The 144179-nt window shown below is 41.0% G+C and overlaps 2 protein-coding genes and 1 long non-coding RNA gene across 6 annotated transcripts in view; 1 reads left to right on the top strand and 2 right to left on the bottom strand.

Annotated features, from left to right (window-relative positions):
• Positions 1-365: 365 nt before the first annotated feature.
• On the bottom strand, positions 366-90871 carry Spata6 (spermatogenesis associated 6). 4 transcript variants are annotated; one of them, XM_057784294.1, is made up of 13 exons: positions 90653-90871; positions 68982-69119; positions 67808-67856; positions 54631-54672; positions 53291-53415; positions 47053-47133; positions 42338-42631; positions 37921-38008; positions 36699-36739; positions 27704-27888; positions 23254-23353; positions 7901-7992; positions 366-1464 (listed from the first exon to the last, which is right to left on the bottom strand). In XM_057784294.1, exons 1-13 carry the CDS (start codon positions 90701-90703, stop codon positions 1284-1286), a joined length of 1467 nt encoding a protein of 488 aa, XP_057640277.1. In that variant the 5' UTR covers positions 90704-90871; the 3' UTR covers positions 366-1283. The 4 variants fall into 4 exon arrangements, with proteins under 4 accessions (XP_057640277.1, XP_057640278.1, XP_057640279.1 ...); XM_057784295.1 differs by lacking the exons at positions 67808-67856; positions 68982-69119; XM_057784296.1 differs by lacking the exons at positions 54631-54672; positions 67808-67856; positions 68982-69119.
• On the top strand, positions 89642-113217 carry LOC130883653 (uncharacterized). Its single transcript, XR_009057985.1, has 4 exons — positions 89642-89709; positions 96717-96789; positions 103645-103719; positions 113134-113217. It is a non-coding gene; the product is annotated as an uncharacterized LOC130883653 (long non-coding RNA).
• A 19023-nt stretch (positions 113218-132240) lies between these two features.
• The window catches only part of Agbl4 (AGBL carboxypeptidase 4), a 1086156-nt gene continuing 1074217 nt past the window's right edge, over positions 132241-144179 (bottom strand). Inside the window, exons 12-13 of the mRNA XM_057784997.1 lie at positions 139826-139922; positions 132241-133625 (exon numbers count right to left, since the gene is read on the bottom strand). Of these exons, the coding sequence (XP_057640980.1) occupies positions 133505-133625; positions 139826-139922 (218 nt within the window). The 3' untranslated portion in view covers positions 132241-133504. The remainder of the gene's footprint in view (positions 133626-139825; positions 139923-144179) is intronic.

Below are 144179 nucleotides of genomic sequence, written 5' to 3' on the forward strand. Positions count from 1 at the left end.
TCAAGAGACTCAGCTGGAAAATAGCAGAGATGAGATGGAATCACAGACCCGTGCTCTTAGCCATGATGCTCATTTTGATATAGCACAGGTTGGCAACCTGAGATGCTTTGACATGTTTAAAAGTTCAGTTATGACATAACATAAAGGCATGTCATCTAATGTCATAATTTAGTGTCAAATTTAAGTGGAGTATGAGTTAAAGTTTTTTCTTTTAAAATAAGAAATGTGGAATTAGTAAGTGGGGGAGCCAACGAAAACCATTCCCCTGTAGTCAACCCCTCAAGTTTCCAGCAGCTTCACCTCTCAGTGCCACATTACCCACCCCCCCTCACGCTGGTAGATGGCAATTTCTTTACACTTTCAAAGCATCACTGGCCGCATGAGTATGTGGGGTGGGAGGAGACACACATTTTATCAGTTCACCGCTAGGTTTATGAGTGTCTACTGAAAGACACTTGCTGAGTTATTTCAATCCCACCATGGTCCCTCTAACGCGTGAATGCTAGTTGCCTGGGTAATGTGATGCCTATGACAATACCAAAGGTAAAATCACAATATAGTTCTTTTATTTTGTTTATTTGGAGGTTCTACACGCTTACCAACACAGGATGCTTTATTTATTCTGCAAATAATTCAACACTAAAATATTAGCTACATTTGGAATCATCCATGGTCTCTTCTAGTAAACTAATCTAGCTGTTAGACATTTGGATAACTCAGCTGGTCCTCCAGTGAATGCGTGTGTAAGTTTTACAAAGAAAGCTAGTTTTTAGGACCTAAGAAATACAATAGCCTCTTCTAAAGGGGAAAAAAGTAGATAATATTGATTAAAACAGGTTCAAATTTGTGAAATTCATTTTTGCAGAGAACATCTTTTTGTTCATTACTGATAACAGGGAGCTGATATTAATTAAATCTTACCCAGATAAGATAACCAGCCAAGTAGGTGAAAAGAAAGTTAAAAGGCAATAAAAGTGGAAGAACATTCTAGAGAGAATCTACTCTTCAGTTTGTCAGCAATGACAGGAGCACAAGTGACAGACAGCCTTGTCACAGACTGGAGCTGTAACTTTGCTCCAGGGTTTTGACACTGGAAACAGCACATTCTTCTCTAATAAAGGCGAGACTGTGATAATTTACCATTTGAAGGAATACGCTGGGGTCAAGTCTACGTGCTACTCAGCGGACATCTGTTTTAAAGAAAGGCATACAAATCCAGATCACATTAAACGCTTTCATTGAGAGGTTGGCACGGAAACTCATACAGTTTATGGCGGATGGTCTCAGAAGCTTTCCTGTGTGTGAGAAGCAGAACTACAGGCCTTTTTGTATAAGTTTCTGTACATCTTGTCCATGCTGTTCTCAAAGGCGGGTCGCTGAGATTTCCCCTTAAAAGAGGCTGCTCTGTTGGGCCAGTATTCACCATCATCCAAATGGAAAGAACCATGTGGCCGCTGATAGCAGCTATGAGAAAAGATTGTTTTTGAAAAAAAGGTTAAAACATCGGTGGAATTAAGTTCCAGGTACTATGGTGAGTTCAAATATTTACTGAGTACTTTATGGATGTGTGATACTCTTAAGACTGTGAGAACTAAAATAGCAAGGCTTTTGCCTTTGAGTACTGACTCTCTACCGGGGAAAGCTAACCTGTTCATGGCAAACTATGAGGAAGAAAAAATACCTATGTTAGAGTTTAAAAGGAACTTGGAGATGAGAGAGGGCTACAGCAAGGTAAAAATAGCACAAAACCCGGACATGGCGGAACATACTGTTAATCCTAGAACCTGGGAGGCAGAGGCAGGCAGATCTCTGTGTGTCTGAGGTTAGTCTGGGTTAGCAATGTCTAACATAAGAGATCTTGTCGCAAAAACAAAACAAAAACAGCACAGAGACTGTGCTATGGTCAGTGTATGAACAAGAGCCTCTAAAGTCAGAATCCTTTGTAAGCTCTTGGGTAAGTAACTTTTAGTTTAATCTTCCTTAATTATATTTTCATATAATTGTTTGTGTAATTCAAGAGAATATAAATAAAGTACATGGTACAGTATTTACCGGGGACAAAGAAGTGATTGCGATACACTGAGTTAAGTACTTTTTCTATGCTTATCAGCAAGCTCACAGCACTTAGAAGTAGGTAGATGTAGAAATTAACAGGTAGTGAAACCAGGCCTAGTGGTTCATGACTGTAATCCCAGTGACTTGGAGATAGAAAATTGGGTCAAGAAACCCACCCCCCTTATAAAAATATGTATTTATATATAAGTATTATATTATTTGTATAATATATATATATATATATATGAGTTTAAAGAGAAGTGGATTGCATGAATTATTAAATGAAAATTTCAGTACCAAGCATCTCCCTGTAAGTTATTGGTTACAAAGGCCCCAGAGGCACCCAGAACAACCTAGGCCTTTGCTCTTGGATGCCCACATAACAAGATAGTAAGACTTGGGATATCAGCAAATCTACGTCAGCTGACTAGAGAAACCTGTTCTTTGATGGTTCATTTATTGCAGGAGATGGAGATGAATACCGACCTCTGTAACTGGTCAACACCCAGAAAATAAGAGACTGTGGCATGCTTAGCTCTAAATAGGACATCTATCTCACACTTCTTCCTCAGGTTCAGGTATCACTGAAGAAGCAGCAGCAGATTATAAGATCCAGAGGTAGTAGGCGAACATCTACAGTGAAACAGAATTTGCCACACACGACAAGGCCATCACATGCAGGAACTCACAGCAGCTATAACTGCCTGCAAGAGTCTTGTACCAGATCAGGACAGCCAAAATTCCAGCATGGATGAGGGTCCTCATGGAGTCCCACCCATAGCTGAAGAGCTACTGGCAGTTTGTGAGTGCTGGAGAGGGGAAGTAGGTTGTCTTCAGGGTATGCCCCAGAGGCTAAAAATGCTGCAGTAGACGCCCCACACCCCAACACACAAATTAATCACTTGGTGGATTTATAAAACAGGGTATATGATGTTGGGAAGGAAAGTGGTGATGGGGATAGGGAATGGGAGGGAAGGGAGGGAAATGAGAGTGGATTTGTTCAAAATGCATTATATGTATGTATGAATTTCCAAAAATTTACAACAGAGGAACAGTAAAAAGTCTGAATTGTAAAATACAGATCTGGGCACAATGAGTCCTAATATAAAGTCTATAGAGAGGTACAAATACAAACATTAGAATCCTAAACAACAGTATTGTTTACTTCCAGGCATTCTGGAATCTCTAATAAATTGTGAAGAGCTGGATTATTTTTTTTAATTGCTGTGAATTACTAAGTTTCAAATGTAGGTATAGCACTAAAAATTCATAAAATAAAAATTGGCTTTCTAAACCAATTTCACTTCTCATTTTAACAATATTTTCAGCACTTGTTCACAAATCATTTAATAAATTCCTGTTACATGTTACAAAATATTTTATCAGCTAGCTTTAAAGCAGGAATAATGTTATAGTTTTAAATGTAGCAATATTTCCAAAAACTTATGACTGTTTACTTGAATAGAAAGCTCTTTATTGAACTGTGACATTGCTATGCAGAAAAAAGACAAAATTAGAACAGAGGTAATCTAAGAGACCCAATCAGCTTCAAATTCTATTAATGTATAAAGTATAAATTTATATACATGTTTTATTAAAGTCTATAATATACACATAAAGGAGGAATATTTTAGGTAAGTTAGAATGGATTAGGAAACAAAAAGAAATTAGTGGTGTTTAATTTAGAAAAAGGATGCAAACCATTTGAGGCCTGGAAAGTAATGTGTGTGTGTGTGTGTGTGTGTGTGTGTGTGTGTATGTGTTGGCAGTTCAAATGAAGGTCAGGCAAGTAGCTAATGACTGGGTTCTCATGAACAGCCTTCAGATAAAATAAACATAATTATATATACACATACACATAAAATACATTTATATAAAATGGAGCTCTGAAGATTAAGCAAACAATAGTAATTTTAAGGAGCATGTGGTTTGAATGAGAAGTGTCCACCATACAACAATGAATACTTGGTCTCCAGCTGGTGTACTGTTTGGGGAGATTTGGATGGTACAGGCTGACTGGAGGAAGTGTGCCACCCAGGGTGAGCTTTGAGAGCGCTGTCTGGCTACATCCAGTCTGCCCTCTCTACACGTCATGCTTGAGGATGTCAGTACTCATTTCCTGCTCCGGCTGCCATGCCTGCCTATTGCCGCCATGCTTCCCAACCATGATGACCCGGACCACTGGAACCATGAGCCCAAATAAATTCTTTCTTCTAAAAGTTACCCTGATTGTGTTGTTTATCACAGGAACAGAAAAGTAATATATTATATAAGTAATAAAACATAATGTAACAAACCAGAATTGAGAAATATTTTATGTTAGTATGCTTAGCACTTTGAAGTTGTAATATTAGAGTTTGTATGATTATATGTATTTTAGATAGTAAGATAGAAGTTTCTTGTCATAAAACTCAATAATGGTTTCTATCAAGCAAAATCCTCCACAAATAAAACAGGCAGAAAAGTTCTGAGCATGTGGTACATGCTTCAGAGGCTGACTGACTGGCTAGGTGGATGGATGGATGGTTGGATGGATGGTAGGAAGGAAAAAGGTTCCGTCTTGGGCTTTAGAACAAATAACAGAGAGGACTTATATTATGATCTGGTAACACTGCTTTAAAGATACTATGCAAAGGTATGCTGCAGGAGATTTGTTTGTGTTGTTGCTACAAGACTGCCAAGGGAGTCTGGCCTTGGTTCAGAGGGCAGGGTCCACATTCAGCTGGCTGGAGGGGCCAGTAGAGTTTTCTCGTGGACTCACGAGATAGATGGACACACAAGAAGAAGGAGGAGGGGCCAAAGGAGATGTGCTGCTGCCCTTTCGACAAAAATGTGTGGAAAGTAGAGAATGTTGGTCATTTTTCTGTTGCTCTGTGGATCTATCAGATTTTACCCTAATATATGACTCCTGGCCATTACTAAAATAATAAGAGAGGCCACTTTAAAGGTGAGTCTTACACACCACTGCATGTACCAATAAGATTTGGAAACGCTTGTCTCAGTTTAATAGGAGTTTTCAGTGTAATTCAGGCTACTGGGGCACTCACCAAGTTCCCAGTAGAATACAACTCAAGGTGGGACCTTGAGACTCTGGCTCCCTGTGCTGAAGAGGATAATGCTACTAATACGAACCACATTTCAGGCGGCACTAAAAGGCATCGTTCTCTTAAACACAATCAACACACGGAGGAAAAGATGCTGTGTTGCCATCCTTTCAAGCATTAGCTAGAAATCTGTGCATGTGAGCGTACTGAAGATTAGTTACTTATGAGTCACTTACTCTTCCCCTCTGAGAAAAGGATTCACAAAAACGTTTTTCCAAAAAGAAAATCTTTCATGACTTGCCGTGAGAAGGTACCTGCCTCTCAATCCCACTTAACAGGAAGCACATGAATTGGAAACACCCTGATCATTTGACGGGAAGCTTCCAGGGCAAAATGTTCAAAACTATCCTTTAACTAATTCTAAAGGCCTGCCCATCCCATCCTGCTGGCCCAAAGATGTGCATAAATGCTGAGTACTGTAAAGGGACACCAAAAATGAGCACAGAGCTTTTTCAGTAGCTGCTCAACTCTCTTATTTAAAGCTTCCAAGGATTAGCACAACAGTGGATTAACACAAAGTGTTAATCATTAACACTGATGAACAAGAAAAAGAATCACAGTGGTGAACCCCAAGTCAAGAGCAGTGTTTGGCAAAGTGTTGTCTTCACACTCCCTGTATTAGAACCATCCAGGCATTTATTAATGCACATTTTGGGTTTCATCTCCATTTAGAAACCACAACCTTTGGAGTTATCAGGTGAAAATCTGTAGAAACAGTAATCAGGTGGGAATTTCGAAGAAACAACACAGGCAATGATTATTTGTTTAAAAAGGTCAGACCCTTTCTAGTGTCAAACTGATCTCTTATATTGATTTATCCCCCTAAACTGATAGAGTTTCTATTGCTGTGATAATGACCATAACTGAAACACACTGCAGAGGAAAGGGTTTATTTCATTTTACACTTCCAGTAACAGTCCATCAGTGATGGAAGTCAAGGCAGAAACTCAACAGGGAAGGAACCTGGGGTCAGGAGCTGAATGAAGCAGAGGAGTGCTGCTTACTGGCTTGCTCAGACTTTTTTTTTCATACACACCAGGACCATCAGCCCAGGAGAAGCACCTCTCACAAAGAGTATGCTGGGTGCTCCCCCATCAATCACTAATTAAGAAAACATTCCACAGGCCTGCCTACAGGCTAATCTTACAGAGGCATCTTCTCAATTGAGGTTCCCTCCTCTTGAGTGACTCTAGTGTGTAACAAGTTTGCAAAACACTAGTTGGTACAGCAATCTAGGGAAGAGACTTTTTAAGAAAGAATAACAAAGAAAAGAACTTTGCATAAATTGTGTGCTCTCTGAACCTTTTTCTTTTTTCACTGTTTCTCTTTCAAATTCATCTATAATAGTCAACCCACTTTTATAAGAGGCCCAAGCTGCCTCCTGATTGGGAGGCAGAGACTCACACTCACGCTAGGCCCTCCCATGGCCATAGAGGTTCCAGCCAAGGTGACCATTTTCGTGCAAACTCTGCTAGAAAAAAATAAATTCCACTTCATGGAGCATCTATATAAGTCTCTAAGAAATTTCTTGGTGAAAAACTAATACAGTACTCCATGGTATAGCAGAACGGCAGTAGCTACCCATGATTCACAGTCTTTAATTCTACATCTCATGGTCATTAGAATAGAATTTTCAAATGAAATCTGCTAGCATAAGCTTTCAAAAATATTTTTATTAATGTCCCTGAAATTTTCGAAGAACAGATTTTTTCTTACATTATTTGAAAAGATTTACTTATCTAATTATGGAAAGTACTTTTAGTTTAGAATAAATGTGTCATAAAATATATGGATTTGCTGGGCAGTCAAATAAATTCTAAACAGGAGAAAACACATCATTGTGAGCTGGCTGTTTATGTGGGGGGCGCACACACATGCGCACACATGTGCATGTGTACATAGAGGAGGAAGTCAATGTTTGCTGTCTTTCTCAGTTATTCTACACCTTATTTTTTGAGACAGGGTCTCACACAATCTGGAGTTCGCCAATTCAGTCACACTCCCCGGTCAACAAGCCCCAGGGACCCTCTGTCTCTGCTTCCACAGTGCTGGATAAACAAACACAACTGCACCAATGTTTCTGTTTTCCACCCCAAGCATGGGTGCTGGGACCTGGAAGCTCAGGTCTCACACTTGCTCTACAAGCACTAAGTATCCCCCTATCTTTTATGTGTGTGTGTACGTGTGTGTGTGTGTGTGTCTGTCTGTCTGTCTGTCTGTGTGCTTTTTTTTGAGACGGGATTTCTCTGTGTTACAGTCCTAGCTGTCCTGGGTCCTGGAACTAGCTCTTGTAGACCAGGTTGGCCTTGAACTCACAAAGATCCACCAGGCTCTGCCTCTGCCTCCTGAGAGCTGGGGTTAAAGGCATGTGCCACCACTGCCTGGTTTGTGTTTGTTTTTTGTTTTTGTTTTATTATCAAAAAGCTTCAGTAACAAAAAAAAAATGTAACAGGGCTGGAGAGATGACTCAGTGGGTAAGAGTGCTACTCTTCCCTCAGAGGACTCAAGTTTAATCAGTTCTCAGCATCAACAATGGCTCACAGCCTCTAACTCCAGCTCCAGGGAGATCCCTTGTCTCCAAGCTCCACCGGCATCTGCACTCACATCCACATATCCACATACAGATACACATACCTATAGTTAGAAGAATGAAATTAAGATTAAAATCTAGAAAAAAGATAAATGTGTCATTTTTACGCTGTCTATGAGAAAGATCTCCACATACAGAAGCAAATCCATACCTATATTCAGGGTCACTGTCATAGGCAGAGTCTCTATATAAAAGGCCTCTTTTCAGTTCCAGTTCTTCTTCTTTCTCTGGGTCTCTCTCATCCTGAAAAATGAAAAGATTTCCAGTAACTAATTTTCTCATTGCTTCCAATACGGTAGTTAGGATTCTGTGGGAAAGGTTCCTTTCCATCCTCACTGTAAGAGACTGAATCAAGAGTCGAGTGCTTAGATTCTGAGGACAGAAACAAACTGTCGAGGATGCATTAGCTCTCAATAACATTTTAGAAACTATTTCTCCTATTTGGGAATTATATCATTTCCCTTTCCCCCCTCCCAGGTCCTCCCACATACTCCACCTTCCTCTCTTTCAAATTCATGTCCTTTTTTCATTAATTATTGCTACATGCAAATATGTAGAGGCATAAATATTCCTAAATATAACCTGCTCAATCTGCATAATATTATTGCATGTATATTTTCAAAAGAGCACATTATTTTTATTATAATTTGGTTAGTACTGGTTAGCAAAGACTAGACATTCAGTAAATATTTTATGAAAAAGGAATAAATTGTAGTGGATGTATCAAGATATTTAAACTAATAAAGGCATATATATATATTTTATATGAACTTCAAAAAGATTATTTTTGCCTTCTGAGAAATAAGCACTAATGCCTTCAAAAATTACACAGATGTAAGCATGCACTCATGACTTACAAAGAAAATGATTTACTGATAATGATAAGCCAAAAAAAATCCACAATAAAACCAGAAATGTGAGTCAATTGATATAAACATACATAGCCAAAGTTCCCATTCTTAACTTCTACTAGATACCCACAGGGGAATTGGAAATGGGGTCATCTGAGTTAGTTTTTCAAACTGCCTTGTCTTAGTAAGTTGACATGTGTTTTCTGTAATGTGATATTAAGTATTGTCCATCACTGCTCACTCCTTAATCAGCACAAACACAGGTGAAAAGAGCAGGTAACAGAAACACACAGGGAATAGTATTAATAGAATATGGGCCCATCTACTTCAGGTAAAAAAACATACCAACACAGACTGTGAAGAAAATATACTTTTTTTTAATTTGCTGATGATGTGATACTGCAAAGGACACATTCATTGTCAAAATGTCTGTGAATAATAAACAAGTTAAAGCATTTTGGAAGATGTACATACAATTTTAGCTGGCAAGACTGTTAGACCTTACCATTATGAATAATTCCATGTATTTCTATTGACACTTTCTCTTCTCTTTAAGATTTTTGTTGGTTATTAAAATAGTTTTCTTTTAGTTAATACCAAAATGATAAGCATTTAATCATTTATTTTCAAATTTTCCATTGGGTTTTTTTCTTGATGGGCATTCAAACAAATGAGAAAGACTAAGAAGTGAAGAAATAAGTGGGAGGGTTGTCTTAGGGAGTGTAAGAACACATTACTGGCAGCACTAACATAGAACACTGTCCATCTGGATCAAGGATGGCACAATGGGAAATTATGACCCAAGAAACCAAACAGACCTCATTACCACACAGTTCTCATCTGGAAAAATCATGCATGTATATACACACAGCCAGATGGATCTAAAGAAAGAGTGCTCAGAAAGATCATTTACAGATAGAGCGCCTATGACTGAGATGGGGAAGGGAGATGAGCATAGAAGAGTTACTTAGAATTTACCTGTGTATAGCCCTTTGCCAGACCTCTAATCCCCAAAATATGACCAATATGAGCCAATGAAGTTATGATAATATGTGGTAGCAATAGAAAGTAAACACAGCAACACAAACTCCCTCGTAAAAACAAACAGAAATTACTTTGAGGCTGGATGGGATAATTTATTGTAAACTAGAAAGCTGAAAAAATAAATACTTTTTACGGTATTAAGAGCAAACCTAATAAAGACTACAGATGTTCAGCTATCAGAGGGGCAATCCTTTCGAAAATGGCCTCTGAGTATGCCTCTATTATTCGTTAAGGATTGGAAGACTGCTGCACGGACTAGAGGCTGCGAACCACAGCTAATGATTGAAGGAAGGTCAGGGCTAGGCACAGAGAAACCACAGAGGCTTTTCATGACTGTGCAAGAGTACAAGATAAAATTTAAATTCTGTAACATCTCATAAATCCAACCATTTTCCAAACCATGGCATGTATTGACTCACAAACTTTCCTGGGACATCAGGCATTAATCTTAGCCGAAACATCTGGAATCCAGAGGGCAGTTTCCCACAGTCTAAAAGTGTTTAGAGATGGGGATCATCTACCAGGTCAAGGGCACCACAAACGCCAGAAACACATCCCTGATAGTACTGCTGACACTCAGTGTTCCCACTGAAGCTGTTTACAGACTGCAGACACTGGTTAGCTAAGATGAAAATCCAGCCCTGGCTAAGGAAACAGACACTAATTTCTACGGATGGGAAAAATAAGCAGAATGTTTTATGCATCCCACAAGCATCAAGAATTAAAACGGAAGCCTAGAAAGTCCTCACGCATACAATGTGAATGTATTTGCTAACTTCTGAAGCTGGGCAGGCTGGTGACAAATGGGCTAACCCAACATGTCTGAAGAGCAAAGAGACCCTGCTCTACAATCATGGTACCTAAAAAGAAACAATCACTAGAGAGATTGATAGAAAGCAGATGGGCACTGGAGTCCTGAAAAGGATGGTGAGCAGCCAGAATGGCCTCAGTCAGAGTAGCTGCAGAACAGAGAAGATGGAAAGTACTAACGTAGCCATGCAAAAGGGGTCACAATAAACAGAGACGGGGGACTCAAATATAGTCACGTGTCACTTAGCATTATCTTGGGAAATGCATCGATATAGTGTATATACTTAAAATCACCAGAAGAAATACTCTCTGTGGCCCATCATCACATCTGCAGGGAGACCCTGGCTGAAACAATGCCATGTAAATAGTGTCCTGATGTGGAAATGCACAGAACGAAGCCTTCTGTTCTCTGAAGTCAAGTATCCTCTGGGTATGTATTTCTTTCAAATGGTCAAAGGTCAGTTCACCACGTCTAGCAAACAGGAAAGAAATGCCTCCCTCCATTTATTGGTAAAGGCCCGAAGGCTGTACTTGAAGTCTCTAGAGCCAGGACACCATCACCACAAAAAAAAAAAAAAAAAAAAAAAAAAAAAAAAAAAGTCAAAAAGACAAAGATACAAATACAAGCACACTCAAAATACTGGATTTTAGGGATTAAGCACTTTATATTATTGTGATTGATATGATATGATCAAGAAAATTAATGAAAAGTTGGACAACTGGACATATATTTAAAGAATTTCAGAAATGAGCCCATGAAGATGAATAAAAGATTTTAGAACTAACACTATAGTCACTGAAATAAGTAACTTGATAGGCAGGGCTAATAGTAGCACATTAGAATTAGAAATAAACAAAATTAATTAAGTTTCAAAATAAATAGTCATAATAAAAACGAGCAGAACGATAAGTACAGACAAAGAATTCAGGGCTGCTGCAGTCAGATTGATGACTATCTTAAATGGCATCATAGAACCTACATCCATCAACTGATGGAAGCAGATACAGAGATCCACAGTGGAGCATGGGGCTGAGTTCACAAAGTCCAGTCAAAGAGAGGGAGGAGTGAGAATACGAGAAAAGAGGTCAAGACCATGATGAGGACACCCACTAAAACAGCTCACCTGAGCTAATGGGAGCCCACTACCCCTGGCCTGACAGTGAGGGAACCAGTAGAGACAAACGAGGACCCAGGTTTAGTTCTCCACGCACACACAGTGGTTCAGAAATATCGGAAACTCCAGTTCCTGGCATCGGCACACAATGGTACAGACATAAATGCAGACAAGCACTCATATATAAAACCTAAAATATTAATATTGAAACTTAAAAAAATTTCAAGATACTTGTGAAGCAGACTCAAAAGATCTAAAAGTATAGTTCAACATTCAAACAGTAAAAATGAAGGACTACTCCTAAGGCATACTTTAAGAGACAGTAGACTAGAACTTCTAATATGTCCTGAATGAGCATGCTGAGCTGGCTTAACACCTATCCTCACGTCTTTTAAAAAATGGATAAGAAAATCTTAGGAATTCAGAATCAAAAAGCACTGTAAATTAAGTATCCCTAATACAAATTCAAAATGCTTCAATATTCAAATTATTTGAGTGTCAAAAAAGACATTAAAAATGGAAAATTCCAGAGTGACCTCATAAAATGGATCAAATCAAAATAGGGGTCAAGATTTTAAAAGTACTTAAATTCTTTTATATAATAATCTTTAGGTGTTTGGTATATTAAGTGTATTTGGAACACAAATGAAGTTCATGTCAAGTGTATCTCATCCCCAAGATACCTCCCTTCCCATCTCTTCTCCTCTCCCCTGTCTTCTCATTTTTCTCTCTCTTTCTACATATTAAATACATGTGCATGTACTTTTATACATATGAATATACATGTAATACTGTATCCAACACATGAATACCCAAATTTCTTGTCCCCCTCAAGTCCTTAGTTACATTTCAAATTAGTGTGTGTGCACCAAAGGACACACACAACATTGTGTATGTGTACATTAGCCTCAAGTTAGAGATACAGTAGACTGATGTGGTATCTTTTGTAAAATGTCAATTCTCACTTCTATTATTGTGGCCATAGATAATATACAATCAAGATTCCAAGAATTTGTTTGTGGAACATAATTTGCTGAATCTCTCTACACAGAAAAAGTTAAAGGAGGCATGTTATACACACACACACACACACACACACACACTGATCCACTAAAGAAACCAGACATGAAATCATAATACTATGTAATTTTGAATGTTTAAAACCTCATCAAACTAATCTACATGTTATCATATATTAGAATGCTGTGGCATCTGTGGAAAGAAGGCCCATAAGGCATTACCCGGGATAATTGTGGGTACCAATAATGTTGCAACTGACCTGGATGCTGTTTTATACATGCACACTTTGCTTATATTCATTCTATTGCACAAAGGATTAAACTACTTAATAATGAGATAAAAATGCAAAACTACCCAAATAGCAGTACCAAAAATCCTCAGAAAACATGTACAATGAAATGAAGTGACAGACAGCTCATTAGTGTGGACCTAATTAACAAAGGAGGCTGGTGTACAATCTATGGAAGAACGTGCAGGGGCAAACCACAGGGCGTCCCCCTGGTAATGCCACCAGTCTCAGAAGCTCAGTGCATCCGCTTAAGGACAGTCACTAAGCAGATGCTTTCAACTTCCCTTGTGGTGAACACAAATAGTTTACAGGAAATTCCATAGGAGCTAGAACCACCTGGAGTCTATTAACTCTCCAAACTACCAGTCAAAATTGCTTTTCTCCATAAACCACACAGTAAAATAACACCTGGGAACAGAATCCAAATTAAACAGAGAAATACAAGGAAAGAAAAAAAAAGTCTATGCAAATGGGAAGAGAAAGAGCCAGGAGATTCCAGAAACCATTCTGTGCATATTTGAAGAAAAAAATAATTTTAAAAAAGATATTCTCAAAGTATACGTTTTACAAATTACACTGAATTGTATTTTGCTTCTAAAGACTCAGAAAAGTATTGGTAAAAATGTAGGTGGTAGAGTGCTTACCAAGCATGCGTGAGGTCCACAAAGCTTAGGAAAAATGATTTCACAAAGCAAGATCATGAGTTAAATAAAGAGAAAAAGGACACAAAACAAAAAGCTAGACAGCATCCTTTCAATCCTGGGTCTGCAGTGCAACTGAGGCCGCACCATCCCTACTGGCCTTCTGGCCTTTGGAAGAGACACTGACCCTGTCAGTGTGTCAAGCTGCTCTCCGAGACCTTTCATGCCTTCCTTCAAAACCAGTAGCAGGTGGGAGACTCAAGTTCAGCTGTCGGCTTGACATGCAGCCTTGGTCCCCTCTGGACCACAGGTTCTGTGCACTGACTCTGAGGAAAGGTTCCTAGATGATTTGACATCAGCGATGCTAGGCTCTTTCTAAAATCACAGCTAGTTATAATCTTTTAGGCCCAGCTCACTAGCATCAATTGTCCCACCATTAAAACAAAGATTTTACTTCCTCAATTTCTTATTCAAAATATCACACAATCAGCCCAATATATTTCCTCTGAAAGATCACAAGCCAGGCCTCCATTTCTCTCAGCATAATCTTCTAAGTTACCACATCAGTTCATTAAGTTTGGACCACTCAATTGTTTTCAGAATCCAGCTCTTCAAAATCCTCTCCCTCCCTCCCACAAAATAGACCAAAGCAAAAGCATCACGTGATCACGTCCATTACAGCAAAATCCCCTTCTCCGCTATCAGTTTGTGTCCCATGTTGCTTCTCTTTTGCCGGGTTAAAACACTGACCAAAAACAACTTGGAGAGGAAAGAGTTTGTTTGCTGTACAGGTTGCAGTCTGTCCTTGATGGAAGCCAAGACAGAAATTTGCAGCCCGCAGTAGGCTGGGTGCTCCCACATCAATTAGCACCCCCAAAATGCCCTTACAGACATGTTCAGGCCAATCTGATGAGAAATGCCTCAGCTGAGATTCCTCCTTCTCAGAGAAGCCTTGATTTTGTGTTAAGTCGGCAAAAGCTAAGCAGCATATGTACAAACTAGACCCAATATACAGTAACAGAAGTTCCTGGAGAAGTCAAAGACCAGACAACAGAACTAATACTAAAGAAATAAAACATATTCACAACAATTTAAGATATACTTAAAAACCATCAAATCATTCACAGTAAGCAAAGCCACAACGTATTTGAGTATGATTAATAAACTTTAAAGAAACACACATGTGCACACACACACACTGAATTTTTTTTAAAAAAATACAAGGGGTAAACTCTTCTCAGCAAATTTAATAGGATTCTCTGTGGAGATAATCATGTTTTAAAAGTAACCAAAGCATTTTACACCTAGACAAATCAGTGGCATAAAGGCTGAAGATAAAAGTATTAGAACTCACACCGACCCAGTGAATCTGTCTGTAGGCATCTGTTAAAGCACGTTAGGCAACTAAAATGACTGGAAAAGACACCAAAATAAAACTAAGTTGTGAAACCTAATATTTACACTTGGCACTCAAAATGAGGATAACAAAGGAGAGTGTTTAGCATTTTCTGGAACATACCTGAAGAACACACAGAACACCAAAACCATGAAAAAAATGGAGAACGAGAAAATGTGGAATACACTTATAAGAAAATGAACTATTCTCAACAATTTCTTCTTTGGTAATAGCTTGATTTTTTTTTCCTGAGAGTATTTTACTAACAAAATCAGTAAGGACTTGGGTGTTATACCATTACTCCAACCATTGTTTGTGCCCTTGAGAAATGAGTAAGGAAATACTCCAGATGAGCTTAAAAGACTTGGAGAACAGCCTAAAGAGGTTCCCACCCTGGCCAAAAACAACATGAGGGGGTCTTAATGGGAAGTAGCTCACACAAAAGGACCCTCCAGGAGTAAGTTGTAAGTCCACCACTGAGGGCACTATGGTCAGTCCTTGTGGTGGGAGAGCATTAAAAGAAACAACACGATGGGGTCCTAACGGGAAGGAGAGACCTGGCAGTTAAAGAATACTTGCTGTTCATCCAGAGAACTCGGGTTTTATTCCCAGGACCTATTCAGCAGCTCAAAACTGTCTCTAATTCCAGTTTCAGTGAACCCAGTACCCAATTCTGGCATCCAAGGGCACCAGGCATGTGCACAGACTAACATGCAGGTAAAACACCCATAAACATGAACATAAAAAATGGAAGATAGCTTATTAAGAGGAATAATTTAAAGTTAAACAAATGACAGTAGTCCCAAAGAAGGGCCTTTACACTGTTGGCTTGGACAGCTAGTGACCATCATCTTAAAGGAACAAGCCCATGACCTAAGACTGTAATAACTAGAGAATAAAAGAAAGGGTTTTTTTTCCTGTTCAAATCTGGTCAGTGCCACTGAAAATAGAAAATTCGTATAGCTTTGTAATCCACTTAATATGTCTTGGCAATGTAATGAGGGAGGGAAGAAGACTGGGAAGGAGAGAGTGGGGAGGAGGGAAGGAAGAGAGGAGGGAGGACAGAGGAGAGAGAAAGAGGATATTATGCTAAAAAGAAAAGCACCAACTTGACCTTCTACAAACATAAAGTGTCCTGAAAATGACATAAAATAAATGGACTTCCACAGAAGGTGGGCAAACGCGCACGGGTTACTTCACCTCCAGGGAGGCCACACTACAGGGCATACTCAAGTGAACGATGATCACATAAGTACTGACCACAGAGAAGGTGGGGGTGACTGCGGAGCTGCAGCAGGAAAGTCAGGCTACACCTAGAGAGGTACTCCTGCTGCAAAGATACTGATAAAGGATGGTGCTTCAAATGTGCCGGCTGTGAAAATGGGTTAGCACAGCATGCGATAGCAAGGGAAGTGAGGGCAATAGGATGGCTCACTGAGAAATGGACCTGCTGTCAAGCCTGAAGGCCTGGGTTGATCCTGGGAACTAACATGGTGGAAGGAGAACCAGAGCTTGCTACCTGTCTTCTGATCTCCATGCATACCCCCCCAACAATGACCTCACACTCACATGCACTCGCACTCTCGTGCACACACATGCACTCACACTCATGTGCACTCACACGCACTCACACTCACACTCACATGCACTCGCATGCACACATACATAAAACTTTTTAAAAATGTACAAAAAGGACGACTCACCGGGCAGTAGTGGTGCACGCCTTTAATCCTAGCACTTGGGAGGCAGAGTCAGGCAGATCTCCGAGTTTGGGGCCAGCCTGGTCTACAAAGTGAGTTCCAGGACAACCAAGATTGTTACACCGAGATAACCTTTCTCAAAACAAAAACCACCTCTATGCCTCTACTTTTAAAGAGAGCTTGGTACTCAAACATATTCTTAAGTAACTCAGGGGTAAAGAAAAACTTACAATAGAAAGCTTAAAAGTATGATGAACCAAATGTAGAAACAGCATCAAAGCTTAAACAATTGCCAGGTGGTGGTGGCACCTGCCTTTAAATCCAGCACTCAGGAGGCAGAGGTGGGTGGATTTCTGTGAACTCAAGGCCAGCCTGGTCTAAAGAGCTAATTCCATGACAGGGTCCAAAGCTTTGGAAAAATCCTGTCTCGAAAAACCAAAAGAATAAAAAATAAAAAACAAAACAACAACAACAAAAACTTAAACAATCAAGCTAATGGAGCACTTTCAGGGAAATCTGGGAGACTTTAAAAACAACCAGGGAAAGGTATTTTCCCCATATCGGGCAGGCTTGGGAGACATTCTCTTAGTGACATATGCCATCCTTCCAAAATAATGAATGAAATGTTCTCTGGGCTAAAAGAGCTTTAAAACACCAAATTCTGCATCTTTATAAAGCTTGATAAAACAGTGTTTCAATTTGCACCGTGTATGAGTTCAGCTATAAAATCTGCACCTTCCCCTTGGCATCTGCAGTACTCCAGCTGTCTGTGCCTGCTCTGTTTCGGCAGCTCTGTGTTCTGTGGGAATTTTTTCTTTCCTCTCTTCAGGAATCTTTCCTCCCTTCTTTGCACTTAGTTCAAGGCCTTTTGTGGCTTTAGCTCCTCCTTGAAGGCTCAGGGTTAGCAGACAGCATTGTGGATCTTCTGGAGATTTACACTTTACCTTGGAGATCTCTCTCTCTCTCTCCCTCTTCTCTCTCTTCATCCATTGCCCCTTCCCAATGATTTTAAGACTTATCATATGTGCATGTTTTACTTGCCTGCACGTATATTTGGTATGTGTGTGTCTGGTACCCTTGGAGGTCAAAAGAAGGCATTGGATCCACCCTGGAACAGGAGTTACGAATGGATGTTAACCATGATGTGGGTGCTGAGAACTGAACCCAGGTCATCTTCAAGAGCAACAAGTTCTCTTGGCCATTGAGCCAACTCTCCAGCTATACATTTATCTCTTTTAGCCTCTACTTCAGGCTTCCTTTGGGTATAGAGGGGAGGGGACATAGGTGTCAAATGAGAGAATGCAGAGGCAACGGCAGGGTTTGGCCCATCTGGGGAACATCACTGCTTCACACTGCTGGGTTCCAGAGGGCCTGAGTTTATGCAGCACTGGAAGTTGCAGACCAGTTAGGAGGTGTATGATTTTAAAGAACAAGGTTTACTAAATTCTTAATGCACATGGCTTTCCTTCTAAACATGTTACATATACTAAATATACAAAAACCTATAGCATCTATGAAGGAATTATAGAAATATCTTTGACAAAAGTCTCTTTTCAAAGTTGGCATAAAATATCACTTGGTTCAGTGCCTGGCATGAAGTGGTGATACAATAAATTCCAACTCAATAGGTATTTGAATTTCAGACTATCAGATCCAAACTGCAATCTTTCCTGGCAAATCACACATCTTTTCCAATTGATTCCTCCATCACACTGCTTTGGTAGGTCTCATTCAAAACTCTAATTCTTACCTTAAACCAACATCCCACTCACTGTTACCAACCTAATTTCCTTACCAAAAACGGGGGAGAAAATGCTGATACAACAAGCAATCGGCAGCCATGTCTGCTGTGATCACACTGACTTCCTGAGCATGTACACATCGATGACTCCTGATGGAATATATTTTCATGTGCTTAAGTGTAACCACATCTCTGGGCTCATGTGTATATGGCTGTACTTAGAACTCATCACCAACTAATGGAGTAGTCAAAATTAAGGATGTCTCCTGAATTCAAATCCTGGTTAAAAGCATCTACAGTGGCTGTGTAACCTTATCCATGTCACTAATCTTCCTGAGTGTCAGCTTCCTTTCTTTGAAATACTACATATTGCCTAATAATGATTTACAAGATTCCTGAAAGGAAAAATAGACTAACGTAGGCACAGCGCCTAGCCTCTAATAAATATTACTTTCTGTTTGCCAATTTCAGTTTTTCTCTGAGAGTAAAATAATCCATGATTATGCTTCTTATTCAAACACTTAACTGCATGCTGTAGCACACTGTTTTTTTACTGTTCCATATTCATTCGGTGGTTTATTAAAATACTCTATGCTCCTTACAGGAAGAAAATGTGATTTCACGAGAAAAGCCTCTGAGCTTTGTACAGTGCTGTGCAGAGCACACAGCCGCTCGGGGAGAGGACGCTTTATGAATGAACGTGGGCAGGAAACGTTGCCTAATTATAAGTTTGTGCTCCATTTGCTATTGGACTCTATTGAAGTTAGCGCCTAGCATAAGCCAACATGAGCAACATTATTTTACATCGCAGTAAGTCAAGCCAGAGGCAAATAAAAAATTAATTTTAAAAAGTAAAGTGATTGTCTCCTACTTCCCAATAGGAGGATGAAGTAGACTGACTACATTAACTCTTCTGCTACTTAAAAGCATCAGACAGCTGCTCAAACAACGTGAATTGCGGTGAGGAGCTCACCCCGAAGAGATGAACTAATCATGGTCCACAGCCGGCTTTCTGCTGGGAGCATCTGTGGCTTTTGAGCACAGAACAAAAGCCAAGACTCTCTGCTTTGCTCAACAGTTCCACCTCTGGAGGACAGAACCCCTGTGCTAGACAGACAAAATTAAAGACCTAGGAAGCAAACTGCAGTGAGACTCCATGGGTGCAACAAGGAGCTTACTGTCCCCTCCATGATGAGCACTGGAAATTGCAGAATGAGGGAGGCACTAAAGCAGAAATCCTGCCAAAGGAGAAGAAAGTGAGCGAGTTCCATGCTGAGCAAGCAGAAGAATTTCCTTCTTGTGAGAGGAAAGGAAACCTGGAATCACACCAACTCTTGCTAAAATTGAGAGGACTGAAATGAAACTCTCAATAACGTTTTACTGCTTAAAATTTGGAACACAATTTTAAAATCACTGAAAAGTTGCAAAAAGGATATAGAAACATACACAGAAGTGCCCTCTTTCAATAAGGGTCTCTTCGCGTGCACATCTGAGATAACCAGCAAAGCTACGACTCTCTCATCAGCACAGCACCGACACACTGTATTTAAATCTCTAGTTTTCTCGACAATGCCCTTCTGCTCTTACAGGGTTCAGTACAGAATACCCATAGCATTTAGTCAGCATGTCTCCTTATCTATGACCAATTACTTGCCAATTGTAAGAATATTGCTCGGGTAGTTTATATTTGGGTTGTGAGACTAGCCTGTTGAGCCACTCTCTAACCCAGCGCGTGCATGTTTTAAAAGCAGTCTTTCAGTACAGATGTTTTTTCTTAAGTTAGACTGAGGTCACAACATCACCGAGAACCCTTCACGCCACAAGACACTAAAGAGAACATGATGATCACTTGTGATGTGAGCTTGGACTAGTCCCTGCTCCTCCACTCCACACCTCATGGGTCTGGGGATCAAATCCAGGCCCTGTTGAAATTTTTTTCACCCAGACTAAGGCTTTCCATTCTTCTAGCAGTGCCGTTCATGAGGCAAACATCTATAAACTTTATGAGATCAAATTTAATTTGCTTTTATCTGGTATGGATTGTGTCATGTCAAAAAAATTCCTTGCCAAATTTGAACTGTCCATATTTTCTCCATGCTTTCCTTTGAAGGTGCTGTAATAATAAGGTCCTTTTATCTGTTGTGAAACATGGACCAAGGGAGCTTTCTTTTTTGTTGCTGTTGGGTTGCTTTGGTTTTATTTTCACACAGAACCATTTGTTCCAAAGACAAAAATACAAGGCATTGGGTGGGGAGACTGCCTGCCTTAATAGCCAGAGGACACAAGTTCAACCCCACTACCAGTGTAAGCAACACCAGGAGTGGTGGCACACCTGTAATCTCAACACTGGGGAGCAGGGACAAGAACTTCCGGGGGCTCCACTGAATTGGTTTTGCACCTTTTTCACATACCAGCGATAGCATTTGTGTGGGTCAATTTGTGGGACCTCTGTTCTACTCATTTGATGTCTGTGGCTTTAGTGAATGCTACACTGTCCTCAACACAGCAAACTGCCGAGGCCAGATGGCAAGGCTTACACATTTGTTCTTTTCAGAAAAATTTTTCATTGGTCATGGAGAGTTGTTGGGGAATCAATATTCTTTGAAGATGTAGCCACAAGAAGGTTTCCCATGCTCCAATGCAGAGCACACACAAAAGTAGACTTAGTGAGTTATTTTTTTAAGGCATAGACAAGAGATTGGAAGGAGTTATGCTGGAGACATGTGATAGTGGTAAGAGAGGGAAATAAGAGGCAGATATGACCATATTTCATTGTATACATGTGCAAGATTGTTAAAAATAATTTAAATGCACGTATGCATGTGCCTATGTGTGTACATGTGCGCTCATGTACACATGTGCCACAACACATGTCTGGAATAGGTTGTCACCTTCAACTATATGAGTTCTTAGGGAGCAAAGTCGGGTCATCAGTTTGGCAGCAAGCACCTTTATATTCTGAGTCATATTATTGATTCTTCTTCTGATTTTATAAGTTCTCTTTTCTATGTGTCTTTTAGAATATGCTTGTCAATATTTGGTTTTTAAAAGTATGCTGGGGCTTTAAGACACCAAAAATTAGCTGGAGAGATGGCTCAACACTTAAAACACTTGCTCCTCTCAGAGAGAGCCGAGTTCAGTTCCCAGCACCCAAACAGTGGCTTACAACCCTCTGGAACTCCAGTTCCAGGGTATTCAGTGCCCCTTCCTGCTCTCTGTGGGCACCAGACACATACATGATATAAATGCATACATTCAGGCAAAATGCTCTTACATAAAATAGAAATAAAACATTTTAAAAGTTAACAACAAATGGCCTGGGAACGCAGCTCCCTGGCAGAGCATCTGCCTGGTGTGTGCACAGGACTCAGCACCAAAAAGAAGAGAAGTCATTACATCATGGGTTCTAAAGCTCATTAGCTTTCAAATACTTAATCTTCCGCTCTGTCAGAGCCGCACATTTCTCTGCTCTACTCTTCTTCATCTACGTTTGCCCCTTCGCACCACACCCAGACCACATATATTTTGGTAGGATTAAACTTTCAATCTGATACTGCTGGAAATACTATAGATTCCAATTTAAAGCCTGTTTCTCGCTGCTTCTAGATGATGAGGAGCAGGATAGATATGAACCTAAAACAGATAATTGCTACCTTACAGACAGCAATGAATTCTTGTGTTTTAGCAATGTAGAAATGTACATTTTTAGATAGTACTACATTCTAGGGTATAGCAAATTATTAGGGAATGTAGAAATAACATGTTATAATAAACATACAAAAAGCTCAACATTTCCCATCGCAATACTATTAGAGAAGTCAGCAAACAAATAATTTGTCCTGTGTGCATGTTAGAGCAATAGGCCAAAACACAATAGTTTTTAAAAATTGAATAATTGAAGTGGTAAAAAGGAAAAAGAAATATAAATTTTAATCTAAGCAAAAGCTACAACAATACTAATTAAAATGCAATATTTTTACTTTTGTGAAAGAAAACTAATGACTTGATAAATACAAACTACGACAAGTGATTGCTTCAGATTAGTGAATAAAATCCAAAAACCTAACACAAAAATATTATACTGTTATGACTCCAAGTTACCACAAATATAAACACATTTGTATACTTTATCTCAGAAAATATTGTATAATCTTCTTCCCTAAAATGAAGCTAAACCCTGACCTGCTCTTCTCTCTTCTGTATATTTATTGACGTGTAGGTCAGCTTAAGAACTGATTTGTAGAGAACCAAATACACCTTCCCCAGATGGGAATTTTCTCACTGGGTCACAAAAAAAGACTTCCAACAATATGAGAACTTTGAAATCATTATTATGAAGTAATTCTTCTGTGATGTTTTATAAGATAATGACTAAAAATTCTTATAGTTCAGAAGATCAATGTTAAATATCTAGTATAATAGTAAAACATGAAACAAAAAAAAACTCTTAAGTCCCCAAGATGACTTGGCAAGTAAAGGCACTCACTCCCAGCCCTGATGACCTCACTCTGCCCTGAACAAAATCAGAACACACATGGTTCAAGGAGATAATTGATGGATGTGATTCCACCAAAGTGGTTCTCTGCCTTACATGTATCACTGTACATGTATGCATGTGATCATGCACACACATACATACACACTCACTAAAGAAATAAACAGATAAATAAATGTAATAAAATACATAAAGATAATAATCAAAAGGCATTCTGCATGACTCTGGCTAAGCAGGAAGTTAGTTATGTGACTTCTAGTAAACCCAGCAATACCTTCAGAGAATGTATTTTCCTTCCGCATAACTAAGAATCACAACCTGTAAGCACCTTGACTGGTTTGGGGAGCCTATTTAATAAAATAAGAACTATATTATTAAAAAGAAAAAACACTAGGAACTAACGCAGATATGCCTTGCGTGAGCCTGATGGGATTTCAGGACGTCCTTGACCCGGTCGTGGATCTCATCGCAGTTTGAAGGTGAACACCAGTCAGAGTGGAACCTGTGCGCATAAAGAAGAGTAGCTCTTAAAGAGAGGAAAGAAACAAAACTTTCCCCAAACTTCATAACCTCCAAATAATATAGTTTCTCCCCCTGGCCAGCAATGAGGAGAAATAGCTCATTCACGCACTCATTCTCAGCTGCCCTATCAATTTTCTGCAAGGTCTAAAAATAGTCTTAATAATTAACTTTGACATGTATTTGGGAGACAGTACCTACATATCTGACCACTCTAATGATTTTGACACATCACTCTTTAGCACTTATCTCTACATAAAGATGTAGATGCTCGCATCAGAAGAATAATTCCATGTACATTGCCATTAAAATTAACACTTATTTTCTAATAAATGATATCCCCTAAAACTATGTGGAAGAAACAGGAAGTTACAACCCACAAATTTTATGAAATAAGCAATGTGTGTGTGTGTGTGAAATGAAAAAAAATACCTAGAATCTACTCATATTTCCATTTCCACTCAGAATGGGAATTATTCTGAAATATTCCATTTCCGAATAGGAACAAAATGGTCCCATCTCAACAAAGGTATATCACCTCTCTATCCGCTATGAGAATCAAACTTTTAAAGGAATGAAGTATTTAAATATAGATGAGAAAATTATAAATTTAATTAAAGTCTGCACATTGGGATTTAAAATGTCAGAGAAGAAATAAAACATCTTTTCATTCTGCTCTTCTTTAATTCAAAAGTGACATTCATATAATTAAGCTATTCTATCTTATTTTATTCAGGTCATCCTGAAAAGTTCCTGATTCCCTTAATTATAATGCATGTATTTAAAGTGTTATTGATAATTCCCCTATAAAAAATAATGTGTTAATGCATTACTTAAATCTGGTTCCCTTTTTGTTCTCAGCTTGTTCTTACTTACAAAATTAGAATATTACACTATTACACAAAGTATAAGTTATTAAATAGGTGGATGTTTAAATGGTATACTTTAAATGACATAATCAATAGACAATCAATTTAATAGATAATCCCAAACAATCTCTCACATAGACAAAAGGAAAACTAGTTTCACCTATGCCGGTGGGTTGGTAGAACAATTATTTGAGTGCATGAAGCCCATTGTGGAACGCTAAGATCCAACTGTGCAACTCCAGAGCCTCCCAATGGCACTATGAGCATCTAGATCCACTAGTCTGTGCTATGGCGTAAGGAATGCTTGCCTCACAATCTTTAATATGATTTACAAAAGAAAAAACTTAGAATGATTTAAAAGGGCACCAATTCCCTTTTAATTAGGTATGCTAATATCTAAGCCTGATTTTAGCAACATTGTAAAGTGTAAAACAAATCTGGGTCATAATATTAATATTTATACTTAGAAAAAATGTGCTCCTGAAATACAATCAAAATTGAAACCATTTTATGGCGTGGAAATTTCTGGAGGTATTTTTTAAGTGGGTAAAAAGAAAAAAGCATTTGGACTAAAACAAGAATTCATTGGCATAAACTGATAACATTTTAAAAATCTGTTTATTATAAACCATGATCAAAGAGTTAGCATCTTATACTGTAATCTCAGAGAAAATGTAATTTTAATGAGTACTATACATATAAACTTCTGACGCTGTGCCTCTGACATACAACTTCTAGACAAGACTTTGACCTGGGATAGACAATGCACATTGGTTTCACTTTCACTTACAACTGTGTCATGACTACAATGGATTGTGTAAACACCTGCAAATGCATCGCTAGTGACCTAGAAACACCAAACCTCAGAGCACCATCCATTTAAAGAGGACTACTGAGTCCTGGAAAGAATAAAACGATTTGCTCCTAGTAATATGAATTGAATGCTACGGGTATGTCCTTCTTTATAGATTAAATACATGAGTTCAAACTAATTCACTATTTATTTTAAATGCGCCTTATTTTCACTGAATCAAAAGTAAAACAGTCAATTTTGAATATTAAGAGCACTTATTTTATTTTAGCAAAAAGCTTAACCACATTTATTTGGCATGAAAGTAAATTATCCTAACTCTCCTTAGGCAGACACAGGAGAATCAGCACAAGGTAAGGTCAGTCTGGTCTACATAGCAATTTCCAGGACAGCTGAGGTTACAGAGTGAAACCAGGTTTCACTAAGACTTGAGGGAAGATGGAAGAGAAAGAATGTAAATAGTTACACTTATTATTAAGGTATTTCTTCCACTGAAATATAATTGGACAGCTAATTTTAGCTATATTCAATAAAAAATTTACAGACAGTTAACATTGTATACACAAATAAAATAACTCAGGTCTGTGTGTGTGTGTGTGTGTGCAAATGCGTGTATGCATGCAAACATACACCATGTGAGAACTCTCCTATATCACAATACCATTCCTCTTAGACATGATTCTAATCAACTAGAAATGGCATCGATCAAAATTCATCAAAATGTAGAGAACAAGTGATAGCAAGGTGTGTGGCTCCAATTGGTACATCTACAACACAACCCCTGAAGAGGGAGTGAAAAGACCTTAAGAGTCAGAACACCAGGATGCCTACTGCAAGATAGTGTCTTCTAGACATGAAAGGATGATGCGCACATGAAATCTCAGAAATATGGCTGCATAAACAAGACCTACATAATGACAGCCCTGGGAAACATGAACATGAAAGCGGGACATTTCCAGAGACCCCAACCCCAGATGAGAGTTACAGGAAATCAGTGGCCACTAAGGGGAAGGAAAATCAGATTTCTCTAGAAAAGAGACCCCTATAGATTACATAATTCCAAGACCTAAACACATGTATACATGAGCAATACTAAACGGATCCAGTACATATATGTACGTGTGTGTGTGTGTGTGTGTGTGTGTGTGTGTATGTAACAATAATGATTATAGAAGACGAGGTCATGAATTTAAGAGGGGGTAGGGAAAGACATGGGAGGAGCCTAACGGAGTGAGGAAAGGGGAATGATGTAAATTTAACACTCATGCATGAAATTCTAAAAAACAAAGTAAATTAAAAAATATTCTGCATCTCACTACCAAGAGGCCAGCATCACACATATACTCACATTCTCTCCTCCACTCTTCCCTCTCCCAGTCCAAATGTTTACAAAGCTAATGAAGAAACAGATAAATCTGTTCAGAACAGAATGTTTTAATGCAGCAGCCATAATCTTGTTCAAGATAGCTTCTTCATCCAGACTATTGATATTGTCTCTACAGCTAATGAAATAATTGTAATTATGCCTGGTGAATGAACTTAATATGTTTTAAGAATTCACTGGCTTCTTTTTTATGCCATCTCTAACCATGGAATGTGAGAGTCAAAGTGTTGAAAATGTATCTCCCAAGTTTCAATTTTTGTAAAAGTTTTTTAAATAACCTAGAGTTTTTAAATGGGTAAAGAATTGTCTTATATAAAAATGGTGGGGTTTTTTCCATGCCAACATATAACCACCCTTCTGACTTGGATGCAAGCATTCCTAGAGGGAGTGCTTTACTCTTCCTACCGTTTATATTCTACTGGATTGCTGGCAGGAGGTAAATGAGAAGCCAGATGCCACACAACAATGCATGCTTCACCACTGAGACTAATCAGAAAATTCAGCCTAGGATATTTCTATACTTAGGGTTAATCAATAATAATAAATCACTATGGGTCTGATATGGGAGGTGATGTATGCTGTGAACATCTTTTATTGCCATTGGTTAATAAAGAAGCTGCTTTCAGGCAATGGCTAAACAGAGTAAAGACAGGCTGAAAAAGATATATAGAGAGAGTAGGCAGAGTCAGAGAGAAGCCATGTAGCTGCCACAGGAGACAGATGCCTCTGCAGGAGCCTGCTGAAACTTTGCTGGTAGGCTACAACCTCACGGTGATGCACAGATTAATGGAGATGAGTCAGTTTAGGATATAAGAGCTAAATAAAAAGATGTTTAAGCTTTGAACAAACAGTATTGCAAATAATATAGTTTCTATGTGATTATTTAGGGTCTGAGCAACCAAAAACAAACAAGCAACTTCCACCAAAATGGGTATACTAAAACAACCTATCACAATTCAGATTTTCACTTTAAGAATTACGTTAACTAATTAGGAATAGAGTCCAGATCTGGTTAACAAACTCACTTCAAGTGAACTGTAGTAGGGAGAAATATCAACATAATATATAATCTATTCCAAGCAAACAATTTTAGAAAGCCTCAAAATTAAAATTTAATTTTATAAATAATTACATTATATGAATATGCTGGTCCCTGTTTCTAATGCCAAACATTCAAAAGATGAAAAGTATATCCCAGGCTGGCCTTGAACTCATAGTCTTTCTGTTCTGAAAGAAAAAAAAATGAAGAAAAACAGAAACTACACTTACCTTTCTCTGAGAGAGCCTCTATTTAGCACAGGGCTTTGACAATGCTTTGGTGCTGTTGAGGGTGCTGAATGGACTAGTAAGGTCCTTGCAGAATGCTGGGGCTTGGTACATGGCCTTGGGCTCAGATATTCTTCACACCTTTCGAAGGGATCCTCAAAGTCTCTCCCATGTGGTGTCCTGATAACCTGTTTTAAAAAATGCATATGTATCTATCTATATGTGCACACATACACACATACACACACATACATACACACTATAAAATGAATACAATATATTTTTGATTTTTAATTATTTATTTTCTTTTGGGAAATTGTAATTATATCCTATTTCCACCATTTTCCTCCCACTAAATTTGCCTATATACCCCTCGCCTTGCTCTCTTTCAAATTTATGGTCTCATTTTCATTAATTGTTGTTCCATGTGTATTCCTAAATACATGAAATCATCAGTCAGTCTGTTGATCACTGATCTGGATAATTAATTGGTGTGTTTGTCACTGGATAATTCTATTTCTCCTACTCTGAGCATTATTTAGTTGCCTGAAGTTTTTTGTGTAGAGGTTGGAGCCTCCTGGGCTTTCCCCCATCCACTTAAGTAGGGGTGTGATGAGTATCTAGACTGGCATATATAAAATAGAGAACACAAATGAATAAACCACCGATTGCTTAGTTTAGCTATGAGGGTCAAGCAGGTACAATTCAAGTTCTCCATCTAATCTTCACTCATGGCTTCTGGAAACAGCCAGATACATCAATCAAGACAGAAAAATTAACAAATTTGTACAACTGTGGAACTCATACACAGGTAGAATTCTATTAAGGATAAATAGCTTTAAGACATAAACACAGAGCAAGATACATAAATAAAATATGAATCATTCTGAGGAGTATTACATTCCACCAGGCGAAGTAAAACAAGAAAGGAGATCAGAAATGCTGATGGATGGAATGGGAATAGAGGAAAAAGAATCCTTTTAAGGGACGCTCAGCAGGGACCTCACAGTGAGGAGAACACAGAAATAGATACCTGGAGACACAAGGGCCATGTTAGGGAATCAGCCCGTGTCCTTAACAGATGAGAGGATGAATAAAGAAGATGTGATGCATATACACAATAAAGTTTTATTCAGACATAAAGACACAAAATTACAAGAGTTGAAAAAAAGTGGATGCAATTGGCGTTTGTCATGTTTAGTTCAGTAGATCTCACAATGTGCAACATATTAAGGGGGAAACTTATAACTTAATGAAATAAGAGAACCTAGAACAATCGCATCCATATGGCTTAACTACATGAGGAATTATGGCCCACCTCCATTCACATAACCTTCTCCTGACTCCCTCAAACTTATAGCCAGGAAAACAAGGCTGTAAACCTGTGAATAGCTTCAGTATTTACCCCAGGGCCTTCCCATAATGATCTTCCTGAAAAGCAAAAGGCTCAATCATCAATTGGGTACCCTTCTCAAAATAATACTGATTCTTCTCTTTGTCCGGACAAGCAATGCCCTTCTCAGAACAGATGAACCCTTTTCTTCACTACTCACCTATTATGACTGGTAAACCTCTACCCTGTGTTTATTAACCCTAAAATTTTATATACAAACGTTACCAATTAAATTCTCCACTGAATGCTCTCCATTAAAATGTTCATGACTCCAAACCCTGTAAGTATCAACTCTTAACTTTTTATTTCCAGAGATATTACTGTCAAGGCAGTATCCTCCCTTTCTGTATCGTGTCCCAAAAAACTCCCCTTGACGTCATCAGAGCATAAAGCTATTGGGGGAGACATCTAGTGACAACCCCAATGGACACTAAAGTCGATAGATTCAAGATACAGTTAAAAGCCTGAGTGCAGAGATAGAACCTTCCTCTAAGATCCTCCGGATCCTTCAGCCCTCTTCTCAGAGGTCTTTGTAGCTGCCATGGTGAAATAAGTCTTGTTTGTTAAACTAAGTCCAAAACTAAGCACAGGCTTCTAGGACTGCATAACCATTTTAGTAATATTTTCATGTGTTGGTGGTGCATTGCTGATGGTTCTACTATGTATCTCCCTGGTATTTTTCTATGAGTCTGTAGGAGAAGGTTACATTTATGTAAACAAATGTAAATTACTAAACTCATCTTTGAGCCAGGCCCAGAGAATGACAATGTAGGCTGTTCTCATTGCAATAGGAATGAGTTACTAAGTTACTTCTCAGATTGCTGCTGGATCTTGGCTTGTGGTTCAGATTTGGTTGTTGTTTGCCTGCTTGCTTGCTTTGCAGGCAAACTGCCTCCTGAAGAGCTCACCTCAGACCTTTTAGCATCATAAATCCAAGTCCTAAATTTAAAACAACCAATAATCTGAATCAATGTCCAGTATAATCAGTCAACACTGACAGACTTTCATGTGCTACATGCTCCTTCTAAGACAGATTTAAACATTTCCTATGCAATAAGGCTTTTATGTTGCAGGCTATTTACTGAACATTAATAATCTTCAACTGTCTGCTCATTTTTAAATGACATAATTTCATCAATGACACATTAGGACCACAGAGCTCAATGTTACTGAGATGCTTTTTCAGTTCTCCTTGATCATGTCAAAAACCTTTAGCTTTTAGTTGCTATAATCTAACTCTCAAAAGCTGTGCAAAAACCCATGTGATAAAAAGTTAAACCTCAAAAAAAGTCAGGAGGTGGTAAAATTATTAAGGGTGGGGCCTACTGGGAAGTCTTTAAGAGATGGCAGAATTCAGTGCACCTCTCTCATGCACCGTGCATCCTGATGGGAGTGGATTTTCTCTGCCATGTGCTTCCACCATATGCCACCTTGCCAAAACAATGGAACGAATAAACTTTTAACTGTGAATCATATGTTTCTTTATAAGTAATTGCCTCTGATGTCTGCTATAATAATAAAAGTTGGGAACTGAAGAGATGTTCAGGGATTTATCTTACTTGTTGCTCCTACAGAGGACCCAAGTTTGGTTCCCAGCATCCACATGGTGGTTTACAACCACTATTAACTCCAGTTCCATGGGATCTGATGCTCTTCTGACTTTCATGAGCACAACACATGCAAATGGTGTACAGGAAGGCAAAACATTCATATCAGATAAAATAAAGTCCAAAAAAGTTTAATAGAAAATTGATGAGCAGAATGTCAAAATATTATGTATATTGTCCCTAATAATTATTACAGTCCAAATACACAGGAATTCTGTTAATATCCACATTACTATGAAATAGCAACAAGAGTAGAGATGATTTCTAGTTTTGTTACATGATAGTTTCAGTCACAAAATCCTTGTCAAAGTGGAGAGAGAAGTTCATGGCTAGAATGCCACAGGAGCCACTTAACATTTGCTATAACTCATGCTCATGTCAAGAATGCAACAGAAAAAAAAAAGAATGCAACAGAAGCCACCAGACATCTGCCACAACACGTGTTCATGTCTAGAATGCAATGGAAGCCACTAGGCATCTGCCACAACACGTGTTCATGCCTAGAATGCAATGGAAGCCACTAGACAGACATCCACCATAACTCGTGTTCATATCTAAAATGCAACAGAAGGCACTAGACATCTATCACAACTCGTTTTCATACCTCAGATGCAAAGAACGTGACTAGACATCGACTCCAACTCATCTTGCCCTCCTCCAGAGTAGGGACGTTGCTAAGAAGCATCTTTGCATCAGTGGAGAAACTGAGACCAGTTGTTGTTAGCAAAACACAGACAAATGTCCATTTCAAGAAAGGCTCTCAGAAAACAGAGACCTCTTTCTGTTTACAAAGGGGCCTGTGAGGCCCCAGAGTAAGGGAAACCCAAAATGAGTTATTGCATAAAATAAAGCAAAAGTTTAGAAGCACCTTATATTTGTTAAAATTTAAAATTAAATCTCTACTATATTTAGCTTCTGAAGTTAGGGCCTTATTTGTACAACAAATAGCATTACTCTGAGCAATTTAGAAGTTGATATTTTAATATACTGGCCTTAACATAAAGCTAAATATTCATTAATGTATTCCTTGGGAACAGGCAGCAAGGGAACAGATGTTTGCAGATAGAAAAGTTAAGATTAATGTAAAAGAGCAGAAAAATTAATAAAACTCTTGCCTGTGATAAGTTGGAAAATAGACCACATAACTTCCAAGCTTATGTCTCTAAGGAAACAGCTGGCGAGAAACATGGGTTGCACATACTTTTATCTGCATTTAGCAAAGGCTCCTAAGAAGTAATGAGCTTGTACACAATTTGTTTCCATCAACAGATGAAGATTGGGAAAATATGATAAATATAATGGAATATTATGTGATCTTAAAAAGTAATGAACTCCTGATACTTGCAACAAAATACATGATTCTAGAAGCCATTGATCTAAGGAAGACAGATACAGAAAGACTCTAACCTCACTTACCTCTAGAGTCTGAAAAAGCAGAACTCATTTAAAAAGAGTGTATGGATTGAAATTGTCAAGGGTGATGGTGGGAAAGTCTTCAATCAAAAGAATGGAGTTTCTTTTTGATTACTTGTTTTTATTTCTTTTATTGTATTTTTAAAAATCCAAATTCCAACTCCCTCTCCTCCTCCCACTGCCTCCAAACACCCTCTTATCCCACCCCCTCCAATCCTAAGAGAGAGCAAGGCACCTTGCCCTCTGAAAGGTTGAAGGCCCTCCCCACTACATCTAGGCTGAGCAAGGTATATATCCGAAGAAATTACGATCCCAAAAAACCAGTACATGCAGCAGAGATAAATCCCAGTGCCATTGTCAGTGGCCTTGCAGTCTACTCCAGCCATACAACTGTCAACCGCATTCAGAGGGACTAGCTTGGTCCTATGCTTGTCCCTTCCCAGTCCAGTTGTAGTTGGTGAGTTCCCATTAGCTCAGGTAAACTGCTTCAGTGGATGAACCCCTCATGGTCTTGACCTCTTTGCTCATATTCTCATTTCTTCTACTCTTCAACTGAACTTTGGGAGCTCGGTCCAGTGTTTCGATGTAGGACTCTGCCTCTGTTTCCATCTGTTGCTGGATGAAGGTTCTATGGTGATATTTAAGATACTCATCAATCTGAATACAGGGCAATGCCAGTTCAGGCACCCTCCCCACTATTGCCTAGGTCTTATCTGGGGCCAAAAAGGATGGATTTTCAAGTAGAGAAGATGATGGATACACACAGGTCTGTTGCACAGCATGGTGATTATAGTTAACCGTATACTTAATATGTGAAAAGTGCTAGGATCTTAAACATTCTATCAAGAAGGTAGGTGAGTGATAGATGTTAAGTAGATTTAATCATGTGTGTACATGTATATGCATATATGCTGTATTATAAATCAAGTTCAATACTAAAAATAAATTTTATCATTCACATCTTATAAACTAAGGGGTGGTAAGGAGTAAGCAATGTCCTCAGGAAAGACCTGCTTTGAGAACAGAAATTAAAACATACAGAATCAGGAAAAAAGTAAAAAACACAAAAGATATAAGGTCAAAATGGAAAAATACTTTGGACATTGTAAGAAATAAGACAGTAAGACCTTTCTATTAAGCAGAGGGACTAAAAGAAAGTCCAGATTAAGGGGCTGATCTATAGGAAAAAGCTTTCTGAACAGAATACTGTTAGCACTGGAAGTAAGAACAATTAATAAACAGGACTTCATGAAACTGAAAGGCTTCTTTATAGCAAAGGACACTGTCATTCAGGAAAAGTGGCTACAAAGCAGTAAAATATTTTTACTAACTACACATAAGATAGAGGGCTAATATCAAAAATATATAAAGATCTTGGGGCTGGAGAGGTGGATCAGAGGTTAAGAGCACTGGCTGCTTTTCCAAAGGTCCTGAGTTCAGTTCCCAGCAACTACATGATGGCTCACAGCTATCTATAATGAGATCTGGTGCTCTCTTCTGGTCTGCAGGCATACATGCAGCCAGAACACTGTATACATAATAAATAAATAAATAAATAAATAAATAAATAAATAAATAAATAAATCTTTAAAAAATATATAAAGATCTAAAAAGAACTAGACATCAAGAAAACAACCTGATTAAAAATGGGGACCAGATCTAAACAGGAATCAAAAGAGGAAACATGAATGGCTAAGAAATACTTTAAAATGTTCAACTTCGTTAATCAGAAAAATGAAAATTAAAACTATTTTGAGATGCCACCTTATACTCGCCAGAATGTCCAAAATCAATAAGACAAATAACATGTCATGTTGGAATGCCACGTGTGATATGAAATAAATCTTCATTATTTCAAATCACCCTACTCTCTGTAGAACATCTGTCAGCTCAGCTCAGTAGACACAAACCCACTTTCCCTATATAACAGTATTAATATCACTTTCCTACATAGCACTAATAAATACTCAAATGTCCCTCTGAAGGTGCACTTCAATGAGAACCAATGTATTAAATAAGAGCTTACAAGATACAAGAGAGGTGCTGCTGCACACAGAAAGGACAAGGACACTGGTTCAGGATGGAGTAGACAGTAAGACAGAAATAGGGATAAAAGGAGAGGATTTATGAGAAAAGCTAATTACTATGTCTCCATAGAAGAGAGAATTTCATTTGTCTAGAAGAGCAGATCAAGTCTGACAATCTAGAAACTGTCAAAGGAGACACAAGCTGTACTGACGATAATTTCTCTTTTCTCCAAGAGCATTGTACTTACTCCAACATCCACCATGCTACTTTCCCTCTGCAGACTTACTGTCTCTCTCTTCCTGTATGCCACCAGGAGCCTCAAAGCAGTGCCCTTCCTATAAACCCTCTGCACGCTCCACACATCATAATTCTCTTCTTGTTGAAATCCTGTTTTTCTACTACCTGAGTATTTATCAGTCAACCACTATTTACCCATAAAAATAATCTTTTATTCTTTCTATATTTGATATGATAGATGCATTTCTGTGAAAATCTCCATCCTAGATACAGAAATAGTCTGTGAATTTATTCATCATACACTGTCTCCAAGGAAAGCCCTGAGAGTAATGAATCTAGGCGAGGGCAGAAGACTACAGACACTTTGAGGTGCAGTTCGGTTTATTATTGATTTTATTGAGATATAGATTTTTTTCTCTGCTTCCTTCTCTTCCTCTCCCCTCCCCTTCTACCCTTTCCCATGGTCCCCATGCTCCCAATTTACTCAGGAGATCTTGTCTTTTTCTAATTCCCATGTAGATTAGACCCACGTACGTCTCTCTCAGGGTCCTCATTGTTGTCTAGGTTCTCTGGGATTTATAAATTATTGGCAAATTTTCTTTGCTTTATGTCTAAAAGCCACTTATTGGTGTAGGAGGTCCTTCTGTCTATGTGTTGCTTTCATTGGTTGAATAAAGAAACTGCCTTGGCCTTTTGATAGGGCAGAACTTAGGTAGGCGGAGTAGACAACTGAATGCTGGGAAGAAGGGTAGAGTGACAGACGCCATGAATCTCCTGCCTGAGACAGATGTAGGTTAGAATCTTGCCGGTAAGCCACAGTCACATGGTGATAAACAGATTTAATAGAAATGGGTTAATCAAGATGTGAGAGTTAGCCAATAAGAGGCTAGAGCTAATGGGTCAGGCAGTGATTTAATTAATACAATTTTCGTGTGATTATTTCAGGTGTAAGCTAGGTGGCTGGGACCAAAAGCAGGCCTGCTCGCTCCTGTTACAACTTATAAATGAGTATATACGATACTTATCTTTCTGTGTCTGGATTACCTCACTCAATATGATGCTTTCTAGATCCATCTATTTGCCGAATTTGAGGTGCAGTTCTTAGCACAACATATCGGGAAAAGAGCCTTTGCATCTATCTTTAAATGAACTAGTCAACTTACAGCCAGATTAGTGCCATGAAAATCTTAACCTGCTCTCTCCATATTTGATTGTTTTATCAAACTACTCATACAATTTGTATACCATATCAATATAACAGGTAATAGCAATTATTAAGAAGCAAATCAATAAAACACTTGATAGCCTGATACTTATGGATTAGTAAAAGAAGAAAAAGAAGAGGAATGTAAACAAAGATGAAAACAAATTAATTATAAACTGTTGAGCATTATTTAAAGGAAATTAACAAAGAAAGTCTGCCTTTAGGATAACTCCATGTAGGATATTGGACATGATGATATCTCATTGTGTGTGCATGTATGTATGCAAAGATATAAATATGTATGTGTGTATACCTGTAGACAATTTATCACATATGTATTAAACACACACTCAAATCACACAGACAAATGCATGTATGTATCTGCATATATTACATATATGCATTAAATACACATACTTCTATGACACAAATCAATGTTGTGTGCACACACACATTTGTGTGTGATGTCTCCACCCCCCCACACACATAGACAGACATTCACACATTCAATAATTGGTCAAAGTGGATAATGAAACCCATAGCATAACTATAGGAAGATATTCAGAGAAGGCATATTGTACCCCTTGGCTGTATAGCCACCAAAACCATAGCATTCCATGCTAGGTCAATTATTGCTTTTAAATTATTTTATAAAATAAATGATAGTTTCCATAAGAATTTCTATGGCAGAAAAATGTAGGCGGAGGGCCTGCTTGTTCCTCCCAGCTGCCCAGAAACAAAATAACCACACAGAAACTGTATTAATTAAATCACTGCTTGGTCCATTAGCTCTACCATCTTATTGAGTAACTCTTCCATCTTAATTTAACCCATTTCTAGTAATTTGTGTATCACCACGTGGCAGTGGCTTACCAGATAAAATTCCCAGTGTCTGTCTCTGGCAGTTCCATGGCATTGCTCTGACTCCACCCTTCTTCCTCCCAGCATTCAGTTCCATCTTCCCCACCTACCTAACTTCTGTCCTATCAACAGGCCAAGGCAGTTTCTTTATTCATTAATGCTAATCACAGCACACAGAGAACACTCCCACAGCAGAAATAGCCTCATGCTGTTTGAAAACCAGAGCACTTGTCATAATATATTAGTTTGACACACCTTATAATCCTTGGATCTGCAGCAGCCGAAGTGATGATGATCTGGAAAAGGTTGCACAGGACAAAGGATCAATACACAGCATCAGAAAGGCAAAAAAAGTGGCTTGACCTGTGATTTTCAGTATCATAAACATTTCTCAAACCCAAGCAATTCAGCAGATTTCAAAACCACTTTAAAATCCTTCCAGAGTGCTAGAGCACCAAAACGACATCAACCCAGCAGGTTAACATGTCAGTTCTTCCGTAGTCAATGACTTTACAGAGCTCTTTCATTAGAGTGCGAAGTATCTGAATTTACAGACACACAAGAATAATTATTTTTGGTAAACCAATGAGTCTTCGAGAAATGTGTGATTTCAGTGACTAAGCCAGTTAATCGAGAAATGTGCTTTATATCTATGGTGGGGCACAGAGAATTCACAGACTCCAACACTGACTCTATGATACTAATCATTTTCCTTAAACTGTTAGGTCAAGATTTCAAATTTGTCTGATATCAATCAATGTATTATAACATTGTCTAAAAGTTGTATATTACTGTAATTACTAATGATTAAAGTAAAACTAAAAGCACAAAGATAACTAACTTCAACATCAAATTCTAATTCAAGCAAATCTAAACTCAATTTCTAATTATGTCCCTTTTGATATATTTTTTCCAGCCAAATTACATACTCCAACTCTGTTCCAGTCCTTATTTCAAGGGCATGAAAGCAATACTTACCTATGTCTGAGTCAAAGGCTAGCTTACATCCTATGACTCATGAGAGGTGACAGTATAGTAGCTACATCATAGCTTTGAAATTGAATCCTATTCTCTCTCCAAATAACAATATCATATACTCAAAAGACTTACAATTTCAAGATCCAAGTTTCAAGCATTATAAACTGTTAGAGTTTTAGTAAGCAAGTCAGAATCCCAATTTGTTATTCTGCTTTACATATTGTAATCATGTTCTAATTCATACACATACACACACACACACAATCTAGTTTTAAGCATGCACCACTCAAGATACAAATTTTTAGGGACTACAGTTAAGTCTATAGCAATATTCTTGCTGAGACTATTTATGTAAAGACACATTTGGGGGTGAGGAGAAGCAAAAAGCTTTATCACAATATATAATAATGCAGCAAAAATTGTGCTTTCCTTAATCAGTGCCAGGTAAGGCTTGACAGTAGCTCAAGCAACAAGAGTAGGAGAAAGAACTTCCCGTTACCATTGTGCATCCTGGCCCATCCATCTCTTTCACAGTCTCTGCCAGGTGGTCCAAATAAAGTATCAGCCCTGGGACTCGGGGGATCCACCTAGAAGAAAGAGAATTTGCACTGTGAAAGAGCACTTGAACCTTCCGTTCCCATTCTCAGTCTTACAGCATGGCTAAGCAACTACAGAGCATATGCCACATAGCAGGTCAGTTCCACACGGCTTCTCTGTGAAAGTCAGAGTTTAATCACTTGTTTATTATGCCCTTTTCAACAGAGTTAAAATTAAATGCCAGCAAAAAAGAACAAATTTGAAGCTAAGTAATACCCTGTTTCCTAGTTTGGTTTTGACTACAAAGTTACAAAAATAGAAACAAAAACATCCTAGAGCAACCTACCTCGCCTTACTTAGAGAAAGCCTACCCAGTTTAGCACCTACATGGAATTCAATCAGAGTCTTTGCTTTACTGAACACTTTATAGCGGACAAATAAGAAAGGTCAACCACATTTTCCAACTAAAAATAAAAATGTCTTAGTGATATCGAAAAGATGCTCCGACTGCTCAAAACTAAAACCTTTTGTGAATCAAAGAAAAAGAAAAACAAAAAGTTAACTCAGGATAGCAAAAATGAAGATTTGTATCTGATAAGAGATTATTAACTAGATCATATGAAGAATTCCTACAAGTCAATAATAGCAATAAAGAAAAGATTGCAAAATGAGCAAATGGCTTAAGTAGACATTTTCATTTATTCATTTCTGTTTTTGTTTTTCGAGACAGGGTTTCTCTGTAGCTTTGGAGCCTGTCCTAGAACTCAATGTATAGACCAGGCCGCCTCCAACTCACAGAGATCCACCTGCCTCTGTCTCCCAAGTGCCCCAATGTCTGGTTTAAGTAGACATTTTAAAGGATATTTAATAACACATAAGGAGATGCTTACATCATTAGTCACTGAAGAAATGCTAATGAAACCACAAGGAGATGCTACTCACACTAAGTAGACTACAGAGAAAATTAAGCAGGTCTGTATCCAAGAGGCCCTGGCTTTAACCCTAAGCATCATAGGGCGGGGGTACTTAGGTGCTTGCAAAAATGAAGGGAAATTGCAACCCTCTTGCACAGCTGACAGAGTACAAACTGTACAGCCACTCTGAAGAACACTTTGGCAAGTTTTCCAGTTAAATATAAGGTTGTCAAATGATAAAACAGGACTACTCCTAGGTCTTTAGCTAAGAGCATTGAGAACAAAGGTTTATTCAAAGACTAGTGCACACATTGCTCATTAGAGCATTGTTTATAGTAGCCAAGGGTGTAAGCAACATGAACATCTATCAACAGACATGATATATAAACAGAAAGGGACAGATGTCCACATGATGTAATGTTATCCAGTAATATAATTTAGGTGCAAACACATGCAACATCAGTGAGTTGTGCTAAATTAAGTTGACTCTTTATTTGAACAGGCAGAACAGGCAGCCTCAGAGAGACAAGATCAGGAGTTTCAGTGGGACAGGTAGAATGGGGAGCACTTCATGAGTACATGGTTCCCAGTGGGGAAGTTCTTGAGGTACATGGAAATCTCCTTTGTATAGCTGAAATGATAACAATCTCTCTCTCCTCTCACTCCATCCTGTCTTTCTCTCTCATTCTGTGTGTGTATGTGTGTCTGTCTGTCTCTGTTTGTTTTTGTAAGGTTTTTGCATATGTGTGTATTAAACTAAACTTCTTTTGCTACCAGTTTCCCAAGTACTTCTGAAACCATGAATGTTTTTTTGTTCCTAAATTCCCTCTAAATCCAAAGCCTCCTCAACAATATAGACAATTTTTACATGTACTTAAAAGTGTGCATTTCTGTTCACAGAAAAGTTGAGGAGTAAACCTCTTAAATAAATATTATAAAGTTTTGGGGGGATTTGGTTTTATATGTTTGTTTCTGAGAATTGTATTATTGACTGTCTTGGAACTAGCTATGTAGACTAGGCTAGCTTTCTACTTATTGAGACCCACTTGTCTCTGCCTCTCAAATACTGGGATTAAATGTGTATACCACCTCGTTCCACCCTTGATATCTCAACAGCATGGTTACATAAACAAGACCTGGATAATCACAACACAGTTAACATGCCAACATAGATGGAGAAAAATTCACCAAGTCCTGATCATGACTTTAGATGAAGAGCCACAGACAACCTGAGGCCGTGGAGAGGGAGAATCAGTCTTCTCCAGAGACAAGCCCCCCAATAGGTTATATAATCCAAGTGTCAGCCCTAATGATCTGTACATATGAGCAGCACTAATGGAATCCGTAGGTGTGTGTGTATAAATACACATATGTGCATATATGTATATATATGTGTGTGTATAAAACAATGGTAATTATGGAAGAAGTTATGGATTTGGGGGACATAAAGGAGGGGAGGAAGGAGTATAAGTGATGTAACTACAGTATTCATATATAAAATACTCAAAACTTTAAAAAATGTAACTTAGAAAACATTCTATTGAAAAATAAAAATATGGACAAAGTTTATACTTTTAATCACTGCCATGATTAGCACTTCAAGAGCAATTCTTTCCACAACATTTATGTGTCTAACTCCTATGATCCTTCTTAGCTTTTATATACAAGCATTTTAATTAAGAAGCAACTGATTATTCTCTCAAATTAGAAGACAGTATATCTTTTCTTTTATATTTAATTTTTAATTACGAGTAGTATTAAAGTTACAGGCATTCTCAAATTTTCATCAGTGACACAAGCAAACTATTGTCTGAATTACATCCAACAGGACCAATCCTGTGATCAAATAAGAGAAACAAGAAAATCATTAATAAATGTTACCATATAGATGTAGCTAATACACTATAATTTTATAAGTACAAATTTTATAGTTAGTAGTTTGTTTTTGTTTGTTTGTTTGTGTGTTTGTTTGTTTGGTTGGTTGGTTTTGTTTTTTTTAAGACAGACTTTCTCTGTAGCTTTGTAACCTGTCCTGGAAATCACTCTGTAGACAAGCTGGCCTCAAGCTCACAGAAATAGACCTGTCTCTTCCTAGTTCATAGAAATACACCTGTCTCTTCCTCCCGAGTGCTGGGATTCAAGGCGTGTGCCACCACTACCTGGCTAATTAGTAGTTTTTAATTTAAAAATCACTAATTTAGTTTGAAAGAATAAAGGATTAATTTATAAGAAAAACATAAAAATGGTATGAAATATTGCATAACTTAAATTGGTTTTAAAGGATATCAGATGGAAAACTCAAAACTTTTGGAGTACCTGGCTATACCCAAACAATTATTTGACTTCCAAAGGAGTGTATTTCTTTTTTTTTCTTTTTTTTTTATTCTTTTTTAATTAAAATTTCCACCTGTTCCCCGTTTCCCATTTCCCTCCCCTCCTCCCAAATATTGCCCCCTCCCCCCAGTCCCCTCCCCCTATCCCCACTCCTCTTCTCCTTCCCCCACACCATTCCCAATAGTTCTAATAGGTAGCTATTTTAGAATTTAGAAGAAGTAAATTCTTGCTTCTACAGGCATTTAAACACAGGTTTATTATTAGTATGTATGCAAATACATAGTGTTTCGGTTAATAAGGAAGCTTTTGGTAGAGTGCCTTTTAAAGTAAAAGTACTTTGTAAAACTTCAAGAAACTGAGACAGCCCGTGATGAGTGTTCTGACTGCATTCCAGTTTAACCAAAGTCAGTCTCTGATGGACACACAGCTCTAACTCCCATCATAGCATAAGGCTGTGCACAGAAAGATTAGAGCTATGCTTCTATTAATCCAAAGGCCCGCCTATGCTTGCCCACCAAATGAGGGCTGGCTTCAAAGATTCAGAATCCAAAGCTTTCCCAAAGGACTTGCTCTCAAAGGACATCTACTTCCACTATCATCCTCGGCTTCCTCTTTTAAAATCCTACTTTGGCATTTTAGCATCATCGTCAATTGCAACCACGTTTAACTGCAGAGTTAGAGCACTGCCCGCTGTGTCAGGGGAGAGGGGACGGGAACTTTGAAGTCTCAAGAAGGCGTCGTAATGGAGTTTGATCTCTGTCAGCATTAAAGACTTTTTTTTTTTTTTTTTCGAGACAGGGTTTCTTCGTAGCTTTTTTGGTTCCTGTCCTGGAACTAGCTCTTGTAGACCAGGCTGGCCTCGAACTCACAGAGATCCACCTGCCTCTGCCTCCCAAGTGCTGGGATTAAAGGCGTGCACCACCACCGCCTGGCAGCATTAAAGACTTTGTAAAAGGGAACAAAAAGCATGTTCTTTGGTTTTAAATTAATTTTCTACCTTTAGCTCCTGGCTAAGAGTTCAAGAAAGAAAATTATCCATATGGGCTGCTTATTGAAATCCATTTCAGCATAATATTTTAGTGACAGAATAAATTTGACAAGTTTCCAGTGGAAATGCTTATGAACACATACATGTCTAATCACAAATGGAGGCTTATCTGTTTCCTTTTTGAATTCATAGGGTCCCAGATTTAAATGGGCCAGCCGCCGCCTGGTGTCTTCAGAGAGCTCACACATCCGTCTCTTTGTGTAGGGAGAAGGAGAGTGTGACTTTGACGATATTGTAGGCTGTTCGTAGTTCTTGGTGTTTATGCAGTATTTACTCCTCTCGGGTGACTTGGACTTCTTCTTCTGTGATCTCGATGTTCTGCATTGTGGTCTGCCGTGGGATTTTTCAACTGGAGCTGAATGGTAATTAAATTTATCCTAAACATAAAAAATAAACATTCATGTGGGCAAAAGGTATTTTTTAGAAAACTCTACAAAAAGGAAAGAACTTTTAAGAGTAAATTAAGGTACACAAAAGTTATCAAAGCCAACTCAATTTAACATTATCCACACTTACCTGAGGAAAATCAAATCTATATTCTCCTAGTTAACAGTTTATTTTATCAAACTTTCTTAAGTCTAACATTGGTTTAATGAAAACCAAAGGCCAATGCTTAATCACTTGTAGAATTCCAAGAAATAAGCTTGTTCTCAAAATAAGTCAAAAACTTATCTTTCAATAAACTAAAAAATAATGCAAATGACATTTATTTTTTACATTTATCTTTATATTCACGTAAATGCCACAAAGTTTAAAAGACCTACATTTATTTTAAAGGGTCCATGTCTAATATGTTGTGGTCACACATGTCTATAAACATGGGTAGGATGCTGAGGCAGTTTGAGCCTAAGCAATAAAGGATCCTTGTCTAAAAATACATTTGTCTAGATAGCTGTGAAATCATGAAAAAAACTATTAAAATAAGCCTATTTATGCTATAATTATATATAACATATGTATAACACAAGTCAATAAAGCACTTGATATATATTTTACTGAAGTGCTAGACTTGAATTACATACGATATATAGGAGTCCAAGTCATAATTTAACTATTTAGTGACAGATAAAAGTACCATCTTATTTCTGGCCCTATATGTTTTATAAAACTAAATATACATAAAAGATTGCAAGGAGAGAGGCTGCTTGGTCCATCCAAGGTGCTCAGCCCCGAAAAAAAAATCACACAGAAACTGTATTAATTAAATCATTGCTTGGCCCATTAGCTCTAGCTTCTTATTGGCTAACTCTTACATATTAATTTAACCCATTTCTATTAACCTGTATATCACCACAAGGTCGTGGCCTACCAGCAAAGTTTCATCACGTCTATCTACGGCAGATAGATTATAAACTTAATTAGTACCTTCATCTTATAAATATGGTAGTAGTCTAAATTTTTTTTAAATACAAAATAAATTTGAGTGGGATCAGTGGCATCTAACTACATATCTAGTTACATGGGATTCATGAGAAACTGAGGCAAGGTGGCTTCTGGAGACCCAGAATTTTCAGTCAAGGCTGGACACCATGAATGAGGCCCTGTCTAAAATAAAATAAAATAAAAATGAAAACATATATGACAGCTCCAACTTTGCTGCTACTCAAGGAATCCTTCATTCTACTACACTCTGCCTTATAAATGCCTTAACAGTGAGACTGGAAGTTAATAATAAATTTCTTCTCTAGAGTTGTATGGTTAGAGAAAAACAGCTAAAGATCTCTGTCTTCCTCATTTCAATCCCTTGGAAAACCACCAATCCAAATTCCTCTCCACTTTCTCTACCCCTTTAGTGTAAGGACTAAGTGCTTAAAATACAAACATGAAGCAAATGAGAGTCATTTTATCATGTGAATGATAGATAGGAGAAAAGAAAGATGTTTCTAATGAGAACAGTCTCACGGCAGGTCATTTTCTCTTCTGTGTCTCTTGGTATGCTCCAGGACCTTCTCCCACGCAGTTCAGAGATGCCAGTGGGTATGTCAGAGCTCTCCTCTCCCCACACCCACATCTATGGCATCACAGTGACTCTCAGAGAGACATTCTAGAATCACAAAGGTTCTCTGATGATCCCTAAGTCATTAAAGATATGCACCTGACACCTCTTTAGCATCAGAGCCCCTTCGACTCAGTTTTAATTACCTCTGTCAACCACATCTTGTGCTTTCCCTACAGATACACTGCATCTACAGAATCTCCTGTTCACAAAAATCTCCTTTCCTCAACCTATTTCTTCTACTCTGTATCTATTAGTAAGTACATTCACATCGCATCAGTCCAGGACTTCTAGCACCTTGTCCTTTATACATTGTTGGTTTCTGGACACAGCTAACTCCTAGAGTGATGTTTAAGTTTCTTTATACACATCCACCTCTGATTATACCAAATCTTAAGGTGCCACCCCACCCTCTTTCCTCAGAAAAGTTTTTTTTTTTTTTTTTTTTTGGTTTTTCAAGACAGGGTTTCTCTGTGGTTTTTGGAGCCTGTCCTGGAACTAGCTCTTGTAGACCAGGCTGGTCTCGAACTCACAGAGATTCGCCTGCCTCTGCCTCCCGAGTGCTGGGATTAAAGGTGTGCGCCACCACCGCCCGGCTTCAGAAAAGTTTTTGAATGATGCACATTTCCTAAGTTACAAACTTCATGACATTCATTACAGATGCACAGGGGGCAAACATGCCCATTCCTTAATTGCCCCTATTTTCTATACTGAAATATTAGCTATGTGTATTCTTGCCAAAAATGATTGCCATAATTAATTCCCTTTCCTACATCTACACAGTGTTAGTTTCTGGCCCAGGACCAAGCCAGATTGACTATGCAACTTTATTTGATTAACAGAACACTGTCACAAGGCCAGGTTGTTGAAAAGACTGTTGACTCTTCCTTAGAATCTTCCTACAGCAAGAAGGCACAATTATTAGCCTGCTAGAAGAGGAGTCTTATGATTTTCATCCTCTCCAAATACAACTGCCAAACGCCACGTTTAAGCAAAAATATCCCAGATCCTTCAGCCTTAGCCAGCCAATCAAGTCCAAAGAAATCATCCTTTAACCCCGGAACTGAGAAGTACTTGTGACTATAAACCATTTTGGGGGGAACTGTTATACAGTAAAACCTAAGGGATACTGCACCTTAACAGTGTTTAACACCATACTAAAATGTCTGTCAATATGTACCAATAAATTCTCCTTGATACGGGTAAAAAGAATTAGCAGAAGAGAAAACTAGTTTTCTCTTGGAAAGTTACATCAATACCCTTAATTTTTCAAACCATTGAATCGCTAACAAAGAAATAATTTGGAAACGGTACTTCCCTCCTCCTTTGCCTTCCTCGCTTTCATTCTTCTCTCATCCTTTCCTCCCCACTTTTCTTTCCTTCTCTCTCCTCCCCTCCCCTCTCTTCACCCATCTCCTCTCAGCCTTGGCAGGGAATTGAAGCAAGGACCTCATGCTTGGTAGGACAAGTGACTCATTGAGTCACAACAAGAAACATCTATAGACCTAAAGCATAGTTTTAAGTGCTGTCTAATATAAAATCCTACTCTCGTACATCTCTGTTAGTAAAGATCAAATGACAATTCCAAACAAGTAAAAGGAAGAGTATTTTTCAGAAAATGTTAAATCCTAAGTCCATAAAGTGCAATGACCGTAACTGAGGGCAGGGCCTTACATTTACAAGGGCTCTTGCATTGAGATGTACACTAGAAATGTTTTCTGTGTGCATTAAGAAATAAAAATACTTTTCTATTTATTCATTAAGTTAATAAACTCCAGAGAGAACAGCTAAATACTGGGCAAAGCATTTTTAACAATTTACAAATGTTCACAGCGAGTACATCAGAAACCAGTCAGTAAGGTTCCCCACACATGGTAAACATGGCTGGTCAGACTTCCAACATCTGTGTCTAAATGATAAATAAATACAGCCTGACTTTGGAATCCTAAATATCTTGCTATCAAAATAAAATTTTCTCCAATTCTCTGGAAACTTTCTTAGCTTAGGTCATTTACTGTCTTCAAAAAATTAGCTCTAAAATTATAATTCAGTTAGTTCTTTCCACCACTGGCCTAGTCTGGTCCCTGTTGAATCCTCCAGCCTTTATATGTTACTGGCCCTTCATCAGAATACGGCCATTATGGAACTGCACATGGTTGATGCCAGCATTGATGGGGAAGGACACTTGTCCATCAGAAGGCTGACGGCCCTGTGGCCCAGTAAGAATTAAAATATGAGGAACAATAGGTGCCAAAGTTTGTTAAAGGAAATCTTCACAAACACAAGTTATTTAGGCTGGAATGCCCAAACTTGCTTTGATATGACAGAACAAGTATGATCACTGCACTGAGCAAGAGTTCTCTAGGAATCAGATAAATCCAAAAAAGTCACACTCTAAACATCAAGTCCCCAGTCTGAAAACTCAGTCACATTCGCTTGAAGGTATCCTTGACTTCTCTGCAGTCACCTATAACTCCTGTAAGATACATGGAGGTCTCCAGCTGAGTTTCCTCTGGCAGTTCTCGATCTCACCCTCTTTCTGCCAGTTGACTACTGTTTGTATTAAAAATTCCACAACATAAGATAAATAACCCAGCAAACATATCGTGGTACCCTCTACCATGGGGCTAAGCTTGGTGCTCTCCTGTTTACTAAGATGCAATTAAACTGTTGGTACTTCGTTACTTTAAGTCAAAGACTGATGAGGGAGGTGAGAAGAAATGCAGACGAAATGGGGAGAAGGCCTGTCATACACGCACCCACATGAACCACACGATCATCAAATAGTTTAACGCTTTTAACCTGAGTGCGGCACTTCCTTGAGCTTATCAGACATTCCGTGATCACTGAAGTTGTAGAAAATTCCAGCTTTGGAGCAATTCCCTGCGAGATTAAAAAATGGTATCATTACATATTAAAAAGATACAGTCAGTGGTGAAAATGGAATCTAAAATAACAAATGCTAGCATTTTTTTACAGAGCTCTTTATTTATTAGTCTGATATTTTTATTATCATGAAGAACACAGTAATGATAAATGTTAGTAACTAGCAGTTTCGTTTTTAATGATTTGGTTTGGAACAATTATATTTCTTTTATGGAATAATTTAAAATTGTTTTCATTTTCAAGTGTCTCTCTGTCAAAGTGTTTGAAGATTTTAAATTATGACATATTAGTCATAAATATCTGAATGTATTTGATTTTAATTTTCTTTACATTTACAATTTAAGACATTTAACTATATAGGCAAGACATAATTATTAGCTCTATTTAGCCATTGCAGAAATATTACATACATTAAAACACCATTGTCTATTATAAATATATATAATATTTAACTATCCATTAAATTTTTATCTTATTATATTTTAACACATTTTAATTAAAATAGAATTCTATTACTTTCCTATTCCATTTCATGCATCTAGTTCATCCCAAAATACACCCCTCCACTCTATTAATTTTTTAATAGAACAGTTTGAAAGCAGCATTCTGAAAATATCATAACTCCCAATTGTGCCATCTTGAAACAGAAGTCTCTGAAAAATTTTTATAGCCTTTTTCTTACAATATATCTTATATTCAAGTATGGATATTAATCTGGGTTCTATTTCTACCAATGTTTCAAATATCAGCTTGAACAGTTTTGAGATAAATGGAGAAAAGGAGACAGTTCAAGGGGACAGTTACAAAGCACCCAAGGAAACATCTGGAACCTTAAGCTATACATGCCCTTGGGTAGCTTCTCCCCAAAGCAATGAAAGTCAGACACTGATGATGCCCTCTCCAAACCCTGTCTGTGACCGACTAAGTTTATAATTTAAAACATATCCATTACAAAGGGTACATCTGAATCGCCTAAGAATCAATATCAATGGTACCTACTATACCCACTCGTTAGATATTTTACTCTATGCATAATGTATTTCTCTAAAATATGGTAAGTGTGGTCCATATTCAACAACTCAGAGCTAGGCTACTTTTTAATTATCTCCAAAATCTCCAAAAAGATCTCCAAAATAATGCAGATTTCCTTATGACTATAAATTGTATTCTTCTTACAAGCAAAATATACTCACACTCCCAAAAGAAAAAAGGAAGCAAAGAGTCCTGACCTTTTACAACCTTATAATAAATTCAGTTTAAAAACCAGTACTAGCATGTAAGAATCCTCCTATGGGTAAGGTTCTTTGGTTATAGCTCAATATAGCTTCTAGACTACAGTTCTTCACCGTCAGAAGACATAAGAACTAAGAAGACATCTATATGACAGCGCCCACTGTACACCTGTGCAGCAAGCACAGGGCAGTCTATGCACAGATTCCCATTCAAGTGGGGACCAAAAGCCAGAACCACCGATGCCTAACAATCCCAAAATCCAGATGGGGAGGAGTACCAAAGAATTCTAGAAATACAGTCACATGTAACTTAATGATGAGGATTTGGACTGAAAACCGTGTCATGAGGCAATCCATCATCAGGTATACTTCCAGAAACCTATCTAGTATGGCCTGTTTCCTAACTAACTACATGCGTAGTCACCACTGTATGTGTAGTCCAACTCCAATCCAAATGTTAAGAAGTACAAGACTGTCACTATCACCACCTGGCCTGTAGCTTTCCACTTTAAACTTCCCTGAGGATTGCTCATCACATTGTGAGATCCCAATAGTTAAGATAGTATATTTCCAGCCTTCGGAGCCTACTATGTAGTAGGGCTATTCATATACATAGAGAGATTTGTCTTAGGGAATTAATTCACACAACTGTGGGAAATGACAATTCAAAAACTTAAAGAGCACTTTAATAAGGTGGAAATGAAGGAATAAGTTGGCACACTGTTTTTAGCATGAAAGCCTGTGGGGTAGGTTGAACTATTAGAAATAGGTAGGATTTCTGCTGCTTCCATGAGCCAGAATTCTTCCTTCCTCCGAAAAACTCAGTGTTTTGCTGTTGCAATCTCCAACTTAATGAGATGAAGGCCATTTGCACTGCCAAGTAGTAATCTCTATTTAAAGTCAGTTGTATATAAATCTTCATCACATCATTGATTGCTTTACAGTAACATCCAGATTGCTGCATGGGCACTAGGGCCTAGCCAAACTATCAAAACCACACCATCTCAAACCTGAGTTTCTCCACTGGCAAGAAGGAATTCATTCACTGAGTTCAGTCAAGAGGCATCTGTTAAATACTACCTCATAAGATGCTGAGTAAGACTATAATTCAAAGATAAGAATGTTGTGGAGTTCAGAGTCTGCATAGAAATACTCACCACAAAGATGACCCCAGCTAAGACCCTAAACAATAGTGGAGAGGATGCCCGAACTGGCCTTGCCCTGTAGTCAGATTGATGAGTATTTTAAATGTCACCATAGAACCTTCATCCAGCAACTGATGGAAACAGAGGCATAGACCCACAGCAGAGCACTGGGCTAAGCTCCCAAAGTCCAGCTGAAGAGTGGGAGGACTGAGAATACAAGCAATAAAGTCGAGACCATGATGAGAACACCCACTGAAACAGTTTCCCTGAGCTAATGGGAGTTCACCAACTCCAGCCAGATAAGGAAGGAACCAGCATGGGACCAAACTAGACCCACTGAATGTGGGTGACAGCTGCATGGCTGGGACAGACTGTGGGACCATTGGCAGTGGCAACAGGATTTATCCCGACTGCTTGCACTGGCTTTTTGGGAACCCATTCTCTTTGGATGGATACCTTGCTCAATCTAGATATAGTTGGGAGGGCCTTGGGCCTTCCCCAAAGCAATGTGCCTTACCCTCTCTGAGGAGTGGATGGTGGGGGCAGTGGAGAGGAAGCTAGAACTGGGATTGGTATGTAAAATAGTTTGTTTTCTTTAAAAGAAAATTTTAATAGGATTTTTCTGAATTTTTACGTGTGAGAATATGGATAAAATACAGGGCTTTGTGCATGCTAGCCACATACTGTACCTTCCCTACACCATCCAAATAGAATCCAGAGTAAGACAAGCTGTCCCCTGTATAAACCACTATCAGTCCCCAGAAAATCCCTTCAGCATTTAATGCTTTCATTCCATGCCAGTTTTATATCCCTTGATTTTATGTTCATGCTGTACATCCCATCAACCTACCTTAACTCAACCAAGATTTTTGGTTTAAATAAAGTACTCACATTATCATTTTATATATACCAGAAAAAAAGAAAGAAAATACCCACCACCACCGAGGGAGCCACAGTTCAAACATATGATCCTCTCAATGACTAATCAACCTACCCATGGGCCCTAGCTAGCTACAGGTCACTGTGTTTTGTCCAAGCTTACTAAGCAAGTTTATAAAAGTACCAAGATTTAATTCCAGATAATGGTTTGAATCCTTGTCACTGTAGTGGGACTCACAGAAGGTAGCTCAGAATCACAAGAATTCTGAAGATGAGTCATTGTTGCTTGCCAGGACTACAAACCACTGACTAGAGCATTTATTTATTTATTTATTTATTTATTTATTTATTTATTTATTTATTTATTTATTTATTTATTTGATTTTCGAGACAGGGTTTCTCCGTAGCTTTTGGTTCCTGTCCTGGAACTAGCTCTTGTAGACCAGGCTGGACTCGAACTCCCAGAGATCCGCCTGCCTCTGCCTCCCGAGTGCTGGGATTAAAGGCATGCGCCACCACAGCCCGGCCTAGAGCGTTTATTTTTACTAATAGGTAAATACAATAATTAATATTGCTGGATTTATAACCCAATTTTGATGTTCAGTTTATATTCTGCCCATGTCTTTTTTATTATTCAGTTTCTCAAAGCAGCCACTCTGGGTTCCCTCTCCACTGTCTCAGTGATAGATAGGAGAGGAAACAAATTCATAGCTATAGCTAGTTTTCCAGGGCTTCTTTGCATTCTCCCTGCCTCCCTTGTGATTTCCTTTCAAAGAGAGACAGGAAAGAGAGACAACATCTCTCTCTCTCTTCTTCTTGTGCCTTTGTTTCTGGACCTCCCTGTCAACCTTCTAGAAGGTGACCACCAGTCAGAATGGCAATGGGCCTTGCACTGCTATAAGGTTTCTTCATCAGCTACCAACAGGGTCCACTATGTTTAGCTGGCAGAGTCAAACTATTCACCCCACTTCTCAACCCTATGGTGCCAAAACTCTTGGTCTTTGTGCCCAGTCTCAGCTGGTAAAGGTACAGTTGTCACTGAGAGGCAGGGCATGGAAGCATCCCGGCAAAGGAGTCCCAAATTCTTCCTATATTACCTAAAACTTGAGCCAGTTTCCAAGCATAAAGACATCACCTGCTTGCTACACTTGTTAGTCAGTGTTTACTACCTAGTGTTGACTATGGTAACATTGCCCAGTTTCACACTTGCCTAACACACAGAGGATATCTGTCAAACTCTTCACATAGTGTTACTGGAAGTCCTGATTTTTATATATCTTTGCCTCAGTAAGCAAACACCTTCCAAATATATGCAAAAGAAACAAGTGATGAAAGAAAATTCCTGTGAGCAGTCCACACAGTTGACTTTCTATGCTGTCTTCAAAGAGAGTTAAATTACCTTAACGAGAACATAAGCTAAATATGATATCTTTTCTTTATGAGTTTCCACATGATTCTTAAAATATTCTTTGAAGATAGGGATAGTATAAAAGCTTACTAACAACATAAAAATCATTCCAGAGAAGAAAGGTTTTCATTTGTTACATAGTCAGCTTTTACACTTTCAGCAAACTGAACTTGCTATTTCTTTGGACACTTCTTATCATAAACTTAGACATACAAGCCGGGCGATGGTGGCGCATGCCTTTAATCCCAGCACTCGGGAGGCAGAGGCAGGCGGATCTCTGTGAGTTCGAGACCAGCCTGGTCTACAGAGCTAGTTCCAAGACAGGCTCCAAAGCTACAGAGACACCCTATCTCGAAAAACAAAAACAAAAACAAAACAAAACAAAACAAAAAAAACTTAGACATAGAAAAAAACTATTTAATTCACTAAATAGCTCATATACCACCCACTTTATTTATATTAGAATTCCATAAAATTAGTTTAAAAACTGTTTGCCCAGATAATTTCAAGTCAAACAACTTTTACTGCTCTGCTTTTGGGATGAAGGGGGCATCCCTGAGCTCTTCTGAGTAGCAGGCTGATTTTCAGGAATCAAGGTGTTTTCAAACAAGAGGAGTTACAGGAAAGGATGGGAGAAAGTGTGGAAGCACCATCGAGTCTAATGATGTTTATTCGTTACACAATTACTGCCGATCAGAAAGAAAGACTCTCTTAATACAGCATTTACACTTAGGTCTACAATCTATGACCACTTTGTAATCTATCTATCCAAGCTTTATCGGCACTGGAAGTTTCAGCCATTTCTATTTCTTAGCACTGTTAGCAGCGCTAGGAGAAAACATCTTAACCTGTGGTGCAGCTCAGTGGTAAACTGATGACGAACATGCAGAGGCCTGGGGTCTCATCTCTACGACCAGGGGTAAAAGCAACATAAAAGGGTTCATAGCATTCCAGTGAGTATATGCTAAAGACATATACCTGGAAGATAATACACTAGAGAAAACTTGCTCTTTGTTAAAGAATTTTGAGTTTTGATTGTTCCAACTTATACAGCATACAAAAGTTTTCAACTTATAAATATTTAAACTTATTAATATTTTTCAATAAATCACTTATGTCTAAAAAGTCATATTTTAAATTTAGGTTTCCATAAGTGTTGACACTGATTATTGCTCAAATGCTTGTGAACTTTCCCTAGACAGAAACAGAAAATGTGACAGGCATGGAGGTCTAAGGCTGATCAGTGCAGAGGAACTTCAAGTTGTGAAGAATGTCAGCCAATATGATGTGTGTTAGTTTTGAATAAATGCCTTAGTTTTTGCTAAATTCTTTTCATTACTTTCAGGACGCTTAGAGTAGCACAATTATACAAAATAAGCTTGAAAACAAATTTTGAGTCAGTTCTACACACTCAAGGTACTGAGGCCTGCACCTAGTTCTCACCCATGACCCTGCACCAGGAGCTGACTTGGAAAACCGTAATCACTTACTCTTAGTCCAGAAATCCTCCTCATGGTAACCTGGCGGTTTGAATCATGGTGTCCAGAAATTTGGTTTGGACCCGGGAACATGAAATCTCGTGTATTTTCATCATAGGTAGACAGTGTTTCTCCCACTATAAGAAAGATATCCTATGATTCAAATTATAACAAAACATTCTATTTAGAAACAAAATCATCAAGTATAAAAAATATATATTGCCTGATGCCTTATTGTATACCTGCTTGAAGGCAATGTTTATCTTCTTTAAAAGAAAAATTAAAATAAGGATAGATTAAATACTTTAACACATTTTTTTCCCAATTTCAGAAGTACGATATATAGTAGTAATTCTCTGCCTCACACTTTAGAGAATAGGGTTATTCATGTACACTCAGTGAGAACCTATGAACTCTTAGAAAAAGGAAGTCTTTAGAAATACAAAGTTGCATTAAATCTATCCATCAAAAGCTTATTACCATCTCCAGCATCTTCTCTATCTTCTATCTTATCTGTCTGACCTCATGCAGTGTAAGATTGGGCATTAAAAATTGTGGAGACCCTTTGTAGATTTTGTGGCTAGTGAATTAAGTCAGTGTGTTGTGCTGAAAATTCTGGGATTACTTGCATTTAATAAAATATAGGTATCTGTTGCATAAAATAAAGATTTAATTAAGATTTCTTTGGCAGACCTAGAAGTCAGAAACAATACTAAAGCTAGTTTCTATATTTTAATAGGTAACCTCCCTCCTCAGAAACCCATATTTAACTTGTAAATAGGTAAGACTATATACCTTCTGCATTCCCAATAACATTCAAAGAGCAAAAAAGATATCCTGTTTAATTAGAAATATATGTAATTTTAATTTTTAAATCTCAAAAATTGAAAAATCACTTTGCATTACTGTCAAAAATATCCTAAAATTTTAAAGATATTATTTTGTATTTTTAACTATTTTAAGATATTTAATTTCAGAACAATGCATTCAGTTGGCATTTATGTTTGTTGTTTTGACATACATAATGAATCAATGGTTGAGAAAATAAGCACTGCTGTTATTTGGTAGGAAGAGGAGAGAAGATATTTTTAGAAATATTTAATTGGGGCTAGAGGAATGGCTCAGTGGTTAAGTGGTTAAGTGGCTAAGTGGTGGCTCTTCCAAAGGTCCCAAAATTAATTCCCAGCAACCACTTGGTGGCTCACAATCATCTGTAATGAAATCTGGTGCCTTCTTCTGTCTGCAGACATACATGCATACTTAACAGTATATACATAATATAAATAAAGAAATAAATATATAGATAAAAATATTCCATTGATGAGTTGCCTTATCAATAAGTAATACAATACCTGGTGGAACTAGCTGTATCAACTCGAACACTGCTGTATCATCTGAAAGTTTGAAGGAAAAATCTCCTTAAGTCAAAGAGTCAATGATAATGAGTTAATCTACTGAGAACTCAATACAAAGGCATAATTGCTTCATCCATTCTTTTAGCTTCTGCTGTTTTCCATGAATGGAAGTCTCATTTGATCTTCCATCCATGTAATCCATCCATGAAGAAATATTACTTTCTTCATTTATGCCATAACTTGTGGTTCCAATGAAAAAATAAATATGGCCCCTTTTTCTTATATCCTTCTTTGTTTTCCAAAATTCATCCCAAAAGATGGATGAGTGTGCATGGGCATTTGCTGCCATGCCTGAGGACCTGACTGATACCTGGGACCCACATAATAGAAAAAGGAAAGCAACTATCCTAAATAAAGCTCTGACTTCCTCATGTGCCATAACATAAGAACAAGTGACCCACATACAATAAATAAATATAAAAAGTTAAAAGTCAAAATAATTACTGACTAGACAACATGTTTGTTTATCTCCTAGTAGTCTGTACATGTTTCTATAAATATGTTGTATATATTTATTAATCTGAGTGATAACAAGTTATGTATGTGTATTATGAAATATGTTCTGAAATATTTTTGATAAAATTTTAAAACTAAGAAAAGAAATAAATCATCTTTGTCCTCTGGGAATGCGTTGAAAGGCTAACTGCTTCCTTCCTGTAACTTCTACTATTTTCCATGGAGTATCATTCTACCCTTCATACATTATTCCACCTATAAAGAAATTCTAAGTTTTCCACTTAAGGCATAGCTGGGACAGGTGTAGTTAACAGAATTTAAACTTGAAAAATAACATCTTTGAACAATCACTTAAAGAAGAAATTATGAGGGAAGTGTAAAAATATATTGAGGTGAATTGAAAAAATATAACATCAAGATTTATGAAACAGAAAACAATGTTAGGGTAGAAATTTCTAACTATGTATACTTAAATCAAAAAAAAATAAAAATTGTGTTTTGGAATAAGCTTTTTGTACACTGTGAAGATGTGTCTTTGCCAAAGCACCTTCATATTGGTTTAATAAAAAGCTAAATGGCCATTAGCTAGGCAGGAGGTATATAGGCATGGTAGCCAGACACAGAGGACACTGGGAAGAAGAAAAGCAGGGTTGCCAGGAGACAACATAGAGTGAGCAAGAGATGCTGGAGGACAGGTAAAGCCACGAGCCACATGGCAATACATAAATTAATAGAATGGGTTAATTTAAGTTGTAAGAGTTAGTAACATGCCTAAGCTATGACTTAGCTTTTATAAAAATAATAATAAATTTCTGTGTCATTATTGAGGAACCAGTGGTCTAAATGAAAAGGCATAACCACAAAAAAAAAAGAAAAAAAAACCTTCAAATCAACAGCTGTATAGCTTAAGGAACCAGAAAATGAAGAATAAATTAAATCCAAACACAGAGAAAGGTTAAACTAAATATTAGAACAAATATAAGTAAAACATAAAAACAGAGACATGAATAGAATCAAAAATTGTTTTCAATTAATGACAAAATTGCCAGAGATTTTCATATATAAAGGTGTTTGTTATCTATGAAAACTTGTACATAAACTATACTGTCTAGATAAAATTGACAAATTTCAAGCAGAAAAAAACTACTTTCATAAAACAGGAAATCTGTCTTTAATAATAATATTTCACAATAGTCAAGAATTCCCTAAGAAATAAAGACATGATATATTTCACTATCTTTCTCAACTTTGTTAGAATAAGTAGAAGAGATGGCATTTGGTATCTTATTATATAAGGGATGTATTTCCCTAAAACCAGAGTCAAACACGCAAGAAAATTACAGAAAAGAAACCCTTTATGCTAAAACTCTCATTACATAAGAGAAGCAAAATTCAACAACACATTAGAAAAATACACCGTGGATGCTGTGGTTTGAATGAGAAATGTCCTCCATAAGCTCGTATATTTGAACACTTGGTCCCCTTTGGGGAAAGGCTGTGGAACCTTTTGGGGACAAGTTCTTGCTGGAGGATCTACATCACTGAGGACAGGCTTTCCCAGTACAGAAAACCACTAATAATCAGTCCTGCAAGCTTCTCCTCTAAGATCAAGAACAAAGCAAGGATGCTCTGCATCTGTTCAACAAGAAGTCCTAGCTAGAGCAAGGAGGCCAGAAAAATATACCAAGGCATTCAAATTGGAAAACAAGATGAGCTGTGCTTACATGGCATGAAACTACCTTTAAGGCAGGCATATAGACCAGTGAGATAAAAGAGAGAACTCAAATAAATCCTTAAGTGGGCAGTTCTGATAAGGTGCAATGCCATCGGTAAGGAAAGAGAATGTTTTCAATAAACGGCAATGGGGAAAAGAGTGCATATACACGAGAGAATGAGTTTACACCACTCCCTAGAATACCACATATAAAAATTAGCTTAAAATGACCAAGGGCTAAATCTGAGCCTTAAAACTTTAAAACTCATAGAAGAAAATGTAATACAAAAGCTTCACCATATTGGATTTGGGGTGATTTTTTAGGTAAGACACCAAAGACACAGGTGACAGAAACCAAGACTAGAAGACTTTGGATTTCTCTGTCACAACGTGATGCCAGCAGACCAGAGTCAACACGAAGTTGACAATATTAGCAAATTCAATATTCTTAAGAAATTTAATGTCCATAATAAATAGAAACAGAAATCTCCTAAAATTTAACAATTAAAAGGAAACAGCCCAATTAAAACATGGCCAAGGGGTTAAAGAGACAGCACAGTGGTTACAAGCCCTGGCTTTTCTTCGTGAGAAGCTGCTTCAATTTCCAACACCCAATAGCAGCTCAAACCTCAGTAATTCAAGTCCCAGAGGCTCCAGTCTCTTCATCTGGCCTCTACAAGCACTGCACACAGGTAGATCACAGACATACACACATGCAAAACACCTGAACACACAAAAAATATAGATAAACAATTTTAAATGCTCATAAGACTTGAACAGGCATTGTGCCAGAAGGGATACATATGAATGATATCCACATAAAAAGTTTTACCACATGACTAACAACGAAGGAAATTTAAATCAGAACTAAAATGATCTCACATCCATTATGAGTCTCCTGCAGTAGTTGAGGATGTAAAATGTTATTGCTGCTATGCAATGGGTATATTGATTTCTCCAAAAATGCTCAAGAAAATAGAATACAGATAGTCTACATATAGAAATATACAAAACCAAACTGAAAGCACTCATATTTACACATCCATTTTCATAGCAACGTTATTCACAATATTTAAACAACCCAAATACCCATCACTAGAGAAAGCAGCAAATGTCTTATAAACATACAGTGAAATATTACTCAACCTTAGGAGGAAGAAACTTCTGACATTCTATGGTACGCACCTTGAAGGTACCATTGATAAACGGTATTTTTCTATTGTCATAGAAACAAAGTAGAATGGATGGTAAAGGGGAATAAAGCTACTGCTTCACGCTGCAGTTCTGAATGATAAATTAGGGAGTTAGAGAAATGCATGGTGGTGACTGTCACACAAAATTATAAATGCATTTAATACAACTAAACTGTACACTTAGATGATTGAGGTGGTAAATTTTATGTTATGTATATTTTACGACAATTAAAAATACTTTGGGGAGAAAGATATTAAATTATTAAAGAAAAGCTTTATATGGAACTGATCGGCTGGAAGCCAACAGTCAGTTAAAGTAAACAAATCTCCTAGACCATGTAGGACAATTAGTCTCATTTTCTAGCTGCCCTTTATTATATAACTAGAACTATGTTCCTCCTTCCTCTGTAAAAGTTGTCATTTACACATGTATTGTTAGCATGAATTACACATTAAATGTATTACAATACCCCAGAAATTCTAATCACATGCAGTAAATAAAAAAACCTGCAGTAAGTACATCATGCAGAAGAGTCAGAATGCTGTTAGCGTCTGCTCCATAACACAAACCACCATGATAATTAACTCTAAATGCCTACCTCTAGGATCTAAATTTTCAGAATGTACATTTATATTTATAGCAAACCTCCTCAAAGTTTCAGGAAAAACTTTAGAAAAGGCTAGGTGGCAAGAATATAAGAGCCAGAAGAGAAGATAAAAGAAGAGTTGTGAAGCTCTGTATTATTGGCAGGACACAATGAATGTAATCATGGTGGAATAGGAGCTGCGACTGCCATCAATGCGCATGCACAAGACTGAACCTGTCAATCATGGATTGAGGAGGGGTTCATAGGTCCCTATCACTCCTTGGTAAACTATTGTCTCCTAATGGATTAAGCTGTCTCAAGTTCAAACCCACGGATAACACCACCACTCTCCTATAAGTTTCAAACTCATAGTCACATAGATGACCCTGGTTAAATTCAGTGAGCCACAGAGCAAAACAAATCAAGATTACCTGGAGAAAAGGCCATATGGGTGGGGAGAGGAGACAAAGGGAATTGGGGTGGCTCAGAGAGTGGGAAATAACAGTAACTAGAATGCACTATATATGTATCTTCCTAAAGTCCAGTGATTTGGAGTCTGGAAACTCTCCAAAGGAGCAGAGGGGTGTGAACTGGAAGTGGTTAGTTCTAAAGTAAAACCAATCATCATAATAGTAGCGTAACAATAAGTCACAAATCAGTGATAACAAAGACCATTTAAGTAATTCCTATGTCCAAGGACTACTGGAATCTCTTGATCTAAGGTCAGTATGGGATCTGCCCATTTATTTGACAGTCTATGAAAAAGCTTGGGATCCTCTTCAGTATTTGGACAATGCTCAAATTAATTTTAGATGACATATTCTTTACTTAATGGAATTTGGATTTTAGATTGGCAAGCACACAGTAGTTTTGCATTCTTACACAACTGGGAATGATATGTGTTGCCACTCTGCCTGGCCATGTGAACATGAGAGTGTGAAGCCTAAAAATGAGGTGGACTTAAGTCTTATGCCATAGCAATTTTTATTCAGGGCATCAGACAGACAGTTTTTATTGTGAGGGCATTCTGAGGGTTAAACAGGGGCACGTGAGCAAAGTTCACTCAAGTTCAAGTTGTATACAGTCACAAGGGCAAAGTCACCTGAGTTTAGGTTGTATACAGCTGGGAGAAACATCATTCTAACAATAATGGGTAAGGTGATGGTAATCTAAAGTAAACCACTATTTACTACACCTGGGAGGGACACTAAAGCATATTCCAAGAACAAATCCCTGTTATAGAGCAGCAGAGGTTACAAGACTCTTGCCTTGCTTACTTTGAGTTTTCTCACAAGCTCTCAGAAATCCCACACAGCTTCATCATGGCCCGTGTTCTGACAAAATGTAACTCGCCATCCCAGTAGTAAAATAAGTAGGTGGAAATTCTGGAAGATCCCACATTAGGCCAGCAACTTTCCTTTTCGCAGTTTTTGTCTTTGTTAGGGAGATTCGATTTTACATTTCATTGAAGTGAACAGTTCTGTCACTTGTTATGATGCTGTGTTGAAGCTTAAAGGCTGGCTCCAGTGGAAGCTCACTGCAGAGATAGGTGTTGGTTGACCCCACACTACCCTTCCTTTCTACTTACTCCCTTCCATTAGAAATCTTTGTCGTTCTTAGAACTGTAAAGCATATATAGGCCAACCTAACAGCAAATTACATCCCCCTTCATATTTTGATGATGTCTCACAACATGAGGTAAAACATGTAATACAAGCCATTTACTTATTCTTTAAAATGACAGCCACTTTCCCAATATAAATGAAACCAAGATTCAGGAAGACATATGACATAACAAAGGGGAAAGCAACTACATTAGTCTCAAAATAAATCTATCAGTCTAAATCTGATCATAAGAGATCAGGCCAAGTTTAATATAAAAATCCTCTTAACTCTAACAGAGTACTTAAGAAATAAGGGGGACTGCCTAAGAAGATATAAAGATAGCTTAAAAGAACATGGTAATAAGAGATGCCATGTAGTCAGTAACCCTAGGGGCTCAGACAAAACACCCAAAGAAAGCCTTCCCGAGCCCTCCATCCCACTGATGGTATCTAGATACTGTGGAATGGGTACCACCTTGGCCCACCCAAGAAGTCACTCTAGGTAGCTGGAATCTGCCCTCTGAAATTTGCTAGAATTCCTCTTCTAGGGTACCAAGAAGGCAACTCACAGGGAGACTCTTCTCCAGAAGCAATTCACTGAATATCCAGCAAGGACGGCTAGGGAAGTGGTGACTGGCTACTGTGTGCTGAAATTACTGAGCACTGAGAAACTACAAGGGCCTCAGAAACTTGCTTCCAAAGAAAATGTCTAGTGAGTTCACCATACTTGGAAGTTGTGTTTTTCCTGCAATATTTCTCCAGGGCCTTCTAATGAACACATCAAAAAGAAATATTTAAGGGACCCAAACCAGTTTCTACAGAATAAGGAAAAGGATTGAATTTAGTAACTGAGGGGCAATAAATTGACAATCGGCATGTTCCATGACACAAACAAAATATTTATACATACTACAGACTTGGCATACCAAAAGTTGACAGAGACATATTATACATAGTTAGGAAAATCAAAGAGTGTCATAAAAGCAATTAGGCCTTCACATAACCATTGCTTCATCTTCAAAGAACTAAACTTCTTCTACCACTAAAAAAAAAAAAGTTTAAATTGAAGTCAGAATATAGAAGACCTGAATGCTAGTGGCCTACCTGAACTAAAATGTAGAAATATAGGCATGTGTCACATAAAAAATGCTTCTGTTAATAACAAACCTCATATAAGACTGTGTGATATCACTCATACAACACATGATTATAGACAGCTGAAATACTTCTATCTCAGCAATAGTTGTGATTTTCTATGTTTAGAGAGGCTTAGATATAAATATTTACCAAGACTCTACAGTTGTCTGATACTTAGAATAATGAAATACTATGAGTCTGTAGCCAATGGGTCTACTGGACAGACTTTGCCCTAGAGTGTCTAAGCACACTTATGTTTACAAAATGATGATTTCAGAATGTCTCCTTGCTGTGAGTGATGCATGACTTCAGATAGATACAACTCATTCAATGCCAACAAATACAATTGGTTTCCAGTATTGGGGGAACATTTCCAAAAACAGGCTTTAACGACGAGTAAACAACTCACAATGAATTTGAAAGGACTGAAATCCTATAAATTAAATTCTCATGATCAATATCAGAAAGAAATAAAGGATGTTCCCAAATGTTTGGAAATAAAATAATATTTCAAAGAACTAAAAGATAAGAGAAATAACACCAAAAATAAATATACTTATTATTATTAATATTAGTTAATAAAAGTTACAAAAAAACAATCAGTGGGTATATTGAAATTCACAATTTTAAATCTTATTTCATAAGGAAAGAAGTTACTGAGGTCAGTCATTTAAGCTTCTGCCTCAAGGACCTAGAAAAGAGAAAATCATACAAAATGTAGATATAAGGGACAATGACATCAACATGACGATCGATGCAACAGAAAAGAAAAATGAAAGGAAATCATTAAAACCGATAACTTGATTCTTAAATGTATCTACATAATTAATAAACTGTTAGACCAGTGGTTCTCAACCTTTCTAAGGCTGCAACCCTTCATTAGTACAATTCCTTATGTGTGATGACCCACAACCATAAAATGATTTTCGTTGCTACTTCCTAACTGTTATGAATCATAATGTAAATATCTGTGCTTTCCGATGTTCTTAGGAGACCTCTATGAAAAAATCGTCCAAGCCCCAAAAAGGTCTCAACCCAGAGGTTGAGAACAATGGTTCTCATTAACCATTGTTAACCCAGCAAAGAAAGAACAGAGAAAATCAATGAACAAAATCTAGAGTGGAAAAAAAGAAGGAACATCACTGTTATATCAAAATTAAGAGGATCCTAAAGAGAAACTGAGAAAGTAAACAGCCAGCCTAGAGCGGTCGGTGGGGTTCCCAAGAACACAAGCACCAGCATTGACTCTGAAGAACTTGGAGGACAGCCTAAAACATTCCCACTGTGAAAAGCCTGGTGTCGTGGCTCCTGATGAATTCTGACTGCTAACGATAAAATAGCATAAACTCTACCCAGTCTTCCCAGGAAAGTGAAAGGACATTTTCAATTCATTCTGTGAAGCCAGTGACGCCTGAACAGCAATAACAAATAAAGCAGAACAAAAAAGAATAAGAAATTACAAGCAGGCTAAAGCCCCTCACAGACATGAAATCATAAAAATGCATTAGCAAACTGAATCCACAAATATATAAGAAGGTTCTCTAGTATCACCAGGTGTGAGCTGTATAAGAACTGGAAGGGTCAGTTTAGCACTGGAAAATCTATTAATACAATAAGTCATATTTAAACAATAATAGAGGAAAAAATACATTGTCATCTTAACTGAGAAAGGTATTTGACAAGCAAGACCTGTTCACGATAAAAATTCTAAACCTTTTCTTCGGTTTCTAAATGTGGCAGAACTTCAGATGAGGCTGGACAGCAAAACCTGGAGCCAGCATCACATCTTGTGGAAGACTGGATGTTTCCCTCAGCATCAGAAAAAAGAAAAGACCTTTTGCTTCTGTGTCACCACTGTGCTGGACATACAGGGGAAGAAATATCATTATAAAACTAGAAATTAATATAACACTATTTTTATCTATTTTTAGACAATAAAAATTAGTCTATAAACGGTTTTGTTTTTGTTTTTCAAGGCAAGGTTTTGCTATAGCTTTGAGCCTTCCTGGAACTAGCCCTTATAGACCACGCTGGCCTTGAACTCACAGAGATCTGCCTGCCTCTGCCTCCCAGGTGCTGGGATTAAAGGCATGTGCCACCACCCCCTGGCTCAGTCTATAAATTTTAACTGACAAAAATATAAAGAATGATAAAAAAAAAATTAACTGAAGTAAAGAACAAGTTTAGCTGCCATGGGACTGAAAGTATATAAAATCTATTTAATTTCTATAGACTAGAAATAGGAGTCAAAATAAATCTAATAAGACAATTTTATTTATTCTGGCATCAAACTGAATAAAATATTTAGAAGTGAATTTAACAGTACAAGACTTAAAAGCTTAGAATATTTAAAATATTGCAGCTATAAATTAATCTACAAACACATATATTATGTTAATAGAGACTTGATACTTTTAAGAAGGAAGTTTGTCACAAATGTACCTATTCACTTAGGCACTGCTCTACCAACACTCCTCCTTCCTACTTCCCGGCCAGCTCTATGTCAAATTGTCAAGCTAACACCATGATTCACATTGCATGCAAAACTATGAACACAGAACTAGTCTAAATGAAGTTGAAAGACTTATACAGTATAGCTTCGAAGTTTTTATAAAGTTAAAGTGAGCAAGACAGTAATAATCACTTAAGGATAAATATGTAGATGAATGGAACAGACCAAACAAACCTTCACATCACAGTCAGGTGCTTTTTAAATAAGGTTCAAAAGACAAATCGATGAAGGAAAGGATCATCTTATAACCAATGGGACCTCAGCCAAAGAAAGAAACAAAGTATGATTGGGGCGGGTAGCTATACTCTAACTTCATCATACAATATCTAAAATTAAGTCAAAATATATCATAGTTGTAAAATGCAGAACTAAAATGATAAAATTTCAATAGTACAGGGAAAAATTTGATGTAACCCTAAGTTGACCAAAATTTCATAGGCACAATACCAAAAGCATAACCCATAAAAAAAAGGACACAATGGACTTAATTCCTCAAAAGGCATCATTGATAACAAAAAATTCAGAGACTAGGAATAATATTTACAAACTGTTCACTTGATAAAGGACTTACATTTGGAATATTAAAATTTAAAACTTATATAATTTAATAGGAAGACAAACAACACAATTCAAAAACAGGCAAAATATTTGAATAAGTATTTATAAGGAAATTATGAATGGCTAATAAGCCCATAGAATAATATTCAAAATCACTAGAGCTGAAATGAAAATTTGAAATACAATGGGATATGTGTATACACCCACCAAAATAGCTACATGCCAAAAGACTGATATGGGTTTGGGAGACAATATGGCAAAACAAGCCTTCATGAACTTCAAAGGAGTATAAAATGGTGTAATGGCTTTTAAAAATGTGTTGACTATACTCAAATTTTAAACATATACCTAGCCTATAAACCAACAGATACTAATAGATTTGTTATCTATTTCCAATAACCAAACAGTCCAAATGCTCATTATAACAGAATACTATTTGGCAATAAAAAGAAATGCATGTCTTGTATATGGAAAAATATGAATGGGCCTCAAAAACATTATTCTAAATTAAGAAGCTTGAGAAGGAAAAATGAGGCAAGGCAAGTCTGTAGAGAGAAATAGATGAGAGGTTGCTGAGAAGTGCAGGCAGACACAGAGGTTTTGCTGCAAGGTATTTGAGCAAACTATGTAAATATGTACTTCTGTTTTACCTTGTCTGCGTAAGGGACCTAACTGGTTTAATAAAGAGCTGAATTGCCAACAGCAAGGCAAGAGAGAAAAGGCGGGACTTCCAAGGACAGTGAGGAACTCTGGGAAGAACAGAGGTGAGTGACACCAACAAGATGTGAAGGGAGGCATATATACATTAAGGAGGAAATATAATGAGTCATGTGACAGAATATAGATTAATAGAACTAGATTTAATATAAGTTATATGAGCTAGTTGAGAATAAGTCTAAACTAAAGACCAAGATTTCATAATAACGTCTCCATATCATTATTTGGGAGCAGGTGGGCCAACAAATTCTAACTACAGGGGCTGAATACATGGAAAGTTTGAGAGTGACAGAAATATACTAAACTGGATAGTGGTGATATCTTATACTTGCATTAACATCCTGAAAACTGGTTAACTACAAGGGCTAAATTCCACGATGTGTAAGTTTTGCTAAAACTATTTAACAAGAAAAAAGATATTTGATGTGGGAGGTCCTTCTGTTTATGTGTTGATTTTATTGGTTAATGAATAAAGAAAACTGGCTTGGCCTATAGCATGAAAGGAGGAAGGTGGAGTTAGGAGAAGTCATGGATCCGTCACCTGAGACAGACACTGGGAACTTTAGCTGGTTAGCCACAGCCACGTGGCAATATACAGAATAATAGAGATTAGTTAGTTTAGGATATGAGTTTAGCTAGAAAAATGCTTAAGCCTTTGGCCAAACAGTATTGCAAATAACATGTTTTTCTAAGAGATTATTTTGGGTGGCTGAGCACCAACAAGCAGCCCCCTCGTACAACAAATTAGCACACCAGTGTGGTAGACTAGATCCATGTAAAACCTAAGAGGGCTTGAAAAGAAATTCTAGACACTAAAAAACAAAGTTTAGCCACATTTTTCCCTGAATGGGCTTTGCTTGAAGCAGCATGCTATAGCTCCTTTAAGAGAGGTCTTACTGATTCAGGGATAGCAGCCACATGGTTTCAAAATAGAAGCTTCCTGGTCATGGGCCATGCTGCTAGCATGAACTCCGACTCTTTCAGGAAAATGAGCATTTGGATAGAGTTTGTGAGCAATGTGCTAGGGCTTCCTTAGTGACAATGTGGACCACGGACCGCCTGTGTGCCTGGAAGTAGGTTGTGTGCCTGGAAGTGGGGCACCGCGCACGACTCAGAGGCACAAGTGGCTCCGCCATGCTGGACTGGGCGGGGTAAACAGGTACTTCCATATTTCCCTTAGTAATGGTGCAGCATAAGTTTTAGACAGGGTGGGGCACGCGGGAAGTATCGTATATACCATAGTAATGGCACAGCTTGAGTTTTAAGATGTGCTTAGCATTTTAAAAAGTGCTCCTGGACAGTAAAAAATTACAGATATGCAATAAAGACAAATCCAGAATAATATGCTTTTTCTGAGTCATTATTTCAGGTCTAAGCTAGCCAGCCAGCTGGGCCCCAACAAGCAGCTCCCTCTTCCAACAGATATGATAAAGACTTGCCCTACATTTTTTATAGGAACTGTATTTCAGAAGAGCTGAACCTCTGAGAAGAAAAAATTATAAAGAGTCCCAGGTAGATGTGTTTCTAGGAATGGAGACATTTATGTGTTTCTTTTGCTTTTTCCTTATTTTTACTCTTTATTTTATTTTTAAATTTTTATTTTATTTGGGGGAGGTATCTATTTGTTTAAAGGCTTAGAGTTGGATGGATGGAGAGGTAGAGAGGATCTGGAAGGACTTGAGGGGGAACTGTGATCAGAATATATTATATAAAAATTATTTTCAATTAAAACAATAAAAGTAAATGCATAGGCCTGCAGGCAACAGTTGCCACCAAGCTTATTTTACCACAGTGGAAAATACAATGCATGTCCTAGAAGAGTAAGGAAATAAGATACTGGCCCCTGGTGCAAAGCATTGTCTGGCTAAACCACTAGCCCAAAATCCCATGAATGAAAGTAGGGTGCTTTGTTTGCACCATCTGTCCTAAATTTTAGCTTGCTGCATGGTTCCATGTTTCTAAGTTATTACATTGCCCCTGGGGTGGGGACTGAGGGAAAGCATAGAGGGGACACACATACTGATGCCCAGCATCACTGGCCTTTTGAGATGTGAAGATCAGTCTTGATCTCAGACCCTTTCTACTTTGAAGCATAAATGTCAGCCTTCCATTTTAAAACCAGAGGCTGACAGGTTCTTCCCAAGTGTACACCTCGCTCTGCTGTCTGTGTAGCTGTTTCTAGCTGAGCCCTATGGGTAGTGTGTACTGTCATTCGGAGCTTTGAAAAATAATTGTTAACCACTGAACTTGAAGCACAGATATTTTCAGCCAGGCTACGTCGAGCTTCTTTGAGTCTCTTGACTTTCTCTACCCACACATTAAACAGTATTATTTGCAGGACATTGCTCCACCTGTCAAGAAACTCTATCGAAACACTCCCTACCATCTTGATCAAAACTATGTAAGTAATTCTTAATGTGTCGTAGACCACAACAGAAAGAGGAAAAAGTCTCAGTTTATCTACAGCAAAAAGATAAGTCTCTTTCTAGCTCATGTTTATTTTAAACTTTTTTAAATTATAAAAATATCTCAGTTCAACGTTTTTTAAAATCTACTAAACCTTTTAAACTTTTACTTAACCTCAAATCAAATATCGATGATACTTTTCAAGAAGTAATTAAAAGTTAAAGACTTACACTCAAGCTGGGCAACCACATCTCCAGGGTCTACTGCTTCAGGGAACACCTGCAGGGAGAGGGCACAGGCACAGCAGGGCAGGGTGGGGAGAGGAAGCCAAGAAGATGTAAGACAAACTCTTTCCCATTCCCATTCCCAAAGTGTCTTTTCCTTCCCAACCGAAGAAAAATCTTGGTTTGTTTGGGGGTTTTGTTGTTTTGGTTTGGGTGAGAAGATTCATTAAGTAGCCCAGTTTGGTCTTGATTTCTCAATCCTTCTGCCAAAGCCCCTCAAATCCTTGTGTTACAGAAGTAAATCACTATGCCAGGCCTCTAAACAAATCTCCAGAAATTTCTCTTCACTTCCCATTATTTCACAAATACACTTGTAACTGGATGTGCCTCCCTCTCCAGTATCACCCGCTGGAATTCTTACCTGTGCTCATTGGGATCATCTTATCTAAGTACCCCACCTCAGCAGGCTAACTCCTGACAAGAAACCGCTGTGTCTGTGAGCTCTCTACTTAGAATTCTCTCCCCCAGACCTAGTTTCATTCAAACTTTGTATATTGTCTTCTTCGGCATTAAAAAAAATTCTCCCCTAACTTTCATCCTTCCTTTATGCATTTATTAAGCTCCAGGAAGAGATGGTCTTGCCTTGTTTATTACGTGTCATCAGTACCTACCACAGTACCTACAGTGGGCTATTTTATTCTTGAAGAAAGCAAAGAAGAGAGCGGGAGGGAAGGAAAAGAGGAGGGAGGGAAGACTGGAAGACAAGGTAAGCCTGGGAGGAAGAGGCTGTGGTTGGTCATAGTTACCAGAAGCACCCTTTTTAAGGGAAATGAACTGACTTGGTAAAACAGAAAAGCAGATATTCCTAGGCAAAACTCAGCATGTGCTTCCCTATTTGGGCCTCAGTTTGTACAGAAGTTATTATTCAGCAGTCAAGATGCCATGATGTGTACAAAGCCCACTAAGGTGTCGTAGAAACAGGCTGAGTCACGTCAAGAACAGGCAACCGACTCAATGCATAATACAAGGAATATTTTCAAAAAGTCTAAATTGTTACAGCTTTCATTTGGAATCAACCCAAAGCCCATAGTCAGTGATAATAGTTTATATTGCAGGATTTTATTCAAAACTGGAATCACTGATCTCTGTTTGTTAATACTTGACCTGATTTTTGACTAACCTTTTCAAACACCATTCTGGCATTGAAGACCAGTGGAAAAGTGGCTGGGACACATTGTGTCTTCTTGTATTGGCCAAACACGCAGACACTAAGATAGATGTCCTCCTTGTCTTTCAGCACAACTCCTGGACAAGTGACCTGGAAGCAATCAGACAAGCGGCTCTAACAGCACTGGAATGCACTGAGCTATCCCACAAACAAACGTGGTGGGGGAAAGTCACTGCCCACCGGGACAGAAACCTCAAATGCTCAGAGTTCAGTGAGGTACCCTTTTTATTTCCTTCCCTCTTAGAAACCTGTCGTTTTCTTTTTTGTAAATTGATTTTTATTGAGCTCTACATTTTTCTCTGCTCCCCTCCCTGCCTCTCTCCTCTCCCCTTCAACACTCCCCTAAGGTCCCCATACTCCCAATTTACTAAGGAGATCTTGTCTTTTTCTACTTCCTATGTATATTAGATCTATGTCTCTCTTAGTATCCTCATTGTTGTCTAAGTTCTCTGAGATTGTGGTTTGTAGTCTGATTTTCTTTGCTTTATGTTTAAAAACCACCTATGAGTGAGTACATGTGATAACTGTCTTTCTGTGTCTGGGTTACCACATTGAAAATAGTGTTTTTTAGCTCCGTCCATTTTCCTGCAAAATTCAAGATGTCATTTTTTTCTGCTGTGTAGTACTCCATTGTGTAAATGTACCACATTTTCCTTATCCATTCCTTAGTTGAAGGGCATTTAGGTTATTTCCAGGTTCTGGCTATAACAAACAATGCTGTTATGAACATAGTTGAGCACATATCCTTGTGGCATGATTGAGCATCCTTTGGATATATACCCAAAAGCAGTATTACTAAGTCTTGAGGAAGGTTGTTTCCTAATTTTCTGAGAAATCGCCACACTGACATCCAAAGGGGCTGTACCAGCTTGCATTCCCACCAGCAATGCAGAAGTGTTCCCTTTACCCCACAACCTCTCCAGCATAAGTTTTCATCAGTGGTTTTGATCTTGACCATTCTTACAGGTATAAGATGGAATCTCAGAGTTGTTTTGATTTGCATTTCTCTGATGACTAAGGATGTTGAACATTTCCTTAAGTGTCTTTCAACCATTTTAGATTCCTCTGTTGAGAGTTCTCTGTTTAGGCCTGTACTCCATTTCTTATTGGATTATTTGTTCTTTTGATGACCAATTTCTTGAGTTCTTTGTATATTTTGGAGATCAGACCTCTGTCTGATGTGGGGTTAGTGAAGATCTTTTCCCATTCTATAGGCTGTCATTTTGTCTTGTTGACCGTGTCCTTTGCTTTACAGAAACTTTTCAGTTTTAGGAGGCCCCATTAATTAAGTGTTTTTCAGTGTCTGCGCTGCTGAGGTTCTATTTAGGAAGTGGTTCCCTGTGACAATGCTTTCAAGTGTACTTCCCACTTTCTCTTCTATAAGGTTCAGTGTGGCTGACTTTATGTTGAGGTCTTTGATCCATTTGGACTTGAGTTTTGTGCATGGTGATAGATATGGGTTTATTTTCATTCTTCTACATGTTGATATCCACTTATGCCAGCACCATTTGTTAATTGTGCTTTCTTTTTTCCATTTGATTTTTTTTTTTTTTTGCTTCTTTGGCAAAAATCAGGTGTTCAAAGGTGTATGGATTAATACCTGGGTCTTCTATTCAGTTCCATTGGTCCTCCTGTCAGTTCTTATGCCAATACCAGGCTGTTTTCAGTACTGTAGCTCTGTAGCAGAGTTTGAAGACAGGGATTGTGATGCCTCCAGAAGTTCTTTTATTGTACAGGATTGTTTTGGCTATCCTGAGATTTTGCTTTTCCATATGAAGCTGAGTACTGTTCTTTCACATCACTTGGGACAGTAACAACAATTCACCTATGCGAGTCACCAATACCATTCTTACCAGAGTGAAACCCTAATGCTTTTCCATGTCAACACTGACTATGATAATGAACAGAGGATTGAAACTTCATGTTCCTTGGTACACAGAAGTTGGGAATATTTTTGTGTCAGATAGTTTTACTCCATTTCTTCTCTACTACTGTTTTTTACTTTCACCTTAGTAATTCACAACCAAGTTTCTCAGCAAATCTCATTCTGTTAGCTTCATTTCCCAATCTGCTTAAAGCAAATTTGTCACATTGTCTCACTGGTGTCCCTTCCAATTTGTAACATACACAAAAGTGGTGGCCAGTAAGAGGGCTCATGGGTAAAGAAGCCTGGTGACCTGAGTATGAGCCAAAGGACAATCATAAACAAATTTTCAGTCAAAAGAAAAAAAAAGAAGACAGCAGTGGACATTCAAGAAGACAAATCTTAAAAGCCAAAGGAGAAAAATATATCATAAAGTCAGGGAAAAAGTGAAATGGCTTAGCTAAAAGAAGAATACTTTCAAAAAATGATTTAATAAACAGAAAAACTATTCACAAAGAAAGGGAAATAAAGAGATTGCCAGATCAAAATAGGAAAGTAATTCATCCCCACTAGAGCTCTGGTACAGAAGAGGACCTTGCCAGGACCTCAGATCTACATGAAAAGAAATACAGCCTCCTTAGCTGAACTATGCGCTTGTGGTTTGTCTGTCATTTAACAATGGCAAGGCTGGAACAGTAGCTCAGCGGCAGAGCAATGCCTGCTGTGCATGAGGCCCTAGTTTTGACCCCCAGTACTGACAGGAAAACAAGCAGAAAAGATCATCCCAGAAAGCAACAGTTACGATACTGCTGCAAATCAAACTCCATTCTCACTTAAAGAAAAAGAGGACACCAAAGTCAGGAGAGGTGGGGGGGGTGGGGTGGATCTGGGAGGAGTTAGGGGAAACTGGAAATGTAGGGGTAAATATGATCAAAATATACTGTATCCATGTGTGAAATTCTCAAAGAAGTAATTTGTATATGTTCAAAGATGTAATTTTATGACAATAATATTATAATGAGGGGAGGAAACAACAAAACAGAAACAAAAATTTTAGGTGTATTGCTGAAATTAAACTTACATTAATCTACAATATACTAATATAAGTTAACAATTGTAAACCTTATATCAATTCGTAGCAAAATGAAACCATCAAAAAGTAATTGGAAAATTACAGTTGACACCAACTTGCAAAGGCAAACTTAGTTTTCCCCAATGGCATCTAAGTGTACAAACCACATGTAAGCACAGGCCTCATGCCCAGCGATGGATGGCCAATCCAAAACAAATCTAGGGCTATTTTTGGAAACCTTTTATCCCATATTGCTTTGTTTTTTGCTTGTATATTATAGTTTCCAATTTAGTGTTTTGTGGGTTTTTGTTTTGTTTTCTGTGTGTTTTTTTTTTGTAGGGTTTTTTCTTGGTGGAGGGTTGTTTGGTGCCTGTTTTTTAGAAGAGAGATGGATGGGAGGATGGAGAGGATCTGGGAGGATGTGGGGAAGAGAAAAGAATGATCAGAATCTATTGTACAAAGAAATTTTGAAAAACAAAATTCTGCTATAGTCATAGATTGCCTGTAGTTCAATTATCATCAGAGAGGCTTCATCCAGCAACTGTTAAAAACAGACCCACAGCCAGACACTAGGCTGAGCTTGGCAACCCTACCGAAGAGAGGGAGAGAGGACTGTAGGAACCAGAGGAGTCAAGGACATTAGAAGAAAACCCACAGAATCAACTAACCTGGGCTCACAGGGGGTCACGGAGACTGACATGACGACCAGGGAGCCTACACGGGACTGAACTTGGCCCTCTGCAGACATGTTAGAATTGTGTAGCTTGGTCCTCTTGTGGAACTCCTAACAGTGGGAGCAAGGGCTGTCTGTGACTCTTGCTGGCTCTTGGGACCCTACTCCTCATATTGGGTCCCCTTGCCCAGCCTTAGTACATGGGGTGGTGCTTAGTCTTACTGCAACCTGATATGCTGTGTTTTGCTGATATCTATGGGAAGCATGTCCTTTATTGGACAAAAATGAGGAGGAGGGCGAGGTGGACAAAGGGGGAGTTGGGAGGAAGACTGGGAGGAGAGAAGAGAGAAGAAACTACAGCTAAGATATAAAATAAGTAAATAAATAAGTAGAAAAGATTTCTAAGCCGGGCGGTGGTGGCGCACGCCTTTAATCCCAGCACTCGGGAGGCAGAGGCAGGCGGATCTCTGTGAGTTTGAGACCAGCCTGGTCTACAAGAGCTAGTTCCAGGACAGGCTCCAAAACCACAGAGAAACCCTGTCTCAAAAAAAACAAAAACAAAAACAAAAAAAAATAAGAAAAGATTTCTAAATAAATGGACCTAAAGGAAACAGTTAAAATCATGATAAACTGGATGTAAACAAGTGGAATAAACTTAGTTAACAAATATTTAAAATGTTAATTGTGGCCCTCATATCAATCACTCACAAAAATAAACTAAAATAAAACAATAAGAAAATCAGGACAAAAGGAAGAGGCTGTGGTGGTTTGAATGAAAATGGCTCCCAAAGGCTCGTAAGGATTAGAGAATTTGTGGCCTTGTTGGAGGAAGTATTTCACTGGGGGTGGGTGGACACTGAAGTTTCAAAGCTCAAGCCATGCACAATGACTCTCTCTCTCTCTCTCTCTCTCTCTCTCTCTCTCTCTCTCTCTCTCTCTCTCGTCTGCTCAGCTCCCTCTCCAGCACTGTGTCTGTCTGCATGCTGCCATGCTCCGTAATGATAATGGACTAAACCTCTAAAACTGTAAGCAAACCAAACTAAATGCTTTCCTGACGGTTGCCATGGTCATGGTGTCTCTTCACAGCAATAGAACAAGACAAAGATAGACTAAGACAGAGGCATTAATAGAGAGAAACAAAGTCCCACGACTCAGAGAACAAAGAGCAAAGTGACAGCTGTAAATCTATCTTTACCACAATTATAGTAAAGGAAAATTCATTAAGCACACCCATCAAGAGACAATGCCGAATGAATTAAAAACTATTGCCCAGCTTCATATTTCAGGAGGTAACCAGATAAAAACTGCTGGATTAAAAGATGTCTGACTCCAAAGCCCTTCCCAGTGGCGAATCCTCAGGGAAAATTAACTGTTTCCTTCGAAACATGGAGGGTGTGAGCATCCTGCTTAATAAGCACCCACAGCCAGATCTACTTAGAGAAACGGCCTCGTGAATGAGCATAAACCCAACAGCACAGCAGTTTCAATTTAAGAACCACAAAGTAAAACTGAAGGAAGTAAATGCAAGCTTATTCAGAAGCTGCACAGAAAACCCTGAGGATTGAGGCAAGATACAGACATCACAGACTCCTGACAGCACATACTACCCCCAGTTTCCCCACACCATGTGAAGCCCTCATCCCAACTCCGGGTGTTCCTCTGTTTAAGATCTCTAGAGAGGGGCAGGGAGAGGCTCTGTGGGGAAGAACACACATTGCTTCTCTAGTTCAGTTGCCATTGCCCCCCGATGGCCTCCACAGCACTCACACAATGCAGTGTGTATACACTTATACACACACACACACACACACACACATGAAAACTTCAAAATAAAAAAAAAAGATCCCAGGAGAACAGATTGGGGGCCAAAAAGAAGTTATTTTCAGCTTAAGTCAAAAGCCAACTATATATGACCTCCATTCCACTTTATTAATTCAATTCTGTTTCTTCTGATTATGTGTACTAGACAAAGAGAGAAAGCTAGACACCAAAAGGCTTGCACGTTGTAATGATGTGCAAGGTCTCTGTTCCAGGAATACATTCCAGCAGTAAGAAGCAGCAAGACAAATGCAGCAACGTGGGCAGATTTCCAAAGAACCGTGCTGAGGGGAAGAAGGAAGACATGAGACCGACAGCTAGGATTGGATAACAGTACTACAAATGCATTTTGCAGATATATTCTGTCACATGGAGAAATTTGATCTAAAGACAATTCAAAGCCCTATAACTTCCTTGGATCCCATGATTTTCCCTTCTTTCTATCTCTGACAGGACACAGACATTTTCAACAGATTTCTCTAGTCCACCTTAAGCCGAAACTTACCAAGGAGAAGCACTGCCCAGAGTCCGCTCTTGAGCTTAAGTCTACTAGCTTCATATCACAGCAGGAAAGAGTGAAGTCTGATATACACTGGACAGGCCTTTTTTCACCAGAGTCTTAGCCCAGTCCTGCTATGATTTTAATTGAGGACCCCCCCCCCATATGCTCATATTTTGAGTACTTGGTCCCCAGCTTGTGGCAGTACTTTGGGAGGTTGTAAAAGTCTGGGGATGTGGGACACCGGCTGGTGGATGCAGACCACTAGGAGCAAACCTTTGCAACTTATAGTCGCCACAGGTCCCGGTCTAGTTCTCTGGTCCTGGCCTGTTACTATATGCGGAATCAACCACATGCTCTGCTGGCATACCACCCCGGTCATGATAGACTGATGTCCTTCTGAAACGATGAGCCAAAATAAACTTTTACCCCTCACATTGTTTCTGTCCGGCATTTTGGTCACTAAAATATAACATTGATTTCGATTGCTACCACTGAACCCTGTGGTCCCTAGGCTACTGGAATCAGTTTTCAAAAGACTGTGGGAGAATTTAGAGCTACAGGCTGCAAACAAAGCTTAGCAGGCCATTCCAGGAAGAGTTCAGAGATCAGGATGCTGATAGAAAAGAGGTCAGCTAAGACAGGTCCCACAAGTGTCAAATGGGCACAAGCGTTCCATAGAGAACTGAGCAAGAAATTTACTTCAGTCTGCCTATTTCCTGGAATTTTAAGTGAGTCTGAACTCAAAAGTCTCAGAGTAATTTTTTTTTTTTGTGGAGGAATTTCCCAGACAGCATGGCTTCCAGGTTGTAGCATAGTTATTACTAGCTGCTTTAACCAGGTTTATAGTGACAACTCAGAGCCAAAACCAGAGCAGATAGATAGATAGATAGATAGATAGATAGATAGATAGATAGATGATAGATAGATGATAGATAGATAGATAGATAGATGATAGATAGATAGATAGATAGATAGATAGATAGATAGATAGATGATAGATAGATAGATGATAGATAGATAGATAGATAGATAGATAGATAGATAGATAGATAGATAGATAGATACAATTTGGAAACACTGTGTTTAATGGTGTAGACCATGTAGGTACAGATTCTGTAACTATTAAAGAAGTTAACATCTTAAACAGAAACCCCCAGGCCCCTCACACTGATAGGAAAGGTGTCTGAGGGTAAGACACCTCACCTTGAATCCCCTGGGTATAAAACTGAAACCCACCTGAAAGACTTTCATTCAGAAAGATACCACTCACCACAGCGCTGTTAGGCAACAGGTCAGTTTTAAGAGCTACTGATCCGCAGCCTCCCTGCCCCAGGGCATAAAGAGCAGATAGCAGTGTATTAGCCTCTGAGCATAGCAGACATCATGCTTGTCAGAACAGCTGTGGTTACTTCAATAGGGCCTCAGTATCAGGCTTGTTTATTGTTTAGAAGGAAGGGGTGAGGTGGGTCACTGGACCTCATCTAAGATTCCAATGCTCATGCCTAAACCTCCTGGCCAGCTGCATGTAATTCTGCCTTAACTGTGTGTGGCCTTCCTTGCGGTCTTGGGATGTGCTGGAGTATATAGACTGTGGGGAGTCAACTGAAAGGAGACCAGGTATATAGCTATGGGAGCACATTATCCACAGTGAGGTGAGACTTCATGGTGATGAGGCTAGCACCAGCCCTGAACACTAAGTCTCAGGTTTTAATGTTGGCCCCGCAGGGCTTCCGTCTTCCTTTGGTGTCACTGTCTCAATGGGAATGTTCGCCCTGTAACATTATATGAGTAATGTGTAGCTTGATTTTGATTGCATATGGGCTCCTGTTAAGAAATTACCTTGCAATAGATTGTTTCCTAATTTTCTTAGAAATCACCCTACTGATTTCCAAAGTGGCTATACAAGTTTGCACTCCCACCAACAATGGAGGAGTGTTCCCCTTACCCCAAGATCCAGCAATACCACTTTTGGGCTCAATTAAACCACAAGGACATGTGCTCAACTATGTTCATAGCAGCATTGTTTGTAATAGCCAGAACCTGGAAACAACCTAGATGTCCCTCGACCGAAAAATGGATTTAAAAAAAAAATGTGGTACATTTACACAGTGGGGAAAAAATGACATCTTGAAATTTGTAGGCAAATGGATGGATCTTATAAATAAAACAAAACAAAACATACTGAGTGAGGTAATCCAGACCCAGAAAGACAAATATAATACATACTCACTCATAAGTGGCTTTTGGACATAAAGCAAACAACAACAACAACAACAACAACAAAACAGCCTACATTTCACAATCCCAGAGCAGCTAGACAAGAAAGAGAACCCTAAGAGAGACATACATTGATCTACATAGGAAGGAGAAAAAGGTAGATCTCCTAAGTAAATTGGGAGCATGGTGGTCACAGGAGGAGGGTACAAGGGGAGAGGGGAGGAAGGTAGGGGAGCCGAGAAAAATGTATAGCTCAATAAAGACAGTTTAAAAAAATGAAATTACTTTGCAACCTAATTAGTTTCACTGGCAACTTACCCCGCCCTGGGTTGTCTGAGAGAGTTCCAACTGTGGAACTTCCTTTATCAGACTGGCCTGTGAGCATATCTGTGGGGATTTTCTTAACTGCTTGTCCCACTGTGGGTGGTGCCTAGGCAGGTGGGAGGAGCTATTTAAGAAAGCTAACTGAGCAAGCCAGAGAGAGCCCAGCAGTAAGCAGCATTCCTCCATGATTCCTACCTCCAGGTTCCTGCCTGATTTCCCTCTAAGATGGACTTTGACCTAGAATTTTAATATCAAATAAAACTTTTCCTCACTATATTCCTTTGGCCATATTGTTTATCACAGCAACAAAAAGGCAAACCACGATAGAAATGGGTACCAGGAGTGATGCTTCAGGCACATTTGAGAGTCACTCGGACTCTATCAAGGTGACTCAAATATTTGAATTAAAAATCTTGAAGTGAAATTCGCTGTGCTTGAGTGGGACAATACAATAAACACTGGACGCCTGGGGATAAAAAAATTAGCTGTGATAAATAAAAGGTTGGCATCATTGAGGTATTAAAAAAGCTAGAACCATGGGACATCTACAAGGTCAGAGGCAAAAGTGGAGTGGAGCTGACTTGAGCTTATGACACAAACTGGGTGTGCTGTGAATGGCACAGAGCAGTGGACTGACCCAAGCCCTTTAGTACCCAGAAGATCATGAGTGAGTCCCAGACCCCAAGACTTCAAACACTGAGCTATTTACTCTATGACTTTGCTCTGTTCTTACTGTAACTACCGTGGTTCGTCTCACTTGGGAAAGAATGTATATAACTTATTTGGTTTTGTTCTGTTTTTCCTTTTTGTGTTTTTTTTAATTTTACAGAAGCCCACAGTTAGAAGAGAATACATTTTTAAATACATTTTAAAAACAGTAGTACTTTTAAAGTTGTACTGTGTTTCATATTATATAATATTGATATGAAATCTTAGGGAAGAGAAAAAAGGAAAAGCTATGGTTTAAGGTGCCATACTGGCATAGCAAGTTGACAACGAGTGGGATCTCCTAGTTAGTATCAACTGTTAACCGGACACAGCTCTAAGTTATCTGAGGCAGTCCCAGTTGGAGGACCACCTCAGTCAGATTGGCCTGTGGGCATATCTGTGGGACATTTCTCGATTACTAATTGATATAGGAGGACTCAGTCCACTGTAGGTGGTCCTATTCCTAGGCAGGTGGGCCTGGACTGTATGAGGAAGTGAGCAGAGCCAGCCAAGGAGAGGAGGCAGTAAGGCAGCAATCCTTGGTGGTTGCTACCTACAGGGTTCCTGGCTTGAGCTCCTGCCCCAGTTTCCTCAAAGATGGACTTGATCTGGAAGTGTGAGGTGAAATAGCCTTCTCCCCGGCTGCTTTTACTCACGTTGTTTATCTCAGAATCAGAAAACAAACTAGAACACCTTGAGTCTCAACAATGCTAAGATTACTGTAACGCTTAAATTTGACTGAGCATATTTTTCTTCATGAGACCTTTTGACCTTTAAGTGGGATGCCATGGTGTAGACCATCCCCTACAACTTCCTGCTTTGAGCACTTCATTTCCTGTTAAGCACGTTTGATGTTTTGGAAGAAGTCTTAGAATCTCAGATTTAGGTCAGTGGGGCAGACCTTTGAAGGGGAATCACACCTCCGATTCCTAGCTGCTGGTTCCTGGCCTGCTGTCATGTGAGGAACCCTGTTCCCACTGCCAGGAACCCTGCCACGCCTTTCGCGCCTGTCATGATGAACTGAAATTGTGAGCCAACGTAAACATTTTCTGACTTATGTTGTTCCTGTCAAGTATTTTGACTAAAGGAACGAATGTGAGTACCAGAAAGACTTACTTACAATCCATCTGTTCTATGAGCCAAACAGAATCTTCTCAAGGACTTGGTGAGTTCTCCAAACCTACTGTTTCTCTGAACTTTCTAGTTTCCCTCTTCCCTATGGTGAAACAGGGCATATAAATTTATGCATTACACACTGTTTTACATACTCCAGCTCCTTTGAAACATTCCTCCTTTGTCCATTAAGAAAATTGTATGACTTTAATGGGGACTATCTGCATTTAGTCCTTCCTCATCCCCCTATAGTTAGCTTTCTTGTTCTCTTTCCTTCACGCTATCCTGTACCCACATGGACATTTGTTCACATATATGCTAGATTCTGCACATCAGAGAGAACAGGAGAACACTCCGGAATATGGAGTGTTTCTAGATGAGAATTTACTTGGCTTATCAATTATGGTCCGCACACTTGGTGAAGTCTGGCCAATTTCTGAAATGTCCTCAAAGCATGTTTCCCATATGTATAACTGTATTGTTTCTTTTCAGTGCCACTGAAACCACCCCCTTCTGGTCTGTAACTATTTTAATTCTAGGTGTTTTACTGAATTATATCAAATGCGCAAGTAAGTGTCTTCCGACTCTAAACCCAGCTCTTGGAAGATGAAGAAGTAGTAAAATATCTGTGAAGTTAAGGCTAACCTGATCTACACAGTGAGTTCGGGCCAGTGAGGACAAAATGATGAAAGCCTGTCTCAAAATATAATACAAGCATGTATGTGTTCATGTAAGCATGCATATGTGGCTTGTGTATGTGAGGGGTAGAGTAGAAATAAATGTGTGAATAACACACATGTAAATTCTATGCATTTGGAAATTAAACCTGTAAACAGATCATAAAGTATAGTGGGAACCAAAGCAAGAATTATAAACTATTCAAAGCCAGGTGCTTTAAGAGTCATACTATCAGCAGTTTGAAATGGTGGCAGGCATCACTGGGAAGTAATCAAGTCCCTCAGGCAGAGAAGACAATGTGAGGAATGCAGGGCTGTGAAAGGCTCAGGACGTGGTTAGCCCCAAGAAGGGAAGCAGCTATTTTCTCAGAGAGATAAATACTGGAATTCTTATCTGTGAAGTTTATTTCTTAAGCTGGGAGCAGATAGAAGCTTTTCATTGCTATTGGTTGTAAAGTTTCATATATCTAAAATGCTTCAAACAAAGTGGGTTTTTGAAAATTAATATTTCATTTTATTGAGGATTTTCAGATAATAATAAATGAAAAAGACAAAAGAAAGGAACATCTCAGACAAGCCTTTCCTGTCATTTATTTCCCAGGCTTTTCTCTTTGTGTTTCTGTCTGTCTAGGATAAAGATAAATATTCATGTAACTCGAAGACCTAAACCTCTTAAATAAAAACACAAATGATAACAAATTTAAAAACTGTCCAGTCCAACCCAGAAAAGCAAATGCAACCAGTATGTTCTAAAAATAATTTATCACATTATCACATATTGGCAAAGAGTTCAATGTCAAAAAGTACGTTTCGGGGTTAGAGGGGGGCTCGGTGGTTAGAGCACTTAGTGCTCTTGCAGAGAAACCACACTCCTGCTAGGTGGTTCATAATTCCAGGTCCAAGAGATATTACACCCTCCTCTAGCTTGTGCAGACCCCTGCACTCAAATGCGCACACACACACACACACACACACACACACACACACAAATGCATGTAACTAAAAAGATAAATTAAAAAAATCTTTTTAATGTCCAGTTTTACAGGCCATGGGACAATATATAATTTCCTTAAACTTTAAAATCATTAAAAATAATTTGACTATGATAATTTTAAAATTAGAAATAAAAGAATTCTAAAATGATTCAACAAATGAAAGCCTTACAATCTTATATTGGATTGCCTATACATGAAATTTAAAGTGGGAGATGTTATTAAACAAAAAGTCTATTAATAGCAATCTCAATAGATTCAATCTAATCTCATGCATAAAATTTCAGAATCTTAACTTCAACTCAAGACTAGATCAATATCCCGACTACTACCTCTACATTTAACATTACAGAGAGGCTTCTAAACAATAACATAAATAAAGGCAAGAAAAAATTAGACCAAGAATCAGTTGGTAGTAAACAGGCTGCCTTTATTTGCAAATAAAATGGTTTTCCGTATAAAACCCCAAGCAGTCATGCAACTGATATGTGATAGTAGCAATGCTGCTGAACGCAAAGTTAAAAACCTGAAAGCGTCGCAAAGAGACATATGAGACTTCCCAGCTGCATTGCTTATAAGATCTCTCACTGGGAGCAACAAAATGTCCATCAGCAACAGGACAAATACATAAAAAGTGGCAGGTTCACAGAAAGGAGCCAAAATTGCTCCACTTTACAAAGAAGTTAGGCATAAAGAGTTCACAGTGTACAGACAGAGCAAGAGAACTGGATTTCCGAAGGCCCAGCTATGATGTGATGTGACAGGAGGAAGGGATGTGAGCGGAGGGGAACGGAGGGAAGCTGGGGTGGCAACCACCTCTATTACACACTTGGGTTTGTAAACTTTCTGGATGTGTGCTACAGCCGCATAAACTGATTTTAAAAACCAACAGTACATGATAAATACGTGAAACTTTTAAGCCTACAACATTTCTTTACCAGCAACAAAACAAATTACAAAAATAAAAAAAAAAAAACCAATATTACTAAAGGGAAACAACAAAGCTTTCCCTAGGAGACCACTGAAGAGTGTCACCTGTCACCAGCAGATGTCTAGTATTCAAGATATGTTTAACAAGGGAAAATAAATATAAAACCTGGATACTCATTCCTTGGGGCAGAAGCTGTGAATAGGACCAGTTACAGAAAAATAAACTGCTAGGGTCAGACTCCACTTGCACAGCTAAAACCCAAAACATAGCCTAGAGCCGCCAGATTGGCACCACTCTGTCACAGAGCATGTCCCTAGCATGCCCATAGTCCTCAGCTCAACAACAACAACAAATAACAATAATAATAATAGCCAATAAACAAAACTAAACATTCCAAAAGTTTCCGCTTAACACGAGCATTTTGCAATTGACCTAAATAAGTAAAAAAATAAACCAATTATCCTAGCAAGAGAGAAAAATAATCGCATAACCAAGGCATCTATTCTACATGTAAATGCTTGGCCAAGGCTAAACTGAAAGGTATGTTTGCACCTGTTTCAGAATCTGTGGGTATTTGTTACCTTAACTCACAGGCAGAAGGGAGAAAAACAGGATCAGAAGGAGAGCTGAATTTCATCTGTGGCATTTGATTTCTTTAAATGCATCAAAATTAACAAGAATCAACTGTTAGATGGAGGAAGCCATAGCACCTACTACTTATACTTTTCCTGCTGTTAAATGGGGGAACTTGTCATTATCTTCTATCTATACTTTTTTCCTGTTAGTCTCAAATATTTTGCAATCAGAAGTTTTTAATGGTAGCATGGCAGTGCCTGGTTGAGTAAGGATCACAACCATGAGGGATCCAGATGGATGCAGTCCCTGGAAAGGCACAGCAACCATGAAGGATCCAGATGGATGCAGTCCCTGGAAAGGCACAGCACTGCCCGCCACACGGTGTCATTAGCTTGAGTTAAGTAATGAGGTGAAGTAAATATAGAAATGAAAAACTTAGAATTACATAAAATTAACCAAGACAAGCCTTCCCATGCCGGCCTATTTACACTCTACATGGTTCTCTTCTTCCTCACAAAAGATGTGAGCATCGAACTAGTCAACAGTAAGAAGGGTTTATCAAGTCAAAACAGCAAGAGCAGTCCTCTCCTGTCAAAGAGAAATGTCCAATACCAAATACAAAAACCTTTGCAAGGATAATTCTTCAGATGATCTTTTAAAACGTGTGACTTGTCATATCATGTCATTCCTGAAAGATTCCTTAGGAAAGTCACACTTTTCTCCCCAGCAATATATTTTCTCCCGAATCATATGGCTCTGTTGGACAACACAATGCTGTGTGACACAGCCCAGGCTTTGCTGCCTGCTGGATTTCGCTTGCATCTTAACCACAGCATCACACGTCACACCTCCATGGTTACTCCTAATACCATACAGCAGCAGACAGCTGCTCGAGGGAGAGGAAGGGAGGAGGGTGCCAGACCTTCAAGCCACAAGTAGAGATGTCAGGCTTATATAAAACCAATTATAGAGGAGAATATTAAATTTCACCACAAGAGAAGAAAATTGAACAACAATCCATCATGGGATGTTCTCTACCTGAGTCTGGTCTCTTCAGAAGATAGCACACAAGAAAAACTTTGATAAGAATGACTACCCATTGGATCGTGAGACTTCAGTCCAGTGCTCCAATGTTGGTCTCTGTCTCTGTCTTCTTTCATCGCCTGATGAAGGTTAATATTCAGGGGGATGCTTATATGTTTTTCTTTGGGTTCACCTTCTTATTTAGCTTCTCTAGAGTCACGATTTATAGTCTCAATGTCCTTTATTTATGGCTAGAAACCAAATATGAGTGAGTACATCCCATGTTCCTCTTTTTGGGTCTGGATTACCTCACTCAGGATAGTGTTTTCAATTTCCGTCCATTTGTATGCAAAATTCAAGAAGTCATTGTTTTTTACTGCTGAGTAGTACTCTAATATGTATATATTCCATACTTTCTTCATCCATTCTTCCATTGAAGGACATCTAGGTTGTTTCCAGGTTCTGGCAATTACAAACAATGCTGCTATGAACATAGTTGAGCATATACTTTTGTTGTATGTTTGGGCATCTCTTGGGTATATTCCCAATAGTGGTATTGCTGGGTCAAGAGGTAGGTTGAACCCGACTTTCCTGAGAAACCGCCACACTGCTTTCCAAAGTGGTTGCACAAGTTTGCATTCCCACCAGCAATGGATGAGAGTGCCCCTTTCTCCACAACCTCTCCAGCAGAGGCTATCATTGGTGTTTTTGATTTTAGCCATTCTGACCGGTGTAAGATGGTATCTTAATGTTGTCTCGATTTGCATTTCCCTGATTGCTAAGGAAGTTGAGCATGATCTTAAGTGACTTTTGGCCATTTGAACTTCTTCTGTTGAAAAGTCTCTGTTCAGCTCAGTGCCCCATTTTATAATTGGATTGATTAACCTTTTACGGTCTAATTTCTTGAGTTCTTTGTATATTTTGGATATCAGACCTTTGTCAGTTGCGGGGTTGGTGAAGATCTTCTCCCAGTCAGTGGGTTGCCTTTCTGTCTTAGTGACAGTGTCCTTTGCTTTACAGAAGCTTCTCAGTCTCAGGAGGTCCCATTTATTCAATGATGTCCTTAGTGTTTGTGCTGCTGGGGTTGTACGTAGGAAGTGTTCTCCTGTGCCCATGTGTTGTAGAGTACTTCCCACTTTCTCTTCTATCAGATTCAGTGTGTTTGGACTGATATTGAGGTCTTTAATCCATTTGGACTTGAGTTTTGTGCATGGTGATATATATGGATCTATTTTCATTCTTCTACAGATTGACTTCCAGTTTTGCCAGCACAATTTGTTGAAGATGCTCTCTTTTTTCCATTGTATACTTTTAGCTCCTTTATCGAAAATCAGGTGTTCATAGGTTTGTGGGCTAAAGTCAGGGTCGATCCAAAGGAGGAGCAGAAGGAGAGTGAGCACGAGCAAGGAACTCAGGACGGCGAGGGGTGCACCCACACACTGAGGCAATGGGGATGTTCTATCGGGAACTCACCAAGGCCAGCTGGCCGGGGACTGAAAAAGCATGGGACAAAACCGGTCTCGCTGAACATAATGGACAATGAGGACTACTGAGAACTGAAGAACAATGGCAATGGGTTCTTGATCCTATTGCATGTAATGGCTTTGTGGGAGCCCAGGTAGTTTGGATGCTCACCTTAATAGACCTGGATGGAGGTGGGTGGTCCTTGGACCTCCCACAGGGCAGAGAAACCTGCTTGCTCTTTGGGCTGAGGAGGAAGGAAGACTTGATTGGGGGAGGGGGAGGGAATGGGAGGTGGTGGCGGGGAAGAGGCAGAAATCTTTAATAATTAAATTAATTAATTAATAAAAAAAATCAGCAAGAAAAAAAAAAAAAAGAATGACTACCCATGACAATCACAGGCAGGATAGAATAAATAGCCCTCAATAAGAGAACAGATGGTATCAACTCAGAAAGCTTCTGCATATCGAAGGATGCCATTAAGAGAGTAAGAGAAGAGAATGGAATGGGAAAATATGTGTAAATCACACTAAACCAAATATTTAATACAGGGTTAGTATGAATATTTATAGGAATTAAAAGAACTCAACACACACACAAAAAAATCCCTAATGTTAAAATGGGGTAAAGAACTTGAATTGACAGTTCTCAAAAGGAGACATACAAATGGCCAACACACACATGCAAAGGGGCATATCCACCTCTAATCACGGGAATGTAAATCAAGTAACAAAGTATCAGCTCACATTAGGCACAGCAGAAAAAGATATTTTCTGTAGAAAAGGATGTGGATAAATGGGAGCCCTTGAATGCTGATGGTGGAAATTTAAATTAGTATTGCCATTATAAAAACAGCATGAAGAATCCTCAAATAACTAAAAATATAGCTACCTTGCAACCCCACTTCCATATATATATATCCATATCCAAAGGGACATCAGTGCACCTGTGATCGTTACAGCATTATTTCCATTCAACAAGACAGGGAATCCACCTAAGTGGCCATCATTGGATAAACATTGAATGTAAGATTAACTAAACATTTGAGACATAGTTAAAATAAAAAAAAGAATCCTAGTATTTGCAATTTATGCATGAACCTGGAGGGAATTACACTAACTGTTGTAAACCAGACACAGAAAGACAAACACTGTGATCTCAGTTGTAAATAATATCTTTTAAAAAGTCAAACTCACAGAAGCATAAAGCCAAAGCTGGCTACCAGGACCTTGGGAATAGTGGAGGGAAATATAGAGATGTTGGCTAACTGCCAGGAACCTGGAAGTCACGGAGGAAAATATAGAGATGCTGATTTAAAGGAACAAAGCTTCAGACAGGATGAGTAACTTCTGGGGATACAGCACACGGCATGGCAATTACAATTAATAAAAATGTAATATAAACTTGAAACGTCCTAAAACAATTAAAAAAAATGTTCTCATTACAAAATTCTGTGGGGTGATAAATGTGTTAAATTGCTTGATCTAATCACTTCATGATATATACATACATCAAAATATCACTGTTATGGCTTAAATAAGAAATGTCCCCCACCAGCTCATGTTTCTAAATGTGTGTTCCCCATTTGGGGATGCTGTTATAGCCTGGCCCTGCTTCCGGCTCTCTGCTTCTTGATCTGTCAAGATGTGAATTGCCCTCAGGAAAGGTTCCTGTGCCATGGGCAAAGCCACCCCTCCTTCCATGCCTTACCCACCATGGTGGTCTGATATCGTCTATACCATCAGCCAAAATAAACCTCTGGGTTGGCTTGAAAGAAAAATGTCTCATAACCTCATGTGTTTAAACACATGGTCTCCAATTGGTAACAATGTAGAGATAAGCCCTGCCCATTAGGGGGCGTGTTCACCTCGGGCTAATGTTTACTGATAAATCTGCAGGGCATGATCCCAGTAGCCCTTCTTTCTGCTTTCCTGTTCTCCGTGGGAACCTGTGGTCCTGTAAGTCTATTTCCCCATTAAAGCTGTATATATTTTTATAATCTGTCTGCATTCATTTACGCCGTTACATAACAATGTTTGGGGGAGGGGTAAAGGAACCTCTATGAGACAGAGCCCTGCTATAAGTGCACATCACTGGGGCAGATATGGAGGGTGTATAAGTGCATTCCATTTCCCTGTCTCTCTGCTCATGTTTGTAGACGGAAATGTGATTGGCCAGCTTCCTGCTCTTACCACCATCCATCCCCAACTGTTGCCATGCCTTCCCCACCAGGAGAGACTCTGCCCCTCTCCATCTATAACCTAAAATGAACTCTCTGCTCCTGAGGTTGGTTTTGAGCATGGCATTTTATTACAGAAACACAAAAGTAACTGCTAATATGCCTCTCTACTCTCTTAATTGCTTCTGTCAGGTCAGGACGAAAAGAAAATACAACCACTTTGTACACTGCGAATATATATGTTTTAATCTGATTTTTAAAACATATATTGTCATATGCATATGGAAGAGAATATTACATCATGATTTACAGGAACAACCCACCAAAACATGCAACATCACTGAATATCAAAGTCACAGCACATGATATAAAATATTACACACTGTATGTCTCCAATATGACATTCCAGTGCTGTTGGACTGAGTGCCCAAAGTCCAACTGAAGAGTGGGAGGAGTAAGAATATGAGCAAAGAAGTCAAGACCATGATGGGTTCACCCACTGAAACAGTCTACCTGAGCTAATGGGAGCTCACCAACTCCAGCTGGACTGGGAAGAACAAGCATAGGACCAAACTAGTCCCTCTGAATGTGGTTGACAGTTGCATGGCTGGGACAGACTGAGGAGCTACTGGCAGTGGCACCAGAATTTATCCTTATGCATGTACTGGCTTTTGGGGAACCTATTCTCTTTGGATGGATACCTTGCTCAGCTTAGATATAGTATGGAGGGCCTTGGACCTTCCCCAAAGCAATGTGCCTTACCTTCTCTGAGGAGTGGATGGGGGTGGAGTAGGAGGGTAAGTGAATGGAATGGAAGGAGAGGAGGGAGTGGGAACTTAGATTGGTATGTATAATGAAAAAAAGATAGTTTGTTTTCTTTTAATAAATAAATAATAAAAGTTGCTCCATTGCTGGCAAACTAATCTAGAGAGACAAATCAGAAAGGCAGTTCCTTTTCATTGATGGGCATGAGGTAACTTCATAGTGATAGATATTTCTAAATATCGATCTGGGTAATGATGACATGAATGTGTGAACTTACCAAAATCCACTGATAGAAAGCAAATTAACACAGAAATAAAGAATTCTCTATAATGAAATTGATTATAAAACCTAACAATCAAATGGCTAATTTTAATATACAAACTTTTGATCTTGGTTTCAAAGTTAATTATAAAAATTATCTTTGTGACAACTGGGAAAACCTAAATGTGGACACAATATTAAGATATATTATTAATTATACCACTTATGATCATGGAATTGTGGTTATATACAGTATCCTCATATTAGAGTATGCATGCTGCAGTATTTAGGATTATTATGGTATCAGCAATTTACTTTCAGATTTTCAGCAAAATCAAATTAATGCAGATCATAAGCAAGAGTTATTCATTAAAATGCTCTTTCATTTATTCTGTATGATTGAAATCTGGGAGAAAACAAGATGGCACTCTTCACAGATGCAGAGTGATCTCCAGGATATATTAAATAAAGTGCACCTTAGTTTATGTATATTCTTCCTGCTACATAAGAAAATAAATATACCATGTATAAGAGTGTGTGTATATATTTATATCCTGACAATGACAATGGTTACTAACGGTGAAAAACTTGTTTAACATAGATTTTACAGTTTTGACTTTTATATACAGTAATTGTACAAAAATTTAAGATAAAATTACAATAAAAAGATATTAAAAAGATTTGTGGTCCTATGATCCCTCTATTCAATCAAAGCCAAATTAATTTTATTTAACTTTTGTAGTTGCTAATAGCCATTTTCCCCCTTCTGAACGTTAGAGTCATTTAAAAGGCTCTTGCTGGTCAGAAAATACAGCATCTCTACAACAGCACACAGAATAGTTAAAGAGATGAAGGAATGTCTTAGAAAATTTGGGGAACTATAAAACACTGTAACTCAAATGTTTATAAAAAAAAAAAGGAATATTTGCACCAGCATACTCCGGATATATAGCTATCCATTTTCTTCAGTAAGAAAAGCTGCATAGAGAGATAAAATGTCTCTGACTCCCAGGGCTACAATCACAACAGCGTACTTCCTCCTAGCAAACAACTGACAACAGAGGGCAGCCAGCCTGTCGTGCAGCAGCTTTTGGGCAAGCGGCTAAGCTATTGGTTGCAAAGAGAGGAAGCGACAGCCAGTAATGAAGTCTACAGAGACTGTTCTTCAGAGTTTTGCTAACTGTCGAGGATCCAGCACATTTAGAAATCATTATGCAGTATTTCGGTAAACTAATCATTCTTTGCAAAACAAACGTTGCCAGAAAGTCAACTTGTGATGCAAACACCGAAAGTTTGGGACAGCGTTTCTGAATAAAAACCTCTGCAACTGTAGCAGACTCTGGAGTCCCTAAAACTCGCTTGCCCTCAACCCCTGATGCACTCTGCCCCACCCAAGCTCCTCCTTAAGGCTGAACAAAAGACCTGAAAGAACTTTGTGACTTCTGTGCTGGTTTAAGATCAGTGTTGCTGCGGCTTCAAGGAGAGAAAGGAAAGCTAGGAAAAAGGGAGCGCTTATAAGCGTAGGTAAGTGCAGAGAAACGCTAGTTTGGGGACCCATGGGAAGAAAATGCAAGAGGGCTCCTTGGGGCAGGCACAGAAAATGACAGAGAATGCGCCTACTGATGTTGGGATACCAACTAGAAGGCTGAGTTCTGTAATGAGAACAATTCACGGATGAAGGCATGAAAAGAAATGGAATAAGTAATTGGAGGGATTAGGAAACAAAACCAGAGTTCTCCTCTAAGGAAGGAAAAAGGGTCTCTCAGGATGACACGGAAGGACTTCAAAACTCTCAGAAGGAAACTCTGCAGTTATCAAGGGGAGTGGGGGCTTCTCAACACCCGGAAAGCCCTTCACTGGGCTCAGTTGGGTTTACCGAAACAGGCTGGACAGATCCCCTTAAAAGAATGTTCAGAGTAACTGGATGGGATTGCAAGCTTGAAGTAGAGCTAACCAGGTCTTTCATGGGACCCCTGGAAGGATGCAAGGAGAACCCTCTCCAAGTCGGGAGGGTTTGGGTACTGGAGGGAAGAGCTGAAGAGGCTTCTGAGGAGTTGGGTTTGTCCCGGGAGGAGAAGGCAAAAAACTTGGTGCACTAACGCCACAAAGTAAGATGTTTTGAAAATTAGGAACTCCACCCATAAAAAAAGGAGTTCCTACGCTAACAGGAAGCGTGGGAAAGATTCTGAAAACCTGCAGGATTTGGCAGAAATGCCACACACACACCCAGAAGAGCAAGGGTCTAAGAGTCCCTCACCAGAACAGGAGTAAAGAGGAATTCAAAGAGAACTACTGTCCTGAGAGCGCAACTCTGAAGTGGTGTAGAAGAAATCCAAAAGCACTCCAAAAGGAAGTTGGGGTGAGGTCCCCGCGAGGTTGGAGTGGGAGGGCACTCGACATTTCCGGGGGTGTCCAGGGTCGGGATAGGGGGACCCGGAGGCTGGGGTGGGACAGGGCCAATACTCACAGAGCGGATCTCCAGCGCCAGGGCGCATTGCAGCGCCTTCACCTTCGGCATCCGCGCAGGGTGGTGCGGCGGGGAAGGGACCCCGGCCTCCGGCCCGAGTGCAGCGGGAAGACGCGAGGCGGGACAGGGACAGGGAGGAGATGAGGTGGCGGCGGCGGTGGCAGCTGTGGCCCCCAGGCCGGGGCCCGCGGTCCAGCCTGGGTCCCGCCCGAGCAGCAGCTGAGCGCGAGGCGCGGACTCGTTGTCATGGCAGCCCGGAGGGGCGGGGCCGGAAGAAACGCGCAGGGGCGGGGCATGCCAGACTGAGAGGAAGAGGGCGGGGCTTCTGACGGGGCGGAGTGGTTCTTCTGTGATGTCAAGCTGTGAGCGCAAACCGGTAGAAAAGGTAACAATTATGACCTGAGCTCAGGTCTGAGAGTCTTGGGTTTCAAAGTGGTGAGGGCACCATGGGGAAGTGGCGTCAATCTGGGGCCTCAGTTTCCCCAACTATATTACAGTTAGTAATCTTCCTTGAGTTTGAATTTTGTGATAAAATTTACAAAACCAATATAAGAAATAGGGAATGAGCAACCAAGACATAAGTTAAAAACAGGACTTGGACCCAAGATCTCTCAAGTAAAGTCACAACCTCCCGTGATCACCATCATAGTCCTTAGTCACCTGTTCTGTGAATCTGTCAGTGTATCCCTATATTTCACGCCAGGATTTCCTGTCCAATTCACCAAGTGAATCTCAATGCCTGTTGCTCAGATGGAACTCTCAATAACAGATCCACAGAAAAGATCTTGGCCACAGATCATCAAAGATACAAAGAATCTAAAAGGCTATCCAGTTAAAGTCCATGATAAAGGTCTTTAATGCAAAATATGTTAACTATGTACATATGAAGAGTATGTGTATATGAAGAGTACCGGACACATTCTGACAATGGAGGGGAAGTCCCTGTGTTTTTATAACCCAGTTAAGAAACAGGGTGTTATTAAGCCTTTAAAAAATGCCCTGGATATTGTCTTACAAACTGCCATGGGAGTAAATCCTGCAGTGATTTTGTTACAGTGAATCTTCTACTGTCATGTATGTATCCCCAAACTTCATTGCTGCACGATTTGTCTTGTTTTATGCTAAATAGAATTAATACTTACATGTTTTTCTGTGATTTGCTGGGGCAGCTAGGCAATGTTGATGTCATGTATTTGAAGTTTCTTCCGTTATTAGACAATATTCCAACACAGAAATATATACATTGACTTATAAGTCAATGTATAAATTTATAAATTCTTTATCCTATTTACTATTGATGATCATTTTTGTTTATATTTTATCTCTTATTAGCAATACTGTTATGAACATTCTAGAATATTTGAGCACTCAAGAAGTGGCTCAGCAGTTACAAGCACTTGCTGTTCCAGAGGAGCCGAGTTCAGTTCCCAGCACCCACTTTGAGCAGCTCACAACTGCCTGTAACTCCAGGGGCAGGAGCTCGGATGTGCTCTTCCAGAACCCTGGTACACACACGTGTACAAAGACACAGACACACACACGTAAATAATTTTAACCCTTTAGAAAAGGTCTATTAATACATGTGTTGTGGAATAGGGATGGCCCTTATGCAATGTGTGTGTTTTGCACATGTGGGATTTTAAAGTAATACTATCATATCTTCAAAGGCTACATCAATTCCTGCTTCATCAAGAGAAGTATGGGTGCTTTTGGCCACTCTTGCCAACATTGAGTTTTCATTTATTTTTTTTAACTTTTATCGATTCTTTGTAGATTTCATATCATTCATTCGGACCCCCGTTATCTTCCCATCCCTCTCATCCACCTTCAGTCCTTGGAACACCACCACCCCCCCAAAAAAAAACAAATTTAAAAGAAAAACCAAAAACCAGACCAAATAAAATAAAATAAAAGGAGAAGAATCTTGTTGTGGGCGTTGTAGAGTGGCCTGTTGAGTCACACAATTTACCTTTAGTCCATTCATCTTTATTTGCCAGTGTTCATTGGTCTGGCTTAAGGCCTCCTCTGGCTTCTGCTACTCCACCGATAATGGCTCTCACTGGGACTCCTTTGGATAGCCTGTTGTTACACTGTGTCATGGAGAGCCTGCTGTTTGGGAGCTGAAGGTTCATCCCCTTCACATGCTCCAACAATTCGAAGTTGGAGTGGATGTTAAGCCAACTCATAACCCTGTTTCTGGCCGGGGTGGTAGCTCTGTTGGTCAGCCTGCTGGCTCTCCCTCATTGTCACTCCAGGGGCGAGCTCTTCAGCACTGCCCGGACTAGCTCGCCAAGCACAGCCTGCAGCAAGGAGCAGGCCAGTTCTTCCACTCTCAGGTCCTCAGATCCGGGTCCCCCTCACCCACTCCCGCACCACCAGAATCAGCTCTGTTTTGCCCAGGCTAGGTGCATGGCCCTTTCCTGACTGTAGAATCTAGATTATACCCGCCTGATCAAATAAGGAAGCGACCATGTGCTCTTAACCACACATCTCTGAGGCAAGAATCACTTTAACTTTTTTTTATTATATTCTACAGATGGTGTGTGTTGTCCTGGCGTATGAGTATCTGTCTTTTCTAGGGTCTCCAATTTGCTGATCAGTTCAGAGTTAGTTTTCATTTCAGTTAATGCGGCACTCAATTCAAGGATGTCCATTTGTTAGTTTCCACACATCTCTTAAGATTCTCTGCACTTTCATTTCCTAAGACCACTTTCCCCCTTAGTTTTCACACATATTTTCTCTTTATTTCTTAAGCATGTCAGACAAGGCAATACACACTGTTAATCCAAGAACTCAGAATGCAGAAGCAGGTGGATCACTGTGAGTTCCAGGTCAGCCTAGTGTAAGTAGCAAATTCCAGACCAATCAGGGCTACATAGGAAAACCCTGTCTCAATTTTTTTCTCAAACTTGATTAAATTATCTGCAGCCTTGTATTCATATGTGCACACACACACATGTATGTGTGCACGTGTATGTGTTGGTGCTCACCCATGCAGGTACATGTGGAGGGGACCGATTGTCTACCTTGGTTTTTTGTTTTTTTGTTTGGTTTGGTTTTTTGTTTATTTGTTTTTGGACAGGGCCTCTCCCTGAACCTGGAGGCCTCTGTTTGGCTACACTACCTACCTAGTGGGCACCTAGGGTTCACCTGTCTCTTTCCTCCTTTCCCATCCCACTGGGCAGGAGTTAAGGATATGCAATCATGCCTCACCTCTATGTGGGTGCTGGGGACCTGAACTCATGTTCTCATGTTTGCTCACCAAGCACTTTATCCACTGGGCCATCTCTAGCCTACTCCCCCATGTTTTTTTTTTTTTTTTTTTTTTTTTTTTTTGGTTTTTCGAGACAGGGTTTCTCTGTGGTTTTGGAGCCTGTCCTGGAACTAGCTCTTGTAGACTAGACTGGTCTCGAACTCACAGAGTCCCCCATGTTTTTTAATGACATAGTCTCACTAGGAAGCCCAGGCTGGACCTGGAACTTACTACAGAGCCCAGGCTGTCTTAGAACTCACATTCCTCTTGCCTTTGCCTCCCAAGTAATGGGATTACAGGTACACACAAATACATTGAGCTGTTCTAAACTTTTATGATTAGACTTTTATGCCATGCCCAACATCTATGTTGTATTGATGTGTACTTGCCACAGTGTGCACATGGTGTTCAGAGCACAGCTATGTAGATGTAGAGTCAGTCAGCTTTCTCCTTCTAACTTCACATGGGTTCCAGAGAGCAAGCCTGGGTCGTCAGGCTCACACAGCATGTGTGGTTACCTACTGAGCCATCTCGCTGGCTCCTGGATATTTTAGTAACACACTGTTTAACATTAAATTCTGCTTTTTTAAAAAAAAATGTTGATCTTATGCTAGCAAAGAGTTTAATTACTGGCTGCATACTTTAAAACCGAGTGGACATGAGGGTGTGCTTTGCTAGTGCAGAACCTGCGGGGTTTCTACAGCCCCACTAATAGGTAGAATTTAACGTGGTTTCTGAATTATGTTTCCCTCTGTGTTTTGTTATGCTTACTTATAGGCTTCGCTGAGATGAGTCTACTATAGACCATACCACGGGGCATGGTTCCCACTGCTAAAGTCAGCCTACTTGGCTCACTTACCAGCAGAATGCCAGTAGCCCCTGCTACCAACCTGACCTGGCCGCTTTGTGTGATACTTGGATACCTTCTCTCTACACACACTACTGCTGGGAAACTATTCCCATACAGAGCCTGGACTCACCTTGTGATCAGACCTAAGCTTCTTGTCATCCAGTATTTAAAATCAATAGCTTTCTGTACTTCTAATTCTACCTTTATATAAAGCAGGGGAGCTAAAAACCCAGTTATTCCAGTCTTGGGAGCGATACCAGAACACCAGAACCATTAGCTCTTAATATTAAGGATCTTTAGTCTGGGTTCATGTTAACGGGTGACTGGTAAAAATTAAACAAGTGGCGTCTTTCAGAAGGAAGTTCAAAATCAGTGTTTGAATTACATCTGTCTTGGATAATACATGCTCTCAAGCACACTAAGAATTCACAATGTTAAACATCTCTAAGTGGTTGGACTTGGGCTTTTAACCCTTTCTCTTTTTGTAATTCAGCACCTCGTTTTGGACATTAAAGGAATCTATATAGGGTTTCATCTAAGTTGGGTCACATAATAAAGGAAAGCAAATTATTTTTAAATACCATGAATGTCCCTCCTGCCAAGCATGATGGTGTAGGCCTTTAATACAGCATTTGGGTGGATAGGGTCAAGAACACCGTGAGTTCAAGGCCATCCTGGTTTATGTCGTGAGATCCAGTCAAAGTAAAGACTTTAAAAGATTAAACCTCTGCTGGTCCAAGAACCCAGAATTCATGTTGTGTGTTTGTGATGGTCACTTGACACAAGCTGCAATCTCTAGGGACAAGTCTCAAGGAGTGACTGTCTGCATCAAGTTGGCTTATTGGCATGGCATGTCTGTGGTTGATTGTCTAGATCATATGCACTGATATAGGTAGAGCTAACTTAAAAGTGAGCAGCACCATCATAGGCTGTGGATTCTCAGTTATGCGAAGAGCAGAGAAAGAGAGCTGAGCTGCAAGCATGCATGCATTCTCTCCCTGCACCTGGTTAAGGATGTGCTTAGCTGCTTGAAGTTCCTGACATCTTGACTTCCTGGCAATGATGTTTCTATTGCTGTGAAGAGAAACCATGACCACAGTGACTCTTATAAAGGAGAACATTCCATAGGGCCTGGCTTACAGGTTCAAAAGTTTAGCCCACTGTTATCAATGTTGAGAAACACAGTGGTGTGCAGGCAGACATGGTGTGTCAGTGCCCAGGTCAGAGGAATAGCAGGTGGCAGTTGACTTCAGGGGATTGGCTCACCAGGAAGCAAAACTATGGTAACTGAATCTCAGATAGGCAAGACCCCGATAGCCTTGACCCAAAATTGTCTCTTGCTACTGCTGTGTCTTTGCATGTTTGCCACTGTCATTTGTCTCTGATATCTGACATGGCCTGAATGGGTGGGGGGAGATCATCACTGGCCATAATACAATGTAATTTTCTCATGGAAATACCCCATTCTATTGTGTAAGCTCCTCAAGCCACACGAATGGCCAGACCTCTCCAAGGACCTCTAACTGCCAGGTTCCACCCACAGAATACTCTTAACTGCCCTAACTGCTGAACCCTGCCCCCATCCTACAGAGTAAAAAGCCCAATCTATGGAGATGAAATCCCACCTTGGAAAGCTCCACCCTGAAAAGTTCCACACACACACACACACACACACACACACACACACACACACACACACCAAGAAACTCTATATAAGCCCTCTATCCTGTTCAGTTGACTGCTGTTTCTCGCCTGAACAGCGGCGGTTCACCTGCCTGTTTTCTTCCCCTCCTAATAAATCTCTTGTATGAGGTTTGTTGTGTGGTGTGACCTTGTCATACTCTCTCCTGACTGCCAGGATACCTCTCTATCCGAGTTGCAATGCTTATATTTGGCTTTGTGACTCTGATAGGCTCTCCTAGTGCCTGTATTTCCCCTCATGGTCTATCCCTCTTTTCCAGTGCACCCACAACAGACACGCCTTTCAGTTCACTGGTCGATCGATCGCTCAGTACCCCATCCACCAGCAATTACGTAAGTTTACCCTTTGATTAGTGTAAATGTTTCCCTGAGTCTGAGGAAGCGACCTTTGAGTGTCTAGGCACCACTCTGATGCTCTTGGAGGCAGAGGCACTCCCAGCCAAGATCTTTAAGGCTGCAGCTGATGCTCTTCACTTGACCCCACCCCCACCCTTGGAACTGCATCCTTGCAGTTTCCTTGGGCCAGACCAGGCTATTTTGTCCCTTCGTGCCCTCTTCTCCCACCATCCCCCTGGAGCTGCCTGTATCCCCACAGCTCGTTTAGACCTTCATGGCTTTAGTGACACATTTCCTGCCCCTTTCCTGTGGAGAAGACTCCTCCTCTTAGAGTTCTGTTTTTCTTCTTGCCTTCTCACCTCTAAGAATGCACTGGTACCAAGAACTGAGTCTCTCTGCTGACTTAGCCAGACTAATTAAACCCCTGATCTCTTTTGAGTCAACCAGGTCTGGTCTGGTCCGGTGTCGTCTTGTCTGTACCAGTCAAAACAAATCTGGTCCTGTTTGTTTCAGCAGATACTCGTCTGGTCTGGTAGAATACGGTCAAGTGCAGTCTGCTCCAGTCTAGACCGTTCAGGTCCTTTTTTTTTTTTTTTTTCCCAGTCTTGTCCAGTCTGGACCGATCTTGACCAGTATATTCTTGTCTGGTCCAGTCTGGTCTTGTCTCTTCCAGTTGAGACTGGTTTGCTCTGGTCTGGTCGAGACCTAAGGACAGACAGCTATGACCTCAGGACAGACAGCAGTGACCTCAGGACAGACAGCAGTGACCTCAGGACAGACAGATGTGACCTCGGGACAGACAGATGTGACCTTGGGACAGACAGATGTGACCTCGGGACAGACAGCTGTGACCTCAGGACACCAGTCTGAGTTCAGGTGCAGTCATCTTTTTGCTACAGAATGATGATTCTGTATTATGTCTTGTTTTAGTATTATCAGTAAAAGTTATGCCAATTAAGTGAGGCAAAATACACCAAATACTCTTGACAACCATGGTTATTATCATATTATTATCACAAAAAAAGATATTATAAAAATAATTGTGTAGCCAGAAAGTGGTGGTACATGCCTTTAATCCCAGCACTTGGGAGGCAGAGGCAGATGGATCTCTGTGAGTTTGAGGTCAGCCTGGTCTATAGAGTGAGTTCTAGAATAGCCAGGGCCACACAGAGAAACCCTGTCTCAGGAAAAAAAAAAGTTATGATCTTCCCTTGAGTCGAGTTATGTTGTTAAATGCATGAAAAAAAAGTTATGATCTTCCCTTGAGTAGAGTTATGTTGTTAAATGCATGTTCCTGTCATCATATTGATCATTATGTGCACCTTATAGGAGAATCATTTCTAACTCTGTAACTCTATACTTAGTTATTACCAAGAATACTACAAAAAGCTTAACAGAAATGATACAGTTTATGATGAGAGATGAACAGAACCTGGGGAGATGTAAAGTGTGCTTGTCATGTAAACACGAGAACCTAAGTCATCACAAGGACCCTAGCACCCGCATAAAAAGCTGGGTGTAGTAATGCACATGAACCCCAATGCTGAGGACGCCAAAACAGAAGGAGTCCAGGGAGCTTGCTGGTCAGCCAGCCTAGCCTAATCAGTGAGCTGCAGGTTCAGTGAGCGACCCTATCTCAAAACATAAGGTGGAAAGTGACCCAAACACCAGCGCTGACCTCTGACCTCCAACACACAGTGCACACACATGCACATGTGTGCCCCCCCCACTAAGTAGTACAGACACATAAAACACACTCAAGCTGAAATCACTGTGATGTAAGAATTTTATTGTACAGAGCAGTATGAATTGTACCCTTTGGAAAAATGTGTTTGGGCTTAAGATGTATTCTACAATTACAAGCAATAATAGATACCCAGAAGTATGCTTTGTTTTATTAACCTTGTCCCCTAAGTGAGATGCTAGCTCAGTCAATAAGAATTAGAGTATGGTTCCTCTAGCTGAGCTTTACAAAGTAATAAGTCAGTGAAGGATCACATCCACACTTTAATGTAACAAGCTCGGGGGTAAATGGACATGAGTAACGGGACAGCAGGGGACCGGTGGGAGAGGAAAACCACACGATGAAATTTCAAGACCTGGTTACAAACCACTTTCTGAAGTGGGGATGACTTCTGACTTTGCAGAGGTCCTCTTGAGGCCCAGTCCTACTTTATTACAAAACACAGAGCCTCTCTGCACAGTTCTCACGGAGCTGTTAAAGGGGTCTACATTTTAATCACTGGAAACAATCAGTGTGAGTCCTCATTGTCTTCATGAGATGAGATTAGGACTTTGACATAAACTGCGCACAAACCTGTGAAGACACCAGGTGAAGACAGCTGTCTACACACTAATGGAAGAGGCTTCTGTCGCTGTGATAAAACACCAACCAAAAATGACTTGGGGAGGAGAGGGCCTATTTGGCTTATTGGTTACAGTCAACCTCCAAGGGATGTCAAGACAGGAGATGGAATCGGGAATTGAGGCAGAGACCATGGAAGAGTGCTGCTTACTGGCTTGCTCCCTGTAGCTTGCTCAGCCTGCTTTCTCCTACAAACCAGGACAGTTTGTCCAGGGATGGCACCTCCCACAGTGGGATGGGCACTCCCACAGCAATTATTGTTCAAGAAGCCCCCACAGATTTGCATACAGGCCAATCTGGTGGAGGCATTTTCTCAACTGAGGTTCCCTCTTCCCAGATGACTCTAGCTTGTCAAACTGACGGAAAGAAGTAAAGAAGAAAGGAAGGGAGGGAGGGAGGGAGGGAGGGAGGGAGGGAGGGAGGGAGGGAGGGAAGAAGAAAAACTTAGTCAATAGAATTGACCCTTTATCAACTTGACACAAATACACCATTATTAAATCTTAACCTTTACTTTCTTGTTTCTCCCCAAGATCTCAAGGTAATATCACAATAAAAGACACAGTATAGTTTTAAAAGTTTCACATTGTTTAGAAAAAAATTCTAACACTTTAAAAATTTAATCTCTTTAAAAGATTCAATGCCTCTTTAAAGTACAAAGTCTCTCAACAGGTAGCTCCTGTAAAATAAAATAAATGTTTTTTACAAACTTCTTACTCATGAAGGAAGAACCAAGATACAGTCATAATTAAGACAAAGCAAAACTGAATCCCAACAATATAAATAGCTCAGTGTCCAACATATGGGACGTTCTCATGATCTCCTAGGCTATGAAGTATTTGGGAAGCTCTGTTCTACCACATATAGCTTGTTAGCAAGCTCAGGCTGGCTCCCCTGTACCCCTGGTGCTGTCCTCAGTGAGCACCCACAGACCCAGCATCTCCAGTATCCCGGAGGCGCTACTGGAACCAAGCCTGCACTTTCACTAGTAACCCGCCCTGGGCTCTCTTCAAGGGCTCTGACCTGCCTCTAGGGCCGCACCTGAGCTTCTCCCCGTACCCTCTCCAAACCCTGGGCCTCCACTACAGCGTAGGTTGCACATTTTCCAGTAGCCTCTCTGGGCTTTTCACAGTGCCTCGTCTGCTCTCCGGGACTGCTTTAATCCTGATGCCCTCAAGCCACCAAAACCAGTCATCTGGGAGACTCATACACATCACAACGTTCAGCCTCCAGCCCGAGATGCAACTTTGATCTCCTCTGGACCAGCTTCTGGGTGCTGAGCCTGAGGAAATACTTCCAGAAAAGTTCAGCTCTGTGATGCTGGTTTCTTATTAATCACAGTTGAATTCTCAACTCCAGCTAACCAGTATAGAGTCTATCAGTAAAGCAAAGGTTTCTCTTTAGTGGCACTGGCTTCTTATTAATTATAGCTCTAGAAACCGGAATTTTTCAGTTCAAACATCTCGCAAACAGCCTAATACAGTCTGTGCTTCACTCTGAAGTGTCAAAAGCCGGAAATGCAGTCGTCTGCCTTTCTCTCAGGATTCATCTTCAAGGTTTCCACCAAACACCCACTAAGCTGTAAACATTCAAGGGTCTTTCCATTCCAACATTCCAAAGTCCTTCCACAATCCTCCTAAAAACAACACACGTCTGTCACAGCAACACTCCACAAACCTGCTACAGATTTTTGTATGAATTTGTTTTCAATAGCTGTGATAAATACCACAGCCAAAGCAGCTTGGGAATAAAAGGATTTATTTTAATTTCCATCATGAAAAGAGGAAACGACAAGAATTCAGGAACCTGGAGGCAGGAATTGAGGCAGAAGCTACAGAGAAACACTGTTTGCTGGCTTGCACCCCAAGGCTTGCTCAGCCTGCTTTCTTCTACATCCCAGGACCACGTGTCCGGGGGTGGCTCCCAGTGGCCTCGGGCCTCCCACATCAATAATTAATCAAGAAAGTACCCCCACAGACTGTCACAGGCCAGTCTGTTAGAGACATTTTCACAACTGAAGTTAACAAATACCAACCAGCATAGGGTGTCAGAAGAAAACAACTTGACCCCTTTGATGTAGGACTTCCATTAAGCCACCCAGTATGCAGTAATTTGGATGGTTAATAAAGAATATTAAGCTTTTTTAAAAGTTCATTGAGTATTGTCACCCTAGACCCACTCACTCATCCTCTGAACGCCAAACATCACAGACTACACCGTAATGGCATGGAGCCTAACAAAATACTAACACTCAGATAAAATGCTCTTACCTGCAAAGAGAAAATTCAGTTACCTTTTGCTTACAACATAAAGATTCAATTTTCTCGTAAACAAGCCTGAGGTTAGTTGGTAGCAGGCTACTGCAGAAGTTTATTATATTTGGAAGCTTGGCCCTTTTCCATCTCCCCATTTTATGAACTGTAGTACTCTTTTTTTTTATATTAAGTTATTCTTTGACAATTCATACACATCTGTAATTCGTTCTGGTTACTCCTGCCCCCACACTCTCTCACCTCTCTTCTGCTTCCTATCAATTCCCTCTTCCCCCTTTCGGTCCCCTCTCCAGATTTATGACTTCTGCTTTTACTTTCTACCAATTTAATTTAACCATGACTACCTGCCTGGCCACTGGATTGAGACTATCCACTGGAGTCTGATGGGCTCAACAATACAGACATAGCTTAAGACAAGGACTCTCCCTTTCCCCGAATCAGACAGTAGGAAACAGTTCATCAGTGAGGGTGGACCCCCTGAGTCCCTACCCAGCCAAGCCTTACTGTTGTTGGGTCCTTTCTTGTGAAGACACGGTGCAGTCGTCTGCAGCTGTTGAGTGCGGCACACGCTTTAAAGAACAGCTTGTTCATTTGGAGTTCACTTTTGGTTATTAATTTTTTTCTTTATGGGGGACAGGGTGGCGTTATGCTGGTGACCTCTAGGCTGCTTGTCTACTTATGCACCAGGAAAAGGGAGAACAGATACCCTAAGTTTGGTGAAAAGCCACATCGATGCTCTGCAGACTTCTGCAGTCCACATAGCACCCTGATGTAATGTGACCCATGCGTGCCATCACACACACAGGGCTAAAGGAGACTAGAGGGGTGGTGCTTCAGAAATAAGAAAAGGTAGCTATGTTTGACACAAACTGGTGGCCTCAATCCCAACAGGAATAAGGGGAAACTTTAAAAAACGTGTAAGGATTTGATGCCTAGGCTTCATGCTTAAAATTTCTCTCAGTCTCTGTCTCTGTCTCTCTCTCTCTCTCTCTCTCTCTCTGTGTGTGTGTGTGTGTGTGTGTGACTGTTAAATCTTGAAGTGATTTCACTATGTGAACAGGTTGAGAACCAAAGAATCAAGTCTGATCACCTGGAACAAAGCTGAGATTCAAATAGCAAACAAGACAGGAAAAGTAATGGGTAGTTCCAGGAAGTGCATGCTGTGGCAGACATTTATTTGCTCAGGGCAGTATGACCCAGGTGCACTGCAGCATATTTAAATACAAATCAATCCCTTTCTTATCTGTATCTTCTTCCATCGTTCTTCATCTTTCTCCTCCTGCCTATCCTCCATCTCCCTCAGTCCCACTCCGTGTTTCTACCGTTTGTCCCCTTCTCCGTCAGGCCAGCACATCTTCAGAATCCGATCATAAACAGGACCAGAAGTGTTGTCTCAGACTGGACAGATGACTCAGTGGCTGAATGCGGCTGCTACACAAGCATGAAGATGTTATGTTACCTTAGCTGTTCCATTATCAGTAAAGACTAAGGAGTCATATATTGGGGGAAAACTTGATAGATCAAAGAAGTGGAGGGGCAAGCAGCTGTGACATACATGCAGTGTCATCATTCAGTGCTGTGGTAGGTTCTGGTTTAAATTCCTCTGCCTGTGTCTGAGCATTTTTTTCTTATTTTCATTAGCAGGTCTTTCTAAGGCTTGTATCTTAGCATTCCATGTTTCATATTTGACACAGTTATTAAACCGCTTGTTAAGGATACAATGTGAATTATCAAACTGATAACAATTATAATTGACATTATGTCAATTCCACCTAAGTAGATTATCCCTTCACTTATTCTTTTCCATTTTCAAGCCATCCATTGCGGCACCATACAAAATCCTACCTCCCAGCATTGTGATACATTCCAGTCTTAAAGGGGGAAAGATTTTTCCTTAGACTCCAAATCTGCAACTATTCAGTTTGCCCGTACAACAGCCACAACCGTGACAACAGTGGTCGGTGACGCAGATGTTAGGGTAAAAACATGAGAGGTCAAATAAGCAGCAAACGAGTGACTAGCTGACCCTCTCTCCACACTTCCTAGACCAAAAAGAAAGTCCCAAAAGCCCGTGAGTCTCCAAGTCTCTCCTTATTCTTTCCTATGCTTCTCTATCCATATCCTGGATCCTCCATGTACTCTATGACTGGTTCTTGTCAACTAATCACTGGCTCCACCCCTGATTAAAGGTTAACCTTTCTAACCTTTCTAACACAGGGTGTCACTGTGCGATCAAATATCCTACAACATGAAGATCTGAGCTCAGTTCCCAGCAAACACCTGCTTAAGATGGTAAGAGCTTGAAGCCTGGGCACTAGCTATGTTTTGACTCGTTTGAGAAAGAAGTACCCTTTTGAAATTCACATGATGATGCCACAGAGACTTCTGGGGCCCTGGCAGTATGAGGCTTCCTTTCCTGCTCTAATATTGCTGTGACTGTTACAATGTTCTCTTTCACAATGAGGCAAAGACTTGGTCCAGTGGTCATTACAATGGTTTGGAGCCACTTGGAACTTATTTGCTCCTTTCTCTTCGGTTTCCACAACATCCCCTTTCCTTCGTGTTTTGTGAAGCCTTGGTTTCGTCAGCTTGGTTCAACTTCTCAGCCACTTTAATCCATCCATGGTCTATGGCCCTCTGCAGTAAGGGCATCACTATGTAGCCAAAACAGTATTATAGAGACAGCCTGCTTAGACAGAGGTGGTTTATTTTTCATGGAAAATAAAAGCCCGTGTTTCCAAAATCACCTTGCCACGAGAAAGGCATGAGTAGGCACAAGAAATAGCCAGTATGGGAAGTAGATTAATGCCCCCCACCAGTGCCTTAGGCTGTCATGAGTTTGATTGGAAAAACACCAAAAAATGCATGATACGTTTAGAAATTGGTCACTGGTGACCTCCAGCAGCTAAGTTTCAAGTAATGGATAAACATAAACAAATGCCAATTCAGATAGCTAAGGTAGCATGAGCAAGTATAGGAGAAAGGCAAGCTCCTAGACGTGTGTGAGTGTGGGTATGTGTGAGTCTGTGTGTTAGTGTGTATGAGTGTGTGTGTTTGTGTTTGTGTGTATGTGTGTGAGAGAGATGGTATGGGTGTGAATAGGAGACACCTGAGTAGGCTTATTGCCCAAGTAAATTCATGCACTAGACAGTCTGAGGGCAAGGCTCTGGAATCAAATGCCTTCTGTCACAACTAGATCTTCTTTTAATTTGAAACGACAGAAATATGCCCAACCTTTCTTCTAGTATGATGATCAGGGCTGAGGTTTTAGTTTGTAGTTTATTTTAGCTCCACAGCTCCTTATTAGTTATGCTCCATGGTTTTCATGCTGCTGTCTTTTCCAACTTCTGTTGAGTTTTGCTTATTGTGACCTTTCAGGGCGTTCTAACATCCGAGTGCAGAGCTAAGCTCACACAATCTGAATTTACTGCATTACCTAAGTAAGCCATTGGCTTTCCCTTGTCTTGATTGCAGCGGTTTACCTGCCTATGGGTCACAGTGCTGGGTCAGCCAGCAGAGTGGGTGTATCTGCATTTGAGGAAGCCACTTCTACTTTCAGGATGGCTTTCAAGAGCTGAGTTTTACCTGGCAAGGGACTGGAAATCACGTGAACATAGTTCACTAAACCCAATCTTCAATTCAACTTCCCCTCTGCTGGATCCCCACAGAGTTCAGGGTCACTCCGTTGTCACCTTACGAGAAAGAGGCTGAAGGGAAGTTAGCTAGGCAATGTCTGCGGAGGACTACCACCCCAATAGTGTCTTTTACAGTTTTCACAAACAGTATCAGGGGACACCTTGTAGAGAAGGCTAGTGAAGGTCGGGAGCCTGGGGACTCCTTGAATCTACAGTAAATCTGCTGATGGCTCCTGTAGTGGGTACTGCCACTTAGCAGGAACTCCAGCAGTGTCTGAATAGATAGGTATGAAAGCCACTGGGGAAAGGTAGGAGGAGGGGAGGGAGCTGAACAACCCCACCAGAGCCTGTAAAGAAGACACCAGATGCTGTCAGCAGTTGGTCAAGTACCTGTCAGCACCTGCCTGACCTCAGTCAGGCAGTGTGTTCCGTTCATAGCTGGTGCTTTGGACCCCTGGATAAGCAGCCTGTGTTCTTCCTCCTGCCTCACCTCTAGCTGGTCTAGGCACACAAAGGGCTATATTCTCATCACCATGTTGGGAAGATTGCCAATCGCCCAGCCTCTCGTGTGCCTCTTTGATTTGCTACATTTAAAGGGCATGAAGGGAGGCATTCAGAGGCAAGCTTTTAAAGCTGACGTTACCCTAGTGCGAGCCCCTACTGCAACATCTTTGCTGGCACAGCTGGGCGGGTGGCAGCGCTTGCCCTATAAAATGTTTGATACTTAGCCAGTAAACTGTAAAGAGGAGAAGAAAGCCCATGTCTGCTTTGCAGTCACAGGGCAGCTCTGGAATGTGCTTGCCGAAGCAAAGCATGACCCTTGCTCTGTTGGATTACAGACCCCCAGCCCTGCTCAGAGGAGGTGTAAAGTTTCAGAACTGCAGCCTCACTTTCCAGTCTTTGCTTGGCAACCCAGGAAATTTAGAGCTTGCCCCCCACCCCCGATCCCTCCCTCCCTGGTAGTTTTGATGGTTAAGTGTGTCCTTGTGACCCTTGTCACAGGGCCAATGACTTTTCCATTCACCTCCTTGTTTGTCAAGCTACTCTTCGTACGTCAATCGGAACTGCACCTCCCCTGTCCCATGCAGTCCTCTTTACAGGTGGCCCCACTCCACTGTCCCTAGGGCAGAGAATCTTGGCAGCCCTTCAAACCATCCCTCCAGTCACACTTCAGAGTCTGGGTTGTCTACTGAAAACTGAAAATAACTAGGACTTGAACCCAAACTGCTCCCAAGCCTGCTGGGTAATCCACTTGCTTGTAATCCCAAGAGGGAGCTTGTGTTAGGAAACTTGCAAGTTCAAGGTCAGCCTGAAATAGCTACTTAGTAAAATCCAGTCTTCAAAACACAGACAACCAACAAAAAGCTTACCAAAGGTTAATGCTTTTCCAAATTCCATATCCATTTTCAAATAATGGAAAGTCAAGTGTTTGTGTTCATCTGCCTCTCTCGCTTCCTCCTTCCTCCCTCTCTCTGTATCTCTCTCTACCTCAACAAACCCCAGTTGTGTGCTTATGCACACACACCAGAGAACAGCCTTGAATGTAGTTCTTTAAGCACCGTCTACCTTTTATTTTGCAGGGAGGACATGACGCCCACATTCCCAAGAGGTGGGGTGGGTGGTTTGGGTCCCTCAATAGATTATGGATGTTTATCATTGTTTAGGGAGGTTTGTTTCAAGTTGTTATTAGTCATAGCCAGGGAGGAAACTAAGCAGAGGAGATTAGATTCAGGGATCTTGTTCTGAAAAGACAAAAGGGATATAGGATAAAAGGGTAAATTGTTGAATCTGTTTTTAAACTTAGAAAGCAACTGCTAGTCTTAAATATTTTATATAGAATTTTTGTATACTGATACAAATTTAAGGTTATTTTTGTTATACTATATATATGTTTCTACTCTTGTTTAAGGTATTATACCTATGCAACGCATTTGAAAATGTAATGTATAGTTCTACTCCTTGAAAGCTATTATTACAAACTATTTAGTATAATTAAGAAATACAAGTTAGTAGTTAATCATTTGTAACAAACTTGTAACCAAGGATTTGTCATAGAGCAGGCTTCTCCATGGGCAGCTGGAACTTTACCTCTCTGAAAAGTGGTGAGAGCTAAGTGTAGGATGCACCCCCTCAGAGTTACCTTGCCCCAGGATCAAAGAATCTAGGCCTTTACCCACCCATCTTGTCAGCCACGGGTAAGGATTAGTTCAGGCCCTTCTAGCCTACCATTGTCAGATAAGGCGTTAGCTCTGGGAGGAACTGACCAATGACTGGAAAGAAAGATATAAAGAACAAAAGATGGTAATGATTTCTCCATCTAGGCCGGATCAGGGCTTTAAACAGGGTGTAAAGATGTTGGTAGTCAAAGAAATAGGATAAAAACAAAACAAGAAAATGACAGATGTTGTGTTGATTGGCTAGGAAAATTCTTAAGAGTATCAGAGCACTCCTGCTAGGGGAGGTATGTATACAGAACAGTGGCCTCTCCCCTAGAGAACGTATCTACTCTAGGCGTACTTTAACCTCTCTATATATTCTTATATTTTATACATCTACATGTAAAAGATTGAATTCTGCTTAAAATAGGCTTCCAAGAAAAGTGTACTCCTTCCTCTGAAAGTTCCCACCCCTGGGGAGGAGCCAGGGAATAGATAACCAGAAAGCAGAACTTTAAGACACCCATGCCTGCTAAGCTTAGGTCCGGCTGTTCTGTTCAGGTGGCTCTTTTCTTAAGGAGTGTATTCTGTTTAGTACTTCCTCTAATTAAACTCTTGACTGCTTGAATTATGACTGTGTCCAAGATAAACTTCTCTCTATTGGGAGCACAAGAATGGAAGCTTCTGGTGGGGTAGAGACAAGAAGAAATTGTAGGTCTCCCCATAGCACCCTCTGGGAAGTATGCTCCCAAACGAAGGTCCAGAGAGCAGAGAATTATGGGTACTAGATGTTAGAAGTCTGGCTGGTGAGCCCAGATAAGGTGTCATGATACTGGCCTGGGACATTAGTCTCATGGGAGACAGTAGTCCATGGAGCACTGTTCCCACATGACCTGCTGAAGTCAGAAGTTTGCACGATCTATGGAGAGAGAGGATACCCTGGATGATCCAGATACCCAGACAGTCTGTCTAGACAGGACCCTCTGGGAGCATACAACAGGACCACTGTGGACACTGGCGTGAGTAAGGTGGGACGTTGGGAGCCATGACAGAAATTCTTGGAACTGGGACTCTAAGGAAGGGAAGCAAAGACACAGTTGGTATTGTTCTGGGGAAGTGAATCCATGAGGCTGATTTGACCCTGTTGGCATTTCAGAAATGAGTGGGCCATTTGGAGCTGGTGGTCATGATAGCTGCCTGATGCTTCAGAAACATCCTTGCTGTCAGGGCAATCCCATGCACCCATGCAGCCAAGAATAATGCAGCACCCCCAAACTCTGTCCCTTTACTTTTAAGTGAAATACTGGCTTGTAAAATATCTGAGTGGGTAGCCTGCATTACACACATTACACACACACACACATTACACACACACACACACACAGGAGTCTTCTCCCCATGGTTAATAAAAGTGTTTTCCAGAAATACTGCTTCCTTCTAAATCAAGAGAAGATATATTTTGAGATGTCTTCTCAATATCAAAACTGAGATACTGTTTTGCTCAGAGCTCTATCAAGAATTGCTCTAAAACTGGGCGGTGGTGGCGCACGCCTTTAATCCCAGCATTCGGGAGGCAGAGGCAGGCAGATCTCTGTGAGTTCGAGGCCAGCCTGGTCTACAAGAGCGAGTTCCAAAAGAGACACCAAAGCTACAGAGAAACCCTGTGTCGAAAACCAAAAAAAGAATTGCTCTAAAGTTCAGAATGTTTAGCACAGAGTCAGTAGCATCTGCAGTTCTCAATCAGGAAATCAGAGGAAGAGGCAAAAGTGTGCGTGCACTACTTTCTTAAGTCTGCTTAATGCTTCCCAGTGTGTCTGTGTGTGCTCACACACGTGCACAAATGCATAGGCTGCTCAAGAAATCCGGGGTCCAAGAGATCTTCCCGCCTCAGCAGACAACAGGTTTCATTATATCTTTTTCTTTAATTTTTAAATAATTAATTAATTAAAAAATATCTTTTCTCATTTTGCATAGCAATCCCAGTTCCCACTCTCTCCCCTCCTCCTGCCCCCTTCACCTTCCTCCCAACCCTACCCCCAACCCACTCCTCAGAGTCGGTAAGGTTTCCCATGAGGCATTAGCAAAGTCTAGCACATTGCTTTGAGGCAGGAAAATTGAAGCACAGGCAGAAATCCACAGTGGAGCACTGGGCTGAGCCCCCAAAGTCCAGTCAAAGAGTGGGAAGCTTAAGAATACGAGCAAAGAGGTCAAGACCATGATGGGGATACTCACTGAAACAGTTTACCTGTTTACCTGAGCTAATGGGGAGCCCACCAACTCTGGCCTGACAGGGAGGGAACCAGGATAGGAACAAACTATTCCCTCTCAATGTGGGTAACAGTTGTATGGCTGGGGCAGACTATGGGGCCATAGTGAGTTGTATGGCAGTGAGACCAGGATTTGTCCCTACTGCTCATTATATCTTTTTAAGCCATCTTGTCGTGTGATTTAGATGCAGACATGCAAATTATTCTCTTGCATATTACACTCAGTTTATTTCTCCTGTGTATTAGTTAGAATATTGTATGTCTTGAAAGTTTATTATACAAACAAGTATTTATTTTGTGTGACTTTCATGTAGAATAGAGTGCTCAAAATTCCTTCCTATAAAAAAGGATGGGCCTGGGAGTGCTTAGTTCCCGCTCTAAGTTTACAGGAGAAAAGAGCTATCAAGAGCAGAAGTTGCGAGCGCCCCCTGCTGGTAACAGGGACTCCTGCCATCCTCTGTCTTTCGTCCTTCAGAATGTAGCATCTGAGAGCTTCCAGACCAGAGTGGATCTGAAAACCTAAGGGATTTAGTGGCAAGAGGGTGGGAAACGTGAAAAGAAATCTTAGAAATGTGACTTACTAATATGGAATGTGGAACATGTGCTTTTCTTTCCTAAGAGCTGACATGAACTTATTGGTCTGAACTAGAGAGACAGGCTCGAACGCTTTCAAAATATTAGGAGGGGGCGGGGGAATGTGTTCCTTTATAAAGTTTTTTTCTTATTTAATTAACAAAGTCACCCTTCTCTTATTCCTCATTGAAGCAACTCCCTGGAAGCCATTGCTTCTTTTTTGAGTCGGCACAACATTGGTTTTATTGACTAAATAAAATCCAAAAGGACGTATTCGTTCCTCTTCTGCAGTTTCATCTTGATTCCACGAGGTGGCACTGTGCGAGAGGCAGCACAGCTGAACACTAGAGGAAAAGAGAATTGTGTATTTGTGCTGAGAACAAGCGACCAGGGTGGTTTGCCGAGACTGAGGAAGGACAGGAGAAGCCTGCCCCCTGACTCAGACATTTTCAGCATTTGCTCTTTTGCAGGTTTTCGGAATTCTGCTTCCCGGAAGAAACATAGAGAACTCTCAAAGCATAAGCCTGATTCATTTGCCCTGTGACGCTGTAGGACCTCACACAGCCGAATCTACCCCACACTTTCTTTAGTGTACCCCGTTTGCCTGCTTATTCCTGTTGAATTCCTAAGACCGCTTCAATCTCCCCATCTCTAGAAAACTTGAACTGGTCAAATCATCACTTCTATCCCTGTGTCGTTCTCTGACACAGCTGCCGGCTTCTCTTAGGACACTGCTATTATTATACCGTTAGAAAACACCTTTCCTACCAGGAAATGACTACAACTGTCTTTAGGAGAGGGACAGAGTTTGTGTTGTGTAAGGAAGAACTAAAAATAAATAAAAAAATAAAAAACCCTTAGCAGTCCGTAATGTCTGCCTCAGGAGGCAGTGAGTTCCTTGTCTTTAGGAATACTTGGAGCAAATGGTCTGAATACCCCTCACACCAGCCTCCCAACAGGTACGCACTGCAAGCCACCCTTGCTATCACTTCCGGGTGGCTCGGAAGGACCTGAGCGCAGTCTCTCCAAAGGCGCCTACCAGCTCAGTTTCCCCCTCTTTTGTTGAAACTAATGAGTCACGATCAGAGGAATGTTTTTCTGTGACTCCAAAACCATTTTGCTTAATGAGGTACTAAGTCTTTATAATTAGGCCCAGAAGGAAATGAGGACGTGGCCCTTAAGAGCAATAATTATTTCAGTTATTTATGGTAATAAAAAATTGAAAATAGGAATTCTTCCTCAGAATGCGACTATTTATTCTTTTACATATTGCCTAACAGGCAATTACCCTATTAAGGCAGCGTTTTGTTGCTAAAGACATTAATTGAAATGTAAATTAAATGTAAATCAGCTAATTAAATTGATATGTAATGAACTTGTCAGGCGGGCCTCTCTGATCAGATGCCCTTCACTAATAAACAAGAACCGCAGCCCGCCCAACACACAACTGGGGCAGAGAGGTCCACCTGGACCGCCAAGAAGAGAGGGGCAGGCTCTTCAGAACTTCCGAGCTGGGAACATTAGGTCATTGCTCTTGGGAACACTATTTCGGGGTACCTATCTGGGCTTCTTTTTCTTCAGATACAGAGCTTCACATGCAGACACTAGAAAATTCCATGCAAACTGGGACGTATAAATGATCTGCCTGGAAGTCGGGTGTATCTTTGGGGTGACCATTCATGGAGGCGCCACCAGTGCTTTCTGATTCCCTTAGCTGCGTGCTCCTCTCTGGGATGCGCTGTCCTTGGGTTGATGCCTTATGGACCCCCCAATTCTACACAGCAGAGCAGAGTTAAATGAAGTTAAGTGTTGAGGCTTTTGTCACTTGACCTAGGGCATTTTTGCAGCTAGCTTGAACTGGCGCAGCTGAGCCAGTTGTTCAAATATTGAAACACTCCATTGGCAAATAGCTACTTTTCTACCTCATGGCTATTTGTGTCTCAGATCTAAGTGTCTCCTTTGTCCTGGCCTCTCAAGATCCTTTCCCTGAGCCCTTAGCATGGAAAGCATTGGTGTCTAGTATAAGAAGGGACCCTCAAGGCACTGGGTTGGTACCCATTCTGATTGGCTAATACCCCTGTACACCCTGGAGTGGGTTACTCCTAAATCAATCCTTGTGATGGAGAAATCCCATTCCATTGTAGCAAATAGAAAGATGCTTCCTTGGTTACTGGGTGTGTCCAACTGTGGTCCACAGGTCACAGATGTCCCAGGACAGCTACAAATGCAGCTCAACATACTGTAAATGATCGGCTTTCACAATGGCAAAAGTTTGGACACGCAGGCCTGCTAGAGTAGGTTAACAGTGATCCTCAAAGTTGAATACACATTGGAATCACCCGAAGGGATTCTCAGAACAGAGGGCTGAGCCCCACTCCCAGAGCTTCTGATTCCGGGATGTGTCCTGAGCCTCTGTGTCCCTGTCAGGTTGCTAGGTAACAGGGATGCTGTGGGGCTGGAGACCACACTTAGAGCCACTCTTCAGAGCACTGAGAACATCATCACTCAGGTTGAGTTATGGTGAGCAATACAGTTGAGGAACCAGGGGAAAGAAAACTGTAAGCAGAGCCACGGATTTGGATAAAAGAAATCATTTCAGTGCTCTGCTGTGTTCGTGTATGTTACCCCTCTGGTCACTGATTAAATACTTCCCTAAAGGAACTCAAGAGAGGAAAGGTTTGCTTTGGCTCAGAGTTTTAAGGACTTAAATCTATTATAGTAGGAGAGAAGACCTGGTAGTGGGTGTTCTTAGAGCATCTGGAGTGTGCAGCTGCTTCCTGCTTATTTTTCAGTGGACCAGAATGCAAAGACACAACAAGAAGAAGGGTCAGCTATAAACTGTGCCACCAACCTCCAGTGAGTGACTTCCTCCAGTGAGGCTCCACCTACTCATAGTTCCACAACCTCCCCACACAGCACCCCCAGGGGCACCAAGTATTCAAACACGAGGGCTTGCGAGGGACATTTCACATTCTGAGTGTCACTATTTATAGCTGTCTTTCTGTTACAATCGGGTAGATGGGACCAGACACCTTATGGCTTTTGAGACCTAAAAGCTTTACTGTTTTGTTTTAGGTGCTTGCCCCCAACTCTGATGACCTGAGTTTGATCTTTGGAACCCATATGATGGAGAGATAAAACCAACTCTTGCAGGTTGTACTATGGTCTCTGCTTGTATCCTAAGGCATGCTCACCACCACCCCGCCCTACCACCCACACACAAAATAATTTTAATGTAATAAAAAGAGATTTATTTATCTTAGTAGGGTTCCCTACTGACTAGCTGACTGAATCCCCAGTCGGGTCTCTAAATCTGGAGAGGCTCCAAGATCCAGGGAGCCCAAGACCTTCTCTCAGCTTTCTTAACACGTTCCTGCTTGGCTAGGGAAGCACAGATGGTCCCTGTATCTGAGAAGATCCATTCATTAGGAAAACTGCCGAACACGGTTCAAGAGGCTAGGGACTTAGCAGTGAACAAAGCCGCTTGTTCCCCAGCCAAGGTCGCCAATGGATGAGTCTTACGGCTTAGCAAGTTTCTAACCAGAGTATCGGCACCCATGGATTCTGAGTGTTTCTCTAGTTGATAAAACATGACATATCCTCACAAAGAAATAGATCATTTATAGCCATGCTTCTCATCCTTCCTAAGGCATCGACCCTTTAATACAGTTCCTCATGTTGTGCTGACCCCCCATCATAAAATTACTTCATTGCTACTTCATAACTGTAACTTTGCTACTGTTGTGAATCATAATGTAAGTTTCTGATAGGCAGGATATCTGCTATGCAATCTCCAAAGGGGTCACAACCCACAGGTTGAGAACCACTGATTTGCAGTCTCCTGGTACCATCCCCAGGACTCTGACTATGCAATCCTTTCATCAGCCTTTCTCCTCTCCAAAAAAGCCACTTCGGCCTTGGCTCTTAGGAAATTAATATCATGATGCCCAAGCAGAAGGTCCTAAGCTGGGATCCTCCACACCCACGTAAACATTGGACATAACTGCACACACCTGTAATCCTAGTGCTGGAGAGATGGAGACAAGTGAATTCCCGAGCTCATCTGTCAGCAGACCTAGCCAATTGATGAGCTCTGGGTTCAGAGGTCCTTCCTTTCAAAACATAAGGTGACAATAATAGAAGACACCCAGCATCAACTGTAGGCCTCACACATGCACACATACCCACACATACATATGTATCAGCTGCTGAAATACACACACACACACACACACACACACAAGCACAGTGTCCTCAACTGCATTAGCTAATTAATACTAGCTTGCTCTCCAAAACCACACCAAGTGATAGACGTAGCAAGAAAGCATTGGTATTGTGCCATAGCCTTACCCTTACTATCTTCAGACTTTTAAGTTCTAATTTTTAAATAAAATTGAATTATAGTAAAAAGAATTATCTACCCTATTATCTAATTTATAGTTCTGGGGATTAAGCCCAACTAGGCAAGAATTCTACCCCTGAGCTATATCGCAATGCATCCTTACTGATCTTTAAGTGTATGTTATTGATGATATGGACAATGTTGGACAGCAAATCTCTAGAGCTTATGTATCCTGGTGGAAACTGTATGCCTTTATAGTAATAGTTAACCACTCCCTCCTCCCCCTAAACCCTGGTACTAACCATCCTGCTCTCATCCTATGAACATGATCAGTTCAAATACTTTGTGTATTTAGACTTATGTAGTCTTTCTGTGACGACCTTATTTCCCTCAGCAGGATGTCTTCAAGGTTCATCCATGTTACTGTGTGTGCAGAATTTCCTGGTGGGTACTCCATGGGGCATTTAAGCTACATGTTGTGTATATAGTCACTTCTCGGTGGACACTTAGGGCATTTCTACATTGTGACCCTTGTGAGTGGTATAGCAATGAACATGAGAGTGCCCACCTGGCTTCTTTGTCAGAATGGAGCCTAGAGAACCTGGGAATAAATTCATTCCTAGTCCATGTTCATTGATGCGTAAAGACTTTGGGGCTGGTTAATTTTAGTGGTTGAATTTTTTATTTAAAAATTATAATACATTTTTAATGAATGATAAGAAGTATTGAAAAACTTGACATAACAGTTGAGGAATTATTTTTGCCTATGCTGTTGAGGGGACAGTGTGTGTTTACTGAGCCCATGAGTTTAGGCAGAGCATCACAGGGTAAGAAAATATTGTGGAGGTTGTTCCTTACTTCTTGGTGGATAGAAAGCTGAGAGCAGGAGACAGAGAAATTTAATAAGGTAAGAAATAGCCCCCAAGGACACACCTCAGTGTCCTACTTTTCCAATCCAGCCCACCTTCTGACCCTCACCATGTCCTATATTTCACCACGGTCTCATCCATCAAAGGGCTAGTCCATTCACGGGGTCAGAGCCCTCATGATCCACTGTCACAGTGAATGCCACCAGACACACCTAGAGAGGTCTACTTCACTAGGCATTGGTCGATCTAATCGAATCGGCAATCAAAACTGATCGCCAGGAAACGGTAGTGTCTCAGCGAAAGCCTGTTAATTTATAGATCCAAACCTTCGTGATATTAACTCATTTCATATTACCAAAGAAAATGGATAAATGTGTCTGCATGCATGGACCAGAGCAGGCCCGCTGTTGAAATCTTGCTCTGGGGAGCTGTCACTTGGAAATGATTCTGTACAGTCAAGTCACCCTTGCTTTCCAATGTTCAGCATGGTGACTCATGCCTGTAACCTCAGCACTTGGGAGACTGAGGCAGGATTGCCTCATGTATGAAGCAAGCCAACTCGGGCTACAGTGAGAACCTGTCTCAAAAACACAAACAAAAAAAAATATTTGTTTTCCAGGGATTGATAAAATTTTAGAACATTTTCAGGGGGCGAGAACACAGAGGTGGATGACCTTGGAGAATAAGCGTGGATTCTGTAGTTAGTTCACACGCTTGTTGAATACCCAGCTTGCTTTGAGCTTACCCTTTCCTGTGACCTTAAGTTGGGTGGGAGGGCTGCGGGAGAGTGGGTTCCATCTGCAGCTTCACTGGCAAGAGCAACCTACATTGACTTCTTCAGAATCTGCATATTTGATAAATGTGTCACTTGCTATCTTTGTCATTTTTACTTTCATGTACTTCGGCAGGAGCTTAGCACTGAGGAGCCCTTGAATGGGAAGCTTATGGAGCAATTAAGCCCTTTCCTTGGGGACTCTAGACCTGACGACGGCCGGTGCATAGAGATGAGCCATTGTATGTTTGTCTCTCTCTTGCCAGAGGGAAAAAAAATGAAATACTCCAAAATTCATCAAGGACTTTTGCTGTATTTCAATGAGCCGTGTGTATCTTGTATATTGTGTAATTAATCTAAAAAACCTCATCTCATAAACTTAGGGAACAGGCCCATTTTCTATTTCATTTCTTTTAATTAGCTATTCCCAAGAAAGCGCCACGTGTCTGCCAGATAATTCCCACCCACCTGATGGGAATGGTCAGTAACGCTGAATCATTGATGGCTTTTCACTTAACCCAAATGCCCAGAGACCCACTCCGCGGCCCCTCGTGACCAAGCTTCCAGTCAGACATTGTCAGAATGTTATCTTCATCAGATCCTGGAGCTCTGACAGATGAGGGAGACTTGCCCAAGGTCACAGGGCAGCTTTCACTGTGCAAAGCCAGGTCGCTAAAGTCCTGGGATCTCCAGTAAAGCCCTTCTGCGTTTGAATCTCAGGGTGATGGTGGCTAGCTGTGTGACTGACTCTCTCTGCAGGTTTCCAGGCTCACCTTGAACTCACTGCTGTAGAGAACTCTGCGCCACTTCTGATGCCCTACACTGATGTGGCCACCAGGGCCTGCTCTCACCCTACACATCACATCTGTCTCTGTGCCACTGAATGGAAATGATAGACATTAACACCCTGCAAGCTCAGACTGGGTTTGGGAAAACATACCCGGGTCTGCAGTTGGCTAACACTGAGATATGAACTCTGCACTGACCCAGCGGAATTAAGTTTTGGCTGGTAACGTACTTGACAGTGAACACTTTAGTGGTTTTCCTCCCTATCTCAGGTTTACATTTTCCTGCAGAGCACTTCTTGAGAACTCTTAAATATCTCCCGCTTGGATCTTCATCCAAGATCTCTTCCAGGGAACCCAAACTAGAGCAGTGATCTTTTAAAACATCCTCTATGGTTCTTGGTTTCCTCATTTGTTGAAAGAGGGTATGTGTAAGAAATTACCTCACAGACTGGTAGGGAAATGTGAAGGAAATATGCCACATAAAGGGTGTCAAACAATTCTGTCCATGTCATTCTAGTTTATAATAGTGAACAAAGGAAGAATGATATAAATGCCCAACAAGAAGAGAATGGGTAGATAAGTTAGGATCTATCTGTATGAAAGACTATTTCACTGTAAGTAAAAATCAGTATTTTCAAAGCATTTTCCACAACATGAAGAAATGTGCTTAGAGGCTACAATTATGCAGTCTAACCAGGGGACACCACGAAGAAAAGCATGGAAAAGTGCAAATGCAAAATTAACTGGCTTTGTGGAAAATACAAAAATACACAAAAGTCATTTATCTCTTTATAGTGAGAAGTTATTTATGTTTTTATCTGATTTTGAAATTTTAAAGTTTTCTAAAAACACCTTTTAATGAGAAGGTAAATGTTATCTAGAGAAATTGATTTTAAAATTTCAACTACAATTTTAAAGAAAAAGATGCTAAAACACAAACTCCGCCCCAGATCTCTAATGGTGTGTTTTTTACTTGCCTTGTTTTCTGATGAGAGGCTCTGGTCAGGCGGAAGCCCAGCCTCCTGCACTGTCAGTGACATCAGCAGGGCGAGCTTTGCAGAGGCCTAAGAAGTGTCTAAATAGGAGTAATTTTGAGTGCCGGCTTCCGGCTCCTGGTCCTTCTGGGCTCTCCCTCTCCGACTGCACTCACAGCTGATTTTTCTCCACAGTGTCACCTCTGCTGCTCTTCTGGGTCCTATTTGTGATATTGATTCCAAGCTGGAGCACCGTACCTGCCAAGTTTTCAGCAGACCCAGTATTGATGGTTCCTTTGACCTGGGTCTAGATTAATGTCTCCCGAGAACTATCTGACTTACCTGCTCCTACCCCAAATCGATTACGCTAGGTAAAAATTCATATGCACTCAACCTTCATGCATCACCTCCCGATTCATAGACACACTTCATTCTTACTTACACCATAAAGGAGAAAGTCTACTACCCATCCATACGCCTGCCCATCCACATCTGCACATTCACCCATTCTTTCTTTTACTAAGTAAATATTTACACGGTGCTTAGCTCTGCAGGGCTGTGCCTGATTCTTGGGGTTCAATGTTGACTCCGACACTGACCCTATTACATTTTCCAACATCGCATGGTAAAAGCAAGAAACTCATGCTCCCTGATCCCTCCCACAACCCATTCCCAAGAATAGCCGATACCGCCCACACAGCAATCTACCTGTCTTCAGCACAGCATTGTGGACAGTTCCATGCACTTGGCCAGTACCACTGACCTAATGGATCATCAGCTACACCAGAGATCAGCTTTGCTGAAAAGTAATTTATACCAAGGAGGTAACCCTCAATTATAAGGAGCACTTTTCTGTATTGTTGCAAAGAGCATCTCTACAGGGTCTTGAGATCCCTATCCTCTAGTGGTACAAACTTTACTTTAGCTAGTAGCACAAACTTTACTGGATTCCCTCTCTGTTCTTCTGCCTCTCTGTTGTTTCTGTTTCCTGATGACGCTTAACAAATAATTACTTGTCCCAGTGCCTTGCCTCACTGCCTACAGTTTGAGAAGAAGAAAAAAACCAACTTACTAATTACTATGGTATACATCACTAGTGAATGTATGAATGCAACTGAATTATAATGAAAATATACTGCAGGTAAACCTGCTGTGGATTAAAGACTCCTCATTATCCGTCTGTGATAAGGGACTACAAGTGTGTCAAGGTGTTGGTTTGGCTGACTCCACCAGAAATACTAAGTATTAGAATCATGAGACATGTTGTATACGGGGGACTTGATTCACGTCATCCCATTTATTCCTTGCTACCTTCCCCTGACACAGGCAGTAATTAATCCTATTATATAAATGCAGGAAGGGAGGTCCATTAAGATAGCTCAAAAGCCACAAGATGACAGGAAGAACTCTCAACTGGTCTGTCAGACACCAGCATCTACACCCTTGTGCCTACACTTCTATGTGAGTTCATTACAAGAGCCATTCAAGGTCCCAGTCTTCAACTTCTTGACAAGCAGTCTCTAATACACATCACTGAAATCAAGATAAGCCATCTTATCATTCTAGGGCAGCCACAGCAGGTCTGTACACAAAAATATGGCATCGAATAAATGATTCTTTTACTCTCTCCTGGCACTTAAGATTAAACTATTGCTTTATTTTTCCTGACAGGTCAAGTGAGCTCCACTTATACCATGGTGATGTTAATTAGCTCCATGGCCTTGTTCCTCTAAAATGCAAAGTTTGTCAGGTCACCTTCTGATCTCCTCCAGAGATGCTTGGGTCTGCATCAAGTCAGAGGACAGAGAATCTGTGGCTAAGCGGAAGCTGAAACTCAGTCTTTAGGAAAACAGAGGTAGAGAAGACTTTCATGCAGCTACACAAATCTAGGACCAGATTGGGAGTAGATTTCAGATATTTTTCCTTCTAGTTCAGCTGTTGTTTGTGGTCCTGGGGATGAACCTAGGAAGCTCTGGTGAAGGCATGTTCCCTCACACCGAGCTACATCCCTACCGTTAGTTCAGTCTCTTTCTAATAATTCATTCCTAGGTTCCTGATGCCCCTACTTGCCCTACAGCATGGACACACACCAATGCCTACTTCCGGTAGGAACTCAGAGAACAACAGTTGTTTCTCTTTAAATGTTCATTTTCCCCCAAAGTTCCTTAGCCTGTGATTTAGGAAAAGCGATCATCCTTAATCCATTTCTATAGTGGAGAAACGGAGGCTCAAAGAGGGGAGAGAGTAGGAGCTAAACAGGTTTCAGCCCACACTCCTGGGCTAGTTCTCTTTAACTTAAAAAGAATAAATTAGGACACACAGGCTAAACAAGGCTTAAGGTTTGTAGAGTCCCTGCCCCACATATTTGCTTTTTAATGAAGTTGAAGTCTCAAGTCTCCAGGAGCTGCTTTATGGGCCAGAACAACAAAGTATTTCACAGTTGTGCATCCTCCACCTTAAACCACCTGCTAGGCATCACCCTTGTTTGGAGGAGCCTTGTTTAGAAGCACTGGGTGAGTGCTTCTAAAACCAGGCAAAATGAATGAGCTGGAATTCCAGCCCCTTTGCTGATACCCATTGTGTCCCTGGTTGGTTTGCTTTGTTTGTTTGGGGTGGGACATTGCTTTGGTTGGTTGGTTGGTTGGTTGGTTGGTTGGTTGGTTGGTTGGTTTTGCCTTTGGAATTCCTCTTCTTAATAAGCCCACACAGTTTATTTCTCCCAGAATGCAACAAGTCCAATTATAAACGGTACACTAACAGCTGCTGCCATTAGAATCAACAGAGACACCTGTTTGGCTGAGGAATTGCATGGAGCCTCCTCAGTGGAGCCCTGGGAACAACATAGCTTTTGCAAAAGATTGGAGAGACTATTTCTTCCTTACTTGTTCCTGTGGCCTGTCCCAGCAGGAAGCAGCTCTGAGAAGATGGACATCTTTCTTCAGAATTGAGGAGGTGGAGGGGAGGCGAATTAGTAGTTCTCTTGGCTTGAACTACACACAATCACACACACACACACACAGACAAAGGTACACATACATACAAACACACAAACACACACATACGCAAACATACACTCATAAATACACAATACAAACAGACACAAATATACAAACACACACACAAACATACAGACACACATACACACATTTACAAATATATACAAACACACACATCTTTTTCTTAACAAAGCACATAGGAACCCAGGATCCCCATCCACACTAAGCTGAGCATCACCCTGCCCTAAACAATATAACAGATCCTTCCTCTCTTATCAACACCTTAGTAACTCTTCTTGGTAAACAAATACATCCTAAAAACATACCCTAAAATTAAGGATATGGGTAGATCCAGCCAAAACTGGGTTGGGGTATATGCACAATAAAGCAAACTAAGTCCTCTGAGCAAAATCCTGGGAGAAAACCCCCTATTTACCCTCTTACAGCTGTGCTTGATTAGGTGTGAAAATAGAATTGAAAATTCAAAGGACCTGCACAGGACTTATATAATCTCAGCATATCCATTAACACCAGAAGACCATCTATCCCTGCCCCCAACACCTGACTCCAAGGAACGTGCAGGCTGTTAGCAAGGAGCTCAGGGAATCTCATGCTTTTGCAGTATCTCTAATTGGCATTTTTGCTTTCTTCTGAACAAAACCCCTTTTCTGCATTGGCTTCTTTAATTCTTTGCACAAATTGCCAAGAACCTGAAAATATCCCTTCAAGACAGACACCAGTGGTAGCAGCAGAATCAGGAAATGGGGCCCTTGGTGAGCTCCGCACCCCAGAGAGACTAGGCCAGCCAGGCTCAGCTTTTGCTGACATTGGGAAGGAGGAGAGATGGCCCTGACATCCTGCTGGGCACAATCCCAAGGAGGCTGGGGCAGAGGAGGTGATCCATTAATATGGATGATATGTCAAGAAAGTAGACAGAATTTCAAACAGCAACTTAACCCAGGACCTCTGACTACAGGTTATGTAAAACTGTGCTTAGAATCAATAATAATCTGTCACCTCATACATGGTAATGGAGTTACACAAAATCACAGCTGCATGCACTCATGCATTTCACACAGGAACGCGGAGAAGCGGCTGATACAAATGCGCACACAAAGCAAATTCCCTGGCACATCTGCACCCCATGCGGAACCTGTGCAGTGAGGTCACCTGTCACCCCTCCTGGTGTTCCATGGGCACTCTTCAAATTTGACAATTTCCAATGTGGCCTTGGAAGCTAGGTCTCTTTTGCTTTCCCTAAATTTGAGATTTGCTTTCACTTGAGAACTTACGGAGGGAGAAGAGTGTTGTGGGACTCAGAAATACCCTGCTTTGAGTGGGCGCCTTCCTTCTCATTCCCTCCCCTTCCCCGCTATTGCCTTACTCTTCCTCCTTATCATCGTCTTCCTCCTTATAGCCCTCCTCTCCCTCCTTTTCGTCTTCTTCTTCCTCCTTACCTCCTTCCTCTTCCTCCTCATCATCTTCCTCTGCCTCCTTATCGTCTTCCTCCTCCTCATCGCCTTCCTCTTCCTCCTTATTGTCATCCTCTTCCTTGTTTTTTTTCTATTTTCTTTTATTGAAAGTAGATTTTTTTTTCAGATACTATATTCTGATTATGGTTTTCCCTCCCCTCCCATCCAAATTCATACCCTTTATACCTCTCTTAGAAAGCATACAGGTATCTAAAGAAAGATAATACAATAAGATAAAATAAAAAGCAAACACATGGTACGAGGACAAAACAAACCAACAGAAGAAAAAGAGCCAAAGCAAGAGCACAAACCCACATACAGACACAGAGACACACATTCACACGCACAGGAATCTCATAAAAACACAAAACCAGAAGCCAGAATATATATGCAAAGGCCTGCGAGATATAAGAATAAAATGCACCAACAAACCTTTTTAAGACAAGGAACTAAGGATGCCATTGAGTTTGTTTTGTGTTAGCCACCTGCTGCTGCGCAGGGAGCCTGCCCTTACAGTAGTCTGCATACCCATCTAGACGCCACTGGGGAAAAAAACTGATTTTTAATTTGCAAGTGCCTATTAGAGATGGCTTCTGGGTTAGTGATGGGAGCTAGTGTCCACTCCTCCCTTCAGCACTGGGATTGCCATCAGGGTCACACTGGTGCAGGCCCTGTGCAGGCTGCCATGGCCTCTGTGAAGGCCTGTGCTTCAGTCCTTCTTGTGCTTAGAAGGCCTCATTTCCCTAGTGTCCTCTACCCCTCTGGCTCTTGAACTCTTTCTGCCTTCTCTCCCACAGAGATCCCTGAGCCCCGGGAGGGGGGAGGGATTTGATGGAGACATCCCATTCCAAGATCTCTCACTCTCTGCAGTGTCTGGCTGTGGGTCTCTGTATTTGTTCCCTTGGGCTGCAGGAGGAAGCTTCTCTGCTCATCCTCATTTTACCCTCTTCCTCCTCATTGTCCTCCTTCTCACCATCCTAATTTGCACCCTCTTCGTCCTGTGTCTTAGCTTGCTTTCTGTTGCTGTGATAAGCTCCTGGCCGAAAGCCTGGGGAAGAATTTATTCCATTTTACACATTACAGTCTGTCATCAAAGGGAAGTCAGGGCAGGAACTCAAGGAGGACCTGAAGCAGACACCATGGATGAATTGCTTGCTGGCTTGCTCCTCATGGCCTTCTCACCCTGCTTTCTTACACAACTTGGGGTCACCTGCCCGGGGCGGCCTCTCCTGCAGTAAGCTGGGCTCTCATATCAATCATTAATCAAGAAAACGGCCCACAGACTTGCCTACAAGCCAATGTGATAAAGGTGTTTTCTCAACTGAAGGTCTCACTTTCCAGATGTACCTCATTCGTATTAGACTGGCAACAAAACCAACCAGCACCTCTTCATCTTCCTCCTCCTTCTCCTGTCCTCATCAGCAGCAAACACTTCTAACTCGGTGAACGGCTACATACTCTCCGGCCTTGTAGTAGACCTTGAGGTACCAGGAACGTGTAAAATTGTGGACTTCGTCATTTCTGACATTCCTAACCCTAGAATAATGCGAAGTAGAGTTGGAACTCAGATCTGATATCCAGAGAGATAATAGCCGTCGTGAAGCGCTAGATGAAGTGTTTGAACAAGGGTTGTCTAGGAGCTCAGTGGAGGGGCTATCTATAAAGATCAGGGGAGACTTCCTGCCGCAAAGCCTTGTGGGAGGAGAGGTGGTAATCAGCAGAGCAGGGAGGAACGGAGGAGTCACCCGCTAAACACCAGTGCCTCATGAATTTCATTGAGTTTCTTAATGGCAAGAAACGTTGGGTTAAAAGTGAAGTGTGAACATAGCAGAAGCCTTTCTGAGGTCTCAGGAGAAGGGGTGGGAATGGTGGGAAATAGTCTTCAAAATGCTACACTTTCCCTTCCGTCTTTTCATTTGATCCTCGCCGTCCTCTTGGGGAATGTGTTGATTGAGAGCCACATTCTCATATCAAAGAATAAAACTGGAATCCGCTGAAGCACTAGGGTAACTCCGCCAGACAAGAGATGTATCACGTGCCACACAGCCAGCAGCTTCAGAGCTGGGAGCAGATCCCACTTTCCTAACATTTACATCTTTAAATCTGTTTGATTTCCTAATTTGAATCAGCGGAGTTTGCTCTGTGGCACAGCTTGGGGTAGAAGAAGCTCAAGTCTTCAGGATAGGTAGTGGAGAAACTCGCTGTGTCTTGTCTGCTTTATTGAATAAGTGAAGGGGGCAGCTATAAGGAACTGTACCTCCCCACGCTCCCCGATCCTGTCTCCTGGCACCACAGGCGTTTCTCTCCTTGCTACAGCTCTGGGGTGGCACCAAGTCTCCTCTTAAGACAGTCTTTACAGCTGCTGTTTCAAAGGAAGAGACTCGGGCACGGAGGACAAGCAGCTGCAAAGGAGAATGCCTACAGCCAGGCTCAAGGGAATAAGGGAAAATGAGGTCGTGCGCAGAAACAAAAATGAACCAGTGAGCTCCCTGAGGCTGAGGCTTTTTATAACCAGCATTAAATATTTATTGTACTGTCAGTCTCGGGATTATATACAAAAGGATGGAGGAGAGGATGGAAAGAGCATGCACGCCAGAGAGTGATGGCATCCAGGAGCCGCCACAAAGCTGTGCGGTTTTAGACAGATCACTTAACCTTTCTACGTCTCTTTCCTTATCAGGGAAACAGAGAGCACAGCACCTATTTCACTGGGCTATTGCAGGGATTGTAAGAGATCGCACGGTAGCCAGATGGCGTTCAGTTAGGGCTGAGAAGAGGCGGCAGCAGCAAGGGTGGCAGCGAGGGAAGGCGCCGGTGGCCGTGCAGAAGCAGAATAGCGACAGTAATTGCTGGATCTCAGACCTTCTTGGGCAGTAGAGGGAAGAGGATGGTTCGGCACAACAGGACTCAGCAGCTGGTCCTGGTTCAAAGTTTGGGAGTTTGACTCCAAGTGGACATATTTAGACATATTCAAGCACAGCACAATCTAGTGAAAACTATTCTCGTGATGATTAACTCAATCCCGTGTGCACAACAAAGCATACTTGAATCTCTTTGAGGAACAAAGTAGGCTAAATACAGATCAGATGCGACTGCACCGAAACTCCTTGTGAAGTACACGGAACACTGTGCGTAAAAACAGGTTCCATAAATTGACTGAGGGCCTGTGCCAGAGTCTCCAGCCACACAGATGGTGTGAAGGTCACCAGGCAAGAAACCACGTCTGCTGTCTGGTCTAGCTTTCTGCGTAGAAAATGGTTTTGCATTCCTTCCCTTGAAGGAACAATCCTGTAATGCTTAACATCTCAGGTTCCCTTAGAGCATGTCTGTGAGCACAAAGACCTCTGTGACCCCAGTACGTAGTCTTGTGGTGGTCCAGTCAGCAGCAATGGTAGTGGTAGAAGATTAGCAGGAGCACAGATGCAATGGCATTAGCATTAGAAGTAGTGCTGGCATCAACGGCCTCAGACTTAATTTCTGAAGTAATAGTGAGGGCTGGGGTAAGGCTCAGTCAGTAAAGCACTTGCCACACAAGCATGAGGACCTGAGTTCGTATCCCCAGGACCCATGTAAAAGCTGTGTGATGGTGTATCTGTGGCACCAGTGCTGTGGAGGTAAAGACAGGAAGAACCCCCGTGTTCACTGGCCAGACAGCCTAGATGAACCAGGGAGCTCCAGGTACAGTGAGAGGCACCGGCCCAGAAAATAAAAAATATGGGACTGATCAATGGGATATATCTGTATGTGTGAGGATATAATACACGTGCACCTGGTACACATACATGCCGTACACAAATAATAAATATATACAACACACACGTGCACGCACTCTCCTACCCCCCCCCCCACACACACACGGAGGAAGGGATGCTTAGGGGAGGAGAGAGAGAAGGAGAGAGTCATAGTAGCAGCACTACTCTGCACTACTGTCCGTGGTAGTGGCCACAGCAGTGCCAGCATTGTTTGTAAATCGTAGCGACAGCGTCAGTACATGCAGATGTACTGGCAAGGGTTGTTTTTCTTACTGATAGGGGGAAAATGGCCTAATGGACTCTGAAAAGGAAGCATATGAGAAATCACTGAGAGATAAGTAAACCTCTCCTCTCCACTTCCCCACCAAGACTATAGCATTGAAGGTCAAGCAGAACTCCTGACTCTGAGTCCAAAAGCACTGTGCCAAACGATGCTGTGTTCTCTGCTGCATTAGAACTTGAGCCTGCAGGCTGAAGAAGCCTTGGTGGTAGCCTGAGCAGTAAGGTGTCTCAGTGAAGGCATTGTGTGGGAAAGATCTAGTGACAGGGTGAGGTCGTGATGGAGTTTGAGACTAGAGGGCGTTTTATTCTTTCTTTGGTCCTGTTGCATTTGTTGCAGTCTCTGTTTCTAGGGAACTCTTTTCAGGTGTTACAGAGTTCTGCAGATGAGAAAATGTCAGGAGCCGTGTCCCCCCAAAATTTACAGGAAGCACCACCGTGAGGAGTTTTTGCAGAGGGCTTCACTTTCCAATTGTATTGAGAATAGTCTTGCCGGGCAGTGGTGGCGCACGCCTTTAATCCCAGCACTCGGGAGGCAGAGGCAGGCGGATCTCTGTGAGTTCGAGACCATCCTGGTCTACAAGAGCTAGTTCCAGGACAGGCTCCAAAGCCACAGAGAAACCCTGTCTCGAAAAACCAAAAGAAAAAAAAAAAAAAAAAAAAGAGAATAGTCTTATTGACCAAGCCTATCTCACACCCAAATTAACTGTTAATAGAGAGTTATCTGTTAGCAGAACCTGCCTCACATTCTAAACTATCTAGAGTACTAGGTGTGTCACCTTGTGACTTCCTGACCAAGGAATCGTGACCTGACCCATTGTAACCTCTTGGTTTACGTGACGGGCGTGGACCATGTGGCTGCCCCCCAAGCTCCTCATCCAGGGGCTATATAAGCTGTAACCATGACTCTAATAAACGGAGGCTTTGACAAATACGCTTAGCCTCCTTCCTGCTTATCAGCCTATGTCTTTCAGGTGGTGCCTCTCCGTGACCCTGGAATAACTGGCCAGCCAGGCGGGTTACAAACCCTAGACAGAGTAACCCGTCGAGGCGGCTACAAGAAAAACAAACAAACTGTATTCTCAAATGACCTTGGAGGAGGTGGCCATCAGCAAAGCAAGGTTGGGCAGACGGCATGGAGTTGGGATGTTCAGGTTGAATCTGTTTGTTTAGAAACAAGGTCTTGATTACAGCAGACTAATGACATCATGACCAACATAACCTAAGTCTTAAATAGTGAAGACTCCCTTTTTTTGTTTTACATTTTATTCCTTTTCATTTGTTTTTGAGATTAATATAATTACATTATTCTACCTTCCCTCTCTTTCCTTCAGCCTTCCATAAACCCCCTCCTTACTGCCATTCAAATTCCTGATCTTTTATTCATTAATTGTTATTACATGCACATGTATAGATGATGTTCTCTGGTTAAGAGGAGTAAAGCTGGTGGGTAGGAGAGAGCGAGCAGGCAGGACCAGCAGGCCCTGGAAATTAAACAGAATATGACAGACAGAAGAGAACGATATCTGGACTGAAAGACTGCTCTCAGGAAGGTATCATAAATATAAAGTCATGTTTTCTAGAGATCCTGGAAGCTTGCAACAAGATAGTAGGTTAGGAGGAATGCATTCAGAGGCAGGAAGGTCAGTTAGATGCCATTCCAGCAATCAATTTAAGAACAATGATGAGAAGGGATAGGAGGGAGAGCATGGAGGACACAGCAAAACTGGAGGAAGGGAAATGGACGATAGTTCTCTTGACAGGTCCTAACTGCACCATGTAGAGTTCGGGAGGTTAACAGCTTTAACTGATTCAGCCAGCCAGCAAGTGTTGGGGTTGAGAATAAAACTCAGGTCTGTCTGATATTGACACAATCCTACAACACTGTTTAAGGGCAGACACATCAAAATACAGAAGCGATGGGCCTTGGAAACTGGCCATCTGTGTGGGAAGAGATGGAGAATGAGAATTGAGACAGTAGCAGGCTTTGCAGCATGGGGGACAAGGTAGAAAATGAGGACATTAGCCTCCCAGGTGATGCCAGAGTAAACAGCAGATCTGTATTTAAGATGGACATGAGGACAGCCAAAAATAACTCTCAGATCACTGGGGACAAGAGAATTTTAAGCAGGAGGGGGAGCATGTGCAACACTGACTTTCTGAATTGCCCAGGCTTTGTGTTGAGGTCTGGGGTGAAGTGGAAGACCTTGGGGTGTGGTGGAGCTGAGTGTGTGCCCCGGTCCTGTCTTAGTAAGTATACTGGCCAAGGACCACAGGCATGGAACCTATTCCCATTGCACTGAGCCTTTTCCTCTGGAGCAGGAAGATCACCCTGGCCAACACACACACTGAGACTGGGGAGAGCTGTGAAGGCCCTTCAGGAATTCCTGAGTATGATCTGGCCAATTCTGCGAGTCTGATTGCTCCACAGCATCCCTGAAACACTGTTTACGATCCGAAGGTATCCCAGGAAGAGCCTGGTACATGTCCTGCTAAGAAGATCTGCTTGCTGCTATTTTAATAAAACATGGGATGTTACAGAGTATAGTCTCTTTCGTTTTAGTCAGTTCTGTACCCCATCTTACATTGCCTCTTCTCTCCTCTTCAGGAATCCAGGGCCTCTTGCCCATGACACTCCGTCACTGTCCTTTAAACTCCGTGAGGTCGATGCTGCTATAGGACCTCTGCTAAGTGCTGAGACCACAGGATGGACACAACGCAGTGAGGTATCTGCCCTGACTCTCATCCCACAGTGCCCACCCACCGCTTCCCCTGGGCGCCTTGCTCACGCCTGTCCTTTCTTCAGGAGATGTTCATACTTCTGTCTGCTCTTTGGCTTGAAGAAAAGAACTTCTAACTCTAGCAAGCAGGAGAGAGGCACAAGAGGGATGGGGACTCGGGGAAGGGGCTCTACTCTGTGTCAGATCCTGTATAGACATTATTATACTTAATCCCCAACTTAACTGTGGGAGACAGGTATTAATCACTCCTATTTTACAGATGACGATGATCCAGAAGCCTAAAGAAGCCAAATCCTTTGCCCAAAGCCACACAACGAGTAGAGACAAACAGGGATTCACACTTAGACTGATTTAATTTACTGTTCCTGCTAAGCTGTTTCTCCTTCATTCTCTCTGATCCTTCAGCCTTATCGGTTGGGCATAGGTCTTCCAGGGAAAGACTTCAGATGCTGATGCCCTTACAGTACTCAGGAGGCAGCAACTATGACACAATAGGCTCAGTTCCTACTGTCCAGAAGGCTGGGCTGATAAGGAAACTGCTAGAATAGCTACCCCCAGAGGCTTCTGGGAAGAGCCCTGTAAGACCACATTACTAAGCCTCCAAAGGCCTGGAGAGAGCTGGAAACATGTGCTAAATGGGCCCCATTCCCAGACCCTGGCTTTGAAGGACTCTGGAGTTCAAGATTTCACACAGGCATTCAGAAGTGAGAGATGGGAAGGGGCCCATCTGCAGCAGCTGCTAGGAAGGTCTAGCATCTCTCCATGTCCCTCTGTGCCTGGCAACCTACACGTTGTCCTCGTCTCTCAGTTTCTACCAGGTCTAAATAGTGTCATGGTTTGCACTACTCTGTTTCCTGGTGTGACCAGACCTTACCTGCAGATCAGACAAGCGGAAGAAGTTCATTGTGGAGTAGTGTGGATACAGGTTCATGCATCCAAGTAAATGCAAAGAAAGGATTTTGTCCCTGGAAAATGCAGCAACTGCATCAACCTCATGAGTCTTTGGAGTATATCCAATAAGGAAGGGGATTTGGAGGCATCTGGCCTCACAGCTGGCACATGACATGCATTCACCAAACATTTGGGGAATCTATGACTCCATGCCTAACAAGTGTTGATCTCCCACCTCCCTGCTTATTTCCGCTCTTTTTGTTTAGAACAGTGAGCTGTGATTCTCCAGGGCAGGCCTTGGGTTTGTCACTGAGGCACACTGGTAAGACACGAGCTTGTCCTATGCCCTGTCTGCTGTCCCTGTTGGAAAGGACAGGGAATGTGCCCAGCTAAAGGAGTCTCCTGTGCAAGGCAATGGCACCCTAAGGCGGGTGATCTGCCTCCAGGGCTGTGGGCCCTGGTATCTGGGAAACTGGGAGTTTGCAGCTCATTGGCTGCAACTTTGGAGAGCAAATGTGCATCCATTGCGGTTCAGCGCCTCTGAAATAGAGAACAAAGCTTCCCTTGCCCCGCCCCCCGCCCCATGATGAGTGGGTGAGAATCAGCAGAGACTAGCGTGTCCCCCCCCACACACACACACACTTTTTCCTGCATAGTTGTCTCACTTTCGTCAGAAATGCACCGAATTGGGGTCGCGTCTACCCATGTGTGATTCTAACCTGGGACAGAAATAGGCCAGGTTACTGGAGAAGATTGGTTAGATGTGATGGGTGGACCGGAAGTCTCGGTCTGGCTCACCTGATTGTTTGGTGATATCTCCTCTTCCACACTGAAAGCTTTTCTTCACCAACTTGATGGCATAGGTATGACCTTATCCAAGAGCACCATGGAGGAAGTGATCATCTGGCAAAGACCTCAAGCAAGGACACTGACAACCCCTGGACAGTCTTTTCTTACCTGTTTTGTTAACACAGAGACCACTGCAAGCCTGTAGTCTACCTTATAAATACTTTTTCCCCCCTAAGGAATGCTAGATGTCAGTGTGGTAAACATGCTATAATTCACAGATACTTAAATTCCTGTGTCTGGTGTTTAATGATATTGAATAGTGTAAACTCCATTATCTGACAGAAATGTAATCTCCTGCCTCATGCCATTTCTTTCCAGAGCTCCAGATGAGGGATGATGCTGTTGAGCACCCAGCTTCAAATACAGCATCCCTCTAAAGACGGTGACGTGACCCTTCTTTCTCCATGAGAGGTGTCCATTCTTACTCTGAATTCCACTGACAATGAGGAGCTCACTACTGCCTGATGAACGCTTAAGTTCATCAAATCTTCACAACCGTTAGAGTGAGATGGGTGTTGCTATTGCTATTTTACAAGTGTGAGAACTGAGATCCATGGAGGTAAAATGACTGTTCCATGTTACGTCAATGTTGAGACATAAAGCCAGGGTTTGAATTTGGAATTAGGACCTGGACTACCTCTCTCCAAGGTTTAATCTGGGTTCTAATTAGCTGAGAGGCTTTTAAAGATACAGCAGTCATGTATGGTCATAAAACAAGGACATGGAAGAAAGCAGGTCTAAACTACAATCTTATTTTATGCCTCTTGTCCATGTAGAACCCAGCCATGATAAGCTTAACAGAAGCCTGAGTCTCAGTAGTTTTCCCTGAGGCAATACCTGGTTGCAAGAAAGACCATAAACTGAGACTACCCGGGCACCACCCAGAACAGACCATCCAAAGGAAATTCCTAATGTTCCAACCATTGTAGATAGGATCACCTGCCAGCACACACCCATAGCTTTTCATCAGAATACCCCAGAACACCCTAGTGCAATCAGGATTCAACCTGCCACCCCAAAGCCTGCTAATGTAACTTTTCTAGGTTTTGCTTTATATAGTGCTCTCTAGAAGGGTGGGGTACCTTCTCTGGCTGCTGTGCTGACCAGTTTGTACACATGCATGATAATAAACCTTGCTTTTGCATTTTGGTGAGTTGGTCTCCCTGCTGGTTTTTTAGGGGGTCCCCATGGACTGGGTACAGCAGTCCACAATACCTAAAGTGATGCTATTATTTGCAAAACTGCCTGAAGGTCGTCATGTTGAGCCAGGTGCATTCTTAAGCTCCCCAGAATTCTGACAGAGGAATTATAGAGAGTTCAAGTCTGACCATTCTTCTGCATTTTGACAGAGCCCCTGATCTCAAAAAGATTAACTCTAAAATTGGGTTTGGCTGTTTGTCCTCCAAGAGTAGGAAACCAAAAGGGAAGGGCGCCAAGAACACTCAAAGGAACAGAGGTGCTGCACAAACCACTTTATTTGGGAAATAGAAACCCAGGAAGGTTGCTATATATACAATGGAACATTCATAGCAAACTAACATATGGTTCTTTGTTACCATTTTGGAAAACCAATATGCGAAAGAGAAAACAAGCTTTGCTCTTGATTTTTTGCAATAAACTTTGAAAACCTCCGTGGCAAACGCAAAGAATGTTTAACTCGAATTGTGTGCTGAAGGCCCCATCTCCCTGGAGCCTCCCTCCCTCTCCCTATCTCCTAATCCTCATTTCCGGGAGGTCATTTTAATTAGCAGGCTGCCATGGTGACTCAGCCTGCTGCTTCCCCAGACAGGAAGGGAGTGGACTCCCCCGGACCCATTCATCACACAAAGGCACTTTAAGCTCCAGGAAGATGCACACTATTTGGCTTGCTCCGCCTTGGGGATTGCTTCTGCTGTCATTTTCTTTTATCACTCCTACCTGCCAGGGTGCATTCCTTTGTCTCTTGCAGTCCCCTTACCTGGTAGTCACCCTGTCCCCAGTGCAGATTATTACTGCTCACCTCATCTGATCTTTGTCAGCAGGGACTGCAGACCTTAGCCACAGTAGTTCTCTGGAAGGAGTGAGCAATGCTTTTTTTGTCTGGGGAGCTAGAGTTTCAATTAAACTACCCAGGAAGTTGAGAAATGGCTTTCAGAGCAGCTTTCTGAAGTTGCATGCTGGGGCTTGAGGGAGTGAGCGAGCATGAGGCTTATAGATAAGGTGACCATGCTTCTGAGACCACTCTGAGTTTAAACACTCTGCCCCATTGTTCACAACAGCCTGTTTGCCTTTGGCGTGCATGTGTGTAGCTGTTGCTTTGGCTCAGAAAATATGGAGACTGCATTCCTAACCTAGAAACAATGGCAGCCTGTTTTAAGTGAAGTCACCTGTGCAGTGACTATACAACTTTAAAAGGTGAAGAAGGGCTTATGGGGAACCAACCAGAGACCTGTGGGACCTCTTGAGAGGAGTGTGTGGGTTTGCCTCTGTGCCGTGGAAGATGAAGTCTGTGCTCACTCCACTCTCCTACTCCACTCAGCCTTGAATTGAGGGCTCACAATTGATTTCCCATTGGGAAAATGGGAAAATCAAAGATAAAATTCCTCTTTCCCCGCTCCCTGTCACTAGCATGTGCAATATGCTGAAAACTCCTGTCTTGGAAACCAGGGAGTGGCACTTAATTTTGTGTCCCAACAGGAAATTCATTTTCCTGCCCCCACGGTGCTTCCAGGTGCAATGTCTTTAAAAGGGGGTTGAAGGGTCTTTGTGGTTCAGTGAGCTCTTCTTGTCCCCCTTGCTGCTGGGGACATTGCTGGCTGAGCCCCGCAGGGACAGGTACTTGTAAGGAGGGGGGTTTTCTTTCCTGCAAAAGGGAAACAACAGAAAGAGAAGACAGCCCATATACACACTGCAACCAGTCCACATGTTAGCATGTCCATCTCCCTCGCTGGACAGGACCTCCTAGGTACGGCGGGCTTGCCATCTTTTTCTCTATGTCCCCAGAACCCAGTCCAGGTCTGGTATAAAGCAGGCATAGGAGCTCAATGATTGTAGGATGGATGACTGGTCAGCCGATGGATGGAAGGATGCATGCATGCATTGCTTCATTTTAGGCCTGGAGAAATTTAACTCTCCTACAGCTCCAATCTGATTATCTTGCCACTTGGACTCCAACTAATTCAACATTACACATGAGAAGGGAGTGGGAACACAGAGAAAGCTATAGTTTGGAAATTTGGAAGGAGGCCTGTCTTGGTGTCCTATGGGCTTGGGAAATCCCTTTTGAATGAAAGAGAGAGAGAGAGAGAGAGAGAGAGAGAGAGAGAGAGAGAGAGAGGGAGAGAGAGAGGGGAGGAGGAGGAGGAGGAAGAGGGCGGGCTGGGCTGGGACATCATTCTCTCGTCCCCTGCATGACCACCAAGGACTTTAGAATCCTCGTTTTATTATTCAGCCTATCACAGCAACTCCTAATGTCTGTCTTCCTAGCATGCTTGGAGATTTCAGTGAGTGGAACTGTGTCTGTTTTACCTCTATGTCCCCACAGCCAGCACCCAGCACAGTAATATTACTACCATCAGTCGGTGATTTTGTTCACATAAGAGATAATGAGCTCCTGTGGAGCACGAACCGATTTTATTCACTGTTGCATTTTACCTTATCCAGTACCTTATTTGTTATATTTTTGATGGACAAATTGATTTATGTAGTCACCGGATTTAAGATTTATTCCCAGTGGGAAGACTGGTCTTAATTTTAAGCCTCAAAGAACTGCTCTGAATTCTCAAGTTGGCTGAATTCAAAAGTGTGGCCTTGGGCAAGAAATTGAACTCTGAACTTCATTTGTACAATGAGGATAAACTATCCCAGTCTTCCAGCAGAGCCGTGAAGTTAAATTAGAAGCTTCTCTTTCCTGCTATAATTTGTTGACTGTGGCCCCAGAGTCAACATGCCAAAGATACAGTCATCAATGATGTCCTCAACTTGTTTCGGCTTAGTGGAGCCCAGAACTGTGCAAAACAACTGATCAAATTGAAGATTACAGCATGAAGTCAGAGTGGTGACCACTAGAAACAGAAATGAAGTAGGCTATTTGAATTAGGATTGAAGATGTGTCTTGTGGCCATTGTGCTCTGACCTTGGCATACTGCTTTTATTCGTGGTTGATGAGTTGCAAACCAAGTGAAGGTAGAGTTGGTGCCAGTTCATGTACAGTGGACACCTGGTCTTGACAAACCTCCCACCAGTCTCAGTGCCTGAAAACGGATGTTCCTTGAAGATCTGGCCAACGTGAGGAGACTGTCTACTGCAGGTGAGATGAGCCTAGATCCCTTTCTTCTTAACACTCTAATCCTACAAAGTTCATGCTTGGACTGCCATCTACAGACAGTGTGATCTTTTCTGGTTTGTTTTGTTTGTTTGTTTGGTTTTTTTTTTTTTTTTTCAGTAGAAGTCAGGGTCTCACACATGTAACTCAGTTGCTATAACCATCTCCCCAGCTGGAGACAGTATGATGTTACAAGAGTCCCTGCCTAGAGGTAAGAATCTATTTTGTTCTTTTCCAAACAGCAGAAGAATGCATGTTCTTCCTGCCTCGTAGACTCTGGTGAAAGGAGAGCTGGAGAAGTGGTACCTAGATTACCAGGTGCCATCCATCCACAGATCATTGGGGAGAGTAGTTCTTCACATCTCAGAGGGGTAGAGGACTCAGGACAGATACGTTTTTATAGGACAAAGAAGATGAAAGGTCCCTAGAGAGACAAGCTTGGGTTTATTGTTACTGACACAGATCCAGGCAGATGGGGTGACTGGAAAGGCAGGATGTTTCTGTAATTAAAGATGGGGATCCAGAGAAGGAAAGGAGGCCCTAAACAGCAGATGGCTCACACCTCTGTTCCCTTCCCTATTTTTTTAGATTCATCTGCTTTAGAAGCCAACTTTTCAAGGCTTCTACAGTTCTTTGATCACCACTTAATACCTATGCCACTATTCCCTGGGGAGTTGCACACCTGTGTATGTCATAGAACTTTGAGATTGATGTGTTTGGTTTTATTCTCTAATTCCCAAATCAGGCTTGGTGTGGAGCAGGTGCTTCTGGGCTGAGTGGTGAAAGCAAGGGACTTTGAGTCTTATGGCTATCTGACTTCACCACTTCTCTAACCACACTGGTCTCACCATTGCTGCAGGCTTTGTTGAGGCCTGCTTCTTTTTGCTTTCCCAACTTGGGTTAGCATAATTTTCTTTCTACTCCCTCAATCTCAACTCTTCATGTCCTTAAAAAACCAAGTCCAAGTCGGGTAGTGGTGGCCCATACCTTTAATCCCAGCACTCGGGAGGTAATAACACCCTCTAAAGGTCAAAGAGCTTGAGGGAGGGGGTTTAGCATCCTCCATCACGTCCTATCATTGTATAGTCAGTTGACGTCATAGACGTTATTTAGGTCTTAACATATACAAGCTCTGCACCATGTACTAAGGATTCAAGAATGAGGCTGTCCAGTGGAGAATCCAGTCCTGCAGAGATGCCAGACAAGACAGCATAGGACATGTGTATGGAATGTAACTAGGAACCCAGCTGAGGAAACAGCTCTGTCTTAAGCAGGAAGAGGAACAGAAAAACACAATGTGACATTTGGATAAAGTTTTAATAAGTTAGTAGGAATTCAGCGTCTACAAAATGAAAGGAATAAAGGGAAAGGGTGAACAAGTTATAGCAGTGTAAAAATGGATGTGTTCAGGCTGATGCATATGGCAGGAAGTCTTTGAAAGCAGATATTCCCAAGGTCAAGGGTATGGTGAGAGGCGGGAGAGGTGTTCCCAATGTCAAGGGTACAGTAGGGGGCAGGATCTCAAATTTAATCATTGGTTTAAATCAAATCATTGGTTAAGGTCTTGAGTAGCAAGAAGAGGAGTTGGTACATTACTTCGAAGGTAACAAGGAGCCATGAGTGAGATCATATCTGACATGTAGCTGTGTATACTCACTGTACACAGCTAAGTATTGCTGCATTTTGCATGTTATCACCTGGAGCTCCCAATGGACTCATGCTATTTATGCTCCTTTAGGACTCATCACAGGCCTAGCACAGGATGTGCTCCTTATATACATATGTCATGACGTCACTATGCAGCAGTCAGTGCTCCTGGCCCGTAGTAGAGCCTGAGTCTACTTGGTCAAGGCCAGCTTACCTCTGTGTTCATGCTCTGCCTCACCTACTGAAGTATTCTCAGTCCACTCGTTTTCCCTGTCTAATTTTATCCCCTTTGGTTTTAGCTCTTATAGCCGTGACACCATGATTGAAAATAAATGTAGGGTCTCAGCTTTCCTAATCAAGGCGGAGCTTAGCTCCCATGCCCACATTGCCGCCTCTCCCCAGGACTTCTTCCTGAGGGGTGGTCCAGTACCCCAGAATGCCAACAGGCTTCCAGCAGCATACGGGTAGGAAGTGACATATGGCAATTATCCATGGAGATGGGGGCAAACAAAGATTAATTCTGAGTCAAAACATGTAATTTTCCTTTACAACCAGAGCTGCTCTTTCACTTAAGCCATTTGATGCTTGGGTGGAAAATAATACAAAGGGGGAAGCATTCAGATTCAAATAGGAGCCCATAGTCCTGGGAATTCATTCTTTAAGGGTTACTTACCAGTCTGGAGTTGAGTGCAGCACCCAGGGGATCACCCAGGCCCAGAAGGAAGGGCAGGGGTCAGTAGGGAGCTAATTTGCTTTTCTTAATTTATAAGTGGGTGTGTTTGCATCAACTCTTCAAGTCTGGTCTAGTGAGGAAAGAAGTCTTTGCAGAAGAGAACTTCAAAGCTCAGAATCAGGGATGCCATGGGCAGTTGAAAGCAGGGGCTCTTGGGAGGAAAACAACCCTGCATCAATCTAACTCAGTTTCAAGCCCCCTCCCAATCTGAAAGAACCTCTCCCAACTGAGCCTGAGTATCCCACAGGGGTCAGGCCCTGGGCTCCAATCCTGGCTCAGCTCTGGACCTTAACACCCCTTCTGTTCCCTAGGTCTCAATGTCCTCTCTTGTCATGCTCACTGATGTCCCCCAAACTGTTAGCACTACTTCACTGATCAGTGACCGTGACACATACAAGAAGGAAAAAAATCGGTGAAGGATAAAGATAATTTTTATGCAGGCTGACAGAGGACCCAAAAGAGATAATCCCTAAATTAACTTGTAAATGAGATGTTAAGAATTCTTTTGAGTTTTACAAAGCTTTAAATGTTTAAGAACTTTAGCCAATCAAGAGTGACTCCTAAGAAAGAACTGAGCACTTTCCTCCAGAGGTGAGCTCCTCAAAGGCAGGCGGGGTCATACCTTAATCCCCAGCTCACCCCATACCTCCCTCCCACCAGAGCCAGCTGCAATGTGCTGTCTTCTGTAGGTTTATGAGTGATGGAATGGATGGGTGTATCCATGCAAGTATGTGTGGGGCAGGCTAGTACTGCAAGGAGATAGAGAAGAAACAGAGACAATCCTCACGCAGGGGTTTTTAATACCCCAGAATGGTGGACATAAAGTCCCCAGGTGACCTGGTCCCAATCTGAGACAGGGTGTCATTGGAGCATGCAGCCATGAAGATACAACTCACTGAATTATGGAGCCTGGGCCAGTCCAACCAGGTAAAGTCACAGGACTTGTCACAGGCTATCATTAACTGGCAGAAATTGGAAACTGTGAAAACATTCAGGGGCATCTATTGTGTGCTAGGCGTTGTCCTAAGCTTGTGCCTAATCTTCAGAACCATATTAAGTGGTTGCTATTATTTCTGTTTAATAGGAAGGTGTAGAAAGGTTTTAAGAGGTCAAGAAACATCGCTCATGAGTGCCCAAGACAGTGCTCTGATGGAGCTGTATTGCAGGAGAGTTCAGATGGTTTTAGAATATGAAACCCTGTAGAACCTGTGACTTCAGGCAATCTTCTGGTCCTTTATGGGGATGAGACATACATGGACTAAGTACACAAAGTACTTCATACAATACATAACGCTGACTTATATTTTTATTGTTAATAATTGGTGTTGGAGGAAGATTCACTGTGCTAAGCTCCCGAGGCACTGAGGAAGACAGTGAACATCAGTGGAAAGAATGATCTGGCAAGAGTAGAGAGTTGGACACTGCCACGTCATTCATTCCAGGAGCCTGGACCACTAGGGGAACAGGAGAGGAGGCCCAGAGGAACGGCAGTGTTAGCACAATCCAGATGCCTCTGGATGTCACTGCCCAGATGCTCAGTGAGTGCTCTACCAGCACACATGGAAACTCCCAGAACTTCCGGCTGTTGTTCAGCGCTCAGCCAAGATGGATGCTCCCATCCCTGTCTTCTCTCCTCCTTGGATCTACAAGTGAGTCCATCAGAGGAGCAAGATGGGACTTCTTAGGGGTGTGTTCTCCGTACCCCAAACTTTCAAGTATTAAGGGAAGGGGACTATCATCGACTGACGGAATACTCATACACTTGGTACTAATGTTTGAATGTAAAGCCCACAATAAACTGAAAAGAATGTACAACCGTGTCTGATTTATAAACTAGAAGAATGAGGAACTGGAGTTCATTTGGGAACCTTAGAGGATGAGTGATCATGTAGGGAGGGATATGTAAGTAGCCAGGCTAACTTAGATCTCGGCTGATCATGGCTCCTTAGCAATGCCCCATCTCTGGCGATTCCTAAGATGGGCTTGAAATGAGATGGCCCACCATGCAAGACTATACTGCTATGCAGCCTGTGGATTGGAGCTCAGAGATGCAGTTTGCTGCAGTGTGGGCCCTGCGGCATTATTCAGCCTGACCAACCTGGTGAGTCAAGGTACCGCCTTGCCCTGGACCATGGGAGGCTGTTTGGCACCATCTGTGCTAACATCTCAGAAGCTGAAGGAGATGAAGCTTCGTGGATGCCTCTGTGTAGACCACACCTTCTGGGCCCTTACTGATTCTTTTGATAGAGCTGGGATTGGACTTCCTGTGGCACAGGTGGCAAACTGAGGGGCATCAGGAAGCTAAGAGAAGCTTCCCTGAACACAGACCTGAGCCTGATTGCTTCGCTCTAACACTTACCGGAGCCTTGGCATAGGGATTGTCATCCTCTCAACCAAGGGATTCAGATGGTAATAATCTAGAAACGTTCTCGCCACATTTCTTCCCAGTTTCATATCTGCAGATGTGTGTTAAGGAGCAACTTTGAAAAGAGATTGAGCAGGGTGAGAAGAGGCCTAGTTATAAATAAATAAATAAATAAATAAATAATAAAGTACAAATAAAGCAATGGTAAAGATAGTGTCATTGCTCCCCACTCTAGGGTTTTGGCGTGCATTCTCTTCTTGGTCCTCACAAAACATTCAGTGGTAAGTATGATCCTCATTTCATAGACAAGAAACTAAAATGCACAGAACAGAAGTAAAGGTAGGGAGTGGGCACTGGGGTCTAAGTAACTATACCCCAAAATCTGTGCACCTAGCTTTTAGGTATACTGGGCTTTTCCAGTCTGGCCCCAAGTGGTCCAGAATGAAGACTTATGAGCAAGTCTCAAAGCCAAGAGACCCTTTGTTTCATACAGAGTAGGGTTTGCCTGACCTTCAAGGACCAGGCATCTCTCTTGAGAGTAATCTCAGGAAAGTTCCCAGACTCTAAATAGAATTCCATTTCCCCTTGCTGTTTGACAAATAGTGGAGTCCTAGGGTATAGATTGGTAGCCTATTTATTGAATCACAAATTCCCCCAGGGAAGGAGAAAGCTCCAGTTCTATACTGGTATTAACACCCTGGGATCAATTAACACAACAACTGTGTATCTGCTTTATGCATGATAGCCATATTTCTGGGCTCTCTGCTATTTCCTTTGCCCGAAGGGCCTTTCTAACTCTCCCTTAGCTAATATGCAGTATGAAGAGGTAGCCACTACCTCTTCGTTAGATTTTCCTGGATCTTCCCTGATGTCATCCCAGGGCTGAGAGTATTTGTCCTTGCTCCCTAAGACCATGGCTTAAGAACTGACCTCACAGGGTAGACATTAAGTGTTTACTCACAGTGGTTCCTCCACCCCACCCCCATCAGCTACGAACACCCAAGCCATCAACCTTCCCCATGAGACTTCTCTTGATTTCGTCTATCTCTCTCCATTCCCCAGAATAGGTCAGCATCGCCTTTTGCCTGGACAATTGCCATCTTATTCACTGGGCCTACTGTCCCAGAATTGCCCTCTATGGGATGCTTTCAATAGTGACGTCAGGGGCTGTACTCTCTATTGCAGACTCCATAATGTTACTCATTGACTACAACCCTCAGTGTCTTCCAGTTGCTATTCAGAGCTTGGCCCTTGGTTATGTTCTCAACTCTCCTCTTGCTACTTCCTGCCTCCTATCCCTTTGCAGTTCCTACTCTTATAATCCTGTAACTCCTAGGTCTTTGTTCACCATGTAGCCCACTTAGACCAACATGCCAAACATGCCTTTCAGGACCAGATCCTTCCCAGCTTCCAGACTTCCATTCAGTTCTCACATTAGTGGGCATATCCTCCTTAGTGCCTTTGCTGGGGACAGGGTCCTCCCAGGTCTTCCATGGCATCCTTGCATAGTTCTCTGCCAGTCAGACTACTCAGCAATATTGAATTTCAACCAGCCCTTCTTTGCGATAGCTCCTCTTGTCTATACAATCTACGGGGAAGAGGTCAACTTTGCTTGACTCAATCATCTAAATACCTATGTGCTTACCTGAGAGTTGTAAGAAAAATAATGAATAGTAACACCCAATGGCTAAGTACCTATTATTAATAGGTGCTAGGCAACCTCACAACAACCCAATGGGAGAAGGCTATTATTGTTCCTATTGCTCAGACAGGGTAAGTGACTTTCCCTAAGGCTACATACCTTATAGATGCTGAAATTGGGATTTAAACGCAGGCCTTGTCTCTCTGGGACCTACACCATTTCACATTTGCATCTACCTTTTTCATACCTAATAAACCATCGGGAGCCCCACTTGTCTGGTGGAGAAGATTCACAGCACTGACCCAGGACTAATGGAGCTGAGGATACAGGTGACATGCACAGTAGCAGCACCCCGGGGCTGCTAGTCCCAGGGAGTCTCTGGAGAAGGACTGCTTCAGACAAGAACACAGAAATGGTTTTCCATTCACACATACATCTACACAACATTTTCTTTATCTGTCTTGGGCTGTGATAGGCGAAGGAACTTATCCAATGCCATGTAGCCGATAATGGTCAGACCAGGAGTCAAATCTGGGTAGGTCTGATTCCAGACTATGAGTTTCCACTGCCTTGGACTGTTTCTCAACTTAAAGGCACCTTTTCTGTCAGAGCCTGAGTCATCCCAGGTCAGAACATGGTGGGAGGAGGAGAAACAGCAGGTCCGTTGTTTACGACAGCGGGCTGCACTGCAGGTTTGCTGTGCTCTGAGACTGCTACCTGCTTTCTTTCTCTAGATGTGTCTGACCTTCTCTGTCCCCTTCTCTGAAAAGTCCACAAGCTGGCACTGAGCATGGCCTCTCAGACTAGCAGCCCCCAGAGGGTGTCTCGTGGCCCGGGCCTGCAGAGGCAAGCTGGCTGCTTGAACCCAGACAGTCTCTAGTTGGCACAGAGACCAAATCGTGGTTATGCGTGTTGAAAGGAATAGCTGCAGGGCACGGGAGAAATGAGAGGTCCCTGTGGACTGAGCTGGTAAGCTGCAGCAGACATTTTTGGAAACAGATGTGTCTAACCCAAATCCTGGTTCTGCCACATGCTATGGAGAGCAGATTTTAATTTCCAAAGATGTCTGCAGCATTGTCTCTGGTCTCACAAGCTCCTCCAGGATGACCTTGATACTCCTTCCACTGAAAGGCATGGTCCTTGTTCTTCCCTTCAGAGTCTCACAGACTTTAAACTGGCTTAGAACCAAAAGAACGACACGAGTGGAAGTGACACTGTGAGACCCGCACGGCAAGGTCAGCTACAGCAAAGGAAAGGAACCTTGTGTTATGGCGTGCTCAAGCGAGGGTCCCGAGCTCACGGACAAGCAGACTGAGCACCCCAAAGTCCCGGGACTAGGTAAAGAAACAGAGGATAGACTCTTGAAGTGAAGGTCAGCCTCCACTTCTACAGCATACTGTCATTCCAGCCCCAGCCACTCTTTTCCTACAGCTGAATCAGACTCCATAAAAGACCCTCCCACTGAGACCCATCCAAATGTCTGACCCACAGAGAACATGAAAGGACAGCTGATGTGGGATGTCCTTCTGCATATGGGTTGCTTTATTGGTTGATGAATAAAGCTGTTTTGGCCAATGGCTTAGTAGAGTAAAGCCAGGCAGGAAATCTGAACAGAAATATAGAGAGAAAGTAGGCGGAGTCAAGAAGACACCACGAAGCAGCCGAAGGAGAAGGACAGCAACTAGAACCTTACCCAATAAGCCACAGGCTTGTGGTGGTACGCAGATTAATAGAAATGGGTTAATTCAGATGTAAGAGCTAGCTAGAAATATGCCGGAGCCATTGTCCAAACAGTGTTGTACTTAGTATGGTTTCTGTGTGATTAGTTGGGTCTGAGTAGCCAGGAAATGAATGAGATACAATGCTACAGATAGCATTGTTTTAAGACATAAATTTTAGGGGACGAGTGTTTAACAAAGAAATAGAGAACTAGCACAGGCCACTACATCTCTCTGAGCCTTTACATCTTTATCTGTGAAATGCCTGCTTCACAGATTTGCGGGGTTGCAGTGTGAGGTTGGATGTAGTCGACAAGTCACACAGGGCTGACTGACTGGTGAATGAATGAATGAATGAATGAATGAGGGAAAGAGAAGCCTCATCTCTTCCTTACTGTCTATACTAAAAGGCAGACCCGAGGTACCACAAAAGTAGTTGCCTTGCTCACCAACACCCTTGAATATCTACAAAGGAACTGGGCTGTTCCACAAAGCGAGAGCTAATCACTTTGGATGGGCTCTGTTGCAAATGCAATTTTAAAGGTGGCTCTCATCTAGGAAAGACCTCCTTCCCTTCCCCCCTCCATCCACAAAGCCTTATTCACTCCAGAGTATTTCTTACACTCACCCTGACTGAGTGAGGGATCAGGACAAAGGTGAAGGAGAGTAAAGATTGATTGAACATTTTCAATTAAAATAAGATGTCTTAGAAGACAGATTTAAGATCCAGGTAAAGAGAAGAAATAGTTTTCTTGGCTGGGCCATTTTCAATATATTGATGTACTCAGAGAGGAAAAACTAGGGTGAGAGCTCTCGGCCATTCATTATCCACAAAAATCTTGGGATAGTTTTGTATGCTGATTTTTTTCCCACCCTCAAGTTTAATCCATCGGTCTGCTTCTTATAGACAGCAGGGAATGGTCAGCAACCAGGGCAGGTGGGGCTGGGAGCCTAAAGTGCTGAGGATGGAGGATGGAGTCACTGGTGT

This window comes from Chionomys nivalis, chromosome 11 (assembly GCF_950005125.1).
Source record: "Chionomys nivalis chromosome 11, mChiNiv1.1, whole genome shotgun sequence".
In the NCBI taxonomy this organism is placed as follows: Eukaryota; Metazoa; Chordata; class Mammalia; order Rodentia; family Cricetidae; genus Chionomys; species Chionomys nivalis.

Excerpts from the sequence above, each read along its gene's own strand:
- Spata6 (XM_057784294.1), bottom strand. The coding sequence starts at position 90,703 with ATGCCGAAGGTGAAGGCGCTGCAATGCGCCCTGGCGCTGGAGATCCGC. Across the intron at positions 69,120-90,652 it reads TGGCGCTGGAGATCCGCTCT|GTCACTTGTCCAGGAGTTGT; the intron begins GTGAGTATTGGC and ends GATTGCTTCCAG. Across the intron at positions 23,354-27,703 it reads AGAGGCTCTCTCAGAGAAAG|GTTCCACTCTGACTGGTGTT; the intron begins GTAAGTGTAGTT and ends TTATGCGCACAG.